Below are 144,179 nucleotides of genomic sequence, written 5' to 3'. Positions count from 1 at the left end.
ATTGCTAATTTTAATATGAAGAAAGTAGAAAATTACTTAAAAAATTTACAAGCAGTTTTCAAAAAATATAATTTTGTTGAAAAAGAATCTAAAAGATTCAGAAGCCTCTGAAATTATTTCTGCAAAAAGAAACGAAGGAGTTCAGTGAAATAAAGCCTTGAGAAAAAATGAATAACATCACAGTAGTTTAAAGGTTCAAACCTGTGGAATCTTTAAAAAATACGGTAATGGTAATGAGTTTAGTTTTTGAATTTATTTCAATGGTATTCATAAAGATTACTGTGAAAATAAAAGCTGTGTAAGTTTTAATTTCTTTATATTATAATTGTTTAGTAATATTTGCTTTGCTTTTTAATAATTGTTTTTTTTTTTTTATAAAACATGTGGAATTTAGATTAAATTTTATTAATATCTACATTTATAAAGTTTTTAGGATACAGCAGTATTTTATTGTTTCTTATTCAAAAATTTTACCTAAAAGTTACATGCGTGGTGTTTCTCAAACGGTGCAAATTAATCATAAGGGCAATAACGCACAAATGAAATTTTTAAAAATAATTCATTATTTTTAAAAAGTAAATAAGTCGGGAGAAAAATCTGGTTTGACTTCCTACTTAATGGGCATTAAAAGATAATCAGTAAAAAATCATTATTAATTTTATTACTGCTGAACTATCTTAGGTGAACCGTCGCTCTCCCCAATTGATTTCTAAGAATGTACCGATTAAAAGAGAAAAAAATTCTTAATAAACTTAAAACGCCGACTATACTCTAAAATACCTTCATTTATTGGAAACGCTATCAAAAAATTCAAAAATTAATTTTCTAAAAAAAAATGTAAACATATATATATATATATATATATATATATATATATATATATATATATATATATATATTGGCAAATGAAATTAGAAAATAGTTTTTTAATTAAATTTAACAGTTCAATTAAAATTTTCAAAAATAAATCAAAAATTTAGTTTAATTTTTTAAAAAAATTAAATTAAGCCCTTAGATTAAAACAAATGTAATAAATTAAATTTATTTCAACATAATAGCTAAATAATCGCATATAATATCTGATATCAAAAGTGTATTTAAAGCCATTTGCTCTAAATCCGTCTGAATTAGGACTCGATTCTGGGGAAGAAACTGCAATGAAACCGGAATCTTTTTCGCAAATTCCACAGTCGATTGTGTAAATTTGCATTGTTTCATTCTAAAACTCAATATTCTAAAAGCATCAATATTCAAAACATGTCACAAGTAAATTTTTTTAAAAAAATGATTATTTGTGATTCTATTTTTTTTATCAGCAAAATGAACTTATATAAATACAATTCTTTCTAACTTTGTTCCCATTCTTTTCTATTTTTATATAATTTTATAAGTGTTTTTATTCGAAATCTGGCATCTAATGCTTCATTCAGGGATCTCCGCTCTACACATTCAACAAAACGTTACTGTCAGAGAATAATCTTGCTCCGCACAAGCAATTCATAGGGGTAGAAATGAGAAAGTTAATGGAGAATTTTCTGGCGCTCAATGCGGATGCCAACATTTTCGCCAAGTACCCTCAGTGGTGTTTAAGAACTTTCGGATACGTAATTTGAAAAATACAGGGCAATGCTCTTTCCTTTCTCTCTCTCTCTTTTTTAAAATTTTTTGTCGTTCCTGCATTTCAGTAAAAGATTGATCGTGTTAGATAAAATAAAATGCTGGGGACAAAATAATTTTGGAAATTAAGGAATTAAAATAAATAATAAAATGTGTTAGAAAATATGGTGGAAACTTGTTTTTATATTTCGAATCTCTTTCTACTTCTAATAAAGATTAATTTTGTGTGCGTATTGGCGTTTTATGGGCTAGATCGCTTGGTTTAGAGCTACTGAACTTGGCACATATACACTTTGGAAAGTGAGAAAGTACATCGCGGAATAAATTTTAAAAACTTTTAATTAATTAAAAATTCTGAAATTTTGATGTTTTTCCATGATACCTTTAAAAAAATAATAACATAAAAATAATTCTTATATCATTTTAAAATTTAAAAATTTGACTTTTTAACGATACCAATTTTTTTATACTGATATACAATTTTTCTATATTTAATTAAGCTTGAAAAATATTTTAAAACACTATATTTCATTGCTAAAATAAAATTCAAATCGTTTTCATTGCTATTACTAATTTAATTGCTATTACGATTCATTCTGGCCAATTTTTCCCCATCATTTGTTGATGGCCATTATAAAGAGATTCAGTTTATTTTTCGACACTGAGTAGTTTTATTATACAGAATGCTTTGAAAAAAAATGAAACTTTGTTTTACTTTCGGTTTAGGCTTAAGCTCAAAACCAAGTAATCGTATTCAATAAAAAAAAATTTTAAAAAAGGAAGCTAAGTGATTTTATTTTTAAATACTATTGTTGTTTCATGTGATATAGAAAAGATCTAGACAAGAAATAGGAAATATATAATAAAGCGTAATGAATAGGACTGTAGTGTTTCTAAAATAATCTATGTTTTTCAAAATTTCAAATTTAAAAAAGAATTGCTGAAGAAACTATGAAGGCCAAGTTACGCAAAATATTCAAATAAAATTTTTATCAATCATTAATCTTGACGAATCAACTGCTCTCTAAAGGTGACTAATAATTTAAAAAGTTTTCATTGTAAATTGAAAGTTTATTCATAAATTCATCGAATTGCGCATTCTCAATATTTAATACAATGAATTTATAAAGTATTAACAAGTTAATCTTTTATTGCATTAAGTATTCAAAAATTATAGTGCTTAAGAAAATTTGCTTTTTACAATGCATTAAAAAATGAATTGATGCAACGCACTAGACAAATATCGCGTAAATATGATTTGACCCCACTATCGTTGTCAGTATAGAAAAACTGATTTTATTTTGCAGCATTAAAATATAAAGCAACCCTATCTAGTGTTGAATTCCGTTACCGCATTAGAAATGTTTAAGCAGGGATATTTATTTACACCACATATGTATGATTATAATTGATTAAAATATATTTGAAGTTTTTCTGAAAATGAGGCACATAGAATTATTGAAACATACAAATGGAAGTATAAAAAAATGGCTAATTTTACTGCTGAAATCTTGTAAATTAAATAACTGTCAAACCGAAAAGTAAAGAATAAATATATAAGGATATAAAATTAATAACTTTAAAAAAATCGGGTAAAATGTTAAAAAATTTAAATAGGAATTTAGGTTTATTCTTTTATGCGAATAAATCATAATTTTGTAACCTCATTTATGTTAATATAATTCGCATTTTTTTTTTTTTTTTAATTTACAAAAGTATAATTTGCTTAGTATTCATTCCTATGTTAAACTAGTGGGAGTAATTTTTCTGAAACTTTTTCTCATATATATATTTAATTTATATACCTGTGTATTATTAAATGCATACCACTTGTGAACAATATCTACTAGAGAAACTATTAGCACACGATCCCTGGTCATTTTTTCTTGATCGTAAATCATTGGGATACAATTGCCACACAAATACCAGGAAACCGAATGTATATTTTGGACACCTCCCTTTCCAACTGGATGAAACAAATTTAAACACTATTGTTCTTAAAAAGTCGTATATAAAACTGCATATATTGAAGTCATTGTATTTTTAAGTTACCAACTTTCACTTGATTTTACAAGTATAGAGCGGCAAATGATCAATCCCTGATTGGATCTGGTTTCAAATTTGCGACATGCTTACGGATGTATATTTCAGATGCTAAATTTGCTTACCGAATTTTATACATCTAGCTTTTTTCGGTTTGCAGTTATCGAACTTATATTCGATTGCTGACAAACACTTCCTTTGAATGGAATTCTTTCAAAATTTCATAGCAAACTACCAATTTAGTGTAAACATATGCTATATTTCATCAGTCTAGTTCAAAGGGTTTTTGAGTTATCTTTGTCACAGACAGAAAGGCGGATGGACAGACAATTACAAAACTTTCTCTATATTTTGTATATGAGGAAGTAAAAGTTCTTCTTTTAACGTAAAAATAGCTAATTAATGATCTGATTTTTATTTTCTTAAGCTTTTTGTGTACTAATGGGAAACGATCTTAATCCTCGAGATTTTCATGCATCTCCTTTTATAGATCGTCCCTAGTCCGAAAAATATATTTTAGGAATTATATATATCCATCTGTGAACATTATGTCTCAAAAGCGTAATTAGGTGACTTTCTTTTTCTAATTTTGATTATCAAAACCAAATTTTAGATTTCTATGAATTTCGGATTAAACCCATTAACAGGAAATTTGTCCATGTCTTTTTGTGTGTGAAGAAGATAACCTCCCAAACAAAACGATTTAGAAAATGTAAGTTGGTACGTTATTTTTTACAAGAAATTTTGATCTGTATTAAATTTCGGAATAAATTCATGAAAGGGTCAGTTTTGCTATTTGTGAGTAAATTCGAACGCTCATAATTCAAAAACTCAACAAATTCGATATAAATTTTAGTATATTTTATTTTATACCTATTTAATTTTGGTCTTAGTCCTTAAAGGAATAGACTGTCTGTTAGTCTATCTGCTCATGATGGGAAACAACCAAGCTAAATGAAATTTGGTATGCTGCTTTAACACCAAAATTTTAAATCTGCATCCAATTTTGCACTCAGTGTATCTAAAAAGAGAGGATTAAGATGTATCATCAATTCTGTTCAAAAACCGTGGAATTAAACGCAAACAAAATTAAAACTAAATTTTGTAAATATACTAGAAATTCGAGAAGAGAGCAATAAAGTTGATTTGGCAAAATAATCCAAAAAGAAATACAGCTTTCAGAATAAAAATAGTTAGATAGATATCTGTTATTAATTGAAATACCCATCGTGATAAAATGTGCTCGAGATGAAATTTTCTTGTCTTTTCCTTATGAAAACTTATGAACTTCACTTATGAAATTTATTGCCAAGAAAACATCGTTGAAATCTTGCTTATGTTTCAGTATTTATGAGCAAAATTTTAATCCTGAAACGCAAGCGAAAGAAGTATCTGTTTAATATATTAGCACTGTAAGTGATAACAACGCTTCCATAAACAAATGCTTCTTAAGAAAGTTTTTTAAGTTTCAACTAACCGCATTTGACGACTGATCAGTCGGGATCACTAAAATTTTTAATTAAATATTTTATTTAAATTGGTTTTAATGGTTTATTTAGATATTTTTAACTTCAACTTTTTATAGATACATAGAAGCTTTTCGTCACTCTGTTCGTTTTGCTATGCATTTCCCTTATTGCTTTGTGAGCTGTCCCAAAAATTTATTTAAAAATAGATACATTTTAATAATGCAATCTAATTTTTACTTAAAGCAATGAAAAATTTGGCATTTTTTCTTCAAGTCAAGAGAATTTTAAATATGAATTTAAATATTTTACACATTCTTCAGAGATTTAAATAAATACATCACTTAATTTCATGAAATCTGCTTTACCAATAATGATTTCTGTTAAGAACAAGATAGGAATTATTCATATTGTAAAAAAAATATCTGCAATAGTGGTTTTTACTAATTGTGTTCTTACAGAATTTTTAGGTGTTTTTTTTTTTTTTTTTTTTTTTTTGTATTATTAGTTGTGGGATGCGTAATATTCTTTCAGAATTCTTACTCCAACTTTTATTGGAAAATATGCTTAAAAGGCTTTTTAAAAATTGATGCAATGTAGAAAAAATATTTACATTGTAAGAAAATCAGTATTACTGAAAGGATAATTTTTGATAAAAGAAAAGAAATTTTAAGATAAAAAAAAAACATCAACATTTTATTTAATTTTTGATTAAAATTTTAAAAAAATAGCAGCAATGTGCACATTTCCATCCTCCAAAGTATACATGGGCCAAGTTTGGTAGCTTTAGATTAAACGGTCAGACTTGTACAGCTTCAACTAAATATTCTCTTCTCTGTCTTTTGGTACCTTTAGGCAAAACGGAAAATTTAGCTTCGTAATATTATGGAGAAATAGAGTATACAGTTTTAATATCTTTCTATTGATAGCGTCCAAAATTTGTTAAAGATCTACCATTTTAGTTTCGAGATCATGTACCAAATTTCATTTATCTACTTTATTATGGCACTCATGAACAAAAGAATAGACAACCAGATACCCAATTCGTTGCCGTATTTGATCCAATATTTGATACCTATTTATATATTCTAATACTTATAAAATATGTTAATAATTTTAATAAAATTTTTAAATTATACTGATAAACCAAATAATTAATCCATTAAGTGTCTATTAATATCTTGTAATAAGCTATCATTTGATGAATGAGACAAATCGTACATAATGCAAACTGAACAGAACCTCACTTCATCCACGTTCCTAATATATATTCGTAATTTAACGCCTTTTCTACTTCCAAATTCTTATTCTCATCCGAAAGAATCCCATCTACTTTGAAAATATGTTCTGTCAGAATACAATGCTCTAACCTAAATTTGAAATATTTCCCCACAAGACATGTGTCGCCAATAATTATGCCAATCCGCCAATTCTTCGACTGCTTAGATTTCTAAGTGCCTCATTATCGATAGTAAACTGTCCTGCTGATATGTTCCGAAGGGAAGTATGTAAATGAAGTGAGGGGAGGGGGGGGGGTATTTTCTTCATCCATCATTCAAAGAAACATGCAGCCCTTCCTTACTTAGTACCCCATATTTTTAACAAAGCTTCCCACGATGCCACAAAGATAGCTTGCTTACTGACTCAGTGTCTACTATTATGACCGGTATGGTAAACAGGTGTGCTTAAGAATTTCAATGATAAGGATAAGTTCTTGACAGTAGATATTCGATGAATGAGATCCTCAAAAGCAAAGGGTTTTAAGCTTTGCATGGAATGGCAGGATAGCCATTGGCTGATTGATTACGATTGTGAAAGCATTCGTTACGCTGCTTTAAGCGATACTTTTGTCATCTATTAGCAAACAGATAACAAATAACGAGGTCTTCCCGACCCCAGGAAACTGTTTTCTTTTCCGGGTTTACGATTTACGGTATGAAAGGGATTGTTGTTTGCTGTTTCAGATGATAAGTTTTCAGTTGTAGCTACAACTTTAGAGCCGATACTGCGCTCTCTGTCTGATTTCCTGATTTAAACGAAATTCGAATTTTCTTGGTGTTGAATCAATAAAGAGATATATTGAAAAATGAACTTTTCCAGAAACTTTTCCGAAAAAAATCAAAAACATGACTTGTTAATCAATCATTTTCAAACTTAACATCTGGTCATATATATATTTACTCAATTATCAAATAGACTTAATTATTAAAGCATCTTTATAACATTATAAATAATGTTATGATGAAAAATATTTTCTATATAAAATATATCTATATAAAAATATAGATTTTCTATATCGGTATTTTAACCCTTTCTAGGGCCGTGGGAAGTATGCTTCCCACCAAATTTATCAATTTTTGTATGAAATTATGTAGGTTGGCATAATTTCTGACAAATTTTTTTAGTAAGTCAGAAACATAGATGCTTCAGTTCTTTATCTCATACAAAATGATGTGTCTTGATTTGTTACTTAATTATTAATTAACCAAATTAATTAATTAATTAAATTAAATTTATCTAATAAGCTAAATGAATCCATTTTCTTATTCTAATTTCAAGCCTAAAAATATTTTAACATAATGTGACTAGAAAAAAATTGCCCTTTAAAGGGTTAATAGATGAAAACATTGCGATCACACATTCTTTCCTGCAAAAAAAAGAAGGGGGGTCGGTTATAATTTTTTTCTTAATTATTAGAAAAAAAATTTGTGTAATTTAAAAAAAAGAATATGTAAGATAAAATATGTAGCAAAATCTCTTTACTATATCGCCCATTAAAATGTCCTTTCTGCCTTTCTATTTGTTTCAAGATCAAAAAGAAAAGAAAGACAGAAATCTTTACAAGGTTGCAGCCATTGAATAATGCAGTGCTTAAAATAACATTAGAAAACTAGCTGGAATAGGATCTCCAAAGCTTCCACAAAAACTTTCTAATAAAGATGTTATCCTCCTTTCCTCGCATAAAATTGTTGATTTTGAGAAAGACCGTGAGCGTTTCGAGTGCTCAAATTTTTATGTTCCGAGTCCTACGCATGAGAGTTTTGTACTTCATAATATTTTTGCAATTTTAGCAACAGAAAGTATATCTAATTTAATAGTATATCTAATACACATATGAAAGCACAAACCGACAAACTGTCTATCCTTTGACATTTTTAATGCAAAGTTTGAAAAATGTCTCCCCTCTGAAATACTAAAACTATATTTCAGATTTGGCATATCTAAATTGTTGCGTTTTTAAATTATTGTGTTTGTATGCAGGAAAAGTATAAATCGACAGTTGGTTCAACATCACGACGGATTTAGGTTCGAATTGATACCGATAAAAACTTTAGATGTTAATCCTATGCACCAAATTTCATTCATCTAGCTCTTTACGTTTTTCAATCATCGGATCGGTTTTCTCTAACAGACAGACAGACTCATATCAATGGATTTTGTTCAAAATTTAATTGGAATTTTCAAAATGGTGCAGATAATACGTGCCAGATTTTATCCCTCAAGCTCAAAGTTTTTTTAATTATAGTGTTAATTATAGTTCATTAATTATAGTGTTATTATAATTATAGTGTTATTATAATTATAGTGTTTAATTATAGTGTTTTTTAATTATAGTTAAATTTCGTGTTCAAAGATGGATAGGCAGACTTAGTTCCAAAAATATGTTTATTAAACTCGGGGCGTTAGGAAGTGTGGGAATTCAAACAAAATCTCGAGTTCAATTTTTTTTAATGATTTACAATACTTTTCTTTTGTATATTTCATACATAAAAGATAAAAAGAGATTTAAAAATATTTATAGATAAAAATATGGCAAGCACTCAAAGTGAATTTTCTAAAATTGAATTCAAATTGAATCTCAATAAAAGGCTTTTTTTCATAAGCAAGAGTTCAGAAAAAAAAAAAAAAAATTCTACTAGAGCAAATGAAATAACTTTTTTTTAAATTTTAATTTTAAAAGGAAACTATATGGAACTGAAAAATGAAAAAATCAGTTTCAAGGGCATATTTTTAAAATAATCAACATTACATTTTTTTAAATCAAATTAAGACTGACAATGAGAAATGTAAAATTTACCAATGATTTTTTTGTAATTAAAAAAAAAAGACGCATTGAAAATATTAACTGAGGTGAGATTGTTACTGGAAGCGAGGCGGTTTATGATTAAAGAACATATATTTCAAGCTGCACTTTTTATTTTCTTATGTACGAAATATATAGGGAGAGTATCGTAATCGTCAAAAAATTCGAATACGAGATTTCCCCAAATCTCCAGGTTTTATACCCCCATGAAATAAAAAAACACGTTTTTTTTTTGGCATTATGTGTGTCTGTCTGTGACAAAGATTCACTTAAAACCCCTTTAAGCTAGCTGGATGAAATTTGGTATGTAGTTTTCACACCAACTTTGTAAATTCCGATCAAATTCTGAATAAAATTTGTTCATAGAAAATTCATCTGTCCGGTTGTTAGAATATAAGTTAACACAATAACTACACAACGAAGAGAGTTAGATGGATAAAATTCGGTATACAGATTTAATATCTATAATCACCTATCAAATTTTGATTTAAATCCAATAAGGGGTTGACCATCTGTCGGTATGTGTTTTCAGAAACATGAAAATGCAATGACTTAAATGTATCAAATTTGGTATGTAATTTTATGACTACAATTGTAATTAGGTATCAAATTTTTGTTTCAATCGATTTGGTAAAACGCGTCTAAAACACAAATTCGATTTTTGGTCACTATTAATTGCGTGCCAATGATTAATCACCAACAAAAAATTCACCTTTACACGATAGAATCAATAATTCCCATCAAAGGTTGTATTTCTAAGCATTATTGTATGCTACTAAGGTAAGTATTATATGCCAATGCCGAGCAAAGCATTTTCTGCTTTACCGAAAGTCAGCTTTTTTTTTTTTTTTTTTTTTTTTTTTGCGGAGAATGAGGGATAACTATTTTATTAGAGAGTATGCGAGAAAGTATTTAGAGACCATTCTCGCTGGTTTTTCAATGAATTGCATATACGGAAATAATAAATCCCCAGGGGGGGGCACCTCGAAATGAGGATGAGATGCTTCCGGCATGGTGGTTGGATCTCGCCACCCTGGAGGGTACACAAATAGGTGGGGGATCTGACTTCTCCTATCGATGACGGGGCGTACTTCCTTCGGGAAGGGTTGTACCGTGGCCGGTGATGGCCCTTAGAACTCAACCACAGTTCCAGCCAATGTTGCTGTTGCGGCGGTCCGGCCATTCAGCCTTATGGTTTAAATCCGTGTGCCTTCGTGGCGGACCAGAGAGTCAGTTGGTTGACTATACGGAAATAATTCTATAATCGGCATCGCAATCATTGCAAAGGTGGGAAAAAAAAGAGAGAATAGACCACTAATTTTCATTTTTGATACTAAATAAACTAAATTAATTTTTTTAAATTAAAAAAAAATATTTTGATTATAGTGAGGAATATTAATTTTTAAAAAAAAGAGAACTTAAGGAACTGTAACTCAAATTCACTACATGAAAATATTATGAAACTGTATGATATTTATCCGCTTTTATTTCTTTTCAGGAACTTGGTAAAATTATTACGACTAATAATTTGTTATTAAATGTGATGTGCAACAATTAAATAATATATTAAATAAATTATATTTTCGGGGCTTATAAAGTTATTCTCAAATGCAACCATTTCTTAGAACTATATTTTGAGCGAATAACAAGTGCAGCACTGATGTTTTTTATGAAAACAATCTTTAAAAAGAATGACACGGTTTCTTTCGTTATTCTGTAATTTAAACTTACAACAAAATAAACTATTTCCAGACTCAAGAATCTAAAAATAGAGGAGTGATATCTCACTATTATATCCGTATCATCTTCCATTACAGCACAGTTTTTATAGCTCGTACTTTTTTCCTACACTCTTCTCATTACCTTATAATAGTACCAACTAGGTAAACTTCTCAAAATACTAGTTGTTTTTGCTTGAATAATCGAATAATAGTTGACTGAATTTTTCAAGAACAAAAATATGACCTTTCAAGTGATATATCATGTTCAATGTCAATAGCGGTTTCACCTCCTCCGTTCACTATTTAAGTAGTGAGGCTGGAAAATCTATTTTCGTCAAACATTGTTTACATGATTCGTTTACATTACGATTATGAAATTATACATCCATCTTTGCTTGTTTACGATTATATATCGATTTTTGATTGTTAACCAAAAATATCGCCGCAATGTTTATGACTCATATCAAAATCAGTTACGCAGTTTGAATATGAAACTGAAATAGAATCTGGGAAGTCACGTGGTGACTTATTATTTTGTGATAATAAAATGAGACGGAGAAAAACTTCTGCAGTTGAAGCCTCTCCCCAAGTGATCACCAAGTCTTTAATCCACCCCTCATAGTATCGTAAACTACAAAGTATCTACTAGTATTCGACTCTTAACGAAAAACTATATCCGATGTGTTAATGACGAATTTTTAGCAATTAAAGACACGCATGGTTTAACAATTATGACAATAACTGCACATATTAGGCGATTAGAAATTTTATATTCAATCTAGTTATAACCTGTAAATGAATAATATAAATTAATAACTACAGATACTTTGACTGTTAAAATAAGAAGAATTGCAATTTTATTATGAAATACATTTTTAAAATTATCTATAGCTTTAGAAGTTAGGAAAATCTTCTGAATAATGCAAATAAACTTAATAAATATTACATAGCAAATTTATTTTAAAAAAATCTATTTTATGCTCGAAATCATACAGAGAGAGTGAGAGAGAAAATCTGATATTCGCAAACTACATTATTACTTATTACATTTTCATAGCTTTAAATAGAATGCAAAATTTTTGATTAATATGGTAATTTGAAATATAATAATCTTTAACAACAAAAGAAAAACAAATGATTTAAGAATTTGATGAAACAGTGAAATAGGTTTGATTTAAACTTAAAATGTCTACTACAAATCATATTTAAAAAAAAATGTAAAAATTTATTAAATTTATTAAAACCAATTGCGGTAATATTGCTTAAAAACTAAATTTATATCATTGAAAAGATAATTTGGGGAAGTTAAAACTGGTGTAAAAATTATAATGTTATTTTAGTAATTTAGATTTATTCAGAAAGTAATAATTTAAAAAATATTTTCTAAATCACACACACGCGCATGCACATTTTTTTTTTACTCAATAATTAATTATAATTCTAATTAAGCTTCCTGTAAAAATTGCCTTTGAAGTACGTATTATCCCTCAAAGCATATTTAGGATAAATTTCGCAACTTTAATCAAAAACTTTGCCTTGTAATGTGTTAATGGAGAAACAAACAAGCGCAATTGATCTTATTATTAGGTTGATGATCGTTCATTGGACTCTAAACACGACACAACTCTTATCTAAAAAGCATCATGAAAACGTTAAAAAAATGTTTAAAAAATTGTTTCGAAATTTTTTAATGAAATTGCTCGAAATTTGACCAGTAAAATTGATACAATATTACTTTTAACGCCCAGAGGACGCGGTGACCTGGTGGTAAGGTTTCGGCTTTGGAACCGGAGGGTTTCTGGTTCGAGACCCGATTCCACCGAAGAACCATCCTAAAAGTGGTTATGGTGCACATTAAATCCATCGGGGTCAAACGTCTTCACGCTGCTGCGGCGTGGAAATTTGGAGATGGAGGGGGTGTCAGCTCACGTGTCGTCCTCGTCATCTGACCGCTGCTCAAAATTACGAGGTCCGTCCCAAAATAGTCCTAGTGTTGCTTTAAAACGGGACTTTAATGTAACTAAAATAAGCTAAACTAAACTTTAATTGTCCAAAAAAGCTGAAGGAAGACATCAAATATGCACTTTACTGATTTCATTCTTTGAAAATTAGGACAAAATGAATTCGAACCGATTGATCTACAAAAGAAGTTCACAAATATCAATAATAGCAAAATTGATAGATGCGCTAAGCTTTTATCATCTATGAAATATATATTGATAATTTTGACTCCCTTTACACTGTATTAAAGCAGTAAACATTTTTCTTATTTTACTTTGCACGGCTATTTAAAATTTGGGAACTCAATGCAACAGGAAATCAAACTTCTGATATCTAAACGTTTGAAAAATTGTATTTCGATTTTTCTCCTGATCAGAAGATTGCGAGTTTAAATCAATCCAGGGTATCAGATCGAAATGCATAAATATAAGAATAGAATTCTCTTTCATTATTATTATTATTTATTTCTACAAAAACAGATTTCTCCACCTTAACTGGGGAATATTAAGTAGAATTTTGAATAATAAAAGTAAAATTTCTGCAGTTTCGTTGCCTAGGGATAGAAATTTTTGTCATCATTTTTTATGAGTTGAGTTTCACATACTTGCTGAACTGGTAAAAGGGCCCGGGTGGCCTGGTGTTAAGGTTTGTGCTTCGGAACTGGGTGATTAAAGGTTCGAAACACGATTCCACCGAAGAACCGACGTGTGAGCGAGTCTGGTGAACGTTAAAGCCGTTTTTGGTTTAAACGTCCTCCCTCTGATCTGATATGTTAACTGGGAGGGGAGGCGGCAGCTTAGGTTTCTTCCCCACCATCCGACCGCGGTTCAAACGGAGAAGTCCGTCGTAAAGTAATCACAGTGCTGCTTTAAAACGAAACGCTATTATAAGTAAACGATAATAAAAATCAATATTTCATTCCTAACTGTTTGCCACAAACTTCAGAAACCAATATTGAAAGAATATAAACATGGAAGTTACAATATTTTATCTCCAAATTTCTCTAGTGGGGAACTGAAATACCCTGTGGAGTTATTGATAAATTCTTCTAACTAAATTCTTTCTATCTTCCTTTTCTTCAGTGAAACAGAAACCTTCGCAAGATGAACCTCCTTTCAAGGGACCTTTTCTTAAATAAATTTCATTTTATTCATCATATGTCCTTTAAATTCGGATAATGAGTAATTTAATTTGAGAAAACTAATTTGAATTGATTCCAAGGTTATAAAAAAATTATGCATTCTTTCACAATTTATTCCGTATTTTAATTTTTAAAATATGCGGAATACGTGCAATTTTTTTTTTTTTTTTTTTTTTTTTTTTTTGCACAATATGTACTTAACTGATTCTTTAATTTTGCGCCCAATCGAAATAGCGTCTATGGCACTTACCTTGCCTGACACACTGTAGTTAAATCATAGTTTGAAGCCCCTTTGTGTCGGACTGGCTAATTAAAGCCCCCCCCCCCTTCCTAACAAAAAAAAATTGAAAAGAATTCAATTAAAATGTTAGTTATGAAATAACTTTTGAGAAATAAGCATAAATTGTTTTATTTTTATTTAAATATCTTTATTTACTAGTCTAAAAATATAGTTTTCAAATATATTTTTATACTATCCGAATTTAAAGAACATCTAATTCACCAGGATTATTCTGATGAAAAATTTCAGTTATGTCTTTTATTCGTAGGTTAGTCTTAATAGCTCCCACTGCAAAGTATTCCGATTTTTTTTTAGGTATTTAACTCGTACTTTTTTAGAAGTTTCATTCGGTTCTGTTCATTGTTCTATGCATTTTCCCTATGGCTGACATTTTACTTAATATTTGAGCTTTAATACGAAACGGGAAACGATTAAACTTCCATTAATCCAATAGCTTGCTTCCCGAATCTAAATATATCCATAAAAATAAGGACATAACAAAAAGAATCATTCAGGCATTGAGCCTTTGTGCAAACTAGCGAATATGTATCGTAATTTATATAATATGTTGAAGGTTTTTGTTAACTGATTCAATAATAAAAAAAAAAGTTGAAAGTAAAACATAAGAAAAGCTATTATACATTTTTACATATCCAATAATATTTCAAGAAAGAGCAGGGGAAAAAAACAACAACAACAACAAAAAAAAAACACGAACTTGAAGAACTCTTCCTCGTGCTTAGTTTCGAAGCTAAACCTTAATTGAATAACGCAAAATTAAAAAAAAAAATTTATTTCAAACATGCTTACAATAAAAATTTACTCATTTTACAAAAAAAAAAAAGTTGAATTTTCTTATCATTATCTACAATGGAAAAAAATAATCGTAAGTGATAATAACAGAAAATAATAGTAAGTGATTTGGCGAAAACGACTTGAATTTTAATACTATAATGAAAATTATTTTAGTAGAATATACTTAAAAAATATTTTTAAGAATCTATTAAAACTAAAAGAAAAAAAAATTACTGCATAGTAACTATGTAAAAAATCAAATTTCATATTTTAATGTAAAACTAAGCATTATTAATTTAATTTTTTTAATTTTTTTTTATTTTGATGCAAACATCATTTTTTGCGATAATATTTTTGAAAGTTATAATGGGAAATATCGTGCGATAATATTTTAAAAGTTATTGTGCATATCACTTTTCGTTAAGAAAAATTCTGCTTGAAATTTCTAAATTTATATGTATGTATATACATGCATACATACATGTACATATATTATATTATTCCAAAGTATACATTTTTATTTTCATTTTTAAATCCATTCATGGCTTATTTGTAATAATGTAATTATAATAAAGGTAGATTGAGATTGGGTTAAAAAGAAATGCAATCTTTTACCGATTTGTTAAACTGATTTAAAGTTTTTTTCTTTTTTTTTTTTAATGCACGAAACATTCAAACAAATTATTGTGAATGTTTTGTTATTTCAGTTTGTTGCAATAATTTTTATTTCAAACCGTTAAACCAGGTTTCCTTAAACAAGCACTGCCCAAGAGTCCCAACAGGGCGCTAAGGGGGGTGGGGGTATTTTATTATTATTTTTTTTAAACTTTAAATCATTCTTATTCATTATATTAAAGAAAAGTCCATATTTTCCAGGCTGTCACAATAGCCTGTAGAATATTTCAGATATCAAGGTAAAAGATTGTAGATTTTATGACCAATTCTGTTCGATATTATATGTGTTTCTTGTATGTTAAATCTACCTCTTGTTAAATTCACCCCTTCCTGTTAATGTGATTTGAAAAATCTCTTAAGGGGACGCTGTTGTTGCCTGATTACGGTTCAAAATCCCGAAATCTGTCCCAAAGCAGCACAATTTACTTTAAACTGAACATTAGTCTTGTTTAATTAAATTGAAAAAAAATCTTAAATATTTATAAATAAGATATTTACAAAACAATCTTAGTTTAAGATAAGTATTAAAGTAAGTAAATAAATAAAATTATGAAGTAACCAATAATAATATTTATTTATATTACTGAAGTAAAAATGAATCAAATTATAGTATTCGTTTCCTTCTCTTTATCGTTGCGATTCCATTTATGTAATTTTTTAGCTATGGCATTACAAAGGGAACCAAGATTTGACAGTAAGGTTCCACTACCCTTAAATTTTGGAATTTTTAACAAATAATTTTTTTGTATAATTTTCTACGATTTGTTGTTGCAATGTATTACTAGTACAAATCTTTTTATTTATTTATGTATTTTTTGTTTCATCAAATATATAATCTCGTATTTTTCACTCATTGTTAAAAGCTAAAGAAGGAAAATTATATTTGCGCAGTTTGCATGGAATTTATATAACGAAATTATCTGTTACTTCAGGAAAACAATGTAAAGCTGAAAGAACTACATGGAGAGCGACGTTTTCATTGATTCTCTGATATTACGGGATTCGACTCCATTAAGAATATTCATTTATTCAATAAACAGAACATATGAAAATCTATTTAAATAAAACACCTTTTATATCTATCAGAATTTGATGCTTTTTGCTGAGAAAATCAGAAACATCAATTTATGCACAGTATTCACAGAACACTAGCTGGTCGCCAAAAACGGCTAGTTTAAATTTTTAAAAAATATTTATATTGTGAGTGTTATGAGTGCACATAATACAAATTTCTAATTACAGCGTTAAATTACTCCAGACCAGTGCGCTCAAATTTGTTAAGACGATCTTGAGCATAATGCCTCCTCCATTTTATCAAACAATTTATAACTTATCATAAACAGTTCTTCCCTTATTTAAAGAAAACCTAACGGCTCAGCTTATCAGGAAGATTAGGAGAAAGAACAAAAATATTTAGTTATATAAAAAATAAAATTAAATATCAGCAACTTATGGAATCGACTACTTATCAATTTAGAACAGATCATCTTAAACCTTATCGTTTCGTGATCTCATTTCACAAAAATATGATATTAATTAGAAAAAGGAAGCATGGACTTAAAAGAAATTCAATTCAAATTTATTTTTATTTTTTAATATGCTTAGAATATAATCAATTAAAAATAATTACTTAAAACATTTTAATTAAACTTTTTTAGTTAAATTGATATAACAATCCCATTATATTTATTTAAAATTTCGAGAAATCTGAAAATGGTACATATGGTAGTCTTCATTACTTGGACCGCATTTAGAAATATTTCTTTTCTTTGCACACCTTTCATTCTGTAGAACTTTTGAGAGCAGAAATTCCTCTCGAGCCCTGTACATAATCACTACTTCAGGACATTCTGAGAAAGGGGGGAGGGGATTTCCATTTATCAATAGATGAATAGCTTGTCGGATAAAGGGGACGAACGTAAATCATTTTCACGTACCTGAAAGGACCTTCGACACTACACTTTACCTGAAAGGACCTTCGACACTACACTTTCCCCTACAGGTGGGTTTTCTTAATTCATTTGTAATGTATGAGATTTTATGTACTATGGAAAATTCTATAAGGCAAGTAAATTTATTTGGAAAATTTAACTGATTACAATCTTAAATTTAAATATTATAAAAAGATGCAAGACTCATTTGCTTTGAAGATAAATTGAAGATTTCAGCGTGTTAAATTAAATTAATTTATATTCACTTTTATAAAAATTAAACATGCATTTAATTCAAAATTTCACTGTTTTTTTTAAATTTTTTTTTTATTACTATTATATGTGAGATAAAAAAGAAAGAAAGAAATAAAGAAAAACCAGTTTGCAGGTTAGATGCAATAAATATAAATACAACACTTGATAAAAGATTTTATACATAAATTTTGATTCTATATATAAAATGATCAGTTTTTCAAGACTTCTAGGGTATCCAAATTAATATTCATTCAAAAACGCTTAAATGCTTAACAACTAATATATATATAAATAATTCAAATTACACAAGAACTTATAAATAAACAGATTTTAGTTTAACCGGAGAAAATAATTAAATTTTTATACCATATTAAGAGATATAATAAGAATTATTTAGCAAATTTCTTTTATTTGCCTTTTAAAATTCAAAAGGAAAAGCATTCTATTCATTTTCAAATCTTTAAAGTTTCCTCTTTATGTAAATATACAACAAAAAAAAAAAAAATACCAAAACGGTAAATAATAAAAGAATCTCCACATTTTAGACCTCCCTCAATTTGCAAAACGCATTTTTGTCTATCTCCATGATAACTCAAAAGCTCTTTGAGCTAGACGGGTAAAATTTGCCATACAGTTTTTACACTACATTTGTAGATTTTCAAATTTTGTACAACTCCATTCTCAGGAAGTCTGACTTCCCGACAACAGGTGACATTATAAAATGATTAGAGCTTGATGGATGAAATTTGGTATTCAGGCTTCGCATCTAAAGTGTAGATCCGCATCAACTTTTAAACGAAATTCGACAAGGTGTTGATCAAATATCAGTCTGTACTTTAAAAAACAAAAGGACTTAGATAAGTGAAATTTATTATGTGATTTTGTTACTAAAGGCAATCTTAAATTTTGTATTTTGTGTATTTTATATTTGATTTTGTTACTAAAGGTGTATTAAATTTTGGCTACCTTCGATCGAAAAAAATAAAAAAATAAAAGATGTCCGAAATGTACATTGTAATTTTACTGTACTACGAAGAACATAAATATGCAGGATTTTGAAAATATAATTTTAACATTTATGGTTTCACGATCTTTCCCAAGGTCAACAATTTTATACGTAGTGGGGAAAATACACCTTTACTGAGGAATATGCTAGAAGGTTTCGTGGAGATGGCCCCTGCTGGTTTGAAGATCTTTATTAACTTATTTTAAGGTCAAGCGTTAATTGTTAAGTGTCCAAGCACAAAGTTTCTAAATACTTTTAGTTTGCAAAATATTATTATTTTATAGAGTCAGACTTGCAATTTGAATTACTGTGTACCTAAGCCAATGTAATATAAACTTTATTTATTAAGCTAGATTAAAAAAATGTAACTCATTATAATTATAAAATTATAACTAATTAATTTTAGATGAAATTTCATCTTTTCAAAAATATAGGAATAAATTTTAAGACTAAAACTAGGTTGATAAACTTCAAATTAAGAAGGCGAGCCTTTTTTTGTGTGTGTCGATTTTCTTGTTAAATATAGACTTTGTTCTTTATCATAAGCAAATAGAGATAAACAATAAACAGTGCGATTTCGATTTGAAGGTAAAATTCAGCGGAATTGGGTTTCCTAAAATTTGCAAATATTTACTAACCACCTTTAGAAATACTCGAAAATTCGCTGGAAGAACTGATCAATGAAAACAATTTTTCTTTGATATGTTATGATAAAGTAGTGTAATCAACAAAAAAATCTAGCTCAAGATTTTGCTTTGTCGCCATGTTTTAAACTTCCTTGAGACTGAGAGAAATTCCTTTTTTGCAATTTTATTTGTGGCTATCTGTCCTTCATGTTGTGTCCATTTGTATGCATATAAAAGAGATGATTTAAAACCTATATAAATGATACCTGTTACCTGATCTTTGCTTCATAATTGTAAATTTATACCAGTTTTTAAATGAAATCTTTCAAAAGGAAGATTGTCCTTCAATCTGTCTATCCGTCTTTAAGTACAGACGTTCATTAAAAAACTCACGATAAAATAAACGGGTGAATTTCGGTACGAATTATTGATTTCAAAATTGCATATCCATACTTCATTTTGTCCTGGATACATAAGCGCGATAATTGAATAATACAAATACTATCTTATCTACAGATGTGGTATCAAAATCACATACCAAATTTCATCAGTTTAGCTCAAAGAATTTTTGTGTTATCGTGTTCATAGACAGCCAGACATAATTCGTATGTTTTGTAGTATATATCACAAAAATATGTTTCATGAATTTAGAGATACTCGGGCCGGCGTCCTGGCGTAGGGGTAGCGCGTTTTCCCCGTAATCTGGACGTCCTGGGTTCGAGTCCCGGTTTGGGCAAGGTTGTTGTTCTATCTGTGAGATGTGTGAATGTGCCCTCCTGTAAAAAGGGGTTGTGCAAGCGAATGAGTGATGCGTGAGTAGCAAAGTCGTACTCTTGGCCCTAGTTGGCACTACTAAAAAAAACAAAAGACGCCCCCCACCGGCTTAAATTTGCTGTCTTCGTAACAGCGGGCTTGTCTATGGCAAGTGCCATAAGAAACAACAATAACAGAGATTCGCGAAAAGCTGAAATATTTCAAAATCTCGATTTCAATCTCTGAAAGTTTTCACTATTTTTTCTTTGTATACTTCATGTACAAGAAAACAAAATAAATAAGAAGGAGAAAAACCCTGCAATAGCCCGTTTTACTAATATTAATTATAAATATTAAAATCATTAAATAATTCACAGAGTACAAAACACATGTTTAAACACTGCAATAATCTTTCAGTGAATTTACTTAATACGGCAGACTTTGTAAACAAATGCAGTGTTTTTTTTGGGAGGGGGGTAATGCTGAAAATATGCCGTTAATCATAATCCTAGATTCCTCATGTTCTTCCATTTTGTGAGAGAGTCAAAATGCTTCTGCATGACTTGGACCTTAACGATGTTAATATTAAATCCGTTGATTACTTTTGCATTCTTCCCTGCGATGTTCCGCAATTTTCATTCTTGAATCCCTTTTCTAAATTTGATAACCCTTTTTTAAATATGGTTCTTGCGCCAATAAACAACTGTCCTTTCATAAGCTTGTAAACGAGATAAGTCAAACATTCAATGACTTAAATATATGAAATTTGGTGTGTGATTTTGTGACAATAATTGTAATTTTTTATCCAATTTCGCTTTCAATTGGCAGGAAAAGAACGTCTAAATTACCCATGCCGTTTTCTGGTTATTGCATATTAACCTCATCCCAACAATTAATTTCCAAAAAAATCGCCAAAGTTCACACCCTAATAGTTTCTTCCGTTACTATTGTTCGCCAGTAGCATACGGTTAATGATACATAAATGCCTTCATTAGAACATACGAGAAAGTTTGAGAAAGATCATTCTTGCTAGTTTGTTTACTTTGAAAGAAATGTGCAAACGGAAATTATAGATCTATCCTGATAAAATGAAATTTTATTATTCCTAAGAATTTAAGTATTTAAAAGCTAATGCAATAGAAACAGATAGAGAGAAATCTTAAAAAAAAAAAAAAAAAAAAAACTGTCGATTCGCTCCATTTGCTGACTTTAAGCCCATATGGAGCAAATTTTATAAATCAAATGTGTGTGTTTTTTTCGGACTCATGGCAGTTTGAAACATGAAGATTAGTCAAAATCTCGAATCCAAATTGTTTAACAATTACAGTGTTTATTCTTTGTATATTTCGTATACATATAATGAATATAATGTATGTATGTATAAGATATTGGATATTATATTTATTCTATCAAAAATAACTACCGCCTTAGGCGAGCATCTGATCTCCCACAGTTTTAATAGAATAAATTTAATCATATCAATTAATTATGATAAACTATGCAACCAAACGATAAATAAAAGTGTGTTTTTTTAAATCATACTTATACAATAAACATACAACATTTTTATAGATAAGTTATGATAGCAAAATGGCGAAATTAATTGATGAAATGAATTGGCGAAATTCCTCCAAGCTTGGGCCCTGCGTTAATCGAAGAAATGGGACCAGTGATTGAGATGAGAAGTTGATTCTTTGGATTTGCTAATAATTTTAAATATAAAGATGTATGAAATATTACATCATCAATAAGTTCGATTTTTATCTTATTTAAGCTGCTAAGGTAAGTTTTACTTTCATTTTTTTTTATACAAAATAAAAGCATAATAAAATTTATGTCGCTAATTTTATGCAATTTAAAAATGGAACGAAATTAAATTTAAATTATCATTAATGTTTCAATATTGCATGCAAATCATTCATTATGCTTTATTTTTACATTTGAATGACAAAAATTGTTCAGAAAGCAAAATCTTTTTAGTTATTTTACTATGGTTTTATCAGGGAAAAGGTGGAAGGTTCTCAAATTTTTTTTTTTATTTACTTGGAACATTTTTTTTAATTCAAAAATGAAAAGCTTCTGAGTGAGAGAATATAAATATCGTTAGCCATGTTAATTTCAATTTTTTGAAGTAAAGTCTCTAATATATACATAAAACAATGATGCCTTTTCTTCACTCGCGGAGCCCTGGTCCTGGATATTAGGGCTCATTATTAAATAGGCAAAGTAAGCAATTACTTAGATATCCCGTAACCTTAAGAGCACCGGTGGCCTCAAAAATTTTTCCCGCTATTTTCAGGATAATTTAATTTTGTACATTAAATAATAATTTTTAGGATAATTTAATTTTGTACATTAATTTTGTAAATTTACGAAATCCGTGCACTCGAACTTGATCAAATTAAAATCAAACGTAATTTAAACTTTGAAACATTATTCTATTAATATTTTTTTTATTTATTTCTTGCAAATTTTATATTACGTTACTCCATAATTCTAAAAAAATATATTACTTTATAATTTAAAAAAATGTTTTATCGTATTATTAAACAGCATTTTGATCTTGTTTTATTTATTTATTTACTGTTTTGTATGTAGTAACTTGTAAATTTTCTGCATTTTTACATACGCAGTCTATTAAAATCAACTTGCTTGAAAATGATCTGCAATTATATGTTTTTCCATTTCAAGTTACCAAAATATGCTATTTAAAACTGCTTATATAGTGATTAAATTAAAAATCAATAAAAAAAATCATACCTGGTTTTGGAAGCTGAAAAGGACATGAGAGGAGCATACTTGAACTGTTTAAGGGCACTTGAGGAAGGGATAATTTGGCCCGGCTTCACGTTTATTTTATGAGAGATTAGAAAAGGGGAAAAAATAATAATAAGTACTAAATCGAACATCATTTTTGGATCAAATAGACCAAATGTTTAGTACAAATTTTATATTTTATTATACATTAAAAGAAATGTCGGCAATCATTATAAATCTTTTTTTTTTCAGAGTCTATAGAAATATAATCTCTTTTCCGTTAAACTTTTGTTGTTATTTCTAACTTTTCTTTCCAAATTAAGAGAAAATCAAAGTCAGATTTAGAGAAATCCAGTTTAGTAATTGACCTTGAGTTCTTTTAAAATATATATTCGTACAGATACCTATTTTCTGAATAATTAGATTGACATATTCCAATTCGTTTTCTCTGTTCCTGAGAAAAAGAAGAAATGAAAAACTTATTGGAACACAAATAATATTATAAAAAAGGGGTGTAATGTAGCAAGCCTCCACGCGATGCACCCTGGTTAACACTAAATCTACTACCTTTGCCTCCTTCTTGTAAAGTTCAGAAATATGGGAATTTTAGAGATCTAATGGCATCATAGTCAATTTTCTGGGCATTTGTAATAAATAAAGAAATAAATATAAAAATATAATTTGATACATTTAATTATTGCATTTAAAGAGCAATAGAAAAACAAATGATTCTAATTTTATGCATTTCCATATATGTCTAAATGAATTAATAATGGATTTCTTGCCCTAACCCCTTTTTTTGGGGGGGGGATATGCAAAATTGACAAATTAAACAATTAAAGTTGGATGGAAAGGGTGGTATGTACTTGACAAAATGTATATTTTCGTCCTGAGTATTTAGTATGTCTTCAGAAAAGGACAATGATTTTGTCACATCGCAACGGGAACGTCGTGATGTTTCGGACTTCCGCGGTGTGACAAAGTGGTCACGAGCACCTCCACATCATAATTTGGAATATTTACTTAATCTGTAAATTTAGGGAAAGATTAAATTTAATTGAATTAGTTTGGACGAGCGCATAAAGCTCTAACATTATGAAATTTGGTATAATTCTTAGATTAGAACATTAATTTCAAGATATAATTATTAATTTAAAATAATATTTAGATTATTTATGGGGTAAATAGAACTTTAATGGAATTACATTAAATGTGCTTTTTACTATCGGGCTGATTTAGCTGTTTTAAATTATTTATTTTCGAAAAAATCCAGATAATTTTACGCATCGTAGCTATCTAAGGTCGAAACAGGAATAATTTTGTGATTTTAATCCACCAGATTGATAACAGAGTTAGTGAATCCTCAGCCTTTTTACTGCTGGGAAATTAATATATAGGTTGTTGATTGCAGCCCTTTTTTCCTAGAGTTGGGCACAGCTGGATCATATGCTGGCATCTGAAGTAACTCGTTACGAACCTGGGGTAATTTTTCGAAGAACTTAATTGATGTTCTTTTTATAAATTCCGAAACAGATTCAATTTGGAGATCGTCATTAAGTATTTCCCTTCTGGCGTACCAAGAGGGCATAAACAATTTTCATCAGATATTTGTTTCGAAAAACTTGCAACTTCTTAATGCTTCCGGCAGAAGTGCCCCCCTCCCCCCAAATTTGAGTGTCACATCGCGGAACTCCGAGACATCACGACGTTGCCGTTACCTGATTGATGCCTTTTGTGACCAATTACGGTCCCCACCCAATGCGAATCGTTCGCAAGGGGAGGGCAAAGAAAAGTGACTACTAATAGTGGGAAGGAATTTTCACATTTCAGTTATCCCTCACAGCATATGGAATTCAGGATGGATGTAAATTGAAGAAATTGACTCTAGCAGTGAGAATATTTCACAAGAACAATTATTTTATTCTGTGGAAGACGTGAAAAATAAGGTATGCATTTAATAAGATATTTAACTCCCTCATTTCAGTAGTATGTATTAGTGAATAATATTTTTCCTAATATGAAAATTTTATTTATGACTAAAAAATGTAATTAATTAAAATTTTATTTATTGGAAGTTTAGTTAAGTAGTGTAACTTTACTAACATAAGGTATTCATAAGTATACCTTACGAATTTATTATTAATAAAACATAATTTAAACTATCAACTAATTTCATTTGAAGTGAAATTTTGCACTTATTGAGGATATACTAAACTTGCTGGTACTAGTAGTAACTGTCACTCATCCTTTCCCTTAAGTGATAAGCAATAAGTCCAAACGCACTTTTCCCAAGATTTAAAATAAGAAGGTAATATTTAAGATTTACTATAGTACCAAAAGCATTTAATCATTTGGAATTCCTCAAAAGATAAATAAAACGTAAATTTAAATGTAAGATACTAATTAAATTCTCCGAAATTGAAGTTATATTGATTTTTCTTTTCTTTTGCATTAATACTAATGCATTATTAATTACATTAATGTTACATATTTCCGTTCGCAGAATATGTATTTTTAAAAACTATTTATTCACATATTTTATTTACTGGAACACCAACTACATACTTGTATTCGGGTTCAAAATCACAAGAGTATCCTGCACAGGGTGACTAATCGACATGATTCCATTTATTTATTTATTTTTACTCATAAATTTTAAAATATAAATATGAATCAAAATTTTGAAATAGATTTTTTTTAATATCATTACAATACTTTCTTTTTGTATGATTCGCATATAAGAAAATAAAACTCGGCGTATATTTAAAATATTCTTTTTTAAAAAATAGATATTACTTCTTAATTCGTATGTGCAATTTTTATTTTTTTATGCGATTGAGTCACTGATTAAAAAAAAATATAGAAATGTGTATTTATTTCTTGGAGAGGGGATTGTTATTATAATTTCAAGTGAATCTGTACCAGGTTATTGAATTTTTAATTTAACCATCAACTCTGTTTCATTTATTAATGAATTTTTAAACTTTTGCACCCAAAGCAAAAAAAACATATTCACAATTGATATCAATTTTCATATTGATACCTCTTAAAAATATTCTTATGTTCCAGTGGGATAAAAAATAATTTTTGAAATTATTTGAACTATCAAATAAATTGTTTGCTTTAGATGATTGCATATTTTATATTAAAACTTTTCTATGATTGATATTCTATTTTTTCTTGAGATAATTAAAATATTTATTTTATACGGAATAATTGAATTGAACATTATTCATGTCTTAGAAAAACAGTGCCCCTGAGAATCTTACCACCAAAAACTTACAAAAAAACACAGATTTTTTGTCATTATATTAAATATTTATCTGACTGCGGTCAAACATTGCTAGTTCATTCCAAAATAAATTCTCTGTAGCAATAAAAAAGGAGTTACAAATAAAATTGAACTGAATCCCCGTATTAAGAAGTAGAGATGCTAAATTGCCAAATCTTACAACCCGATCTGCTGTGAAAGCTATGATACGTCACATCTAACGAACCAATGAGCAGTGAATATTGTGAATTCTCCGCCCCTATCAAACTGTTCTGCCATTTACTTCAGGACAGTGAATACAGATTACTGTCTATCGATAACCTCTCTCTGCAATTCATGGTGGAGAAGGGTAATTGTAGTCCCTTCGTATTTTCACTTGTTCTGCAACGGTACAGGCTATTCGTTCTTAAAGATTTAGAAAAATATTATTGATATTTATTTTTATATGTCTTTCAAAATAATTTTTTTATGTGTACTCGAAAACTTTTTGTAAGCACTTTGCTACAAAATACTTAGAATTAAGTACTCTATTCAGAGTAAAAGTGATCCCCTAGCTGGGCGGATGTCGACCCTAACATTTTTAATTGCGGTAAGATTTTTTTTTAATCAGTATATTAATTTTGCATTTTGTATTCGATCGTTTTCTTGAAAACGGTGATTTATTTGTTTCAAAACATGCATTTCCACTTCAAAATAATGTCTGATAACCCTAATCTTTGAAGAAAGTATGCAGAATTTCATGTAATTTAAATGCTGGAAATTTGTTGTTTCATTCAGATATACTTTTTTACGTAAATAAACTTTAAACATCAATGTTTTCTGTCTTTTATTTTTTTAAGATTGTCGAGTATGTAGGTAATGTGTTGATTGAAAGCAAATACTCGGAGTTGATAGTTCTTTGACTCAAGGTCATAAATTTTTTGGTAAAGTTCCACTATATGCTTTGAAAAGTTTGTAAAAATTGATTAAATGTAAATGTTTTCCCCTTTCAATTAATTAGAATAACTTTTTTTGCTTTCTTTGTTACATAAATTATCCTTGTGTTATAACGTAGATGCACGAGTGTTAACATCATTTACCAATTTTTATCATTGCACGTGTAAATCAGTTTTTAATTAAGAGATATTAAGAAAAGTAGAATAATTGCTGTTTAGAAAGAAATTACTGAATATTTGTAACACTCAATGCATGTGCATTTGTTTTCATGTTATTGCGTAATCCCATTCTATAGCAAAATAGGCGCGCCCAGGACAGGTCACAATTCCAAGTTCCGATAAATTTCGGAAGAAAATTATATTATCTTATTACAATTTTTGCAATGTGAAAAGTAAAAATTATCTGAAACTAAAATCTATTTGCAATTTTAATTAGTATGAAAAAAAATTAGCTCAAAAGTTAACTTAAGAAAGTTAACTGCTTTCAAATTCGCCAAGTTCAGTAAAGCGGGAGAATCTATTGAAAGTATATTTTGATTGCATAAATTACAAAATTTATTGAATTCGATTTTATTTATGTATTTTCTAGAAAAAAATTCATAATTGTAACATAATACATCGGCTATCAGACTTATGTCATCTTCGGAATGAATGCTTTGATACAAGTTTTGAAAAAGTTTTGAATTTTAAAAATGTTGCATTTTAAATTAGATTAGAAAATTCAGAAGACACTTAAAATTTTTCTAATGTATTTTTTTAATCTTTATTTTAGAGGCTTAGTTCAAGAATAAAGGAATTGACTAATTATTGCCAAATCTATCATTTTCTTTAAAAGACTTTCTTTAGGCTTAATATTGTTATAAAAATTTTAATTTAATGAATTAATATAATAACAATTGAACAGTATAGTACTACTGTGATTCTGTTTGGTTGCTTATTCTTAATGAAGTATTTGTTTTTAGCTTTTAATTAAATTTTTTGGATTTATGATAAAATGATATGCAATGTACTTTATCCCACATTTGTTATAATCTAAGATGTTTGATTGAAATAACGGCTTTTGATTTTATAAGTAAAGGTTGGTATTTGTATATTAAGAGCATACAATTAGCAAACTTATGGTTTAACTTCATAGCGATGAGGGATATTGTCGATAGATTAACAACATGACCTAGTTAGCGATTTTTTTAAAATTATTATTGCAACCATTAATTAATCACCAAAACCATCATGCTAGTCTATTGACTGTTTGCCAGTGACATGTAGTTAAACAAAATGTTCACTAATTGTATGTGATATACCAAAGTTCCAAGCAAAAAAAAAAAAAATCTGGAAGTTTTAAACTTATTGCCATGTTAGTGAAAAATCAAGCATGTTGTCAAGCAAAATGAGAGAAATATATTTTAACTGAGTTGCTCTGAAGTAAAATGCCAATGATGATAGTTCTTGCAGTAATTAATTTAATTCTTGCAGATAATTTTAATCTGAAACTAGTTCATTTTATCTTGTATGTAGTCTATATAATCTATACAAATTTAATTTTTGGTGAATGATAAGATGGGAGAGAAATTGTTTTATAGCAAATTTTTAATTGCTGTTGATTGTGTGTAGAAATTTTTAATAACATGGCTGATATTTCTCCTTAAATCTTCCATTGATACAAGAAACTGGAAATAATAAACAATATTGTACATAAGCTGAAACCCCATAATTTAGCTTAGAAAAGTTTCAAAAGTTCTCAGCTGATACAAAAAGTATATGGTAATTAAAGACAATATAATGCGTAAAGTTGTTTACTTTTAACATATTTGATATATATTATTTTATTCAATTTTTCCCCCATATAGGTGGAACTTTAAACAACAAAAATATAAACTACCTTCCACAGTCCTATTTATACAGCTGTTGCATGTAAAGCTCTTCAAAAAATGAAGGGACCAACGGAGAAGCATGTAAGTTTCTTCTCAATTTTTAAAGTTTGCTGATCACATAATTATGAAATCTTAAAATTGTTTATATTATAACTTTAGTGTGCAACATTTTTTTACTCCACTTTCATTACTATATAAATCTTTATGTGGGAATGATATTCTGATGACAATTATTCAGTATTGATATTAATATAATTTTAATGATTATAATTTTATTTGTAAATTAAATAAATAATTAACTTTTTGTATCATTACCAAACTTTTATTTTAAATCTAAAATATCTGTCATATACTTTGTTTTGTTATTCAAATGGAGCACATAATTTATTGTAAGTTAAAAACTAACAGGAACAGAAAAAAAAAAGTTTTAAAATATTAGTTAAATTCATATTAGGGAAAGAAATTTTATTAGTATTAGTAGAAAGAAATTTTATTAGTATTAGTAGAAAGAAATTTTATATGGAACTTTCAAAAAAGCATCATATATAAAATTATGTGCATCTAAATTGTATTTTCAATTAAATTTCATGTTTTTAATTCTATTGAGGTTTTACTTGAATATTTTTTTATTACAGTTTGAAGGCATTTATGCCAATCCCCGTCTTATGCATGCAATAGGATTGGTGGTAGTAAGTTGAAATTTCAATTATTTAATACTTGTATAGTTTTAATTTGTTGAAAGTTTAAAAATTCTTCTATCTTTTTATTTTATTTTTAATGATTAAAAGAATATGTTTATATTTTTATCCAGTGCGATTACAGGAAAAAAAAATTCAATTTTTTGAATTTGCCAACTTTTTTGAACTTTGAGACTATTATAATTTTTAAAATGTATTGTAAAAATATAATTTTTTTAGCTACAAAAGTTTGCTTTTTATTAAGAATTTTCAAGCTGTGATTAACAGTTTTTACTTTGACATTTCCATATTGTTTTGGATATCCATATTTATTATGCAGGGTGTGTAATGTCATGAAAAATGCGTAAATTTGAAAACCATTTTTAAGCATCTTAAAAGTGTTTAATTTTGAAAAAATGTCCATAAAAAGTGCTTACTTTTCATAAGAAGTACTAAAAAAAAAGTATTTTGCTTTGTTTCCCCACATTTTGAATGTACTAATGCTGAATGTGTTTCAACACATATTAAGATGGTGAATGAGCCCCACGCTTTATGCCATACTTGTCATGGCTTGAAATACATTTGCACTTTAATTTTTAATGTTTTAAATGTTGAATTTATTTAAGTTATGTTATGTGTATGCATATTTAAATTTTTATGTGCTGTTGAAGAATTCTCAGATTTGGTCCAGTCAGTGAAAAATAAGAATACAGTACTGCAGGATGCATGGGGTGTGCTAAAGAGATGTATTGAACATGGAAGAACCCTGCTGTAAAAACATTCACAGTGCAACTTCTTTAATACCTTATATATTTGATCATCATTCTCGTTAATATGGAGTTTAGATTATGGTCATTTCAGAGCTGTCCCTTTTAAACAACCTATTAAAAAAATTTTACTGCTTTATATTTTATTTCAATTAACTGTGGCATGTAATTATGTTAATTGATTAGGTAAAATCCAGTATGAGATTTTAACTTGGAACCATAAATTTTCAGTGATTGTGATTTCTTAGTGCTTTTTTTTTTTCTTTCGTTCCCATTTATTTGAAAATTGTTTGTTGGACCAGTCTCACTAAATTTTATTTTTTACTAAGGTGAAAAAAATAATAATCTGATATATCTAATAATTTTTAATGAAATAAGTTTTAATTCTGCAGGGTTAAGATTCTACCAGTTTACAGGGAAATTTTTGTAACTTTTATAGAATTATTTTGCCAGTAAAATCTTTCTTTACATATGAAAGTTTGTCCTGATTGACAGAACAATACATAGGACAATTAGCCGTTGAAGTTGGGAGCGTAAAGGTTGAGAAGTTACTTTTTGGGCATTAGAGGCTCACTAAGAATAGATTTTTTTCTAAAATTTTAATGAGAAAGTCAAATAAAAACAGAATTTTAATAAGTTTTTAGAACAACATCAAAGCATATTATGGCACAAAATTTATTTTTACACTGTCTTAAAACTTAAAAAAAAAAAAAAAAAAAAGTTTTTTTAATGATGCCAGTTTTGTTTGAATGCATTTTTCCCCCCCTTTAGTTTTTAGTAAGATTTGAAACAATTTGTAACAATGATTTTTATTATAATGAAATTCAAACAATATCTATGTTTTTTCGAATTGTTGAATCATTTTACTTTACTACTGTTCTAATGTTATGATAAAAGAAGGGGAAAAAATGTTTTTTATGTTTTAATTTATTGAATTAGATTCTTCATTTGAGGAATTTCTCGATTGAAATCAAGTTATTCCTTTATCTTATCTCTTCTGTGTTTCGAAAAATAATTCTTTTAATTATTAATATTGCATATCAAATAGTTCCTGGAATAGTACTCTGAGAATGAATAAATTATAACATAGGATTACGTTTAATAATAATATTCAGTGTGAATAGAGAAGCTGGTTTAAGTATTATTATAATAATAAAAGTTGCTACATCAAAGCTTTTGTGATTCTGTATTTGTCGGTACAGTTGCATCATGGGAAAAGATGAAACTTGAAAAACATGAAATTTTGTGTTAATGTATACAAAACTGTTAAAATACTTGAAATGTCTTTTAGCAAGTTTATGGTGATGATGCTTTATATAATGTTTTGATAAGTTACAGATACAGCTACCATGCATGTTGTTTTTTGATGCCTCCCATGATGTTTATCTCAAATTCAATTTTAGACAATCAATGGAAAGTTTTAACCTTTGTAGTGAAAGTGAAATTTCTTCATAGTTAGGAGAGAAGACAAAGCTTTCTTTGTGACCGCATCATATTGTGTTAATAAACATTGTTATTTGTGAATTCTTACAAACCATGATATGTTATTGGCCTTTTTGGTTAAATTTAGGTGCTGTTATAAGATACTAGTGGTAAAGTCATTCAAGCATTTGAATTGGGTTATATAAAATCCTTTCCACTTTCCAATTATGACCGAAAAGCTGGAACAGGTATATCATTTTGTAAGTTGACTATTAGGAGATATTCTCATGGGATTGTTCAATGCACTTTATTGCCAAAATAGATAATGGATTTTTGTTATACATACATATATATCTTTCTTTTACAGATTCATATCTTATTAGTGTATGGGTATATGGTTAGAATAAGGTGGTTGATATTTTATGTCTGTCACATTTCAAAGTTATTTTATCAAATTATTTCATGGGATATTTACATTAAGGAAAAAAAAAATATTCTTTGTGCATATGAAATGAAACTATAAAATTTTGATGCACCTTCATTATTTCATACAGAGCTACAAGAGTTTTATAGAAGTCGAAAACAAAAGTTCTCGTTTGTCAAAATTGTATTTACCCAGCTTGCATATTCACACAATATTATTAACTTTTTGATACATACATTGAACACAAATTTTGGAAATGACAATCCAACAAATTTGAGTAATATTTTATGTAATTTTTATTTTCAATTTACACAGAATTTTGCCAATTTTTAAATTTACATATAATGCACCATTTTTTAAATGTCTGGAAAAGAATCTTATTTATTTTTCTTATTATTGCTTAGGGCTGTATTGCACGTCTTCAAGTAAAAAGTGGTTCAATCTATGAAGGAGTGTTGAGAACAATATCTAGTAAGGTAAGTCTTTAAATACATATGTGTACCTTTTTTTTATGTAAAATTACATTATGTTTTGAATTGAGAAACTTATTTTAATGTTTTTTTTATTGCAGGCAGACTTTGTTCTAGAAATGGCTCATAAAGTTGATATAAAGAAGTGTACCAATAACTCTGGTGCAGCCCCATTGAACGTTTTGACTCCTCTTACTAGCTCAGATGAAGTAATAGAAAAAATAGTTTTTAAGTTTGAAGATGTAGTCCAGCTTTCATTTCTTAATGTTGATCTTGACTTTGCAACACGAGGTACACATTTTTGGTACATAGTTGAACTAAGATTAATATTAATAATTTAATAGGAATATATGCATCTTTTTTTATGTATATGTATTTGTGGAATGAAGATTGTTCCAAAATGCTAAAAAATATGTAAGGTTTATTGATATTTTTAATTCCATTTATACAAAAATTGCTAAATCTATGAAAAGTGAAAATTTTCATTGAATCATAAAATGTTTCTTTTCTCTTATGTCACTGAAACTGATTATGTATGCATCAATTATGTTTCATTTGCATAATTATGCAAGGTTTATCATAAAATTTATTATTTTATATATTCACTCTTATCTGTCTTATGCTTATATTATTTTTTACAAAAAAATTTTAAATAAAAAGAAAATCATATGATTAACTATTATAGTCCAAGTAGTACATCTTATGTAACTATTGTTAATATTATAAATATAAGTGTATTTTATTTTTGTGTATCATGTTCAAGTAAGTTGTTTTCATAGACAATTTTACATGTGGCTTTAACTTTATAAAGTAACATTAATTCATCCCTTTGTGCATGTCTTAAGTTTACTGCTTTGCATTTTAAACATCCCTTGAATTATTTATTTCAGAGAGTTTCACTGATACTGCTATAAGCAAATTCAATGGACAAGTTGTAGAGAGAGAACTTGAGCCATGGGATGGAGGAGCATTGCCTGTTGATGGATTGGACTTGGGTGCTGGTGAAGAAGAAGCTGTAAGTCAATTTCTTTTCACCATAGCTTGAGAAATTATTTACCATGAATAACTTGTACAGTTATTTTTTAATTCGGATTTGGAATGTGGAATTGTTTTTCATTTGATAATCAAGTTTCAATTCTCTTATGGTGATTCATTGTTTCGTAAAAACTTTGCTTGTGTATCCTTTTCATATAAGATTAAAACATCATTGTATTGCATATTTAAAGGCTCACAAAATCTTGCTAATTCAATTTTAATAATTAGATTGGAAATTTTTCTGACTTATTATTATTAGTTAAAGTTATATAAGATAAAAATATGTTTGAAACCCTTTGATAAAAATTTTTAATGAATTTCTCTTTAAAATTTATGTTTGTGTTTATTTTACAGAGTTATTTATTTTAAATTCTACGGGTGCCTAAATATAATATTAATGCTAAGGATTAAAAATTTTGCATTAAAATTGTATTTTAAAAATATTTTGAATATACTTATATTATATTTAATTTACAGAATGGCTGGAATGCAAATGATATGTTTCGCACTAATGAAGAAAAATATGGTGTAAAATCATCGTTTGATAGTAATTTACCAGGTTATACGTAAGTTATGCATCTGTTTTACATCTTTATCTAAAACTGAGAACTTTTAAGTAAATGTGGTTATATTAATTTAAATGATTATATCAAGTCAGGGGCTTGTCTGTGAAAAGTGCCATTAGATATAACAGCAACAACATGATTATATCATTTAAAAAAAAGGAAATTACTGAGACCTAAAATAATAACTACATTACAAAATTGTTAAAAAAATTTTTTTTATTAAAACATTGTTGGATTTCATTGCTTATTTCTGTGCTTTTAGATTAGTCCAACTTCAAAAATTTTGTTAATACAGTTTTTTAAAAAAAATGTCTATAAGTGTTTCATTTCATTTTGCAATGGGGGAGGGGTAGAGAATAATAATTGTAATAATAATCTTTCATACCTTACTACATTATGTATTAATATTTCTTTTGTACTTAGAATACCTTTGAATAAACAAAATACTGAAGAATATAAACAACAAGAAGCCAGGGCTTCAAAAATAGCTCAAGAAATTGAAAGTGGTTTCCATCATAAAAGCCGAGCTGCTTTGGAAAATGGTGATGAGGAAGAACGATTTAGTGCTGTTATACGACCTGATAATGCTAATAATACTAACAATAATTTCAGGTAAGTTAATAAGCTTAGAGTAGTGAATAGCCATCTTCTGGTTTTCAATATAAAATTTGTTATTTGCTTTCTGTTATTTAAAAAATAAAATGTTCTCTCTTGTTCAGTACTATTGTAGTTTTAAATTTTTAATAAGCTTGAACTTAAGTTTTTTTATTTATTTCTTGTTAAAAAAATCTTAATTGTTAATTATAAACATTTAATTGTACTCTTAAGTTGACAATAAGAAATAAGACAATCATTATAATTTAAGTGAATTTGTTAGTATTACTTTTATTAATGAGCACTTAAATCTTATTTATTTTTTAAACATTCATTTGCATTAATTGTCAAGCAATGCATGTCTTTTAGATATATAAGAAAAGGTGTCGGTCTATATAAAAAAAATGCTTTGCCTTGGTTGTTAAATGGAGATATTTAATTTTCAGTTGAAGTGCAATATTTTACTCAAATTATTTTCTATATTTTCTGAAGTGTTTAATTCATGCATTTTCTAAGATATGAAAAGAAAGTTTGAATGCCTACATCCTATGCTAAATTTTACATCTGCCTTATGAATAAATTGTAAAAAAATTTTAGGTTCGTTCCTCATCGCTCTCGAAAGCCTCAAAATGTTCGTAGTAACATTCGTAACAGTCCAGCTCCTCATGTCAACAGGAATTCTCATCAGCATTCCCAAGTTTTCCATCGTGTATCTAGTCCAGCTATGTCTGTTAATAATTCTCAGGGAAACTATAAGGTGGGGAACTCGGTCTCGGCCACCACATGTGTAAACACTGTTTCACCGAGACCAACTCCCACTTCTACTCCTCCTGCTCCACGACAGCCAACAGTTCAAGCTAATCAACTGCCACCACAGCAGTCACCTTCTCAATTTAACCAGGTGCCTGTAACAAGTGCTTCTGTAAGCGTTGCTCAACCTGTTGTACGTTCCACACCACCTACAACTCCAACTGTGCCTCAAGAAGAAAATCATAAAGTGAATGGAGGTAAGAGATATTGTAATTTTGGTTAAATGATATTTTTGCAAGGCTAATTTCACTTGTAATCACTAAGTGCTGTATTTAAATATAATTGGCTATATTCAGTTTTATTTTTGATAGGATAGTTAAATTTTGAAATGTTTGACATGTATAGTATGTGAATTTTTTTTCTTATTTTTATTCATTATTTAATAAAAAAAATACCTTTAATTTAATTCGGTTTAAAAGAGCCAAGAGAAAATTTTGCCAAATTATAAAAATATAATCAAGTGCATTATTATTTATTATGAAAAATTTTGAACATGCGAATAACATTCTATATAGTTTGGCAATTAAAATTTCCAAATTAGTGGAATTTTTTCTTGCCACCTTTCGGTTGCCATTATGATCAAAAACTACTGCAATACTTCTTTTGTATTAAAATGGGGAGGGGAAGGGGTATAAGAATTTTATCTTGTATGTGATTCTATCTTTTTTGTTCTAGAAGCTGATAAAACTGAATTAAAATTTGCTCCAAAACCTCCTCGATCTTTGAATCTTCAAAATGCTGCTAATAAAGAAATGAGGGATTCTGTGGTTAATCAACAGAATGCAAACAAAAGTGCTGATAGAAGAAAAGAAGCTGAAAAGAAAACACCAGTGCAGAAAGGTAAAGTTATTTTTAAATATATTCTCATGTTATACTCAATTCATTTATATCAATCAATGTGATCAGTAATAAAAATTAATTTAAAAATTTAATAATTAGTACTTTCTGTTAACATGGAAGCAGCCAAAATATGTCAAACAGCTACATTTTTTTTTTTTTTCTTTTGTGAAAAAAAAAATGGTTTGAACATAATGTGAATAGACATAGTACTTTTCCTAATTTATAGTTATAACTGAGTAACATAATAGTATTTTGTGTTAAAAGATTATTATTGGACAAAAATCTATAGCTGTAATTTTTATGCAATAATTAGGTTTATTTGTTATATACAACATGTGAAGGATAACACTGTCTGCAAAGTACTCAAAGTTTTATTAGGAATTACAATCATTGGCCTTTAAAATAGGTTGTTTCCCATCTATGCACAAAAGTAAATGTTTGAACAGTATGTAGAGTTATTACTTGGAGAATTCAATTTATGTTTTAGAAAACCGTGTGAAAAAGCCCTTTTTGCTTTATAGACAACTGGTTAATGTATTTTAAACTTATTCCTGTCGCAATTTATTTTAAAATATATTCTCATGTTATACTCAATTCATTTATATCAGTTTTTATCACATTTCTTTATTCTAGCTCGTGATGATAAAACTGAAGACTTGAAAAGATTCCATGCTAGGTTTAAGGTATAGATTTTTATTTTTTGTTTTGTTGATTTTAGCAAGAGAATTCGAACAGAAGAATTTAATAGAAGTATATAGTTAGTATTTTAGTAAACTGATGTATTCATAAAAAACTGATGTATTGGAATACTATTTATAACAACATAAAAATGATCTTGCTTTTACAGTGCAATTCAAATGATAGTATATGGTAATTAAAGCAATTTTTTAGTCTGCTGTTATTATTATGTATTTAGTATTTATTAAGATTTAGTGAAAAATTTTAAAAATGTCAGTGACTGAAATAACTTTTATGTAATAATGATTAGTTCTTCCGAATTTTGCAATTTTTCTATGAAAAGCATGTAAGGTATAAAAATAAAGTGAATGGATTTTTTTTATTCCAAAGAAAGTTAGGAAATGATTGTCAATGTTATCTGAAATTGCTGAATAGACAAAAATGTTCATACATTTTAATAGCTATTGCATAAACAATTACATTATCAAATTTTCATAACATTTATTTATAAAAGTTAAAAAAAAATTATCAGCTTTTGGAAAGTTTGTAATATCAATTAAGTAATTTTGCAATTTTTATGATTATGAAAAATCATAATTTTTATGGTGAAGTATCAATCATCATAATTGATTCCTATCCTAATACATATCATACTTGGTAAATGATTAGACTAAAAATATGACATTTAACTTCATACACTTTCTGGATCTCACCCTTATGGATTTCTTTTTGTGGGTGTACATGAAACATAATATTAATTCAACACCAACAATCAAGTTGAGATCACCCATTAGAAACAGTACCCAAATTCCAATTATTATGTTTAGTATTTTTCCTGTCTTTGGTTTGATTTTATTAGCAATTCCTAGGTTCCTTTAACTACTCCTGATTATAGATAAAATTCTACATTTATGTAAATTTTTGAAGTATATATCTGTTTATGTAATAGCTACTTATGTAAGCTGATATTCAATTTTCTGAAACATTTTGTATTACGTTTTTTCTAGATAATATTTTTTGGTGATTGATATTCAGTAACCACATTGAAAAATGGCTTGCGACTACTACTTTGTATAAAGTATTATTATCAGGAAAAATTAAAATGACTTTTATTTTCGAAATTAATATCTATTAAATTATGAAAACAGTCTTTGGGCTTTATGTTCAAAAACTTTCCTTTGCTTGTTGAAGGCAGTTATATTTTTTATATGTATAAAATATAATACATATATGTATATATTTAAAATTAAAAAAAATGACTTCTGTTTTTTATTTTCTTAGTGACAAATAAGTTGTTCAGAAGCCAATGTGGTTAAGTTAAAAAGATTAAGTAAAAATTCATATTTTAAAAGCATTAATAAGTATTAATTGATATATTATTAGTGTTAATAATACATATTGGTTTAATTAAGTACCTTGCACCTCTATTAATAAATAAAAAGAATATCATTTATTCTATTAAAATCTACAAAATTCAGAGAAAAAAACATCCTTTTAAATAAGTTATAATTGAAATATCAAATTTTGGACTATTTGAATGTTTTCATATTTTGCTTATATGAAATGTTTTACTTGATTAAAGCATATGCAAAGGTATATTTATAAAATATCTAGTTCATTTAAATTTTTAAAAAAATCTGTTCATTCACGTTTTGTTTGAGAAAACCAAATATTTGGAAAATTGTTATTTATAGTTGTTTACCAACTTTTATAAATTAAAAGAAAATTTCTATCACTATAGCTCTCAGAAGAGCCAAAGGACACTCATGAGAAAGATTCATCTCCAAAATCAGAGTCCCAGCCATCTGGAAACTCTGCTGCACCTTTGCCTCCTAAACATCAGAATAAAGAAAAACCGAAGGAAGAAGATAGGAAGACTAATAGTACTCCAGAAAGTAGAACAAGTCCCGATAATCCTAAAAGTAGCAATCTGAATCCAAATGCTAAGGAGTTTGTTTTTAATCCAAATGCCAAATCGTTTACTCCCGTAAGTTAACTTATTGCTGCTGTCTTCATTAAAAGGTCAATTCTGTATGTATGTGTATGAGAAAAGGGGAAGGGCTCTATTGGAGACAAAATCAAATATGTATTTTGCAATTTTTTTGTGATTGTAAGCATTTGATATACTTTTGCTACAACCCTAATTAGTTAGCAGTTAATTTAATTTAGTTTTTTATATCAATTATTAAACATGTAATAATTTGTTTAAAAAATAAAGCACTTATCATGCTTGTTTTATATTGTAGAATATATGTAAACATTTAAGATAATTTCATTCATTATCAAATGTGTTTTACTTATGAAAGTTTTCTTTTATTAAATTAGAAAATTACATTTAGTATTTTAACTAAACAAGTCACTAATTATATAAATAAATTATGCTCATCTTCTTTGATTTCCTCCATTCTTTTTTCACATCTAGCGAGGTGCTCCAATACAGAATGTTGCACCACCAGCTGTTCAACCACCACCCCGCTTGCATACTCAGAGTCCAATCATGGCAATGCCTCAACCACATATTATGCCTGGCATGGCTCAGACTGTGTTCAACATGGCTCCTCATTATGTCGTATCTGCTACTCCAGTATCAATGCCTGTTGCTCCACCCTTCACGCCAGCTGCTTCAGTAACACCAGCACCAAGATTTAGAAAGGGTATGTAATTGTTTTAATAAGCTAATTATAATTATTGAACCCTATTGTTGTTTTGTTTGATTTAGCTGTTTTGTCTTAATATTTTCTTTTTGGCTAATTTTTTAAATTGCATTATATATACTTTAAAATGTTTTAATGAAATAGCTTTTCTTAAAGCAATACAGCATTGCATCTTCCTTTTCACCAATTGATATGATTACATTAAACATTTGACAATATAATTTACAAAGCTGTTTATAGAGGAATAAAATTCCTCATCTATTCAAAATCTTAAAAATGTTCTTTAGATTTTATTGCAATGTGTATGAATGTATGTGTGCATGCATGTGTTTATTTTAAATGTTTAGAAAATTCCAATTAGGCCCAATCCTTTTGGAATATATTTAATAATAAATGCTAATTAGTTCCATTTGCCTAATTTCAGATACTTCTCATTATTCTAGAAGAAATTTTAATCAAAATAATATATCCCGGCAACGAAATTCCTTCCAAGGTAGAAACACCTTTTAATAATTCATATTAATTAAATTCCAACTAGGCCCAATCCTTTTGGAATGCAGATATGATTAGTTAAACATGTTAATAATATATTTGTGTCTGTGTATAGAATAAGTATGCATACTTCAGAAATGTTTGTACAGGATGTTTCAAAACTCACTACAAATTTTAAGGGCTGATGGAATAAATCTAAATAGCTTGAATCATATTACAATGCATAGTTGTAACCTTTGTGGTGAATTCTTGTGATTGGTTGTTACTGTGTTCTGAAATTGAACAAACATTAAAGAATTATTAATTTTAATGAAGCATATTGTATGAATCAAATTTCACTAATTGTCACTTAAAATTTGAGCATCAATAGTGACCTGTCTCAGACTATTGGTATAGTAACATACATATATTGGGAGAAACCTAAGCATTTCTCTATTGTTATATTCAATTGTATATTTTTAGTGCTTATTCAATTGTGTCTGTAACTGCAGAAATCCAGACTCGTCTTGATTTCATCAGAATTATTTGAAATTATTCTAATAAAAGATGTCTAGCATATGATATTACAAAGAAAAGCATGAGAGAGTGGATCTGAACCTAATTTGACACAAAAAGATTTATATCAAAAGTTGCAGGTTCAGAAAAATTTTAACACTTCACTACTTAAGTTACAATAGTATATTGTATAGTGGTTTATTCTTATTTAGATGTGTTCTTTCAATCCTTGAAGTATGTGCGAACAGTTTTAAGACATCCTGTATTTTGTAATATGTTTATTTTCAATATGAGATATTTCACATCTGCTTACAAAAATCTATTTAAAAAAAAATATTTATATAAAACCTTATTTAAATATTTTTCTGTATTTATATGCAACTTGGCAACAATTTATAAATCTCTAAAAATAAATTGATATTAATTTAGTGATATAATATAAATGACGAGAAAAATATTTAGTTCTGTTTAATATTTTCTTACTTTTGTGTAAAATTGTAAAGAATTTATATTGGATAAAGCAATTTTTTTAAAAACTAAGTATGAAGTATTAAGTCTTTCCCATTCAGTTATTACATTAAATTATCTGAATTTTATTTTAAGATTTCTGTTTACTCTAAATACCTGTTTGTTATTTTTGATACAAATTGATAGCTGTTATACAAAAAAAAAAAAAAAAAAAATATTTGACTGAAATTAATTTTCAAAAATCCCCCCCTCCATTGAACAGAACTTTTTTTTTAACAATCATTTGGAAGTGTTCCCTACTGAGGGATTCTTCTGTTAGAAATTCCAAATCATTCATTATAATATAACTGATTATAACTAACAACCAATTACTGCAATAAATCTAAATATATTGCGTATTTTGATCTGTTTATAGAAAACTCTTAATTAGCAAAAGTTCAGTGAATGAATATAAAAGGAAAGTAATTTTAATATTAGCTGCTTCAGATTTTTTAATTTCTAGATTTAAAATATGTTTTAAGAACACTTATCTTATTAAGTAATCTAATCATACTGACAAGGAGAGAATTCTTAAATTAAATCATTTTTTCTTATTCCTTTCCTTTCCAATAAAAAATAAATGGTATGCCTGTATGTGTGTATGCACTTTGAAATAATATTCCAAAATAACCAGGTTCCCACACATTAAGAAAAGATTAAACATTTAGTTTAAAATGATATTTGAAAATTATTTGAGGCTATCTTCTGTGTCAGTATTTATCATTTGACTAGTTTGAAAAAGAACAAGCTTAAAATTTACCAAAATATTTATTTTATTAAAAATTTAAAAGTGAAATCTGAAAGAAATGCTTTATTTAAGTGGAATATAATGAATGTTTAGAGAAACCAATAAGCAATGTGCCGTATCAATTCATTAGTTTAAGCATTTCTAATATTTTCAAATATTTGTTAACTTCAATCAAATTAATCACTTGACAGATATGATAAGCTTTATTGAATTTATTTTAAATATTTGCAATGAGGTTAATTTTCTCTTAAAATCAATTAATTTTGGTCAGTTTTTCTTTTATACTCCAGACTTCTTTAGATGTTTTAAAATAATATAATATCATTATTACAAAACTGTGAAAAGAGGAACTTTGCAGACTTTTAAATGAGGTTATGTATTTATTATCCTTTTAAAATAATACTTTTTTGTTATTTTGATTACTAGATATTTTAATTGTTCTTTCATGTTGTCATTTTCCACCTTTTTTAAATATCTTTCTTTCATATTAAAAAATCTGGCTATCTTATGTAATTAACTTTTTCAATACGGTTCACATTTGCTTTGAAAGTCATGCGAATAAAATAAAAATGTTGAATTCAATTTTAAATTGCTGATTTGTATTCTTGATGTGCATCCCATCTATTTTATACTGAATTTTTTTACATTTAATCTATCCGGCCTTGCATGCCTTTTTATTTATTTTTTACATGTTTTCTTTCTCCTCTCCTTCCTTTTCCTACATTCTCATTTTACTTTTCTGGTTTATTTTTCTTGTCTTGTGTGGCATTTCAACCTTTCTGTTTTCTTTTTATTTATTGATTTCTTTTCTTTTGTTTTCCATTTCTGTGAATTTTCTTCTTTTGCAATCCTTTGGTTTAAAGATCCAGAGTATGGTGTTGGTATGGGACTTAATCAGTATGAAGACGTGATCTTTTCAGCTATGCCAATGACTATTCAGCGTCATGATATGTCTCAACCCATGCATGTGCAAGCGGCTACCGGTCAACCAATATTAGCTCAGCCTACTCTGTCGGCTCCGCAGTTCACCATTCAGTATACTCCGCCTCCTGGAATGCTCCATCATCCTCCTGGGCCACCACAGCAGTTGGCATATGCTCAGGTTAGTGTCAAATCATGTTAATATAATAATTAGACTATAGTGGTTTTATTGATAAGTCCTTTGATTTAAGTAGATCTTAAAATTTTTCTCCTTTATCGAATTATTTAATCATTAAAAATATTTATAATTTTTAATATTTATTATGAATTTAAAAAAAAAGGATGTCAGATCTTAGTATCTTTAGATATAATAATTTGAGATTTATTTTTTTACTTTAGGAGAAAGTATTCACTAGCTTTATTAATGTTAAATAATTATATTGTAAAATGAAAATCATTCCTAAATTTTTTTTTGATTAAAATTAAAAATGATTTTTTTTAAGTTTCATTAATGGTAATTTGGAACACTTATTTTTTAAACTTTAACATGACTTTAACTTTTTTAAAAACATGAAGTGATGAAATACACCACTGTTAACTAAACAAGAAGCTGAAATAATACGCTATCTTTTAAATACTTTTTGAATGAAATTATGCCATTATAACTTATATAAAATCACTATTTTCTACAACTGAAAATTGATATCTGACAAGTCATATGATATTTATATATATAAATGGCACTTTAATATTTCTAATAAGATTCAAATGAAATCTTGTTTCTAAAAATAATTTCTTAATCCACTTCACTGTAATCATCTGAGTTGTGCAGAATATTATTTTTCGCATGGAATCAAATCACTCATTTGGTAAATTCTTTTCTAAAGTTATATAATTTCTGATTTTCTCACTGCATCTTTTTCTTCCTTTTTGCCATCCTAACCAGTTTGCTGATCTGTTCTTTCCATGGTTTTGACAAAGAAACGTTTCCCATAAGAGTTTTTTTAAAAAGTACTATTTCCTTGAAATTATGAAGAATAAAATTTGTTAGAACTCCGACTTCTTCAAAAGTATGTTTTATATAAATATGTGTTTGTATAAAACTTTTGTGACATAAGGAACAAAAGCATGTAGTTAAAACAATAGTTTTTTCATTCATGATTATTAAGAAAAGTTAAATTTTTATTCATTCTGAAGATTTCTTTGTAAGAGCCACGAGATACAGCCCAAAGAGAGGCCAAAAACAGGAAGAGGAAATTATGTGAAAATATTTTCTTTTATATTTGTAGAAGGTAATTCACTAAAGAAACATTTTTTTTTTTTTTTTCTGTTTGTTAAGAATCAGTGTGGGAAAGGTTTGAAGTAACCTGAGTTTAAGTGATTAGAAAGTAATTATTTTTAGAACACAAACAAATTGAAATTAAATTTGTGTAGTTAAAGGATTGACTGACACAAATATTTTTTTTTCATGATCCAAGTATTCCCATGAATTAAATGCATAGGAGCTCAATAGTTTCCCTCTTTTAATTTTACCTATGGACCTACATTTTCATTTTTTATTTTACTTCTCCAAATTATATTTAAAAAAATCATTCATATATAAGAATAAAGATCAAAATTGATTCCTCAAATTAAAGATATATATATTTACCATTATATTTATTTTGGTGGAATTTTTTCCCCCCACATCACGTTTAATAAATGACCTATGGTGGGCATGTATCGTATTTGTCAAGCATTCAGTTTAAAATATCTGCTCTTGAATTGTTTTCTTAATTACATTTTAAGTCTCAATTTCCAAACCAGAAAATACCCAGTGTAATTTTATGGAAATATTATTACATATGCTTTACTACAATTATTGGTCATCTATTCTCATGAAAGTATGTCTTGCGTATAATTTTGATTGGAAAATTTAGCTTTTATTTAAAATTAGTGTAAAATATTGGTAGCTAGTGAATATTCTAGTTTTTTAAGCCCCTTAAATTCACTTTCTTTTCTGTTGTACAGAAAAAGATGTATTTTCAGATGTATTCTCTTATGCCACGTGTCTTAACCCCACAACCTGTTGGGATGGTGCCTACTTCTGCTGCATATGGTGATAACCCTCAAATTCCAACTCATGTTTATAGTAAGTATGCTCTTTTCCTAAATTTATTTTTAGATTAGGCTTTTATATTGAAAAAAGAATTTTTTTTTTTGTTAGTAATTCAGATTTGTTAATTTCTTGTGTGCTTAGCTATTTAAATTATTCATAATGTATTTGTTTAAAAAAAGAAAACTAAACATTGATTAGATAGTAAAGATAATTCTCATACTTACTGTGCTTATCAAAACTTGTGTTAAACAATATTATTATTTATTATTATTATTAGTAGTAGTGGTATTGCTTCCATAACTATCTAGCTGTTGCCATTCCACTTAATACAAATAAAATATCACACTTGGCCTTCTTGACCTTTCATTTGCTCTCAATTAAACAATATAATAACAATAAAAAATGTAAATATGAGAAAAAGAAATCTGTTCTTGTTATATGAAATTCTTGTATGTAGTGAAACAGGAATACATATGATTCAGTAATCCAAAATCTTCACCAAATTTTCATTGCTGATTAAGACATTCTTAGATGCTGTATTTTTCACATGATTGAGACTTAACTGTTGTCAGTAATTCTTTGTTTCTCTTATAAATTGTGACTAAAGAACTTGAATTAAAAGTACATCAAATGTTGTAATGGTCTGGAGCAATCTTTTAAGTCAAAAATGATCCTTTCATACTGTCCTGTTTCATAAGGTGTTATGAAAACTGTTTGAAGCTTTGCATTTTGGTATTGCTTAATAGTATTTGTAGATAATACCCAAGTGCTAAATTCAGGATTGTGGGGAAACTGCATCTCTGTAATTACTTCAGTAAGTCATCACCTTTATGTAACAGAAATTTATCTTTTTATATTCTGACTAACAAGGTGTCCGAGTTAATTATCAGCCTGTTCTCACTAGTCTTTTTAACCAATTGGACAGAATTTGCATAAGGCGATTGCGTGTCTAACATAACTGCATTTTCCCTCTATTCTTTCTGAATTTCTTTGATAGCAGCTCTTTCAGAAGCATTTTTTTTACATAATTTCATTGATATTTATTCACAGAAGTTGAAGCTTGGACCCTTCAACTTTAGTTTTGTCCACTTGTGTTAAGTTGGTGCATCCTAGTTTTGAAGTATTCAATGCAAAATAATCTATATTTATTCAGTGGTTGAGCCAATTTATTTTTCACTGTTGTAATGAATTGTAATTTCATTCAGTGTTATTGGAACTTTTTCTATGAAATTACTTGGAATGCCGGAAGAACATGTAGCTTTTTCTTTGCATCATTTGAATATAACTCGACAACTTCAGTTCTGCCAATGCGTTTATTTATCTTGGAAAAATTCAACACTTTTTTATGTCTAACATTTGCAAGATGAATGCATGTTTTTCCATTTTAAACTGCTAATAAGCAACCAAAGTCTTTGGAATAATTTTTAATTTTATAGTTAATCCATTGCTGATAAACACTGCTCCAGAACTACCAAAATTAAGTGTATTATACTCTAATTTGGTGTTTTCAAAAACTTGAAGGCTGATACAATTTTTTTAGAAGTTCTAAAAAGATTCATCTTTACATTATCCAATGTGAAATTCTTTTTCTTTTCTGGTATAAGCAGTAAGCTGTCTGATAAGATCAGTTATTCTTAGTGTGCATTATCAGGGAGAACATATGTACTTATACATTGATTTTTTTCATTTTCGATTTCATTATCAGCCATAATTTTTCGTATGAAATCATGCAAATAAACTTTGATTTCCAAAACATTATAATTCATTAAAAGCAGTTTATCTTACTGAGCAACTGAAATTCTTAAAAGATCAGAGGAACTCCCTGTATCAATTAAAGTCTGTACTTATTCAGAATTTACTTTTTATTTTTCAAATATGAATTGCTCTCATGAATTTTTGTCAACTTATTTAACCAATAAACTTTCATCACTTGAATGATTATTTTCAGCTGTAGCAATACAATTTTTTAGCTTTTTACACTTTTCATTACATTTTTGGCATAATAAAATTGGTTTTGGCAATGTGCGGTCCTTTGGAATGTATGCAGAATTATTACATTTGAAGCATTTTGGCTCACTTTTTTCATTGTGTACAATTTTGATTTTGTTGAATATAACAGGATTTTCTGTAAAGAAGTTTCGACTATCATTGTACCGTCTCCTATGTAGTTGCTTACTCTTGGAAGTTGACCTAGAGATATCATAATCATCTAGTTTTTCAACTGCATTTTTTGCTAGTTAACTAGAATTTTGACGAATCATCAGTAAAATGACCTTTTGACATTTATCCATTTAGTAAAAAATAATAATAATAATAATAATAATAATAATAATTTATATACAAAGTTTTTCCTTGTACTACTTATATCCTCACTATGTGTAGACATTTGAACTTTATAATTATTTGCAGTTTCTCTAGTAGTTGATTGAGAAACATATAGCAGTGTGGAAACCAAATACATTTTCTTTTGTGTATCAGCTTGTTTGAACATAATTTATATTTTTGTCCAATAAATTTCTGCATCTTTTCTGAAGTTCTAGTTTGGGCTTCATTTTTGCACTGCCAACATTAAGATTGGCAATAGAATTTGTGAGTTCTCAATACATAAATTTTTTGCAGTTCAATTTTTCTCTTCCTTTCATCTACATTCTTCTTTATGTTCTTTCTTTTATTATGTGTTCAGACTTTCCTTGGTGTATACTTCATCATAACTTTTTGCTTGCCAGAATCATCTTTTTCAAATTGCTAATTGTATGAATGTCTTTAACATTTGCCAGTTCTTTGGCTAATATATTTAAATTGCTTTTTTTTTTTGTACCAAAAATAGTCATTTGTGCTTGTTGGAATATTTTAATTATTTATTTTAAATATCTATATAGATGGTTTAATATTGGAATTATTCAGTAGAGGATTTTTTTATAAGTGTTCCGACAAACATTTATTTTATTTATTCTAATGAATTTAATTGATATTCTGAGTATTAAATGAAAAATTCTTCTTGCAATTAAATTGAATAATACAGTACAATTACATTAACTAAACTAACATTCTTTGTAATTCAATTGTATATGATGCTGCTGTTTGCAGAAATGTTTTACCTTTGAAAAATATTTCACTATTAAAAATGTTAAATATTTCATTTTCTAACAGCTAATTCTATCCAATTTTGATTGATTTATTTTCTCTCATTAGTGCCACATCCAGGAACTCCGGGAAGCATACCACATGCCATGGCACCTAGTAACAGCGGACAGCACTCTGCTCCGTCTACACCCCAGTCACAAACGCCTAGCCTTCACCCTGCTCCATCTCCTGTACATCAGCCACCTCCTTCTGGGGGACATGGTCAACCCCAGACACCCACTGGACATCCCAGTAATGCACCTACCCCCCAACCAGTGATGTATACCCATGGCCACATGACCACTCAACATCAGCTGCATGCCAATCATTCGTCATCTAACCAGGGTCATCCTTTTGCTGCCTCTTATGCTGGAACTCCTCAGCCAATAGTTTTACTGCCACAGCAGCCACATGCTCCACATCCTGCGACATTTGCATCGTCTTTGCAAAATCATTTGCATGGACAGAATCCTGGAAGTCATGTTGGTACTCCAACCCATGTTCTGCCCCATGCCCCTCTGATGATTCCCACAAGTGCTGGTCTAGTTCATACCCAGACTGCTATTAGTACTGGCCACTATGTACCACACTCCCAAGGTGGGTACGTTCTTGATTTTTAATCTTATTTACCAGTTATCCTTTGGAAAGTATGAAAAAATTGCAGGTGTGTGTTATTGTTATTTAAATAAAATTCTTTCTAAGATCCTTAATATTCCACATTTTGATTTGTTTTTGGTACCTCAACTTTGATCTGCTGGTTATTTAAGTGCATTCATCTTGAAAGCTTGGTTATTTTTAGTATGTAATGGTTAAAGTTTTATGAAAGCTGAAGTTACCAATTGTTTCAGCTAATTCTGTAATTTTAAATATTTTCAAACAAATGGATAACACTATCTAAAAAAAAAAAAAATATATTGGCATATCACAGTGCACTATATTCACTGCAAGAAATGATTGTTTTATATATATCTTTTTAGCATTATATCAGATGTGTGGTGAAACCAGTTGAAATCTGAATTAGTGTCTTTAAACCAAATAGCTGTTTTATTTTGTACAAGATTTTGTACATTGTGCAAAAGGTTTGGTTAAAAATGCAGTACATATCAAAAATCTGAATATGAAAGAACTTATTGAATAGGTATTTTCTTCTACAGCATTCTAATAGTTTTAAGTTGAAAAAGAAAATGTAAAATATGCATAAGAAAACTCAACTTTGTACCATTTTTAGTTAAGGTTGGAGGGATCATGAGATTGATATGAATAGATTATCTTCAACAGCGATATAATAAAGAAAATGAAATGAAATTAGTAATATTAATTTGTTGTTCAATTTTAGTTCAAATGCACTTTTGAGATTTAAAGAGTATTGTTGCATTAAAACTGAAAATAAATTTTGATAGGAATCATATATAATTTTAAATGGCTTGGTGTTGTATATAATCAATTTCAGCTTCTCTTTTTATATATAGAAAGAGTAGATTTAGAATATTATCATAAATTTTCAATATTTTTTTAAATGTGTCAATTTTGTAAAAGAATTTTTCTGATTTGTCATATTTAATGTATTAAATCTGACTGAACTATATTGTCAAGCTAATATATTAATTTGAAAGATAAATCAACAATTTTGGTTTTCCTGGTCTCAATCCTTATATCACTTCAAAAGTGTCACAATTAAAAGAAAGATAATGAGACCAGTTCATTTGTAATCCAGTTGACATTTGTAAGAAATGAAAGATTTGTCAATACAATATTGCATGCAGCTAAACAATATATACTGTGACATTTCCCTATTATTGACTTCATATAAATTGACCTTATTTTTTTAATAAAGAAATTATTTTGTATAGCAGTTTGAATATTTATTTGCTAATAAATTTGATATTAAATATTTTCTTTTTCTCTTTTAGTATGATGCAGAGGTAGCTGTCTAGTTAAATTGGGAATGTGCAAGAAGAAGAAATAAGCAGTCAAAATTGATTTGCTGTAAGTTATTGTAAAATGCAGATCAATTAGAACAAGAAATAGGATTCATAGACTCTAGAAAATACAATAGCAGTACAATAATAGATTGTTTCTTTTACTAAATTATGCCAACATTTTTTAACAGACTGCTTAGATTAAAAACTATGCTATGAAAACTAATAAAACTGCTCTAATATATAAAAATAAAAGTATGCTGTCTTTTTTTGAATTTCTTTACTTATTTGTTCTGTTTGCATGTAATATATATTCAATATTAAGTCGAATATCAACTGAAAGGGCAAAAGGAAACTATTAATACTTATTTAAAAGAATATAGCAGATTTATGAATTTGCAAACAGAGAAAAAACGATTTTTTCTTTCATGATAAAAGTAATAGTATTTTTTGGAGACCTTTTTGGAGTAACTTTTGGAGAATGCTTAATATTTTTTCCAGTCTCAAATGCTGTGGGTTCATTTATTGTTTACAAGATAGAAATATTTTATCAGATGTATTGCCATAGTGTATCAATGTCTACGCAAGTATACAGAAAATCAATTAAAGCTAAATTAGTATTAAGATTTACTAGATACAAATCTGTTTTTGCTGAAACCACAATATTACAATTTAAACAAAGAAATCTTTATATATATATATATATATATATATATATATTGCATTATCGAATAATTTTAAGACATGCTTTATTCTCTGAAATTACTTAAATAAACATTTTATAAATAATGTAAATTTTTTTTAATATAAAAATAATAGTTCAATGGTCTTTCCTGTTGTTTTCCAATCAACTGTAATTTATATCAAAACTACATGCTATTAATAAAATTTACTAGATATTTTATTGGCTTGAAAATACATATCATTGCTTATTAAAATTCTGCAAATGTAAAATATGATTTGTGCTTTGGGTGCATTTATTTTTCTACTTGTATTTGTCACACTTTCACTTTTTGACACTGCACTAAGTTTCCATTCATTTTTAAAGCAACTGTTACTACTTATAGAAAAATATAGAATTATATATATATAAAAAATGAGTTATTGCTTAACCTTCTGAACAGTTAATTATTCTGGACTTATCTTCTTTAAAATTTATCTCTGCCTGACTACTTCAAGAAACAAATTTTACATGTGAGATTGTTTTCAAAAACAGGGGTAAAAAGCATTTCTTTCCCTTCTACAGGAGATCATGGAGATGAAATTATATTGAAATGATTTAACTGAAATTAAACATAACTAATATATCCAACAAACAGTTATCAAAGTTGACTAGTATTTAATAAAGTGATAAAAAAACATTATTGAATTTCTTTGCAATTATGAAATTCTTAAAAATTAGGCAAATATTTTTTAATATCATATTAAATATTTTTAATACAAAAGAAAAATTGTATGACAAATTAGTATCATTAAAAAATTTGTAAAATTTAAGGTGGTGAAAAAATTAGTTACAATACTACAAAATTTAGAAGATGGATGAACCATACAATTATTTATAATTCTTCCATGAGGCCATGGGATTGATCACCTTAAGTACGGTTCATATACACATTGAAGAGAACATATGTGAGATAATTAAAATAATAGATCACTTTAGTTTCATACAATTTGATGGACTCATGAATATGAAGTTATATGTATGAGTGAATTTATTTGAAATAAAATACAACAAGTATTGCTGGCAAATCAGCTGGTTGCCCATGACAAATTGAATAGTACATATATATGTATCTAAGGTGACATTTTTCTAATGGTTTTGCTAATCATTTTTAAAGTTTATGAAATTATTTGAAAAAAGTAATCTCGAAAGAAAAAGGAAGGCTTAATAAAATAGGAAATTGTTTAATAATATCTTATGGGAAAAATTTTTTTTTAACAAAATTGAAAATATCTAATATTTTTCAAAAAGTGTATACACATTTTTAAGAAAATATTTATCGAATTATTTCAGGTATCCAAAATCAGAACTCTAATTTTATATAGTATCTTTTTGAATGATTTAGTAATTTTTTAATTCAAATTTAGAAATATTTTTTAATATGATAAATATTTTACAAATTTGTATTTCTATCCAATTAATATCTAATTTCTGCAAAACAAAATATTTTGGTCTGATTTGTTAAATAAAAACAATTTTATTGTTCAGTATTTTTTTTAATTCAACATTTAAACTACATGTCATAATAACATCAATTATTGACTAAATTCCAAAGATTAATAGAAAAAGTTCCACTATATTTGAAAAATTCATGTTAAAAACATGGACCAAAACTTCGTTGTAGCTGAAAATAATTAATGCATTATAATATAAAAATAGATTCATATATGTTATGTTCTGTATGTTAACATGTTGCTTGCTGCACACTTTTAATTTGACAATTGGGCTCAAAAGCACTTTTTTTTTTTTCTCTCAATTGTTTGACTGCCATATGAAATTGCGAGCCAGTCATTTATTTGGAAATGAAAATTATTACATTTTGTCACAGCTTTTCCATAAAAACTCGACGGCTGTAACCGACATTTTTTTTTTTTCTCTTTCCAGAGCAAAAGACGACTATAGCCATCATTTGCCTACATATCCCAAAAAATTGGACTAGTATAACTGTCATTTGTGGCAACATGTTAAATTTCTAAAGTTTCAGCACCAATAGGAACATTAGTCTTTACATTCAAATCTTGAAATAAAGCAATTATTTTTTATATTAATATTAAAAACGACAAACACACATGGGAGATTGATTACCTAAAATAATAAAATTGAGTTCAATTACATTATGACAATAAAAAGTATTGTTACAAATAATGATTAAAACCAATTTTTAACATTTAATTTATTTCCCGAAAATATATCATAAGAAAATTATTCTTTAATTTTTTAAATGATGCAAAAGTGTTCCTTTAAAATTTTTTTGATATATCCAAAATTTATTAAAATCTTTTATTTTCTGTGTGAGCATTTATTTTTCATGAAGTAATTAGGTGGTACATTTGATAAACTTTCAGTCCAATTGACCTGCAAAGCATTTTCAACGATTTTTACATTACAAAATTTATAAAAAAATAAGCAGCCTAAAAACAGAAAATATTTATATCAAGATAATTTTTATCAACTCCTTATTACTTTTTTAACATCGTTAAATGTTCAATAAAAAAATGATTTAATTTTTTTAAATCTATATTATGCTAATTTTACGATTGGAATTACGAATTATCTAATAGCCTTTAGGAATAGTTATTTTTATAATAATTATATCCGGAGTAGAGAAATAGATAATATTGTAGAGAAATATTTCGTCGTTAGACGATTAAGTTATTCTATAGATGTCTGGCTATCTATTATTATTTATGATCTCACTATATCTACTATTCATTTGTCTATTTTTTGATTTCAATGTATAATTTTTTGTGAACACAAGGGTAGTGAGGATTATTAAAATCCTGAAAAATTGACTTTTGTAAAAAGAAATGGGAACAATTTTCGATTCATTTGAGAAAGTATATTGTTATTTAATAGCATCTTTCTATTATATTGCAATAATTGTTGGAACACATTTAGTATTTATTAAGATGTTCCAAATTGGAATATCTTCCTGATTGTGAGAGTTCATTATATTTGGGTTTAAGCAATTCAAACAAGATTGACAAATGGAATAATATTTCACAAACCTTATTTTCATTCAGAATTTTCTTTAAAAAACACGTTTGCTTACCCTTGAAAAATTTTTTAAAGTTTGGTTTAAAATTTTGAATTTAACTTTCTTTCAAAAATAATGTTAGCAAGGATTGGGATCCCAATGTGGAAGTGGAATGTGTCATTGTTGAAGAGAATATTAAATTAATGAAATTGATATTTGTGAAATATATTTTCTTTTGAAAGAATATTATAAAAAATATGGAATATTATCAGTGATAGAAACGAGCGTATTTTGTTTTTCTAATTTATGAAATGGAAATGAGCGTATTTCTTATGAAATGAAATTTATATTAAATAATCATTCTATAAATAAGATGAAATAGAATGTATATTAAATATTCTTTAACATCCAAGCACTTTTCAAGTGGCACTCCCTTTAACATCCAGACTTTTTCAGCGTGGCTCTGAAAGACATGGACTCTTCCTAGCTGAGGGGCAGTTTAACCCCTCACTCTGAAGTAATAAAACTGTCGACGCTCTACCTTGAATAATTGCCTTGCGGTTTTCGACAACGAGATTCATTTTCCAGCAGCTTAAGAGTTTTATTCTAATGTATTTTTATTTTTTAGTGTGAAGTGTTTCGCTCATCATCTTTGTGGGGTATTTTTTTTTACAAAAAATTTGAAATTTATTCTATAATTTAGAAAATAGTTTGTTTGTTTTTGTAAGTTTTATGTTACGCTTACAAACCATTTAAATAAAAACTTGCTTTACTAGCAATTTCAAAAACATTTTTATGTTTCATTTGATTCTCAATAGGCTTTTACATTTTTTGTTGCCAAAATTAAATAATATGTCATATATTACCATGTAAATTTTTTTTTGCATAGTAATGTAAAACATACATTATATATATATCAATGCAATTAGTTCATTTTTTAACATAGTATAGATGTGAATGCTTTTCAGTGATAAACAAGATAATGTATTAAATCTTCATTTAATACCAAAATAAAAACAATCGTTGGATAAAAAAATTTTATTGCTCTTTTTGAAACATGTTTCGAAAATAATATGTTCTTTCAACACTCAGCTAAGATTTTTTTTTTATTGTCTTTAGTATTTTTTTTCAATATAAACGATTATCTTTATTGAATTTTTAAATATAAAATATTATTTTGCATTTACGATAGTGATACTAAGAGAAAAGTTTTAGAAAAATTTGTAAAGAAGTTTTCACATTTTTTTCCCCCAAAACCTTACGCATTCTTGCTTTTACATTAAATAATCGAAAAAGAATGTAGGGTAAATATAAATTCCAAAAATATCTTTATTTTGCCACTCATTTTTACTAATCTTTTAAAATATAACTATTAAAATTTTTTTCTAACCAAGGGAATTTTTTTCTAACCAAGGGAATGTATTACGTCAAATCTTATATATCTCATCTATCGAATTGTTTCGATAGATGAGTTAACATATTTTTAAAACTTCATTTAATAATGAAGTACAAACATTTATGAAATAAAATTCGGGGGAAAAATTACTCAGCGAAATATATTTCGAAAATACATTCCTTCAGTTTTCAGCCTGAACATTTTACTAAAACATTACATTCTTCATAAACTAAATATGAAGATTTAACACATTTAAAATTACATTAATCATAAATATTACTTTTTTAGTATGAACTGTCATGTTGAATTTTTCAAGCTGAATTTCTGATTTTAAAATGTTATGTGAAGTTTTCTATAGTATTGTTAAGACAAGATACATTTTTGAACGAAAGCTTCATGTTAAATTTCCACAAATTTACACACGAGGGAATCATTTGCAAATTTTTGATAATATGTACATTATATAACATTTTTTGACTCCTCATCTCTCTCTCTCTCTCGTTCATCTGACCGACGTTAGTTTCATCTCCTGCTTCTTTGCTTAGAATAAACGAGAGATCAGCTAAAGTATCATTTTTTGGCCAACCATCATCTGATAGATCACTGTCACTTTCATCAGAATCAAGTAAAATTGCTTTAATTTCTTCTTCAGTGTGTTCACGATTTCTTTTACTCATAATGAAGAAATAATAAGCGTTTCAATAGAAAAATTACTCTGATAATCCAAACACCCGATTCACAGTACATGAAATAAAGAGTAGCAATTCACAACTGAAGAGAAATTTTCTGAATGGAATTCTAAAAAGGAACTCGGTATTTATATAACTTATCTCACTCTTTAAAGAGGGCGATAAAGAATACTCCCAATCTTTTTTTTTTTTTTTTTTTGTCTTTTAATTCTATTTTAAAAGCGGTAGTTTGTACACGGCCTCAGAATTTCCAACAGTCCTTTGATGAAAGAATAAGATGCTTGGAGTGTAAAACGACTTCCTTCCATAGTAACAACTGTCGCTACCCATTTTGTGAGAAAACTGCGATGTGAATAGGCCGCAGTGTCAATGCAATGGTTTGTCTTTATATCATTACAATAGTCTTACTACTGAAAAGGGCTTCTGATGCTTGTCCGAAAAATAAACAACGTGTCGGTATCCTTATATATCATTCATCGTTACCAGAGAACTTCAGTGGAAAATTTCTTTTATAAATGGCCATAAAATCTTTCCAATTTTGAGCTAACAACACGTGAAAATAGAAACTAAAACCCTTTCAAAATACAAAATGTACGCCAACAACCTATTTACTGAATCCCTCCCCAACCCCTACCGCCCTAAGGCACAGGGGAAACTACTGTGAAAAAGCCGCGATTGTCGAAGATAACGAGGACCTCCTGGAGGGTTCAGTAGAGGAGCCTCTTTTTATACCCATCTCCCCTAAAAAGGCTAACAGCCGCCCCAAACCGACCCACGTGGATATTATAGGGTAAATTCTCAAACCGCCCCGCTGGAATCGAGAGGGTTAAATAAAATTAAAGGTTACTGAGAACTAGGCTTTAAACTGATTTATTGACACACCGTCTCGACAATAGAACCATTTTGCGCCCAACACGTCATGAAAAACGGAGTGATACAACTCAATATATAAATTACAATACTTATTCCGAATGCTCTTATCTGTCAAATATTCCTACTCTATTAGTAGCCGAGACCGGTTCTAGTTGGCACTCGGCTAATAACGCTGTTAAAAACCACTAAATGGCAGTAGAAGTGGGAACAGAGTGAGCAGGAAGTATGACTTTGTGCAGGTTGAGGTTCGAACTCGCAACGTTAGGGTTCGTAGCCGAGTAACAAAGCCACTAGACAAAAGTGTACACTCTTCTCCGGAAGTTGTTATCTGGCTTATGATGTTACCACCACAACTTCATACGATCAGAAATTTTTAGTCAGTTTCGTATGAATCTGCAGACACTAGAGGTCAAGTTGTTATTTTTTGCTTGAAAAGTAATTATTTACCACTCGATTTTCTTCTAGAATATACAATATTAGCAATGAAGTTTATTCCGTGATACATTTAATATTTTGACGTTCATCAGCGTATTCATGAATATATGTCTTTTAATTAATTTAAAGTAACTGCCTGGGTTGCCGAGTCAGTTTTTGATTAAGAATCACAATTTTTTTTTATTATTTCCTTTGAAAGACCAATTATTTACGTTTCCAAATCTGTTTTTGTTTTGTTCCTACGATTATTATATCAGAAGATATAGATGTTGCTTTAAATCAACATTGACGAAAACGAAATCGGAAGTATCCCTAAAATAACTTGAAGTCTGTTTCTTGCGCTTTAATATCATTAATATTCACTGATTAAAATTCACTAAAGGTTCTGTTGTGAAATGTGAATGTGTAGGGCTTATTCAAAAGCGAGTGGTTACTCAATGGAGAACTTTTAAAAAATCTATTAAATCGTCTCGGGGGTAAAGGAAAGCTTACAGACAATGTCATAAATAAACTACAAAACTATTATGGCGTTGCAATAAGATCCATTATTGGTAATTTAATGCAAAGTGCAACACTTGCTGCATTTGCTCATGTTTGTTCCAGTAATAAAAAGCCAATGCATGGACAACGCCCAAAGGGGAAGGATTCTTGGTGCAAACACCAACATGCACTTTCAGAAGGTAGAAATATAAAGATTCAAGTATATGACTCCCAAAAAATATTATGAATATTATTGAGCCTACTTATATTAAATTATGTGACCAAAATCTTCTGAAAAATGCCTTTATGAGAAAACATAAAATGTTAATGAAACTTTGAACAGTCTATTATGGACAATTATTCTCAAAAATACGTTTTTTGAGTTGAAAACATTGAGTTTATGGACTAATATAGCTGTATTGTTATTCAATGATGCTTTTTCGTGGCATAATAGAAATTTTTAATGAATTGGGTATTATTCGAAGTCATTACATGCTAACACAACGTCAATTGCAATCAACAACAATTGCTTCGACAACGAGCGAATTGTTGCTGCATTCTTACCTGTTACAAAATCGTCCAGAAAAATAAAATGGACAATTAGAAAGAGAAAAAATTAATAGAACAGAGAATAAAGGAGGCATTTCCTACAAAAGTGGTGAATTTTAAGTGTTTAAAATGAAATATTATTTTAGATGTATACTAATCATACAAATAAAAACTTTAAATGCATTTTTTAAGGAATATGTTTTTTGTCAAAATTTTACTATGCACAAAAACTTATGGATATATTTTCTTGAAATTTTGTATATATATATATATTACTATAAACATTATGAAAGCAATGAACTAAGGATTTAAGTCTAATGTTAACAGTTTTTAATTTTTAGCACTTTACTGCTAGTAGTACCTATGATTTTTACAGTATTTTTACCAGAAAAATGCTCGAAGACCTATAACTTTTTTCATTTGTATATTTTTCTTAGCTTTTAGTTCATTGCCTTTTTAAGCACAATAACAATGTTGTGTAGAAAAATAATTTAAGTTGGAGAATTTGAATTTAGTGTAGAATGTTTTGTTTTGCGTTTTGCTCGAATTTCATCAAATTTTACCTAAAATACCTCAATTTAATTAATTAAATTATTTTTAAATTTTTCTAATTAATGTTATTTATTGTTTTGAGTCATAATCATCAAGAAAATATACTAAAATTGATAATCGAAGGATTTTTTAAAGATGTGCCTCCGAAACCAGGCAGATACCTTAATATTTCTGAAAAAAAAAATGGAATAAAAATGAGTGACATGATGGGGTATGTTAGCACCAGGCCGAGAGGACCACATTGGCACCAGCTGGACGGTTGGCCTTGTGTTTTGAATGATGTCTACGATTAATATTTCTTTTTCAGAAGCATGGTTAGAAACAGAAATATGGCAAATCGAGTTTCGACTCTGGGGAGGCCATTTTTGAAGCAGTAAAAGAGCTATTTCATAAAGAATTATCGTATTCAAAGGCTGCTAAAAGTATGGGATAACTTTGCTTTCCCTAAAACGCTATTGCCAAAAAGCTTCAAAAGTCGGGAGTGCCTATCAGCTACCTGATAACATGAAACCTTTTCAGCTGTCAGGAGAAAGCATATCTCGCAGAATATGTAAACCGAGCTTCAGATGTTTATTTTGATCTCAGTTCGAAATAAGTATGCAAATTTATTTACCAGTTTGCTCTTTCATTAAAATGGAAAGTTTTCTGGTTCATTGAAATTTAGTTAGATTAGTTATATTAAAGTCCCGTCTTAAAGCAACATTAGAACTGTTTGGTTACGGATCTCGTACTTTTGAACCGCGGTCAGATGACGAGGACGAAACCTGAACTGGAAACCCCTTCTCTAAGCTTCCACACCACAATTCTTCAGTGGAATCGGGTCTTGAACCCGAAACCCTCTTATCCCGAAGCCGAGACCTCACTACCAAGACACCGTGGCCCTCCTGATTCCTGGAAGGGAAATCAATAAGTAGGCGAGGACTGGTTCGCCTTATTTTTTAAAAGGGAACTTTTCCTTGTCCATTAGAAAGTCTGAAGAAACGAATCTCAATCGGGTTGCCAAACAAACGTTGCTGCATTTTTTATAACGCAGCGTTACAACAAATATAGTTTCGGACTTGTGGACTTATGGAATATGGATCAGACATATTCAAATTCTATAGCCACTGCTCTTCTACTGGTTACCACTGAGATCAATATAGCAGCCGACTTTGCAGCTGCTGGAATAAGTCTACTGATCCCAGACATATTTCCCAATTCGGAATTTCTTCCAAATTGCGTAAAGGACCATCCTTAAGCCACATCTAGTGTATCTCAGTGACTCTCCGTTTTTTAATTGCATTTAATCTAATCTGATGCCTACTGACCCCGACGAAACTTCCGAAGTAGAGTAGGAAAGAATGGCACTCAACTGCTACAGGTGTTATCACCCCAGATTCTAAAGTTTTGATCTCACGCACTGTTTCACCAACGGAAGAACATTGACCATTATCTAAAGCTGGCACAAGACGAGGAATAAGAAAAACGTAAAGGAAGAGACAGGCTGCTATTCTGACAGATACCCTAGTGGAAAATGTACTTCAAAAAAAAAAAAACAAAAAAACTAGCCGTTATGTTAAAAGGATTAAAAACAACTGTGAAAATCAAGGCAAAAATCGTACGTAATGAAAAAAAAAATTGAAAAAGGCAAGATGAAAAATGGGGAAAAGGCAAAAGTTGAAATGCTGAGAAAGAAAAAGAAATTCAGAAGACAAATCTTTCATTCTGAATGGTGAAGAAGAATGAGTATCTCCCGATGACGACGGTTTTGATATCAACTGTGATTTGATTGAGGACTCGGATTATTTTATTTAAAAAAGGATCCACAGGTTAATGATTTTGTATTAGTAAAACTGTTAATTAAAGATTAAAAAAAAATTCCAAATTTTTGAGGCTAAAATTTTGAACCAAAAGAGCCCCAAGAATGAAAGGGGGTTTCCTCAAAAAAAGTTATAAAATAACGAATACATTTAGTTTCCCCAATAGCACTGAAATTGCAATTATCTCTAAGACTGATTTAAAAATGTTTCGGCCACTGCCTTGGAATATTGGGGCAACAACGATGTAAAAACATTTTTGCAATTTGAAGTCGACCTCAGTTCGTTGTATCTTGATTAAATATTCCTGAATTCGAAAAAGAATGTGCAATTTTTAGTCCAATTCATTTATTTAATCTTTTGTTCAATAAAAGTTACTAGTTAAAACATTTTTTTAAATTTCCTTTTTAGATAAATACAAATATAAAATGCCAACCTGCGCCACGTACGCCGGGCCCGGGGCACGTTGGCACCAATGGAGTTAGCTCATTCAACTCAATATTGCTCGCTTATTTTTTAACCAATTGTTATTAATTCCGTTTTATGCTAGTTAAAAGATGTAAGAATGTGTTGGAATATAAATCAGCTATTTAATCGTTACCAAAAATATTAAAAAAATTAGCAATCAAAATTGGTGTCATCCTGCCCTCTGTCTCCCCTACTCTATTGGTACTGCACAGCATTGTTACGATATCTTCCCACCATTGACCGGCATTCAGAACATTGGATAACATCGCGAGAATATCGTGCATGGCTTACATGCGAAATGTACGAAATGTCAGTACTGTTTGCGATGGACCATGGCCGCCGAAAGATAATTCTAGACGGCTATGGATGAATTCGCCCATCCATTAGAGATAAGTGCTGTGACTGAGGCCCTAGGTTTTTTTTTCTTTCTTTTTCCTAATGGTCAAAACTGGGTTACGCTACACTGCAACTAGAATATTCTTTAAAACATATTTTGATTTAGAGACGCATATGTAAGTGTATTCTTCTTGATTTTGTGGAAATGGCCATTTTTTTAAAAAATCTATCATCGAGATTTTGTCAAAACCATGACAAGCGTCAACCAATCTAGTGAATAGGAAGGCAAAAAGCAGGAAGAAGAGAGCGAAAAATCATTTTGAATTTATATAATTTCGGAAAAGAAGCTGTGGTGAAGCTTTATAAGCCAGATAACAGCTTCTGGACAGGAGTGATTACTTTTGTCTAATGGTCATGTTACGCGGCTACGAACCATAAGGTTACGAGTTCGGTCCCCGCTATCTCCAATAGCAGAAATGGTGTATGGAGAGAATATCACACTTCCTGGAGAATTCTTTGCAGCGAATATACAGCATATGTTACCAGGAACATTTATAAATGATTTACAAAATGTTATGAAATTGATGAAACTAAAAGAAACTCAACGAAAAAGTCATCCAAAAATATTTGTGCACAAAGATTTAGAATCAACTTTTCACGTTTTCCTTCGCATTGATGGAGTACGAAAGCCACGGGAACCCCCTTATGAAGGTCCATATTTTGTTATCAACCGTACACCAAAATATTTTACTCTCAGGATAAAGAATAAAGAAGTGAATGTAACTATAGACAGATTAAAGGCAGCATATCCACTACCACAAGAAAATCCTGAAAAAGAGCAGCTTACAACTCCAACTTGTGTGAAGATTATGCCTTCACTACATCCAGCTAGTTCAGATTGTTTAATTTTGCCGACTCAAATGTTAGGGTGACCGTGGCCGTGGTGACACATTATCTAAATGGTTAGTTATTACATGAAATCATATGAAAAAAGATCCGAAGATATCATGAAAATACATATTTCTCATAAGATTTTAGAAAAAATAGGATGATATAAATTCATCGTTTCTGTTTTTTTTAATGATTAATTTTGATGAAAATGCGTTGTTATTCATTTCTTTAGCATCTATAAGAACGCTGCAATTTTTTTCACCTGTGACGTCATGTATTCTTTTTAAACATTTGATTTGTTTTGATCTTTTGGCAACTCGAGGGTTCCCATCCTCGTTTCAGTTTGGAGGTCGAACCTGAAATTTATGAAATTAAAAGATGGTTTTGGGTTTATTTAAAAATTTGGGACGCTTACCGGCGGGTTATAATGAACGAGTTCATGGCCCGTATGATCCTTCTATGTTTTATGGAAAAAGTAAGTTCTTAAAACATAACTGGGAAAATTGATAATTGTTGTTTATATTCATCATACATGATTATTGTATACAGGGAAAAATTATCTACTTTTTCATGATTTATTTTAATGAAGCTAAGCACTCGCAGTCTTTTAAATGTTTGTTCCGAAACGTTTAAACCGAATGACCCTCTTAAGAGTTAATTCAAATTGTATAAGAATTTTTATGACCAAATTTTGGTTAGGTTTTTATTTCTAATCAAAATAGTCTTTTTTTTTTTTTTTTTTTTTTTTCCCCTGATCAAAATAGTCGGTTTTTTTTTTTGTAATATATATATAAGATAAAAAAATAAATAAATGCTTTCAAAGTGTTAAATAATAGTAAATTTTTCTTCTGAATTTTTTTCTGGATTATTTGAGTAATTATTTGTATTTTGTTACATACTAACATATTCTATTATAATGCAGTCATTCCTGCTTCTTATACATTTATTATTGATTTTTAATTTAGAAGATATACCATTGTCTGATGTAAAAGTTGGAGAATTAGGTTCATGGCTTGCAAGAAGAAATAAATCTCCATCTGCAATGACTGGAGCTATAAGTAGAGGTAAATTTTTGAGCTTAATGGAAAAATGTATATCATTTGTTAAATTTCCACGAAAAATTTATTTTGCATGCAATTAAAATTAGTCTATTTATGAAACATTAGCAAAATTATATTTATTAAGAAATTTTTTTAATTCTTGCCATGTAAGAAAAAAAGATTTCATACCATCAGTATCTTCTTCCTTAAGTTTGCAAAAATCAAAATTTTTATAAAATTTAAATATTATAAATCTTTAAGTGACAAATAAGGGATTTTTCATCTTCTTTCCTTTTCATTTATTAATCTTAGTATTGTTATTTCTTGGTTTGAAATATCATTATTTAAAAATATTTTTTAAAAATTATCATTATTTAAAAAAATTATAGTTTTTAGTTGCTAACTTTTTTTTACATTGTTTCTTATCTTAAACAATACCAGATGACTGATATCCAAATTTTAACCAAGCATAATCCATTTATAAGAAATTTTTTTAAAAATTAAAAAGAGAAAATATTTTCTTAAAAAATAAAAAAAGAACTCTTAATAGTACAAATTCCAGTTCAGTATGTAGATAGAACTACAGTGGAAGTGTACATTTTATTTCTTTTTTGCTTTAATAAAAATTCATATATAGTATTTGTATGTATAAAATAACAGCTGAAAGATATAATAAATCATAATTCTAATCTAAACCCTCATTCCAATTTATTGCCCTTTATTCATACTATCATATAGAGGATGCTAATGATTTCCAATGCTAATTTCTTCCAAATATTTTATAATCCTTATATTGAAGGAAAATTAATGAACAGTAATTCATAACAAACATTATAGGATTTATGCTGTAGTCTAAAATATTTTTTGAATGAAAGTTTGGAATTTGTAAATTATTATGCTCTAGAATTTATTTAAACTTTATAATTTTTATTTTCAATAAATGAATTATGAAATAAAAATGGTTTTTATTCTAAATTTGCAATTTTATTATTTCTAGCATTTTGGCGCTGGCAGTTCAAGTATGTTTTGCCTAAAAAATCAGGATTGGTACCTTATGTGCATTTTGTAGTTGGATTAATGGGTATATTTTATGTCATCAACTATGAGCATATTAGTAAGTGGTGAAATTTATGTATTTTTTTATTTTATTTAAATAATTCTTTAAGTTTTAAGTAGCTATATTTTGTACATTATTCAAATATGCTAGTTTTATGTGTAAATATTGGAAATTTTAGAAACATAAAATTTTAAGTTCTAAAATAGTTGTTTTAAATAATTATTTTTAAACATAAAATTTGTTTTTATAAAAAAGAAGTATTTTTACATCATTAATCTGTATTTATGTATATCTACAAAGCTATGATGCTAAAGATTTTTTCATGTGGATTTCAATTTTTTATTTCATTCAAAAATTTCAGTTGCGAAATTTTTAGATTTTGCTATTAAAACTAAGAATTATTAAACTCCTAGAGAAGCTTCTTCTATTAAGTTTTCAAAGCAAATAACCAATTTTTATGGTTATGCATTTTTTTAAAAAAATTTCTCAGTTAAATTTTCTTAAGATTGCAATTATTCTATTTTGCATCTAAACATATAGCTTGTCTCCTTAAACACTCATGTTTTTAGTGCAGTGAAAGATATTTCATTATATAATTGTATTATTTAATGAAACACTAATTACATCGGACAACTAACTTCTTTTATTAATTTTCTAATGTAATTTCATTAAAAAAAGCATATGATATATATTTGTCCATTTAAATTTTCATTATTTGGAAAGGTGATTTTTTTTTTTCCTTTAAAAATTATTTTTTGAGGTAATTACTTGGCTCTTGGATGCCATTAATCTCCTTGCCTAGTTTTGAAAGTAAATTAAATATGATTGTTTCTTTGGCAAGTTAATTTGAAAAAACTTTTCTCAGTTTATATATTATTTATTTCATTTATTGTTTTTTCCATATAATTTATTTTTAGTAAACTTATAATTAATAAATTTATTAATAGATTGTAAAATATTCCTTGTTATTTTTTTGAAATATTATTTTTTATTATAAAAATTTAGAAATATGTGTAATTAATATATTGTTAATTAACTTGTAGACACTGTGCTATTGACTTAATTCTGTTATTTTCCTTTGTTAGAATATCACAAGCACTTCAAGCATCATTGGTAAGATGTCTGAAAATGTTAAAAATAAATTTTGTAGCCTGAAATATCTACTCATAAAAGAAGTTTATTTGTAAAAGAAATTCATGGAAGACATCAACAATTGCAATTAAATATTAATCCTTTTGAAAAGTAGAATAAAAATGTATAAAAATATTCTTCTATTTCTCTTTTTTTTTTTTCTTTTTTTTTTGATATAAAATTGTGAATTTCTAATGTCAGATGTATAATATATTTGTCACCTATTTTAGTATTAGTATTTGAAATTTAATATTTGTCACTAAAGTGTAATTTCATCTCTCCTGTACGACTAAAAAAATAATAATGAACTATTCAATATTAAAATAATGCTTAAACTAATATACATAACATTTAAAAAAATTAAATTCATAAAATTCTAAAACAAAGTCAAAGTGATTATCAGTTGAACCTCTGCTTGCTTTTCATCTTTTGAGCCCATGTTAAATACTTTAACATTTTTTTAATGCCTAAAAATGTTAACAACTCATTGAAGGTGATTATTTACATATTAATTAAAATTCTTTTTTTTCTGGTCCAGAACAATGCTTCTGTATGAATAATTTCTTTAAAATATTTCATGTTGTGAAATTATAATGTTCTTTACTGCATCACTTAGTATTCCTTGCCACTGTAAGCATGAAATATATCAAAAAATTAATAATTACTTTCCAATAAATCATCAATAGGAAAAGTGATGATATATAAAGAATAATATTTTTAATATTAAAGTTTAAAAATACATGACTTACATTTTTCCAGGAAGCCTTTTTAAACATTTAAATAAATGCAAAAATGACAAAATAGGAAAACACAATTAACTTTTTATTACTAACAATATATACCCTGGTATAATATGCATGAAAATATCTGAATTACCACTAAGTTTTAAAGCAGTTTCCAATGCGATTCTAAGAATTGAATTAAGAGCTAAGTGAAGTTTTCTAAGCCAAAGATTTTAGATTCTTAAAAGAAATTATAAATAGAAAATTGGTCTCGTATTCTTGTCCTTCCTTGAAATTGCAGCATTTTTATTATTTTTTTAAGAGTTTGGTAATAAAATAAAAGCTTTACTGAATTTTCTTCATTAGAATTAACCAATAATAATAATAATAAAAACCATCTTGTTGTGTATGTATCATGGTATAATGAAAATTTTTAAAAAAATGTCTGATATATTAGATTAGTATTGTATTTTGATGTTTGAGGATGGACCTAATAATTTTGATATATAATTGAAAGGCATCTGAGGCAGCAATTTGATTAACTTTTCCTAAAAGTGATTTGGTTGTAATATGGACTAAAATTTAATCTATTTACATATGATAGAGAATATATTATGCCTTTGCTATGTATTATTATTATTGCTAATTTGGCTTATTTGCAATCTCTATAGTTATCAAATGACTATTAGGAAGATACTTCTCTATTTTATTTTTGATTTAAAAACACCAACTTGGGCATATATTGTCTGAAAACACTTTAATAGAATCTGCTTGACTTTGGAATTCAACTTAAATAAATTCCCTTCCAGTTTTGAAATCTTTTAGGAAAAATTGTTTCCTGCTAATGCAGTTTATAGTTCAGGACCAGAATATGCAAGTACAAAAATTCTGGGTAAAAAGTATCTATTTTTTATGCATTATGTTACAGAAATTCTATTTAGAAATTATTAATTTAATATTTTGTCTTGGTGTTCTGTTAGTAGTTAAGTATAAAATCTTATTTCAATAAACTCCCCACTCCTTCCTCAAAAAACATACTTCTTATTAGAGTATGAAAGTTCAAAAATATCAGTTAATATACAAAATAATTTTTTAATGAAATTCCAGACAGTTTTTACAATGTCCATCATACAAATCTGATTTTTATTTCAAAGGATTGAATTTGCAATATTTTCTCAGTAAATAATAAATTGTTTCTGATGAAGTAGGAACTAGATGAATTTCTTAAATTTTTAATGCTTTCTGTTATCAGAAGTTAGTTTGATGCCATAAAACTTTAGAGTATCATAATTTATTCAAAAAAAAAAAGTCTTTTTAATATTACAATGGTAGAAATCAATTTCGAATTTAAATTGCCTTTTAGTATATCATGACTGAATCTAAATATATCAGATGGATCTCCCTTGGAATTTCTTTCGGATCTTTTAATTTTGCAACTAACATATCTGAATCACCATTTGGGGTATCTGATGTACAGTCAGTTTTCATTTATGGGGTTGTAAACAGAAATACTTATATGGTCTGTTTTCCTTATCATAATATTCAACAAAACTTTTTGTTAACTGAGGGAAATTAGTATATTGTAAAAGTAGTTGCTTTTAGCAATCAACTGGTTTGTTTGTAATGAAGATCAATCCCATATCATCATAGTGCTGCTGAAAATATAAATGTCTGTTTCATCTATCTTCTGAAATTTGCAGTATTGTAACATCACTTTTTTATTCATCATGCAAACTACATAGATATTAAACAGAATCCTTTCTTAGATTTCAGCGATGAAAGAAAATCATAGGATGAAACTATGAAAATGGTTTCAATTTCTGGACAATAATGTAAGCTATCGTTAGAAATTAGGTAACAATTAAAAACCAATTTTTAAAATGGTATAAAATTTGTTTTTGTGCAATATTTTTTGAAATTATCACAGAAAAATACCAATTTAATTTAATTTTTATTAAATTTTTTTAAAAATCGCTCTGAGGTACAATCCCACACTCTCCAAGATATAAATGTATCAAATTTGTAGCTGCATTTAAAACTGTCTGGCCTGTACAGCACAAACTGTCTGGCCACCAACACACACATTTGTCTTTATTATAAATAGGTGTAATTCATAGAAATCAATTTGTTTATGATGGACATAAGGAATTTCTTAGCTAAGAAGACAAGCAGATTTATTCCAGATATCATTTTCCCCCCATATTCTGATTCTCAGTTATATTTTAATTAAAACTGTAAATGGATTTTTAAAACTTCATAATATTAACAGAGAAGTAGCACTACACATTTAGTATTTTCCCATTTATATAATGAATTCCTTTTTATGAATATAATAAAATAGTTGCTAGAAATAATTAAAGCAAATTTCTAAAGTTTGCAGGCAGAATTTTAGATTAATAAATGTTTATATTTTATAATATATTTTAAAAATGCTAAATTTTATATTTATTAAATTAAGAATAAATCTACATACTTTAAACGGTTTAAAAGTTAAATATAAATAAGTTGACCATATTTTAGAAATGAATAAATTTTTAGAGTTGACAGATTTAGCTGTGGAAGCTCGATTTCCATCATGTACTTAACTTACTTGCTATGAATAGCATGTTCTTTGCTGCCTTTTCTGAGGAATAAGATTTTTATGCATGATATAGTTGGCAAAACACTGTTGTCACCTGAGAGGTGACTTATAATCTTTAAAATGTTTTCATTTTTTTTTTTTACCTTTATTTATATAAATGCATTATATTTAGTTGGATCTGCATTAAAAAATTATTGCTGCATAACTAAAAAAAATAAAAATAAATGTTAATATTTATGAACACTGCAGATTTAAAATCTTACTTTAAGATTGTTTTGCACATTTTCACACTAATAGCAAGCATTAAATGGATCCATGCTATAAGGAAATATGTATAAAAAAATCATCGAAAACATCAAATAAAAAATTTGTTATATGGAATATTAAATTTCAGGTTTTGAGGTATATCGAGTCACTATTATGACAATCTGTGCGCTAAATTTCATGGCAGTAAGTGCGGTAGATGTGTCTAGATGGACAAACATTTTCTTTTATAAGTATAGGTATAATTATGTTTAATTTATTTGCAACAGGCAGTTTGAAAAATGTATACCTAAGAGAAGAATATTATTTTCTAATTATGAAGATTTATGAAAATAAATATATTTAAATTGCTCAGATTTAGTTCTGTCTAATAGATCTTTAAACTGATGATTTCAGTGCATTTAAAAACATATAATTTCTAAGATTTAAAATTTGTTGTACTTTTTTTAAATAGCGCTTTCAAGTGAGGGGCTCGGTCAAAACAATGCATGTGTACTATATCCAATACAAATATTTTTACAATTTATATAAAGAATAATATTAAATTAACTTTAGATAAATTATTCAATTTATCTAAAGGATAATATTAAATTAACTTTAGATAAATTATTCAATTTATCTAAAGGATAATATTAAATTAACTTTAGATAAATTATTCAATTTATCTAAAGGATAATATTAAATTAACTTTAGATAAAGAATAGCAGCTAAAAAGTTATTAGAAATATAACTTGGTAATTAACTAATATCTACAGTACAAGATATGTAATAAATAAGATTTTGAAAATTAACACCTACTGTACATAAATTAAGTGTACTATAAATCTTGTATGTTTTGTTTTTTCTAATGTCAAAAGCATTATTCTAAAAAAGTTTCAGTGCTTACATTTGTGGCATTAGATTTCATCATTTGAAGTTTAAATTTTAAAGCCTGGTGATTTGTGATTGTCTTAACAGTAAAATAACCTATAAAAATTTCCAGAACAAGAAATAACATCATTATAGCATCAGTCAGTCTTTCCCATGGTAAAATTATGAAATCAGTACTAAACGTACAGAGGCATTGGAGAGGAAACTGGAGAAACAATGTTAACAACCAAAATCCTGCTAATTCTGGTACCTGTAAGAGAAAAAAATATATATATAAACTTTTTATTTTATCAGTAAATATTACCAAACAAGTACAAATAAGCATTAAAAAATCAATGAATATGATTGTAACAACAAATAGTAGTTATAAAATCTATATATTTCAAAAATTTGTTAATATAAGATATAAAAATAATATCACAAGAATTCAAATTAGTGTGGATGGTGAGATAATTCTTTTGAATTATAAAATAGTACACAAATCTTATGATTACACAGTAAGTTAGTGTATGTAAATGGATAGATGTACTTGACATCAATATTTCTGAAAAATTTTCTTTTAAATACATAAATTCAATTTAGAGTTAGGATATATATGAAAAAAAAAAAGAGCTTGTGTGAATGCAAACACTCCACAAATAAATTCTAAATAAAATTATTGTTAATAGAATGGATAGCTTCATTCATGTTATTTGAATTGAAATATAATACTACCATGTATTAGGATTTATTCTTTTATCAACAATAAAGTCTAAGATTATAACTGAAGGGATCAAAATTACAATTAATTAAAGATGCAATTAAAATTTTGAAAAATCCTTTTTTAGTAAATATTTACTATTTAAAAAAACAAGTCAAATTTCTTAACTTAATGGTTTGTGATATTTCATGATGATATTTAGATAAATTGTACTATCACTAATAGTATAAACTTAGAATAGAAAAGAATAACATTTGATCTTTTTTTATTGTTTCATGTGCTAATTTATAGTAATTCAACTATTTGTAAGCAGAATTATATCTTTTTAATTATAGGTTAACTTCGTGAAATAGTATAAAATTTTAATATATATCTTATAGCAAGTAACACCGATTATTATCCTAAAGCAAAAGTGTAGGAAGTATGATGGATTTACTTACATACATCCTGCAAATAAATTGAAAAAATTACCTTTTCTGTTAAATTTCCAACATAACCCAGATAAAGGCGAGAAACTTCAACAATAACCATCACAACTATTACTGTAGTTAACAATATTTGATAAAGCTGTGACAAGTCAGAAAACTAAAATAAATGAATATGCAATTAGTAAGAACTTTTTAAAAGCTAAATTTAGAAATTTCTATTCATTTTAGAAATGGATTAAATGATACATTTTAATACATGGATAATTTTGAAAAAATGTCAATTAAAAAAAAACGCATATTGATGTAAAAATAATAATGATTAAAATTTTACCTTGTAAACTAGGCATCCTGTTCGAATAAGAATCCAAAGAGGAGAATAGTTAGCATTAAAATATAAACACATCTGAAGTGGTAGACTAGATAAAACTTCCTCTAAAAATAGAAGCAATTAAAGATAAATTTCATGACTTCAAAGTATTAATTATTTTATAGTGAAGCATACCAATTTTTAAAATAACAATATCTAAGATTGTTAAAGTAAAATCTTTTGACATGTCATATTTAAAAATTAATTTTATGTGAGAAATTATGATTATTTTTTATCAATTGGATTTTTGTGAGTGTATAAAATAAGAAATGAATAATATTAAGCACAATAACATAAGCACAAAACCTGCCCTTCACTCCACAGCTTGCATACTCACGAAATTTTAAAACAAAAATAAATTTAAAAATAGCAGACAATGTTTTTTACTTTAAATAATAAAATGCCAGAAATTTTTATATAAAAATCTGGAAACTAGTTATATAAAAATTTCTAAAAATCTGCTATTTAAAAATTATTTATTGAAATCATTCTAAAAATGTACAAATTTCCTTAATATGTTTTATGAGTTTATATTCTTTTAGTTCCAAATTTCAGAAAAGATAGATTTTTTAAATAGAATCTAAAAATTAAAAATAGAGTTCAAGGTGAAGAAAAATGTCAATCCTCTGGTTATTTTATAATTTGTTAGTAGCATAAATATTATTATATTAAGAGACTTATTCTTGGATGGCTACAAGAAATAGTAACAATTGACTTTACGGTTGCAATAATAAAAATTGCTAGAATTACATAGGTAAAAAGGTACAAGTTTACAATTGGATGCCCCTAAATTTTTTGGCGATGTGTTTGCCGCCAAAGGGATTTTCGGTCTATCATCTTCTGGTGTAAAAAATAGCAGTCCTACATCAAAATACATATTAATATTTCGGTTAAAGGGTAAAAGTTTACAATTGGGTGTCCCTTGATTTTTTTTATCTCAAGATAACCAAACAATAACGTCAACGAAAACAAAACATTATGGAAATCAGAAATAGCGCTTCATTGCTGAAATTTGTCGCCAATAGTAGGAGCATCCAAAGCTACACTAGAACCTGTAAAAATCGTAACAAAATAAATTCAAATCTAGAGATAAGAAATTAATCTTAAATCTGGCCATAAGCGGTAATACTTGATTGACTCCAGGCAATATAGATATTAGAAAAATTAGTTATTAATCACATATCAACATAAAAATAATTTCACATTTCGAATATAAGTGATTACCAGATTTCCTAGTAAATTTATGTTTATATGAAATCTTTATGCCGGGAAAAACAACTTCGGATACTTTGCGTGCAGCTGATTTCACAGTGTCCATTTTGATTTAAAAGTTAAAAATACATAATTATTAAAATAACTGCAGTTTTATATTTCATCTCGCGCAGGTTTATATATCATAGAATGATACTATCATAACTGAAAAGTTCACTCTCTTCAACTGCAAAAGTTTCCATTTCTGGAGTAATTTGTTTACAAACAATATAATGTTGATGCATTCTAGTTTAGCTGTTTTCTATCTGATGCACAGAAATTAAAAATTCTGACTTCTTAAAAACTAAATAAAATTTCAATGATATAAAATATTGAAAAAACATTGATGAGGTGAAAAGTTTTCGTTCATAACTTCATGGTGAATAATATCAAAGTAAAGTTGGAACAATATTAAGTAAAATGATCATGACTTTTACCCAAATTATTAAAATTGTAATGGCAACACTTAAATAGTAAACAAACAGATCAGGAAACGAGTTGTTGCGTTATTTTAAACAAATTTCTTATTCCACTAAATAAGATTACAATTTCAAAATTATACAAAGCGCTTGAACCAACGGTAGAATAATATTACGAATATTTTAATTCATATAAATGGATGTGTCTCCTTTAAAGTCGCTTAATATTGTTCGATAATGAATTTAAAATCTGCTTTTATTTTAAAAAGAAAAATATATTTTACTAGAGTACAATTTTTTAAACCTTATAGATTTTTATCCAGTGGTATATATGATCAAACCAGAGTAGTTGTTACGGGGTTAGGAATAGTTTGTCCGCTTGGTGTTGGAGTGAATCATGTATGGAAACGACTTCTCAAGGGAGAGACTAGTGCAAGTTCTCTGACAGATGCCGCATATTCAGATATTCCTTGTAAAGTTGCAGCTTTTATACCAAGGGGAGAAAAGAATGGGGAATTGAATTTAACAAAACATTTTCGCCCATCAGATTTTAAGAAATACTCTTTTTCTACAGTGTGTGCTTTGATTGCAGCAGACGAAGCAATCAAAGACGCAGCTTGGTTTCCAAAAACTAATGATGAATATGAATACACAGGAGTAGCCATTGGAACTGGTGTAATTGATTTGATGGATGTATTTACAACTGGCATTTCTTTAAAAGAGAAAGGATACAGAGGAATGTCTCCTTACTTTGTTCCCAGGATATTATCAAACATACCAGCAGGTCATATTGCAATAAACTACGGCTTCAAAGGTCCAAATCACTCTGTATCCACTGCTTGTGCAACTGGTTTACATGCCATTGGCGATGCATATAATTTTATCAGGAATAAACAAGCAACTGTTATGGTTTGTGGTAGTGCGGAAGCTGTTATCAGTCCCATTTCTATTGCTGGCTTTTCTAGGATGAGAGCCCTTTCTACAGCTTTCAATAATGAACCATTCAAGGCATCTAGACCTTTTGATAGAGATAGAGATGGTTTTGTTATGGGTGAAGGAGCAGGTGTATTAGTTCTTGAATCACTTGAGCATGCTCGTCAGAGAGGGGCAAAGATATATGCTGAAGTTCTAGGTTATGGTTTGTCTGGAGATGCATATCATATTACATCACCACCAGACAATGGTAGTGGGGCTTATCGCTGCATGAAACATGCATTGGCTCAAAACAATCATGAACCTTCAGAAGTTGGTTACATAAATGCTCATGCTACTTCAACTCCTCTTGGTGATGGAATTGAACTCAAAGCTATTTACAATCTCTTTAAAGAACATTCTAATTCTTTAGTTGTGTCTTCAACTAAAGGTGCTACTGGACATCTATTAGGAGCTGCTGGTAGTGTTGAAGCCATATTTACAATACTGTCATGCTTTTCAAAAATCATACCTCCTAATGTGAACTTGGATAATCTTGATGTCAATTTACCTATTAATGTAGCTGGTAAAAGTTCTCAACCATGGCCTGAGAAGATTCAAAACAGGAGAGTAGGATTAACTAATTCTTTTGGATTTGGTGGTACTAATGCTTCAGTTGTGTTTTGCACATCTGATATAGATTGTTATTCATGATGCTTTTTAGACAGGTATTATCTTTTGTAAATATAAACAAATATACATGATTAATTTACAAATTATTTAGCTTTTTTATGCATTTTCCATAATGTAAATTATAATAAATATTTTCATAAAATATTAATAGAAAATAAAATTAATATATTTCAATACAAGGAAATCGTCTATTGTTTTTGAATATAAAATTTTCTAGGGTAAACATTTAAATACTTTTTTATGCATTGTCCATAATGTAAATTATAATATTTTCATAAAATATTAGTAGAAAATAAAATTAATATATTTCAATACAAGGAAATTGTCTATTGTTGTTGAATATAAAATTGCTAGGGTAAACATTTAAAAACTATGTTTTAAATGTATCTAAATTGGTTATTTTAACATTTCAGTTTATGAGATTTTGTCACATTAAATTTTAATATTATAAAATCTTTATGCAATAAAAAAAGCTGAACTTTCTCCTCTTCTAAACAGAAGATTCTATTCAACGATTAAAAAAAAAAAAAAAAACATTTATTAATACTTTATTTACAAATTAAGACTCATAATTTAACCTTTTATAAGCTTTATCTGGAAATTCAAATATAAAATTTCTTCCATGTTTGAAAATCATTATAGGTATGAACATTATTTACAAATATAGGCTAAATAGCCCAGTGGGATCCTAAATTACTAACATTCAATGTGAGACAAATTTAAAATTAATCTTTGCAGAACAGAATTTTGCCTCATATGAAAAACAATAAGAAAAAAGTAATTTTACCTTTGTTTCTTTTGCATGCTTCAAAATATACCTGCATTTCTATTTTCTTCTTCATGGCTGAACCTTTATTTAGTAGATAAGGTTTTATGTTAAACTATAATTAATAATAATTAAATATATAACATCAAGTATAAATTAATTATTAAGTTAAATCCTATTTGAAAAACTATTCTAATTCAATAGAAATGATGTTGTCAAAATGACAGTTTTTTAAAAACAGAAACATGACTGAGAAAACAAGAATTGAACTGAGAGTTTAAAAAAAAATGAAAGTCTGAAAGAGATAATTTAGACAGTCTTGGTAGTAGTGATATTATTTAGAAAAATGCAGTTTATACATACCATATCAGAAAAAGTGGCAAATAATTGCCTAGTTTAAATAAATACTATTAATTTTTATACAATTGTGGAATTTTTGTTGCACTATCTTATGTAATACATAGTTCTAAAGATTGTGCTATGAATATGATAGAGAAAATGGATTTAAGAAATGCTATAAAATAATCTTCAACATTTTTTTTTTTCCTGATCTATAATAAATTGTACATATATAGAAACTTTATACCAAGTAAATTTTTTTCCTCAGTCTTTCCATTTTTTTAAAAAAAAATTATGTGTAACATTGCATGAAATATTAAATGCTTTTCTAAATTGTGAAATAGTTGGAAATAATAATTTAATTGCTGCTATAATTATAATTAGGGATTGCAATATCGGTATACCGAATACCGGTATTTTGAGCCATTTGTACAATTTTGTAATACCGGTATTCACAAGTTTGAATACCGGTTTTTCGGTATTTACTAGAAATTTTTAAAATTGTCTCCACTATATGTTAGGTATCGCGAACATAGCAATATAGTATACGTTTTCGTTTTTATGTCTCCCTAACGGACGAAATTAATTAGCTAATTAATGGCTTAATTAATTGCTTAAATCTAAATGAGCGAAACATGGATTATCTCTGAAAGAAAATATTGTATCCATTACGACTGATGGAGCAACAATTATGAAAAAAGTTGGAAAGTTGATTGGTGCAAATCAGCAATTGTGCTATGCACATGGAATTCAATTAGGAGTAATAGATGTATTATAACAAAAAAAATAAAGAACAGAGGAATCCAAATACTGTGCATATAGAAACTTCGGATTCCAACTTTGAAAAGAGTAAGAGTGAGAGTGATATTGACAATGAAGATAATGACAATGTAATTGTTGAAGAAGATATTGCTAATGAGGATGAAATATTAACCTATCAAGAATTGCTTCCTATAATTTATAAAGTTCGAAAAATTGTTGAGATATGTAAACGTTCCCCTATAAAAAGGATATATTACTAAAATACATACTAACTGAAAATAAAATAGAATATATGTTAATATTAGATTCTAAAGCACGTTGGAACAGTTTATTCCTAATGATGGAACGATTTTTGAAACTGAGAAATCCAATCCAAAAAGCAATAATCTACTTAAACCTGTAAATTAATTTTTCAGATAGTGAATACCAGAACTATATCAGAATTCCAGAATTAATATCCAGAACTATATCAGCTCTACTTCCAATAAAATTGACTATTGAGGAATTATGTCCGAGAGATTCTAATTTATTAACAGCTAATGCAATGCAGCACACATTAGTATCTGAAGAATTATATATTACATTGAAAAATCGCACAGAAGAAAGGCATACCGAAATAGAAAATGTCTTATGGTATTTACATAATTCTAATAATTTTAAAAATGAAAATGAAAAGAAAATAACCAATTCAAATCTGATTAAGTTAGAGTAAAGTTTCTTTAAAAAAATTTCGCACAAACCTATCCACATTCAGAATTTGGTTCAGTTATCGAAGATTATGATGTCATTACTGTCGATAGTGAAAAGGAATTGTCTCTTGAACAAAAATGAGAATTAGCGATAAATAAAAAAATTTCAACGAACCAAAATACAATACAGAAATCAGCTGTATCCAAAACCATCCGACGAGAAATCGATTTATTTGAAGATGAGGGATTTAGAGGTAAATACTTGGAAAAAGTATATCGCGTATTGCTAACAGTACCACCAACTAGCGTAGATGCCAAAAGAGTGTTTCCGACAGCTGGTAATTTTTACACAAAATAACTTTTCAGGCTTAATGACAGTACAATTGATGCATTATGTTTTTTTAGATCACATTTCAAAAATTTGTAATAGTACCACAAACTGAATAGTGACATTTATACTTTTTTTATGATTTAAAAAAATAAGATGTTTCTTTACTTTTTTGTGATTATATACTGTTATAATTTATAAGGTACAAATTATTTTTGTGATATTTACACTCTCTAACAAAACTGGTAAATAAAAAAAAAGAAATACCGGTGTTTTCGTTCCTCTTCCAAAATTTCTAATATCGGTATTAAAACTGGTATCCCGGTATTAAGATTTAAAAAATACCGAATACCGGTATTGAAATTTTGGTCCGGTATTGCAATCCCTAATTATAATATTTTTTTCTCGAAGGTTGAGAATCTACATGGTTAAATTTGCCTACTTACTGATGTGAATAGTAAAGATAGCAGATCTTTTGGCTATTATTACAAGGAGCATAGAAGATTAACTGAATCCAATTAAAAATAATGTTATGAATTTCATGTCAATATTTTGAAAGAATCAAATCCCCAGAAATAATAAATAAATTTTAATACAATCACATTAAAAATGGATAACAAAATTGCATTTTGTTATATTAATATTTTTAATGGAAATAGATATGAAGCAACCTGCAATATGAAAATTTACAAAATAACAAAGAATTTTGTAAGAAAAATAACACATATATATTTTTTTTTATTTTACAAGCAAATAAAACAATGTAAATGCAAATAAAATTTTCTTTTGCACATACAATGCAAATCAAATATAGCAACAAAATTTAGTTTTAAAAACAAAATGATAAATAAAATAAGACTTTTTTAAAAATCTATTGCGTGAAAATAATCATTAACTTATAAGATTTAAAATGGAATGATAATCATTCTGATATTTATTAAATCAGGAAAATTCTAAAAATTTATAAAATTTTACATAAGATGTATACACAAAACTTAGATACAATAAAATAACTAGTACCAGTTCTTAAAAAGACTTGTTTTTGGTAAATTTCTTTAAAAGTATTTATGATAAGTTACAATATAATTGGTTGGCCATGGGTATTTCTTTAATTAATATTCATTGAAATTTGAAGAAAATAAATATATAATAACTATAAAAAAATATGAATGTTACAAAGTAGTCAAATCCCACTGTAGTGAACCTGTTCATAATGAACTAGATATAATAAAAATTTTGGTCCCATCCCTTTTTTTGGACATAGAATAAATATTATTTCATATAACATCAAAAGACATTATGAAAATATGAGAGTAAAACATGCTGAAATTTTATTAATGCTTGTATTAGTAAGTTAATATTATATATATATATATATATATATATATATATATATATATATATAATTCTAGAATAAATTTTTGAAATAAAAATTCCATTTAAAAATTATTCCGATAGTAGGGTATCAAAATGTTGCTCAAGTTTTTCTTTATAAATTCAGCATGAAGGATTTTCTTCTATTAAAAATCAGATTTTGTATCATTTGGTAGAGTAACAATTTTTAGAAGGCTTTCTGCATTTATGTTTGACTACTGATTTGAGTTGCATTGATATAGCAAAATATAATTTAAATTTTTCATATTCATTATAGTGGGATTTGATGATATATTGTAGTATTCAAAAATCTATATATTTTAGAAATTTTTTCACATTATGTAATATATTTACCAATATATTTATTTTTAATTGTAAATGAAATATTAAATCATAAACAAAAGAGGTTCAGTATTCAAAAGATAATAGTTATCACAAAGATGAAAATAATATAACATCAAGAGAGACTTCATCAAATTCAATTTTTAATTTTGTTTTACAACATAGTCTTCAAACCTATTATAAGATTTTGTGCTTATATACATAGAATTAACACAATAGAAATATCAAGATTTGTTCCATAAATATTAATTAAAACTTCACTTTTATTAATATTTTAACTACACATTAATTGTTTTATTTAATTTTTAAAAATTTCTCTTATTATTATTATTATTATTACACAGAAAACATTAATTCATTTTTAAAAACATCCATAATAAATCAGAAATTAATTTAAAATATAAAGTATATTTCCTTATTTACGACTTATTTTAAAATATTATTAAATATATTTTACTTTGCTATTTTATAATTGCCTGGACAACAATGTGTTTCAAAATACTTCCTAAAAACATACAAGGCAAAACTATATATATATATATATATAATTTCTTGAATTTTATTTTAAAACTTAATAAAAATGGCAAAACTTTTACCCCAGATAGATAAAACATTATTATATCAATATAAATTTCATCAAATTCTATTATTGCATATTTTTAAGTAAACATAAATAGAGTCCAATTTGGAAGAAAACACAACAAAAAAAAATCTCTTACAGATCATTTTTATTCTATGACCCCTAAATTCTATCAACAGATCTCAAGATAATCTTTCTTCCATTGAAAAGCCAGGTATCTGCCCTCTCAATCCCAAATGAGACAAGTTGGATGATTTTTTTAAAGTCCTAGATGATTCCAATAAATCCTAAAATTCTGATACATTAATTGTATTCCCTTTTTTTATTTAATTAGATGACTGTATCGATTCCAGAAGTTCACAGTCATTTTGTTCAATTAAAAAATTCACAGAATATTAAATTTTTTTCTTCTTTTCTTTTAATAATGCAAAATTTATCCCATTCATAAATTACTTCATATAACATTGGATGTTTCAATGAATATAGAAAAATAAATTAGGAAGTTCAAAGAAAGTAATCACACTTTTGTCAATTATTTTTAAAAAAAAAACTTAAATGTTGATTTTCTCAATAACCCAGTTCCCTCCAGAACTTACGCATTTCTATTAGAAAGGATGCTGAATAATGATTTAAAGGTATCTTAGTTGATATCATTTACAATATTCAAACATATAAGAAACAATACAAATTGTGTTTCAGTTTAGTTTTAACAATATGTTTTCTTGGCAAGCAAATGCAACAATTTTTATAAAATAGTAGGAGTAACAACTATATTAATGGACAAAGGGGGAAAAAAACATATACATTCGCCTTTTGATTTTTTCCACTATAAAAAGATTTGCAGATCATAAAAATAGTTATGGAGTTAGAATATCACTTTACTCTTTTTTATGTTATTACTAGAAACAAAGGCCTTTGGATTGCATTATTTTAAGTTAAAACATTTAAATAAATTTAAAATTAAAAAGAAATACTGAACACATAACAAAGATGATAATTGCATAAACATGATACAGAACATTTTCATTAAACAAGACACTGAAATGTATGTACAAAATATTTACAAATCTATTTTTATCCCCCCCCCCCTATTATTAAGTCTCAGTTCATAATCTGCTGGTTAAGAAAATTTAACAATCTTGAAATCTATATTTTGTAATGGACCACAGAAATAAAATAATCTAAATCAAAAATCCAAAAATAATAAATAAATGATTTATCTAACAAAAGCATATTTTTCCCCTGATTTTTTTAACTTTTATTTTATTTATCCCCCTTACAATGAATAGGGATGAAGAAAAATTGCAATATTTTCATGGCAGTCTTAAAGAAATAGTCAAATCTCACTGATATATATATTTTTCAATATGAGTATATAATAATCTTCATTCACACCATCCGCCAGTAAACAGAATTGAATTCGTAATTATTTCAAACCTTCAAACATTTTTTACTGTTCAGTATGGTCCTTGAGGATGATAAGCATGATGCTGTTGCTGTGGATGTGGAGGACCCTGATTATTGGAACTCATATGCCTTAAGTGTGCAACCAAAGCAGCAGTTTGCTGCTGCTGTTGTTGAGTTTGCTGCTGCTGTTGTTGATGTTGCTGCTGCTGCTGTTGATGCTGCTGTTGTTGCTGCTGCTGCTGCTGTTGTTTTTGCATGGCCATCAATTGCTGTTGATGGCACAACTGCTGCATATGCATTTGATTAGGTGGTCCACCGGGCATGGTAGACATGGACTGAGGATTTGACTGGCCACCGTAACTACTGGCAGTATTTTGCACCATTTGAGAACCAGAGACAGGTAAATGCGAGCCTCCACCCATTTGATTCACAGTGACATTAGGAGCTCCCATGCCATATTGAGGCCTTTAAATAAAAGACATATCAATATCAATAAAACTGAAATTCTTCTGAATTTTAAATTATGGTGATTAAATCAATACATTAATAGACGTAAATAATATTGTTTACATAGTTAATTAAAACATTTTACAATGTTAAAAAAAAACATGGCTGGATAGTTATGACAATCCAAATAAACAAATGTACCTGTAATTTGAAACTGTAAGATTTTATTGTTTACTTAAACAATTAGAAATAAATATTTAATATTTCGGTAATATTCTTTCGGTATTACTTTTAATATTCTTTAAAAGTCTTCCTTTTTATCAACACCAATTCCAAAGGTCTCTTTCATACTAATTTAGAAATGAAGAACCACAAAAACTACTATTACTTTGTTACAAATACTACTTTACATATGATAAAAATCAATATTTTCTTTGCAGTTTGGGCAATGGTGTTGATAACGAATGACTTGACTCATACTATTAAATTAATGAATGAAATTAGAAAATGGAAAGACATTAGATTACAAAATTTTGAATTCCCTTGGCTACACAGTACTTAGTATTCTTGTTTCATTTAAATTAACAAAGAATATAAGACAAAACCACGGACACACACCATGCTAGGGAAATTCAAAGCTATGTAATTTAATTTATTCCATTTTTCATTTAATTCTTTGAGGTAATGATATAAGTCAATTAATATTTGTAACAACTAATAAAGTGTAGGACCATTGCATGTACACTTTACATACATTTGTTCATAATTATTTGCTAATACATAATTTTTCAGCAAAAAAAAAAAAAAAAAAAAAAAATTAATAAACCCCATTGAATGTAAAATTACTGAAACATGAACCAATGAAAAAACATATCACCTGTTGGATTGTGGCATATACTGTCCTTGTTGATTTCGTATAGTATTTGGTCCCATCATTCCAGGACCTGATTGTGAGCTACCGTAAGATTGATTAAAACTAGTTGGTAACATTGAGGAATTTCTGGACTCCATCATTCCAGCATTGGGTTGCATATTAGAGCCGCTATAGCTGCCATAGCTTTGATTCATACCTGAAAATAAAATCAATCATCAGTAATATGGATTCTATATAGCAATATTTTCCATGTATATGCTTCTGAATGTGCATGGGAGAACAGATAAAATATCCAATGCCTAAATATTAATTAAAATTTAAAATTTTTACTAAATAATTTTGCAATTATTTTTGCAGATTAAGCTTTTTTTCTTTCCTCTTTAGATATTAATTTCTTGTGATGAACAATTACTTATGATCACTTGAAAAGGAGAAAAAAAAAAAAAAAAAACTTTAAGACAGTTTTTAAAATCAATAACTAAGTTCTTTTAATTTTAAAACCTTCATTTTTTTTGGTAACAAAAAAAAAAAAAAATAATAATGGAGTAAATATAGTATCAAAAGTTGTATAATAATGTGGTATAAAAGTGGTAATATAATATAAAAATGAAGTAAATATATGGTATCAAAAGTGGTATAATTTGTAACAAATTTCATATGTATCATAATTTGTATTTCTATTTCGAACAAACGAAAATCAATCAATTCAAGAAAAAAATCTGGTAATGAAATAGTTCGAACATAATTTATAAAAGAATATATGAATATAAATATATAAAAGAATATTTAATTATTTTATAATTTTTCTAACATACTGGAGAATTCTTAATTATAAAGAAATTTGTGAAATAAAAAATTTTACATATATATAAATATATATGTGTGCTTAGCAAACTTAAATACACAATCTTATACCTTGAGGTGGTAAATGATGCAATGGCGCAGTTGATGCATTGGTACCCTGCATGCTATGCGGATACATAGGCCCACCAGGTCCACTCTGGAAATGTAAATTATAGGAAATATATATAAATGTCAAAAAAGTAAATATATGAAATTTATTTAATGAGCAACTGATGCAAAATACCTCTTAATATGCTAACAAGTAATAATGTATTTATAAAGATTTTCAGAAGCTTTTTATTCACCATATATATATATATAAAATGAATCCAATATCCGAAAGTTAGAATAAGGTATTTTAATTTTCATTGCTGGCTTACAACACCATCGCTTCTTCCATTTCTACAAATCCTCAAAAACCAATGAAACCAACAAATTCTCAAAAATTAACCTTAGGAGTTACCAGAAATTCTGAGGTGTATTTTTATGCTGAGGTTCTGGACTTACCACAAACTACTTTCTTTGACTTGGTGATATGTACTAAAAATTAAAATACCAATAAACATTTTTCAGCTGGATTTTAACTTTAAAATAATTAGTAAACTCCATAATAATAGCTAGAAAACAATGAGATAAAAAATTAAATGGAACAACAGAAAGATAGCAATTTAACATATTTTTTTTTTCACTGATAATATGGAAACCTCTAAAAAATGTTACAATCAGAAATATATTAAAAATAATCAGCAATAGCATACATTCAAATCTTAAATCAATACAATTCTTGTTTTTTTAAAAATAATATTAATGTACTCCGTTCTTCTGCATGCTTACAATGAATTTAATGGAAACTCATATTCTATAAAGTATTTAAATTAAAACAAGATAAGCAATTAGTCTAATAGAATGTATAAAACTAGAGTCTTTTCAGGCACTAATATAAAAGTAATATTAAATTTTTAAACAAATTATATAAAGTATATATGATTAGAAATTATCATAACTTCTGTATAACAATTTTCTTTATTCCTTATATTTTTAAGATATTAGTTCACTAATATTTTCCTGTGCTTCATTTTTTAAATCAATTTCCAGAGTTATCTATTTTTTTTTATATATATATACATAAGACCTAATTTATTTTTATATTCTATTATATATATTATTTTTATATTCAGAGTTATCTATTTTTATTGCTTGATTTTCACTGTTTAAAGTAGAGAAAGAATCAAAATATTAGAAGTTAAATATATGAGATACAATTGATTGAAATAGCTTTAAAAGGGTATTTGTTTCAAAAGCTCATTTTATTACATTTCCAAGCTCCCCCCCCCTGCCATTCATTATTTTACGCAAATTCATACTGAATCATTTATCATCAGGGCTGAAGTATCAAAGGGTCAAATAAGAGTTCTTACTTTATTAGAGAGTTCAATTTTTTTGCCATCATTTTCAGAATGATTTAATTTTATATATTTATTTGATTTACAAGAGCTGTGCACATGAACTTTTTGAATTATAACTGACTATAGTTTAAATTTCAAAACATTATTTGTAGGTCTTTTTTTATGGTTCCAAGTTCGTTTGCAAATCAATGTTGTCCAATTTTTTTCTATTCATCTGAATAACTTAGTAATAATTAATCTGGGAAAACGCTGTGTATTACTCTCAGTATTTTGCATGCAAAAATTAGATTAAATATACTTTATCATTCTAGTTTTCATAAAATTTACTACTTGCAAATTGCTTATACACGTATGAATAAAAGTCAATAAAAAAAATCTGACTTTAAAATTAAAAAAGTGGAATTAACTCATTTAAATATTTTTTTTTAACAAAAGATTTGAAGCAAACATCTTAAGCTGAATTGCAAGAATTTCTATTTTAATAAAGAGCATAGCATTTTTTGAGGAATTAGTTAAACCTTTAAAAATATCTTCGGTTGAAGAGATGCTACTAGATACACACAAAAGGAAACATTAATAGTATTGCTGTTATGCATCATAAATGTTTCATTGATGCAATATCAACTAATATATTACCTAATAGATGTTATATCTTCTGGATTTAAATTGGGTTAAGAAGTAATATTCTCAAATATAATATGTTTGGTAATAGGCCAAAATCATTATGAGTTGATTAGAAGAGAAGTCATTGTTCTAAATGGCAAATACTCTTATTATGTGGAAAATTTCCAAGATTAATTGTTTGACTTTTATTTTAGTTTGGGATTCAATAACATAATTATAGAGGAAATAGAATGATAGTATTAATAATTTCTAATAAATAGTATAAGCAACCTAACATATTATGTTGTACATAATGAGATGAATCACAATTAGAAATATGCATTGTTTATAATATTTCAAACAAAAAATTAGTTCATTACTCACTGGCATGCCTTGAGGGCGAAGCTGCTGTTGTTGTTGACGCATCATCATCTGGCGCTTTTGCATCATTTCAAAGTTAATTCCTGCAGATGGGTTCCCTCCAGGATGATTGACAGGATGTCCAGGCATGGGTGCTCCAGGTCCGCCCATGTGACTCCCACCCATGCTGCCAGGCATGTTCCCACCAGGTCCTCCACTTGGGGCAACACCACCTGCAGGGTGTTGTCCACTTCCACCAGGACCTGGGAGAAACTGGGTAGATGGGTGTCGGGCTCGAAGCATAGAGCTCAAGGCTTGCTTGGACTGGGAAAGCGGTCTTTCGAATCTCGGACCACCTGCTTTTGAAAATTGGAAAGAAAATCAGGTTTAGGCTTTAAAAAAATTTAAATACTAAAATCAACATAATCTGAACACTAATAAAAAATATTTTTGCTAGAAGAATTTTTTAAATTTAATTTTTAAGTAAAAGAAAAGGACAAAGAATTTAACCACATTTTTCAAATAAAAAAGAAAATTTGAATGCACAGAACATGCTGATAGTCATATATGACAGCAATCAGTAAAAAAACAATGTACATGTTTCAAAAGAATGATATAAATACACAGTTAAATAAAAAATAAAAATAATAAAATATTGATTTTTAAGCAATAATCATCTACAAATTAACATTGCAGTAACAAAAACAATTGCATGGTATTAATTCATACTTTATTGATATTCCTGTGGAATTTCAGAAAGTAACAACTAGCAAAAAGCAATTAAGCCCAAAAGTGGTTTAATATTGGAATTAAAAATAGTTAGCAGCCATTAATTACCTATTCGATAACATCTACAAATTGTATCTATTACATGTGAAAGGTTACACATATCATGTTTACATGCTAAAAAAAATGGGAAATAAGTTTTCCATTTGCCAAGTAACAAGATATTTATTTATGATATGCTAGGTAAAAAGAGAAAGCAATTATTTCTAAAAGAATCAATTAACTATTTCCTGGTGTCTTTTTTATTGGATATTAAATATACTTATTGTCTTCATGTGTTGGCCAGGTGGTTGCTGCAAGAGAGAACTTCAAAACTTTGACCAAAAGTCAAGTAAAATATTAAGGCACAAGTCAAGGGTAAATCATGAAATCTAAGAATAACAATGAATACCCATTTCTCAAATTTTTAAATTATTCAGCAATTATAATAGATATTACAAATAAGTACCAGGTGGCAGTGGTTGCTGTGGAGAATAGTAAGGAGGTTGTTGCATGGGCGGCTGTTGTCCATACCAAGGTTGTGGAGGACCTTGCTGATACATCATTTGATCAGGAAAGCCCATTCCAGGACGTATACCATGTGCTTGCTAAAAAAAAAACAACAAAAACAAGAATAATTTACATAAAAAATTTTATAAATTAGTTTCAAGTAATAGCAGTAGCATAAAATTGAGAAATTAAAGGGTAATGTTTAATTAAATCAGAATAGCAAAGTAAAAGCCAATGTCTAATCAAGATACAAATTTAAAGATAATCAAGAAGTTCCAATTAATTTGAATAGTATGAAAAGTGATAACTAGAGCATGGAATATGTTAAAATTTTTTTTAAATATTTACAAGATCTTAAAAGCAAATATCTTCATTATAATATCAGTAACTTCTAAAATACTATATCAGCTCAAAGATATATATAATTAAGAATTCTTGAATGAAAAAAGTATTAAAGAAAGATGTTTTTTTATTATTTTTTTTAGAATATCCAAAAAAAGTAAGTAAAATTATTATTTAAGAAAAGGAAGCATTACTAATAATTTATTTGTAGATAGTCCTTAATACTTAATATGGAAACCAGAATAAGTTTTCAATAATCATTGTATCGAATAAAACTGAATATAAATCAATTGAATCCAGTATAAAAAATACATTTTTTTTTTTGGAGGGGGAAGTAAGGAAATCTTCAAATTATTTAAAATTAGAGCACTAGAAAAATATTCTATCATATTTCAAAACAAGGGCTTTTAAAATATTTTTATAGTATTTTTTTCAGACAGAAAAATATTGTCAAAAGGTTGTAACACACAATTTAATGTTCCCTAGTATTTACATGTAAAGAAAGCATAAAAAAAAGATACATTAACAGAATTAAATTCAATAGCATTAACTATGATAGGTTTACTCCACTTTAGGTAAAATCAGCTTACTTCAAAAAAGTAATGAGTTAGTTACAATTCTACAAACAGACAAACAAAATAACCATCTTATGACTTAAATATCTCATGATGGATATCACAAAAAACAAACAAACCAGAAAATAAAAATACAATTTTTAAAAATATATGAGAAAACATAAATAAATCCCAAGCCATTACCTCTCTTTTCTTCCCTTTTGCAAACTCTTTTTCTACCTGAAATGAATCCTATTGATTTAGCTAATCTTTATTAATTAAAATTTTCTTAAGCTTTGTTTCAATCTTAGCCACACCTTAACAAATATTTATTTCAACAAAAAAAAATAAATATTACAACATAAAAGAAATGTATATTCTGAACTCAAATTCTTCAACAAAGGAAGCAAATACTTAGGTAAAAGTCAATTAAGCTTTTATAGCCTAAACACCACAAAATTAAAAAAAAAAAAAAAAAAAAAAAATGTTTGTCAAGGTGTGCTTAAGAAAGTGCAAGTGACAGCGTCAGCAGCCTGGACCTAGATCAATTTTTAATTAATTTCTTTCTAAATTTTAACTGTAACTTCTTTTATTCTGTGTTAGAAAATATATATAAGTGTACATCGATAATCATGTTCTTTACCCTTAATTTTTTATCAGCTTGTAATCACTTCAGAAATAAATCTACATATTAGTGTCATTATTTCAGTATACTGTTAGAAACTCCATATATTTGGCAAGTTTGTAATAACTCTTGCTGCATAAGGAAATGGATATTCAGATGGCTGAAGAATTTTAGAATTTTTTTCTTATAAAAATTAATCACATTTTTAATTACTATATAATTTCTGTGTTTTTACCCCAAATTATTCAGAAGAAGCAAAACCATTAATTTAATTGTTATTTCAAACATTTTAAAATATTTGGAGGAAAATGATAATAAATTAATTATTCTTACATTAATTACTAGTAATGAGCATTGTATTTAAATAAAAAAAATGTATTGCAACAGTTATTACAATGATTTAATACATAAAAAATCAAGCAAATAATAAACCATACCTTTTGAATTATTTGATTTAAATACTTGTAATTTCATGAAATAGAATAACAATATCTAACTATATCCAGTCCTAAACGATATTTAATTATAAATTCCTTTTGTAAAATGACAGAGGAATTTAATATGAAATAAAACTAACATTCAGTAAAAAAACAGCGAGCACATTCAAAATTTATTCAACAGTTTTCAATTAATGCTTAAAAATTACAGGAATATTAATACTTTAAAAAAAAGATAATTAAGTCTCAGTGAAACTGCAGCTTCTGCAAAATATTGATTATATTTTTAAAAATTCCACATTCACAAGCCAAATTTGTATACAAGCTAGTGTTAGTAAACTAAGGAAGCAGAGGTCTTTTCCCATAACAAATATTGCATCATGTGCTGTGTTTTGCCATGCATCAAGAAGCATATAAAATGCAATTCAAAAAGAATAGCTAGAATAGTCATTGCTTTTAATTATCATCAGATGTAAAATAAAAACAGATATCTTTAATGAAACAATTAAAAATACTTCTATATGTATTAACACTTTTCTGGATATATCTGACAGTGGTGTTAAATGTTTAGTAAGTTAAAAGAATGATGCAACCCCCAGCACAATTATAAAAGCACTGATTTATATCCATGATTAAGTTCCCCTAATTATTGACACAAATAAAAAAAAAATCAATTTTTGATACAATGAAAATAATGTTTTAAAATACAACAAAGTAAATGGTAAACATCATTAATATTAGCTACATATAACATGCATTTTATAATATGTAAATCAAAGCGATAGAAAAAGCGTTCTATATTGCAAAAAGTAAAATATTAATTGCAAAGCAAGAAAATTATTGAAAGATTGCCATTAAAAAATGGAATTTATGATCTAAATATACTAAAGTTTAAAAGAGTTGTGGGTTTTTGTGCAAAGCCACATAAGAAAGGCATAATAATGATATCATGCATTTCTATACAGTAAAAGTGAATAATTGTTTAAACATGCAAAATGAAATAAAAGAGAATGAATCATGCAAACTAATTCTACTTGAAATAAAAAAGCATGCTATAAACTTTAAAGAGATTGCAATAAACTGAAATTGGTGAAGGCTGCTGACATACACATAAAGAATTAATGAAAATAAGAAATAGTAAGCATTACAAATGAATATGAAAATTTAAAGTAATATTTCATGCAATTAAAAACAAAAATAAAATGAAAAATGTTTTAAATATAAATAAGACAAGCTATTATTTCATTTGCAATAAAATTTTTATTCTAGACAAATATGCTGTTGAGAAACTCAGGCTAGCTACTTTCTAAATTATTATTGCATAAATATTATATGAAAGGAAATCATGCAAACATTTTGACATTCTATTATATGAATTTTTAAAATACAAAAACTTTGAATAGAAACTGTTTACAAACATCTATGCATTAATTTTGCTTTTAATGATTCTGAGAGAGGGCAAAAGTATGTGCATATCCCAAATAATTTTATTTATAAAAAATAAGAAAAAAAAAATCTTTTTGAATTACATTTTAAAAAATTTCAGAAGTAGCTTTCTAATAAAACTTTTTAAATTTTTACTATTTTTGTACGAAAGTAAAATTTTATGATTTCTTTTACCTTATTTTCTAATTTGAAATTCAAATATACAAATGTATGGGGGGAAAAATTATAATTTGGATGTCTAAAGTTATCTTACTTTCAAGATTAATTAAAAATACAAAAAAAATTAAAGATAAAATTAAGATTAAAAATAATTTATTCTTTTTAGTCTTTTGCATTACTGTAAATTTTTCAAATATAATAAAGTGATCCACAAATAAAGAACCTTTTATGTAAATATAAATGTTGTTCATGACTGTATGTAAATAAAGACTTCATTCATAATTCACTATTAATTTATAATAGTACAAATTCCTGAATGAATAATAATACCTAGATCACATTGCTTTTTAACAACTAAAATGATAGTTATAGAACTGAAGAAAAAATATTAAATAACACTGTGAGCATACATGATGTTATTACACAAACAACATTTAACATTTCCTTAGAGGTTCAAAAATTCTAATAAAACATAAGGATTCGATATCTCTTTACACTTAGTAGTTATAAAAAAGTAATATTATAACATTTATTGGGTGAATAAATAAATAATAAATGTCATAGATTACAGAAAATTGAATTTATAAATTTTTCATACCAAGAACCATTACTTTCTTCAAAAGAGAGGGAAAACTACAATTTAAAGCACAAGCAAAAAAATTTAAGCCACTCTTTACTAATTAATTTGATATTCTGATAGATTTAATTCATCAAGTTCCCAATTTGTAGCTATACTATACAATAATTGCGAGTGGAGCTATTACTTTAACAATAATAAATTTAATGGATGTTTAAATAATAGTTGAATATTCATTCAATGGATTCTACCTTCCTGCTATTGAAATACTTCACCTGTGGATAACAAGAAAATATTACAATGACAGTTGAAAGTTAAAGCTCTAATCTTTGCCGATGTGCATTTAAGGACACATGTTGCTTTTGAATAAAATTCGTAAAGATATTCCAGTCAAAAAGTATGTGAACAGGACACCAAAATTTATACAAAAAAAAGTTTAAATTTAGCAAAATGGCTTTAAAATAAACTAAATATTTAAAATTCTAAATAATTAACCAAAAAAAAGGCACTAAAAGACTTTCTTACTTTATATAAATAATTTCTTATATTATTACTTTACAAAAAATTGTTACAGCTAAAATAAAGAATTGTGATAGTAATTAATATATTCAATTTTATAGCAGAAGAACCAGATTTAACCAAGCTGTAATAAAGCAGTAATGAAACCTATTTCTCTGTATTAAATAGGTAATATTTTATGATTTCACTAGCATCCGAAAAAAATTATTTTAACTAAAATTAGGAGATTTGTATATCAGGCATATTTTAAATAAAAAATATTAATTAATTGAATATTAAATCTGCATATTATACAATGTTTTCCAGGAAAATGGAATGTTTTCATATATCTTGCTTGTAAAATAATAAAAGCAAAAGACTGAAATATTTTTCAATTAAAAAATTAGTAAAATTATCAACTTTTAAAATATAACAAGATCCTGACGTGCTGTCTCGCAAAAAAAAAAAAAAAAAATATATTACAGCTGAATTAAAAAATTTATTAATCCCTTTTTATTAAAAAGTAGAGAATCAAAAAGAAACCTTCATTTATATATAAATAAAAAAAATAACTTTTACATATAAATATGTCTGATATTAAAGACTGAAATCTCAATTAATGGCTATTTTTTATTTAATAATTTTGTATTTTAAATCATATGAAAGCTTCATTCAAATCAAAGGCAATCCTAAAATACATGAGATAAAACTATTTTAACAAGGTAGAAAAGAAAAAATTGAATTCTAACTAATTCTATTATAAATTCAAATTCTGACAAAAGTTATTTTATAAAATTTAACTTATTAGGATGAATTTAAATTGTGAAAACAGTGAGGATATTCTTAAGCATATTTAAGAAATTATAGCTGAAAAACATAAAGTATAATATTGAAACACATTATGGTAATAGATAAAAAAAAAAAAAATGAGAAATTAATTTTTTTTAATAAATTGCAAAACCAATAGATATTATAAAAAATACACATTTCTGATATGCATATATTTACTTACCTGACCATTTACCATTTTAGCAGCTCTACGACGGCGTTGTTGTTGTTTGGGTTTTTTAGCATTGCCCCTAGGAGATTGCTCAAATGGCGTTTCTCTTCCTCTCTTAATGTCTTCAATCTGAAATTTAGAAATGTATAGATTTTAACAAAATAATTGCATATTAAAATATTTTAACAAATAATACATTTATATCAATTCATAAATCTTAAATTGCTGACAATATAAGTTTTTTAAACTTTTAATAAAACACATTTTTTTTTAAATATGAGTATTTTGAGTATTTAAATATGAGAATTTTGAGTATTTTTATACTCATGCAATTCTAAACACTGATTTCTATATAATTCTAAACATTGATTTCTACATTCTGCTTTTTCATATATTGATAACATTAAAAGATAACAATTTGGCTATTTTATATGTTATTAGATCGATAGAGAACTTTAAAACAAATACATTTTTATTTATATATCCGAGTATTTATAATAGAAAATTTATTTGATTTTTCGAAAATATTAATCATTTTATGAATTGAAAGATTTATCTTTAAATTTTAGTTCAATTATTATACATTTAAAATGATTTAAAAGAAAAACACAATAAATGCAGAATGATAATTTATGGCACTGAACATAAATAATTAAACAATTCAATAAATAAATAAAAATTTCAATTAATTAGCAAAGGCTAATAATTTATTAGGCTAGAGTAATATACTGTGCCACACTGAGAGCATTACACATAACATTATCATATAAATTACATCATATTAAAAGTTCAACATCTGATATATTATTATTATTATTTTATTTGTTTGATAAGATTGTCCCCCCCATATGAAATTTCAATTCAGAAAAAAAGCATTTTAAAAGGGTCTTAAAATGGGGGGGGGGGGGGGAATAGAGCTAAATTATAAGGGCAGATCAGCTTGAATAACATTTCTGCTAATCTTGTAAAAAAACTTGTGTGCATTTTCATTTGCCAAGTACAAGCAATAAATCGCCAATTTTTTTCTTATTTCTACAGTTTCAATTTTTAAAGTTAAAAAAAAAATTACCTTTAAATAAAATATGTTTATTATTATTATTATTTTTTCATGAAAATGAGTCATCTTTAAGTTAGAACAAATTACTTTAATTTTTGTTTATAATTATTGGCTTATTGCATCAAATGGAGGATTTATAGAAAAAATATTGAGCAACCACACTATTAGAATTTTCCATAGCCTCTTCAGTGCTGAGGTACACATATGAGTACCTGTAATATTTTTCATTTTTCTTATCTGGTAAAGTCAAATTTTAACGAAATAATGCATGCATTTCAACATTTATGAATGTAGCTTCCATTTTGCATCAATAAATAGCACTACAGTTCGATACTATTTTTCATATCCATCGCTATTAATTAGACATAACAAAAATGGCGTTGCACAGAAAACACAGCAAATATAAGTAATTGTTTAATAAAATAAACACTTGTATATATTTTTAGAAAATGCCCAGTGCCTGGTTAAAGTCATTATAAAATTATATCTTGTTATCTATAACTGAATTGGTGACAATACAAATTTAACTAAGGTACACACATATGCGTACCTCAGACGTTTTCATGCCCATTTCCTGACTGCTTGCGATCTATTGCATTGTTTATCTTTTGAGCGATTGTTTTCAAATTGTCATTTACTTGTCTTTGAATATATTGTATATCTTTTTTATAATAAATAATTCTTATGTTCTGTAATGTAATAAGATATAAATTTAAAAATATTTATTTTTTAACTTTACTAAGAAATTAAATTTTATAGCCGTCTTGTAGACAGTAATTGATATTTCATTCCAACATCATGTATATACAGCATTTTATGAGCTAATAGTAATTTTTTTCACGTCAAGTGGCTTTAACTCAAAAGGAGGTAATTGAACTTTTAGAAAAAAGTGATTTTAGGCGAAGCAATAGAATTTCTCATATATCGAAAATAATGAAATCTGGCAAATGGGATGAATGGGTCACAGACAATAGTCAAATGTACCTGGTTAAGTAGAAAGATAATAAATCCATGACTCTATTATACATGAGCCAACTGGAATAGGCAGAAGACAGTCAAAATAATTGAAACAAAAAGCTGATATAAAATAATCTGCTATTGTAAAAGCATATAATATGGGAGGCACTGACCATTATTTTGTATATTACCGGTGTGCAGTAATTACAAAAAAATGACTGACGCGAGTATTCATACATTTTGTAGATTTTAGTAGTTGTCAATTGCTTGATATACTATAAAATGGTGGGAAAGTGACAAGCAGAACTGTCAGGAATGAAGCCAAAAATGTTATGACCTTATTGCAATTTCGAATGCATACAATTCAGTCCCTGTTGAAATATGAGGGAATAAATAAAATAATTATATAAAATAGAAGAAAATAATATTACCACCGATTATATACAAAACATCAAATGAATAGAAAGAAATGAGCTAGCTTCAAAAAGAATTGCAAGAGTTAAAACCATCATAAAATTACTTCAGAGTGACTAGATTAGAATATATACCATCAATTTTTCTTGCTTGGCAATATTTTTGAAAGTCACAGAATTTTTTTAAAAACTTTTATTTCTGCTTACATGCATATTTAAAATTCAAAGTAAATTATTGAAGAAAAACATACTCTTAGTTTGAACTTGGAAATATACCATATTAAATCAGAACTAAATCATTATTATATAAACAGCATACACAATTTTTTTAGAATATAAGAATTGAAAACAGCAGTATAGAAAACTTTAAATTCAAAATTTTGTAATTATTTTTGTCCCAGTAGAAATGGCTAAAAGTTATCAAAACTTTATGCTAGAGACAGTGCTGAAAAGTTTTGGGGTAATTTTTTCTTTAATTTAAGGTAACTTGAATGCTATGCATTAGCAAACACGGAGTCAAAAATACTGATTACATGATTACAACTACTAGTGTATTTCAACTAGTTGTAGTAAAATAAAAGATCAATAATATACATCTCCTTTACTTACTAATATTTGAGGCTGTTTCTCAGGAGGTGGCTCTAACTCTTCAGCAGGTAAAGGTGGGGGTTCTAAATAATAACTACTAGGTTTCTTCAAAGAATGTGTATGCCATAATAAGAGTCTTTGAGTCTCTTCATGGCGAAGAGGTTTCCTTTCCATCCTTACAGCCCAAAACCAAGACCAGGAGAGAGGTGCTGGATTTTTATGGCCTTCTAGCAAATCCCAGGGACTTACTTTTTGTTTTTGAGAAACTTGCAAACCCTGTAACATCAAGAAAGAATATTTGAAATAAATGATAAGAGTTTGAATTCTATGAACAAAATTAAGAATCAATATTTAATTTGAATAAAAAATTAATTTTTCTTCTTATTCTCTATCATTTTTTTTAAAATTTTTTTGTATGAATACTGAATAAAATGAATTCTAATAAATGAAGTCATATTAAATTTCATTCATTCAGATAATTAAAATTATTTTTATTGTTGTAATTCATTTGTGTTTGAAACTATGTGTGTATATATATATATAAATTGAAGATCTGAAATAACTTGAAAATCATTCTAAATATTGACACACATTTGCAAATGTCATTATATAAAAAAGCAGCTATATTAACAGTCCATTTTGTTTTATATATATTTTTAACTTTCTGATGCAAAGAATTATAGAATTTGATAATTTCTCTAATTAGGATTCATTGCATAAATAAATATGGCAGTGGACTGATTGAGATAAAAATATTTCACTTGCTTTACAGACATGAAACATTTTCATGTTCACTTATTCTTATTTTCAGATAAAATTTGTTAAAAGTTATATGTATACATATTCTTAACATCTTTTGAGAAAATACTAAAGAATATAACCTTAAAAACCTTAAAACATTTTTAAGTAACTCCACATTTCATGTCTGTAATTTTATGAATGTACTAGAATTCTAAAATTGTGCCCAGTTATTGGTTTCAGATGATGATAAAATATTATAATTTTGATGCTCTTATCACTTAATATATTCATTTGGTGTCACAAGATGATCTATTTAGAAATATTAGTTTTTGGATTCCATGATATGTTACCATGAATCATGAAATATAATAAAGATTAAAGAGAGAAGATAACAAAAAAGCTTCAAATGTTGTGTAAAACAAATAAGCAATGTAGCAAAGAATAGGAAAGAATATATATATTTTTTTATTGAAAATCAAGCTATATTAAAAAGATCATATTCCTTAGAAGTCACCATAAAATCATATGAAAGCAGTCCTTGGTTTTCATTTCAGTTAAATTATAACAGAAAATAATTAAAATTCCAGTTTACTTAGAATATTTCAATCCAAATTTCATGCTTTTATAATTTTGTTTTGAAATCCATATATCTGATTAAAAAATTAATTAAAGTAAGAATATAAAAGTGTTATAAAACAATAAAAATTAAAATACTCATTTTTAGAATAAGAAGATTATTAAAGCAAATTAGAATATACTACATTCAAATATATATATATATATATATATATATATATATATATATATATATATATATATATATATATATATATATATATATATATATTAGGTATGAATTAAAAATATTTGTTTTTAGAAGCCTAGAATGTTAGAAAGCAGTTTTCTTGAAGAAGAAATTTTATATGATTATTAGAACACAGGTGTAAACTTAAAAAAAAAAGGGGGGGGGGATGAGGGGCAGATGATTTGGTACAATGATTTACATACAACAATGCATTATTAGATTGACAGTATTCAATTTCCATATAAAACAAAAATATTTAAAAATTATAAAAATATTAATTAAGATTAAAAAATAGGAAATAATAAGCAGAATGTTTATAAATAAAGTTAATAATATAAATAATAAAGAGAGAATAAAAGAATGTTTATTTATTCACTTTTAAAAGCCATGTTGCATCAATGTATTAAAAAGGAAAAATTAATTTTTAGTTAATAATCTGGAAGTCAAAACAAAAGTTTTATAAGCATGTGTCACAGAAAAAAATAGCAGTTCTATAAAACCACACAGAATATTACAAGAGAACAAACAAACAAACAAAAAAAAAAACATTGAATTAATTAAAATATATCAAATATATCATAAATGTGATTTCAATTCCAATTTACTTAAAGCTTTTGTATATGAGCTTAACACTTTTACAATTACTGTTTTGATTTCCAGATTTTCAATAAAAAATTATTATTCAATTTTAATACACTTATAAAATTAATTTTTAAAAATTATTTATATTCATTATTTTTTATTAAGCAAATGCTGATTAGATTTTGAAAAAGTGAATCTTTGAAAAAAAATTTCTAATTATTCTCACCTCCAAGTTTATAACTGTCAACACAGTCCACATATAGATAGGTAACAAATATATACATATATCAAACAAATATAAGATTCATCATCATAGGCCTATAGATAAGTATTCAATTATTCATGCTTTCAGTATTCAAATCCCCGCAGAGAATATTTCAAAGTAATTGCCAATGGGAAAATAAGAAATTTTGCATTTCTATATTTTCTTCAACAACATCAGAATAATCAACACAGAAATCCCTTTTCCTTTTCTACTTAATCTAATTATACCAGTTTTTTTTATTTGCCAGATAAAACTTTTTCTTTCTCCTTTCTTTTCAATACTTAATACAAAAAAAAGCAGTATATTGTGATTGTACATGATCAGATATTTTTGCCCATGGCCAGGCATCAATAGTTTAAAAAATTTATTTTTGATATTGAACTGAGCTTTTAATCTGTTAATCTATTTAAAGTTATAAAAAAAGAAAAAGAATTTTGATTCTTGGCACTAAAAGCAGATTTTGCTTACTTGTTTTTTATCAATGGAATCAAATCCTGCAATCTTGTTTCCTTTTGTATCTATCAAGCTTCCCATAGCTTCACATGTTATGACTTCACACTGTTGTTTGGTCAAAGGCAGCAGTTGTTTAACCATCTTAAGAGCTTTAGTATTTTTATCTGGTACTTCTTTCTAAAATAATTAATAATGAAAAATAACTTTATATAAGATTAAAACAAAATAAGTTTTTTTCTTCTTTATAAATGACTAATCACAATTTAATTGCTTGTTACAGAATAAATATCCAAATTAAATTTTAATGTGAATTATTAAATTTAACAAACACATATAAAAGTATTTATAATAATTATATAGCATATAACATTTCATATATATTATTATACAAAATATTAATATTCTTCGCATAAGAACTTTAGATTTTAAATTTTACTTAAAGAATGTAAGATTTTAAATTTCCGAGAAGTTAAACTGCTTCTATTCTGTTAATAAAAGAAAGCATTCAAAATCATCTAGTACTTAAAAATGTCAAGATCATAAATACCTTAATGTGTTTAAATATATTTTCAGTATCAAACACCAAATTATACATAAGAGATTTGAGTACATCAAAGGCATAGGCAATCATAATATTGGTTATCAAATGTAGTCAGTGTTCCAAATAAAAGGAAAACTTTAAATCAATCTGTAAATTCAAATTTTAAAATCAAGAATATTGGCAAATGAGAATAAATATTATATTACCTTTAATTTCTTTACTAAATTAAGATATTGTTTCTTATTCTCTTCTCCTTTATCACTACTTGAAGTATCAGATATCTGTGTAGTGTGGATTAGAGTGGCCAGCATATCAAGTACAGTTGTAAACAATTCACTTATGGAAGAAAAATCATAATAAATTTCAACTAAATATTCATTTTTTTTTCTTACTAAAAAAATTATCAGCAATTTTTATAACATTGAGAAGATAAATTATTTTGAGATTCAAGAGTAATCTATAATTAGATACAATTTAATTTTTTTAAAAAAAGTTATGTGAAAATTTTTTTTCCAATTAAAAGTTTATAAAATAAATAGTATTTGCACATTTACATTTGAAAACATTATTTTTTTGAAACAATCAAAGATATTGACATTAAAATTAAGTAATTAAATATACATTATCAGTTACTAAATCTTGACTATGATAAACAAATGAAGAATTTTTTAAAAAAAACTATTTGTATTTTTTATTTTTTAAATAAATATTATTTATAGTATAAATATTTATTAAAAGATTAACTTCCACATATATACTTAATTCTTTCAAAATTAAACTTTTCCTTTAAAAATGCTTCAAATATTGCTTAATATTACTAATTTTAGCATTCAATGTGATAATAAAAGTTATCAGAAATATACCTAAGCTACACATCTAGAGAACAGGATATTTACCAAGGTAAAAGAAGAAAAAAATTATAATTTCAAAATGCTTTTTTTTTTTTTTTTTTTGCATTTAAGTAGTAATATAGTAATTCAATTTGGAACTACCATTGCAATTAAGAAATAATTATCAAATTTTTAAATCCAAAATATAAGTCATAATATAAGTCAGCAAAATCTGTTATGCTGGAGAGAATTAGAAACATATTTTTTGTTCTTCACCACTGTGGGATGTACATATTTCAATTTCTATTTTGACATCAAAGAACTCAGACAGCTTTTTTTAATTTTATTTTTGATGTTTAAGCTGATTAATATGTTGATGTGTGAATATACCTAGGCATGAATAAAAAGTAGTTATGGGATCACAAGCTTCACATTTTATTTACGTTTTTAAATTGGATTGCAGCAAAGATAAAAAAATCTACAATTCTTAAAATTTTACATTTATACTGATTCATTGGAAGTTATTGCTAATATTTTCTTTCAGTATCATTTGCATTTGGTATTGCATTTTTTCCCCCTATTTAAAGATCATTATTCATTTCAATCCAATTTTAGATAAGATTATATTATTTATTAAATTATAGAAGAAATTACTGCAAGGGAAGAAAAAACTTTTAATGTTACTATATATTTTTATCAAAAGTATACTATATATATATATAATTTTTTATTTTTAAACACTATTAAGGTGCATGAGATTTTTAACTTTTGTTAGTTTATCTGCGACAGTCAAAAATCTGAGATATTGTTAAGGGGTTAATAGCCCAACTAAATGGGCACATCTTTTAATAAATTAGAAACATTAAATTAAATTGTTAAACAAAACACATTTCATATTTTATTATAAGCAATACACCTATGAGTTCTCTTCTCTTGTGCAAAATTTCTAAAACTACAATGAGCAACATGTAATTCAAATGCTACATTTTTTTTGATTATTGAAACATTTAAAATTTTTTAAAAAAATGCATATGAATATGATGAACTTTTTCAAAGTATAAAGAAACTATAATCTAATATCATTCTTTTTTAATGTAAAAGTTCTAATGACATATTTTTCTATCTATAAAAATATGTGTTTATAAAATCAAATTCTCAACTATGAACAGAGATTATTCTTTTTGGAGGAAACTGTAGCTTTTAATCGAAATTTGGCCCTTTTACAATTAAATTAAAAACTGGTGTGATTAAAAAAAATTTTTTATTTTTATTTTAAGATAACTGATAGGAGCCATTCAGTAAATTGTTACGCTGTTCAAAAATAATACTAATTACTTATTTTAAGTTGTACTTACAAATTAGTTTGAGGATCAACCACTCCATAACTAATAAGTTGCACAAGAAGGACAGCCCAATCAATAGTAAAATTCGTACTTCGTTGAATCATATCAAACATGCCTCCTACTAAACTTAAACGGAGCTGCAGAGCTTCTTGCATTGCTTGTTTAGCTTTGATTTCTTCCAGTCCATGTCTATCCTATATAAATCCCCAAAAAACAAACTATTTTATATGATTTTTTAATTATATTTCAAGTATATGATAAAAACAACATTCATGCTAAAATGAAATTTAAAGGGAAAAATTCACTAATAAATTACATCAATATTCCTTTTAAAAGCAATATACTAACCACAAGAAAATTTAGAAAGTTTAAAATAAGCTGAAAAGAAAATTAAATTATGAACATGTTATACATATTGCAGCAACACATTAGAACATTTATTTTAAAATCAAATAATCAATAAATTGTAATAAGCAAAATTTTGAGCATTTGATGCTAGGCTATAGAAAAATTTAATACGTGGATACCTTCAGTTTTCCAAAAATAAGTAATTCTTTAAAATTTCATTGTAGCTATTCTTTTCTATAAAGCGCTGGTAATTTATATATAATTTTATTAAAAAAAGTTTAAAATTGACTATATTTTAAGACTTAAAAAATAAATCCAATTTAATATGGCAATATTTTATAAAGCTATTAATTGAAACAACACTGTAAAGTAATAAAATTTGAAATATTCTTTGGATAAAATATTCACTGTTATAAAGAAGAATTCAAATATTAAAATGATTCTTGAAATTAAAATAAGAGAAAAAGAAGCACCAAACATACATCTTTGGCAATATATATGCTCTGAGACAGTTGTGTGTGCAATGAATTCAAAAGGCCTTCTCTCTGTTCATCTTGACCTTTCAAACACATCAACACCAGCGACAGAAACGGTTGATGACTCAGCAGCGATGAGCTATAAGTAATCATATTTTCATTTATTTTATTTCCCCAAACTTTTTTAATGAAATAATTTTTTTGAACATATAAAACAAAAACTCTAATTGCAAAAACAAATGAGCATTAATATGCAATCAAGTAAAAAATATAAAATTTAAACAAGAAGCAAAATTTTTCATGCAAGTTATTCTTTATGCATTGCATAATGTACATATTTAAGTCCCATTGTTTTCATTTAATAAATAAAACAAATGCTCACTTCTTTTGAGCTTGTTTATCCTTTTCTTTGTTTTTCGAGGAAGAAGAGGATGAAGATCCAGATGTAGATGACCATGATCCGCTTTCAAGGACTTGCCCAGCAGCTCTTAGCATTTTACCCTGCACAGCTGCAGGGAGTTTTCCAATAAGGGGAGCTACCAACCATACACGACTTGGTTTGTCAATTTCAAATCTGCAACATAATTATTCTTTCAATTTTACATATTATGCAGTTAAAACAATAATGAAAATTTCTGAAAAATAATGAAAACAATAATATTAACCTTCTCAAGGTCAAACTTTTTATATTGGTAAAGAAAAAGACATTTAAAAAAATCTGATTATATTTAATTATTTATATAAATAGCAATTCAGGAAACAAAAATCGCCAAATAAAATTTTAAAAAACGCACACATATTTTTCAAAATCTCATCTCAAATTAAAATTTTTTATTTAACAGAAAACTAAACCTCAAATACTAATAAAGCAGAGTATACTAGTTAGCATTCAATAGAGCATTCCATTTATTATATATCAAATTTGGTATGTACAATATATTTTAGAAGGTGGTACTGGGCACTATGAAGTAATTAAAAAAAAATCAATTATCCTTCTCATAATGTTAATTTATTTGTTATGTAATTCTTTAAATTTTAATTATTTATTTTGAACTTCACAATTGTAATGAAATTCAAACTATTTTAATTGCTTAATCATTTAATTCTATGGTTTTTTCTTTTGTTGCTGAAAACCAACGAAAAATTATGTTTATTATCTACACAATTTACATGCAGAATAAAAAAATGAAGTAACAATGCAATAATACACATTTAGAAGATAGAATTTCAGGACAATTGCATTCTTAAAGATACTATGTTGTTATAGAACTCAACTTCATTAGGAAAGTTCATTCATGAAATAAAAAGAACAAGCAGAAAAATTTACTTAAAATATGTTTTGTTACAGGAATCACGAACATCAAGCTATAAATAAGGAATTTAACTGAAATCAAACACAACAAATACTGTCAGAAAAATAAAAGTAGGTAGCAGAGAATAACAGTACAAGCCAAGCAGTTAGATTTTCTTACTAAGCTAACTGTACATTTCATTTCTTGAACAAAGTTTAATGATATTATTTATGCTATTATCAAGTGAATGAAATTTTAGAATAAGAACATTAAAAGAAAAGGGAATACATTTTCAATGACTAAAAGAAATAAATACAAATTTGCACCATACCAATTCATTGCCAACTTCTCACTCTTGCGGTGAATTTAAAAATAATTTTAAAAAAAATCTAACAGCAATTATAACAGCCTGAAATTTGATTAAATGCCTAATATTTCTTAAATAAATAAATTAACTATTGTTATTAGGGTTTAAAAAGCAATTCCTTAAATTTATGCCGATTGAAGAATATATTACAGTTGGAAGATGAAATACTGCACTTTTTAATCTTAAGTAACTAAATAATTGTCTAACAGAATACTGACTCCAACCAATTTTGAGAATTCAAGATGTTACTGCTGCACTTACTCATAGTATAGTCGTGAATTGTAAAATTAGTTCAATTTTTTACATTGAAATATTATAACAATTCTTTTACGTTATGCTAATCTGTTTGAAATAAATAAAGAAATTATAAATTATATTTGCTTCTAGTTCATAGTCTATGAGCTTAACAATCAGTTAAGAGTAACACTGGTTTAAGGATTAAAAGAACTAGATGTACAACAAAGCAATTCAATAGGTTTTGTTTATACAAAAATATATTTGTCTTTTTTTTTTTCTCTTCTGAATCCTCTTATCATTGGCAAATGTTTAATAAAAATATAGAGAACTTCAAAAATTCACTTTCTATTAAAAAACTATACGGCATAATATGGTTGACCAATACTGATGCAGTTCTTATTTATCAAAAACAAAAGAATCTGTCTCAGAAGAAGAAAAAGCTACTGTAGCAGAATCTTTAGATTTATTCAAAATATGTTAAAATATCACATTGTACTCATAATTTAGAATACCATTATGCAGAAAATTGATGTAATGAGAAACAACAATCAATTGAAAACACACTTTTCTAAAGAAATCGCTCATTAAAATCATTAGAAAATTCTGTTAGAAGTTTCGTAATAACATTCAATGATGATATTATTAAAAAATGTATACAAAAAAAATTTCTGTAAGGAAAGTTCACTTGTATAACTCTTTTAATGTTGTTTGTGATAATTTAATCATATAGCTTTTTAAATGAAACAGATGATAAATAAGTAAGTCAGAAACTCGCAAAAAATGTTTGGTTTCAATATATTTCAGAGGAGAAACATTACTTGCCTTGAAAAATTAGCATTAATTTTCTAAACTATGTAAATAATACAGTATTTGGCAATGAATTAAAGGAGTTTTTATTACTAATAAGAGATTACAAGGAAAAAATTTAATAGGCTAACTGAAATATATAAAGCTATGTTAATACTATCATTAACATTTCCAAATTTGAATTTTTTTTCAATTTTTCCATCCCCTGCTTTTTGATTTTGTTCATAATGAAATTAATAATTATTAACAGAGGAATCATTTAATAAAATTATTAAAGGGTCAAATTCTAATGCTGAAGTTCAATATTTGAAGACATATTAAATGATATAGCATTGCGATAAGAACAGGAAAATTAAATAGCATTAGTATGCTTAAAATAATTACAAAATTTTCTAAATTTCAAAAACTTGAAAATATTTTTTTATTAATTATAATTAATAAATTATTTTAATTTTTTCTAATATATAAAAATATGATATTAATTATTTAAAGTAGCAACAGATTTTAAATTTATGTGCTTGTATTTCATAATACAAAATTTTAAAAAATCATTTTTGATTCAAATGATTTTCCAAGATTTCTTAAAACATAATAATGCCTGAAAATGAATTAATATATACATCATGTATCTTGACCAAAGTATTTTAGATCCTTTTTCTTCTTCCCCCTTTTAGAATTACGGAAAAACCTGAGCAAATTTTAGAATGAACTCTTTATTTTAAAGTACTTTATGGATCATGTTTTCAAAGCACATTCCTTAGTCGATAATTTTACAAATCAAAAACTTCTAATGATTTATAAAAGACTGTTTTTTCAAGGAGAAATGTAAAAAGAATACAAATGGGGGGGGGAGACATTTTTAATATACTAGTACATAGCTTTAAAACTTACATATCTTGCTTTTGATTTCTTACATTATGATAATTCAGTATTTAGAACAAAACAACCATTTTGAGTTGTATATGTCAAAATGGTTACAATTATTAATTTAATTATTATAAATAATTTTGCTTGGACAAAGTAAGTTTTTTTATTTCATACAATAAATCATAAGTTATCTCAGTCATACTTTAAACAAGAATTTACAAATGTGAATTACAGATACAAATTTCATAAATTAATTAACTGATTACAAATTAATTAACAACTAAGATTAATTAAACTAATCATTTAAGTAAATTAAAATACAAAAAAGAGCAATTATAAAATTCATTAAGAGAATTATAACAACTGAAAAGTATGCAAAATTATCTTATTTTGAAACATCATAACCGATCAGTTGAAACATGTGTTTATATATGTGATGCTTAGGCCCTCTCCCTGAGATGTTTTGTCTATCTTTAAGTATGCATTAACAGCTGTTGAAGAGACTAAAACAAGAAAACAGTTGATGGGAAATAAATGATTTTGGTAACTTATTCTGCTGTTTCATGAAATATTCCCACAATATATATGAATAGGTTCATCATCAGAAGGAATTTATTAGCCCAAAAATTCATTTGTTTAAAACCTAATAAGTATGAATTATAATTTACACATCAATTATTATTAACATCGCAATTTACAGAAATTCTATATTCCATATAATTAATTTATATATACCCATATAATTAATTCCACAATGATATATTTCACCTAATCCAAAATTTGTGAAAAATGACAAGTTGTCTCATTTCACAAATCCAGATAAGAGAAATTAATATATATATATATATATATATATATATATATATATATAATTTTAACTATGCCCAAATGATAATTACTCCTGATATAAGAAATTAAAGAAAGAGATTTTAATCTCAAATACATTCATTCACCATTACCGAATCAATAAAAGTTTTCAATACATGATTTAGAATTTCTTTTTAATATAACATCCTTCTAAAATAAAGAGAATATGTATTAAATCCTAAGCAATCTCATTTTCTTTACATTAACTTGGAAATACCTATCAATATTAAATAACAGTTAATAAAAATTGCCTGAATGTAATAGATAAAATAAGTTTATGAGATCATAATTAAAATATTTATATGTTAAGGGAACTTACATCAACAAAACTCAGTTTCTTACTTTGAAGGTGAACAATTTTTTAGTGCTTCTCCTTTAATAGGGACCTGATTTTCCTCACTCATCATCTGGAAAACATCAATGGTGGCTTTAGCTACACTATCCAGCCAAGTACTGGTTTGAGGTGGATTTTGAGCTTCACACTGTTTGTACATAAACTGTAATTCTAACCAAGAAACCCTGAGTGTCCATAAATCCAAATTCTATAAAAATAAAAATGTTATTTAATTTAGCCAAGACTGATGAGCAATTTTCAGAGAAAGAAATAGTAGTAGTTAACTTAAAAATGCATCTTTACCGTTAATATGCTTGTTATTAGAGCTTTCTGATCAGCTGGATCAAAAATATTTGGTGGAATATCAGTTTCATGTGGGCGGCAAATCATTCTCAATAATTGCTGGGACTATAATAAAATAAAAGAGAGAATTATGCAAATATAAAAATTTTTTGATTGTAGTTTCAAACACACACACAAATAAATAAATCCAAAATATATATATTAATTTCATTAATGATTTTCTTCCCTATTTAAGGAATATGCTGACAGAAGATTAAATCATGTACATGAAGAGGCTTTCACTCACTTTCAAATTGAAATGGTGTAAAATGTGAAAGTGAATTTTATTTCATTTCCTTTGTTCAATATAATTTTCATTAACTGTTTATACAATCAATAAAAATAATAGAGGAGTCCTTTTATTATCTAATACATTTAAAATTAGCTACCAAAGGTTCAATTTTAAGGAAATTTTAATCCAAGTATGAGTTGATGGAAAATAATTTACATTTTAGATATACCAACCTGTTGATGAGTTAACATTGAATCCAAAATCACTTCTTCTGAACACAGCACTTCTGGATATCTTAAACACCTTTCATGAATCCAATCCTGACAACGAATCTGTTTTAAGACATATTTTGCAAACTCATTTAGACCAGGGACCTCTGGACAAGTAGAGTTCCCTCCAGAATTTCCAGCTCCTTGATTTTGAGGCCGTCCTAATGCAGGACTGAAAAAAAAAAAAAAATTATTAGTCATCATACATTTGCATAATACAATTATCTAGATTTAATAATAAAATTCTGAGTGCAGTCTGTCAAAAAAGTATCCAACGCTTTTTGTCAATCAGGAGTTAATTATTATGCATTGGAACAAAACCTTCCCATCATCCTCAAAATGTAATCTTTAACAGTGCATGCAATTTTTATTTACATATATTATTATCTTTATATTAAAATTTAAACTAAGTTAATTCTTTCAAACAAAGAAATGACTTTCGGTATGCAAATTTAAAATTCTCCAAATTAAATTAGTCCAAATATTTACAAAACTTACAAAGATTGCCATTTTTTCGACATATCTTTACACACATTTGATTTTATACAGACATTTTTTTTCTCTAAAAAAACTATTATAAAACATAAAGAAATTTAATTTATTTGTATTTCAATAAGTTAAGTTAGATTTGAATTATTGAAAGAAAAACACAAAGTTTTTTTATGCAAATAAAAGAAAGCACTCTATTATGCAAAAGTTTGGTCATATTCGATTCTTATAGTACTGAAGATTTACCAAAATATTTTAAAACATACAGAATAATAATATTTTCAATTCTTTTCAAGAGGGGAAGTGAGTGAGAGAGAGAGAGAGAGAGAGAGAATTTGAACAATTTAACAGATAAATTAAATTGAAAAAATAACATTAAGGTGGAACTGAAAATGATGTAGATCCTCGAATATTATTTTACACTAATAAATGTGTTCTGATGCAAAATCTCCTTTTGAAAACAATTATGAACAATTACTGTATTAAAACAATTTGAAAACAATTACTTACTGTATAAAAAAAGAGTAAAAAAGATTTTAAAATTATGATTGAAAAATGCTAAAGGTTATAATTATAAAAGTATTATCAAGTAAACATTATGAATGAATAAAGAAAACTCATAGGTCTATAAAGGATTAAATACTGGCATCAGATTTCAACATAGTATCATCTTTTAAAATGAAAAAGAAATTATATTATCAATAAATCCATCCACTATGTTGAAATATTTTATTAAGACAAATATAAATTAAAAATTATTTTAAAAATCGTAAATATTTCTTACTAGCAAATACAGGGTGATCAAGAAATAACAGGAAGTGTTCCGAGCCCTGTAGCATATTATGTATTGGACGAAATATAACAAAATTTGACCACTATATACATTAAAGTATACAATTTTGATTTGATAAGAAAAAAAAAATGAATACCAAAAAATGCCAATAGGGGAAATCGTGGTGCTGCAAGTGCATAATGTGGAAAAAAAGAATACATAACTGCCGATGGAAATAGTAAATAACAACACACCAAATACCAATGAAAAACGTTTATTATAGCAACATATATCACAAATTTGACTTAAGGTGACCACTAGCCTGATATTCTAATAATTGCATGCGGTACACAAGATTTTCGATGGTGGCTTGTAGCATATCGGCATTTATTCGTCTGATATGCAACGTTATTTTATCTTTTAAAGTAGGAACATTAGCAACAAGTCCTTGACACACAATGCCTTTTAAGTAGCCCTAGAACCAGAAATTGTCCTCAGTCTGAAGAAACCTTTACATCCTCGACCTGGCTGCACAACAAGAATTCCTGTTGTTTCAAAACCTTCAACCATTCTTCGTAAGTTAATTATGGTCATCGGTCCTCCACGTAACTGTTACAATGGTATTCACAAAGAATAGCACTGGCATTTTAATCCCGCTGATAAAACACGCAGTGACAAAGCCATCTATGGGCGAATTCTCGCAGAATGACTTGACTTCCTGCAACATTTCCTTTCATCCTCGATATCATGTCATAAAGTATCCGTATATGCAAATTACATAATGAAGTTTTCGATTGCAGTGCCAGAATTTTCCCTATCGGCATTTTTTGGTACTAATTTTTTTTTCTTGACAAATCAAAACCACAAATTTTAATGTGTATGATGGCCAAATCTTATTATATTTCATCCAATACATAACACACTACAGGGCTCCGAACACCTTCTGTTATTTCTCGATTACCCTGTATAATAAGAAGAATCAGAACTAACAAATTTTTATTAATGCTGTATTGGGAAGTTTTTATTAAGAATAAAAATCTAATTAATGATTTCTTTTCATCTTACACTTTTGAAACTCAAAAATTCAAAATTACTTTGGCCTTATTTTAATTTTATTTTCAGTATTTTGTTAGTACAAACATAAAAAACAATAACAGCAAAGAAAAAAAAAATAACTAGAACCAAAAGCATTAAAAAATACAAATATACAAGAAACTAAACAAAAATATGAATCTAATTATCAACTAACTGTTAGATAACAAAATATTCATATGAAATTAAATTTTTTATCAAATTAAAATTAATTTACAGAGACAAGTACTAAATTCCTATTAAAACTTGATAAATGGGTAAGCACGGTATAAGTGAATAACAGCATTAAACTATTAAAAGTCAAAATTAAATGTAAATATAAAATAGAGAAAGAAAAAAAAAATTGTTGGCTACTTACGGAAGTGCCAGATCAAATTCACTATCCTCCATAGGTGCCAATAAATCATTGATGTTCAAATCATTCTTGCTCTGACTCTCTTTAGATTTGCCATCACCTACAGTAACTGAATCACCTTCAAACAGTTAGAAAATGTAACAATTCGATATCTGGATTGATTTCATTTATTTTAGTTAGTTGCTTTGTTAATAGTAGTTAAGAATGAAACACTGTGATATCTTAACTGAATTCATTCATTTTAGTTAATAATTTTATTAGAAACTTCAAAGAGCTTAATGAAATAAAAATACTATTAATTAGCAAAGAAAATATATCATAATGATTCAAAGTAATTATTCCAAAAGATAATTTTAAATTCCAATATTCTAGCAAGGAATCAGATTATTTTCAAAATTGATTATTACTACATGATTTAGATCAATGCAAGCATTTAAGAAATAAACATTAAAAGCCTCAAAACAAAATCCAATACAAGTGAAAGTTATGGATGATTTTTAAAAATGTTGCAAATACACATGCTGAATGTAAATATATTTTTTTAAATATCAGAAAAAGAATATACACACAGAAAAATGGGGGGGGGTATCAAAAATCAATCCAAGTTTGTTATTTTTCAATTATATAGGAGAGAAATTTATTATATAAGTTTAAAGTGTTTTCATTTCACTTTTTACTGAGACTATTACAAATGCAAGTAATATATGTTTTAGAGAATGTATGTTTTGTTCGTTTTTAAAAAAATATAATAACCTGAATGCATTTATACAAGCGGGAAGATTAAAAACACAGATTCATGCGATTTCTTTTCCATTGCATAGGATAAAAGTTTATTTTATAAATTTAAAGTCACTCCATTTAAAATCTTTTAAATTTTTATTATAATCAAAAAGCTACTACAAGAGAAATGGTATCTTTCAAAATTAGTACTATGCATAATTAAAGAATTCTTTTTTTGGGACAAGTCTGATATATCTTATGTATAGAGGTGAGAAAACTATTCAACAAAACCTTATTTTCAGGGATTAATATAATTTGTTTAAAATGTTAAAGTATTAGTGTTTATATATAGCATTTTCCAATCTCTATCTAATTTTATCTATCTCTATAACTTGAATCATAACATTAATTCAAAAATAGCTTATTTTAATCCATCAAAATTATTGAATGCTTACTGAAAATTACATAAATAAAAAAAGTGCTGGAAGGAAAGTGATTCCAATTCTATATTTCAAATTTAAATTTCTAGAAACTGGTTAAAAAGGCAAATTCTAAAACTGTTTATGGAGTATGCATCTACTATTTTCAGAAAAAGAACTCTGCCTTTCATTAAAAGAAATTTTTTAACAAGATGAATATCATAGCATAGAGATACTAAGAAGCAGAAAAATTGCTTGACTGGATATTTATCCTACATCTTACATGAAATTTTTAATAAATTAAGCAACACTAAACTTACCTAAGACCATAATCGCCTTGAGAACTGCTAAAATGGCTTCAACCTGCATTCCAGAATGTGTTGCAGAAAGTAGATGGCGGTCGCAGGGATACTTTATGTGATACATACGCTTCCTTTGGTTACCAGAACCTGCAGATATACTGCTGGAATGTATGATCCCAGGAGGAGAATAAGCTTTCTTGAAGAGACGTCGGAGTAAATGACATGTAAGACGGGCACCAGGACCAGCCTCAGGATGGCCACCGCCAGCTAAAAATAAAAGCAAGTGCACATTTAAAATAATTGACTGAAGATCCATTTCTGATTCACGCATATCTAGTGTTTTGAATAGAGTTCATGTGAAGTATAACTCTAATTTAAATTAAATGTTGTTTGGTACATAAATTTAAGCTAGGGTTATTTTTCTTGCAAATCAAATTTACTTTTATTTCAAAACTTGCAAATTGGTTACATTATTTATATGAAATGAACATTAAAAAAAGGAAATTCATAATATTAAAGAAATTTTATTCCGAATTAGGGTGACTAAGATTTCTGCTGTTTGTTTTTCCTTATTATTCAAAAGTTTTGTAAAAAAAGTTCCAACTTTTCCCAGAAGTATCTAAAATCATTAGAATAATTTTTCTAAAACCAACCGACTGATTTTTTTCTTCTTATGTATTGCACAGTGTGCTTTTAAAAGTACACAAAAAATTGTGTTTTATTCCTTCTAAAATCAATATAGAATAAAAAGTGAATGCTCAGAAAACAAAACAAAAAATTTATTTCCAATCCTCAAGTTTAAAGATAAACATGATTTTTGTAAACATTTCTCTAATTTTTGCAAATATACAAATCAACATATACTGTATATTAGAAGAGGTTTACTTGTCTAGCAGGCTTTTCTCAGAAGGATGTAATACAAAATCACATACACATTGGCAGAGTGCTTAAGAATGAAATAACCTATTTCTTTATAGTGGCATCTTCCTTATTTATACCATTTACCAATACTCAATCAAGATGAAACGGTAATTTCACTAATAGAAAGAAATCACTCCTATAATAGTAAATATTTTTGACTAAGAAGTGGTATTGTATCAAAATAAAAAAAATTATTCACTGACAACAAAACTGCATAAACTTTTAGACTGGTAATCATAGCAAAAAATCATCTATACACGCTCAAGATGTTTAACCCAGTTGTATCACACAAAGAAAAGTGAAAATTTGGTTTTTATCACTATATTTTTCTTTATTGCATATAAAAATTTACCTGCATTAAAATTTTGAAAAAGGCAGAATAAATAAATTTTGTAAATTTTTTTTATCATTTTCATATATTCATATTTTAATATATAGAAGCATATCACACTTTGCACATGCACCAGGAGACACTGATTTTACCAAAATAAATGACATGATATGAAGGATAGAAATATTTAACTTCATTTAAGAATATAGTAAACTTAGATTATTAATGGAAGTAGGAAGTGTAGCAATCATAGATAAATCCCAACACTTCTCTAGCCAAATCCATAACAAATAGACAATTTCCAATTAGTATTAGTACTTCACAAAAACAGATAAAAATGTTTAAAACATATAACATCCTTGAGGAAATAAAAAAAAATGTCAGTTTCAACATACTTGGACAAGCTGCAATAATGGAAGGTAATGCAACCATTACCACAAAATCTTGTAATAAAAAGCAACGTCGAGCAACCAGAAGAGAAGTAAGTACAGCCAAGTTGTCATGAATAGAAACATCAGAAACCTGAAAAGGGGTACATTCTTAAAAATGCAAGATGACAAAAGCAGTTAAAAATCATACTGTCATTTTGAAACAAAGATATTAATTTTTCAATCTATGCATTTCTCCTTCTTGTTATAAAAGTCAATAGATATTTCTGATATCAATTATTTATCTCCATTTTCTACTATGAACAGTAAAGGTTGCCAAAATTTTTAAACAAGAAGTAGAAAACAGAAAAAATGAATGAGATTAATTTCCATACAAGTTCTATTATGTTTGAAGATTTACAAATCTAATCCATTAAAAGCAAATTTATTGACATATAGTGTATTATAAGGCAGCTTATACTTAGATCATAAGTATTTAATCTTAAACAAGGGAGCAAAATATATAATATTTAATTTGCAAAGAAATCATTCTAATCTACTATTTTCAGTTATACTATTTCTGCATGTTTATTAGTTTAATTGTATAATAATATATATAGAAAATCTTATTGTAAGTGTGTAACATCATATATACAACAATACACATTATTAAACATTTTGAAAGACTTAAAATTAAACAAAATTAATATATTAAAAAGAAAAAGAAATTCTTATTCAAAATCTATTTTGTTTACAAATTGCAATAAAAATTGTATTTCAAAATTGAAATTAATATACATTACTATTGCATTTTATTTTACAAGCAAATCAGTGGCATGATTCAAAGGGGGGGGGGAGAAAAAAGTAGGGGAAAAAACATTACCTAATGGTATGGTGTTCTGTATAAAAATATTACATGTAGGCAAAAAAATTTTAGTATTACTACAGTAAAAAATGCTGACAGCACAAATTTTGCCTTACAGATGTTGGCAATAAAGTACTTATCTAGGCACCGTAGAACAATAAAATGAACTGTAATTTACTTTATTAACCAGTTACTATCAACTTTCTTTCTGACATCATGTTTAGAAATACTATTTGAAAAATCTAATAAATAATTCTAATATATATGAAAAGCAAATATAATTAATTCATGATAATTCTCAAGCAAAAATATTCTGAAAAAATTACAGACAAAAATATAGAATATTTTCATATACCTCTGATTTAGATATACAATGCATGTATAATGATGAAAATTGAATCAAATGATAATAAAGAACTTACATTAACTTGAGTGAGCAAATCCAAAAATCCACAACTATGACTTGAAGAACAACATAATGCTTTCAATACTCCTAACCATTCATTACTAAGATGGTAGCATTTAGCAGTTACTTCTGCACAAAATATTGATATTTCATTTAATCTGTAAAGAAAATTTTTAAAAACACACACACATGAAGTGGATTTATTAGAAAAGCCAAAAATATTTGAATAACATGCTAACATAATTATATAAAACAAAATGAAGGAAACAGAAAGAAGGAATTACTATTTATCAATGGATATTCACTAAATCTGCAATTAACAATGTAAAAAAGTGTCAATAAATTACACACATTTACTAAAATTGATATTATACATTTTTTTAAGATTACAACTGCTGCTTCATCACTCTTTAATTAAATCGATGCCAAAAAAAAAAAAATTCAATACTAAAATAAATAGTATAAAATCTCATTTTTCAGAACAAAGATATTTCATCTAAATAAACTAAACAAAAATATTCTTTGATAACAGCATAATGAATATTGATAAAACATATATGTAAATTATATGATAATTTTTAGAAAGAATAGAGTGAAAAAATTTAAATAATAAAAAATAAATTGAAAAGTAATGATAAAACAATGGTTTAAATAAATTTATTTCATTATAAAAATAGAAAACCATACAGTATTATTAATAAGAGTAAGAAACATTAATATATTCATGCAAAAATGTATAAAACTTAAATAACATACAAACAAAATAAACATACAAAAATAAATAAATGTTTGCTTTATTTCAAGAAAATTTAATATCCTGGTACAAAGTATTTTGAATAAAAATTATTTGAAATTGTCAAAATTTTTGAAAGCTCAAAAGAATTGTGCAACAATTAAATAACAAGAGTTCATTTTGGAATAGATTTAATTTTATATATGCAGTAAAAACTAAATTGGGACATTCCAATTATAAAAATGATTTTAATTCCAATCATAGCAATGTATCACTCACTCTGCCCATCTAATTTGAATTCCAGTTGAAAAACAACTTTTAATTATGGTCTTGTTGAATTTGGCTGGGGAAACCAGTAAAATGTTTATTACTTGACTTCATATCTGTACATAATATGACACATTTTAAACACTATATGATAGAGATGAGAATAAGAAGTCCATTTTGGCCTTCTCCATAACCCAACTGATTCCAAATTTGACACAGAACTTCAATTCTGATATTAAGCCCATATAGTTAATTTCATTTTTCTAACATTATTCAATCTTGAGATTACACTTTTACAACCATCTGAAGAGACTGACAAACTTTCTGCAATGAAATTTGGAAAAAAATCTGATAGAAACTGATAATTGTGATATAAAGATCACATAGCAAATTCACTTTTTAAAAAAAACTTTTTTAGTTTGTTACAGTTTTTTAAAAAAAAAATATAAGTTATGTTCTTATAATATTTTCCCCCTAGTCTCAGAGAGGTCTAAATCAAAGAGATCAATCACTATCTTTCATAAATACTATAATTTGTATGTAAAAATGTACACTTAACATTACTTATAACATACTCAGGAAAAGTGTTATGATTGAATAAAAATTATAAAAACTGATTTTATTACTTAAAAGCATTTAAGTTTTAAAATTTAATAAAAAAATTCTACATTCATCAAATAATCTATTTACAAAGAATGAAGAACAGATATCAATTGTGTAGTAACAAATATAACATACAGAGGTTCATGCGATTTTACTTATCAGCCTGCATCCCTACAAAATGTAACAATGCATAGCAGACTAGTATTTTACTATTTTAAAGCATTTAAAATTTTTAGAATTTAATGAAAAATTGCTATTTTTTTTTATCAAATAGATAATTTACAAACAACGAAAAAGAGATATCAATAGACTAGTAACAAATACCATATACAATGATGCTTAAGCTTTCACTTACCGATCTGGATCTCTACAAATTGTAACACAATGTATAGCATTACAAACAAAACTATAGCGTAGTTGCTGCTGATCGTTAAGTTGTTTTATCAGAGCATTATCAGGCTTTAACCTAAAATAAAATAAAACATTTTCATTTGCATGATTAAATAAATTTAAAGCAAATAATATTATGTATGCAGTTAAAAATATTAACTTAAGGAATTAAAAAATCATGTTTTATAAATGCTCAAAATAAATTCCAATTCTTCTGATTTTAGAAAATCTATAGAGGAAAAAAATTTGATATAAAAAAAACTGAGAGCAACCTTTACTGCTTCTAAATTTGGAGCTATTTCTTTTTGTTGGTAGTATAATTTAAAGATCATTAAAATTATAAACTGAAACTAAAACTGCATTTAAGGAAATGAATTTTTTTTAATGAAGATTATAAAAATATTGTCTATTAATATCAAACAGGAAATCTTAATTTAAGTGAGCATGTGACATCCAGAGTTTTCTCTCCAAATTTTCCTTAAACACTCGCTAATAAGAAGCTCTCTTACAAACACTTCAATAATTATCATCATAAAAAAAAGCATATTTAAGAATAAGAATCAAAATCTGTACATAGAAATTCATTCATTTATTCTTTTAAAAAATTGGTAGATAAAAAATTATATTTTAGACTCAAAAATATTAATATAGATACAAGCATTTAGTTAAATAATCAGTCATTTTTACTATATTAAGGAAAATACTGTTAAGAAAATAGTATTTCTTTATTTAGAAAGTTTATTTTAATTCAGAAAATACTTCATATGATAAAGAATTTCCTATCCCTGATTGAAAAACACATGATTTAACATGGAAATTTAAAACTTTTGAGAGAGTGACCCAGGAACTTCAAAAAGGAAAACAATTAAAAATGAATATATAATCACTCTTTTTAGGGGAACAAGAAAAGAAGATAACCTGAAATTTAAAATAAATAAAAATTCTTATTTTAAACTAATAATCAAGTGAACCTACCTTGGATCACTTAAGTACTCAATCATTACTTTCGTATTCCATGAAGGAGAAACTAAGCCCAACAAAACATTTTTTGCTTTAGGATAAAGATTTAAAAATTGCTCTGGATGTCGAGGCTAAGGAAGAAAAAGGGATTGAAGTCATTATTAGCATACAGAATCAAAGCATCCCACTAGAATCACACTTCATATATACGGCAAAAGGTAAATATTAATTATTGAACTTAATTTTAAAGATAATTCAATCATAAATTTAATTTTTCAAAAAGAAATAATTAAAATTTTGGAAATATATAGAAATGGACAGGGTCCACCCACCACTCATTAGTTCATCACCCTTGGAGGTGGATATAAAATCAAAATTTATGCATTCCACACTTGCTTATTACAGCATAAATTTTTAAATGGTTTATAGTTTGAACAAAATAAAAGTTAGTTTAAAAATTCAATAGAAAACCCAAGCTTATACCACTCAAAAATAACTCAAAATATTTGAGCCCCTTAAATGATATACAGAAGTAAAAATAATTCTCCTATTATGTCACTGAATATTCTAACAATCATTTTTGTTTACCGCTTCTCTGTCGGTGTCGCATCTCATACATTAGGAATTTTTGTGCCCATATGGTCGGTGTCGCATGCTATGCGACGAAGAGAAAAATTGCATCATTGAATAGGAATTTGTCGTTACTTACACATCTCTTCAAATCCCACGATTATTTTTGTATTTCTGAATATTGCTAAGAGATGATGCAACTAGTCTCTCTTTCTTCACAATTTTCAAAGTGAGATTTCCCACCTTGAATTGAAATCAAAATAATTTTGTACTTTCTGTAATTTTGCTTTCATTAGTGTTACCGTTGCATGTCAAAATAGCTTTTATGATGGATTCAGAGAGTGAGTTAAAAGACAGTGAATTTATTATCTCTCAGTCGGAAGTTGATAGTTCTGATTTATCAAGTGATAATATTTATTCAGAACTCAGTAAGGATGTGGGTTGAAGAAAAAACAGTGTGTCCTTCAATTTTACAGTAAACCCTGGTAAATTAGTAAATTATCACATATATCATATAAATATGTTGTCACAATACATTTTTTTAAAATTCAAAACTTGGGTGCATTGCTGGGAAAACTGGAGATCAGTGGATGGGACATCGCATATTTTACCACCAATAGGTCAAGAAAAAACTGCTTGCTGACAAAAATATTTTAAATTTTTGAATTTAGGATAGAACATAATTAATTTTCAACAATAAAAACAAAATGCTTTTGGGGGGGTATTAAATTCGAAATGCACAACAATAATTAACACAATATTGTCATGTTATACAAAATTCATTCCAACAAGACTACAATAAAGTCACTGCAATTTTGATTATACAGTTTTTTTGGTTAAATTTATAGAATGAATTTTTTCCCCCCTTCAATGGAGAAAACTCTTCAATTCATTTATCAATAAAGTCTTGAATATCAAATCCAATTTAGAAAAACATTAACAGCTACAAAAATTTTCTGAAAATCAATAAATAACTGAAGAAAATAAAGAAACTGCCTAGTCACAAAAAAGTGAAAAATAGTTTTGACAAATACCATGACTTTCAAGTCAGTGATACTTGCTTCATTCCCTTGTGCCAGTTTTGATGGAACATATTGCATCATACACTGTGGTGCTTTGACACATTAAGAGTGTGTCCTTGACATTACCAACACTTTTTAGATTGAAAATTTTGGTATTAACTATGTTTTGACATCAGATTTATTTGTGGGCTGGTGCTGGTTTCAATTACCTAACCTACAAATTTGCCTGCCTAATTTAAAATATGCTAGAGCTAAGAAAACAAGGTTTAAGTTAAAGAAAATTTAATTACAACATATTTACAAGACTTTTTACAATTGCAAGATTAGTGAAACACGCTTAAAGATTAAGCCAGAATCGTTCCGGACGCGGCAGTGGTTTTTTTTTTTTTCTCTTGCTTCGCTGGTTTCAAAATAGACTGAAGGAGTCGTTCATTTGCATACTTGCCGCGATCAAAAATAACCACCAAGCGGCACTGTCAATTTGATTTGAACCTCGTGGCAAATGTCAGTTTGTAGTTGCACTTTGTAGTACCGCTACACACTGTGGTGCTTTGACACATTAAGAGTGTGTCCTTGACATTACCAACACTTTTTAGATTGAAAATTTTGGTATTAACTATGTTTTGACATCAGATTTATTTTCATTTTGACATTTACTGGATTTTTTATTTTCAGTCTTTGACTCATGAAATTCTTTCCTTGAAATCAAATATATAAAATTCAATTCATAAATAAAAAAAAAAATCTTTATATATATGATTATATCATTTAACATTTTATAATAATATTTTGATGAAAATAAAAGAAATACTTCAATCTCACCTTAACATAGCTGCAGCAAGTATTCATATCATATAAATAAGAGAGAATACATCTCTCAGTTGAAGAGAAACAATCTGTAGGAGTGTTTATATGTTTAACAATCCTTGAAAGACTGCAAAAGATGAAAAAATAACAATATTTTAATGAGATAGGAAGAAACTGCTAATAACTGATATTAGTAATAGCAATAAATCATACTAACCCATCAAAAATGGCAAGAGTTTGTTCTTGAGAAACTAATAAACAACAGTGGTATGTATACAATACTCCAACTATACTTAATCCCACAGAAGTAGCATAGGTACCAGCTAAAGAGGAAGACTTGGCTACTAACTGCATCTCTACATCAACTAATTCCTTAAGCAACTAAAAAAAACATATTTTTAATAGAAAAATGAGTAAAATATAGCATTTTAGAATTATACAAGTTATTAGAAAGAATGATTAAAATTAAGAAATACAATAAGCATTAGAAATGGTTATGACTGAACCTATTTTAAAACTATTCTAAATAGTTTATTTATATGAAATATTTTAAGTTCAAATTTCTCAATCTTGGTTTTCAGCAAAAAATATCAGCTAACAAAATAATTCACATTTCTTAAAAGGACTTAATAATTGAAATATTAAATTAAAATCCACAAAAGAAAGTTATTTTTTCCTTTAAGGTGAATGCATCAATAAACTACTGTGCACATATTAAATTACCAATAGTGGGGGGAGGGGGAGAAGTGGAGGAAAAAAGGTGTGTAATATAGATGACCTATATTTTGATAGAAAGCATTCAGTTAAAATGCCTAAAGTTCAGGCTTGGCATCAGTCTACCATACATAAATAATAGATTTATGTAACTTCTTTGTACATTTTAATTTTCTTCGGATGTGAATCTACACATTCGATAGTAGAATTCTCAATGTGGTTGCTTCACATTGAGAATTCCCATTTGAGAACTCACAGTATCGTCATGGATAAGAATAAAATTATAAAAGTTGCATATGCAATAAAACTTTTTTTTATTTATTAATGCACATTAATTTTCAATCTTATTTAATATTCTTTATACTTTGATTAATTTCATTAGCATTTTATATTTAGTAGCATTTGCACATGCTAATTGCAAAGTTTTTCCTCAAAAATTATTTCCTAATGATTTGATTATCTTAAAAGGTTATTTCCATATATGTTTTTAGTTTTAATCATTTTTATTTTATTTTGAATATTCTTACATCTAATTTTGTTGGTATTAGCTGCAATTGCACTTTTTTGTTGAAAACAAATTTTCTGAATATGATTTTTTTTCTTTTTTTTTTTTGGATTGGAGCCTTGGATTCTACATTAAGAGTAAAAGGCTTTTCTTTCAGACATTCCATAAATAAAATTATATAATAGTCAATAAAGGATTTTTTTTTTTTTTTTTTTCATAGCTCATGACCAGTTGCATGCTTTAAGAAAGGGCTTTATAGATAGCTTTGCACTTGGGATATTCCTATTTTTTTAAACATCAATTTCCTGAAATTTTCAGATTATGAGGAACCACTTTTGAATAATAGTCTGACCCCCCCCCCCTCTCCTCAAAGGAGAGAAATCCCAGGTTTGAATTCCATTCTGAAACCTTGATTTTATATTTATATTTATTATTATATTTATTTATTAAGGCACTATTTTCAGTCTTATTTCATGATTAAATTATTAAAACAGCAGTATTAGTTAACTTATTTTATTTAGATGGAGCAATAAAAGTGTCATCTTGCCTTTTTTTAACTAGTTTTTTTTATCGTTTCCATGTTTTCTTTTTCAATGTTAAACCATATGATTAAAATATAAATCTCCATTTAGGAAATGATGCCTTAACTCAACAAGTTGTTTATCAAACTAAATACATAAGAGTGAAAAATTTTCTCTGTGAAAGATGTGAAGAAAAAATATTCAGCATGTTAAGTAATCATCAGATACTATAAAAACACTTTATTAAAACTGACAGATTCAAACACACTTATTACTATCTACACACTGCATTTTAATCCCCCCCTCAAAAGTACTTTTACGGTTAAATCGTTATATAAAACAATTACTAAAGGCAATTCATGGATGAAAACTATGATAGTTTGCAAAATTTAAGCTTGATTTGAAAAATTATCCCCTCTTTTAACAGCAAAAAAATTATAAAGTTACCATTAAGGCAAAATAGGATAAATAATTTTTAAAAATTGGCAAGAATTAATATCATATAATTTGTTTAAATCAAAATCAAGCTGAAACATTACACAACTCCATTAAAAGAATACCTTACCTGTATAGCAAATTCAATCAAGCCATGTATATTTAAGGCAATTTCCATGAGCTCAAACAGATAGGAGATGTACTCGACTAAAGGCAGATAGTTCGAATTCCCAGTAGAAAAGGCACTCAAAATTTCAATCACAGATGCAGCGCAAGTGTTAGTTACAACATGCTGATCAAAATATGACAAATTCTGAAAACGACTGACAGCTGCTTCAAAGTTGAAACCATCTTTTGCATTCTTCTTAACTTTTGCACCATCTGCAATATCCATACACATCTTTTTATTGAAGAGTTTCATTAACTCTTTTACCATTTTCTTGATGGTGTGCCTAGCTTCATCCCGTACTTTCCCAACTCCAAACAAAAGTATGTGTCGCTGGTTACAATCATGGAAAGGTGCTTCTCCTGATGGTAAAGGAAAATGAGTAGTGTATAGTAAATGCCTGGCAGTATTACTTAAAGTAGTTGGAGGGGAACTATTAGCACTAGAATTTCCAGGAGTGCCTGGTGTACAGACTGGCACTAGAGAAGGATGTCCTAAGGGTGTGGAGGCATTTAAGGGTGTAGACTCATCTTTATCTGATCCAACAGAATCTATGAAGAGGGAAAAGTTTATGAAATAAAAGTGAGTCATTTAAACTTATCAATAATATTAGTAATTATTGATTAAAATCAGAGTAAGATTTAACATGAATTAACAAGATTTACAGTATAAATAATAAGTTTCAATAGAAAATACATATTCAGGGTAATATTAAACTTTACAGCAATACTTTTTAAATTGTGAAAAACAACCACAGAAAAAAAATACTTTCACATATAAAAACATTTCAGAGATGGTATCCAAATATAATTATTAAAAGTCTATGCAGCTTTTAATCTGTTATTTAATTTCGAATTGCAACAATCTTTTCTGAAGTAATCCGATTAAGGACATCAGCTTTACAGAACAAACATAAAATTAAAAGAAAAGCACTCTAAAATAACAGTAAATGTTAGGAAGCATTATTTTCTTTTATTATCATATTTTTTTTTAGAAAAATTATAAAAATATATCTAAAGCAGAAAAGAATTTAAAAAGCCAAAAATTACATTCCCTATAATGTGGACAAAAGAACTTTTTAATAAATAAATTTCTTCTATATTTTGCAAAACATTTTACTATGTCTCTTTTAAGATAGCAGAAACTAATTCTTTGGCAGAAAATCTTACTGAATAACCTTCAAGTAATGCAAGAATCAGTAATAAGTATAAAATTTTATTTAAAACAGTACCTTTATATTTAATCTTTTAAATTAGAAACCAGCTTGCATCTAGAATATTATATTTTTTTTTATCATACATTAACTTGCATATGAATTAAATATGAAATTAAATATAAAATTTTTAAATTTTATAACATTTGAAAATGTAATGCAACAAATCTAAAATACAATAAACAATCATAAAAAGACAGTTTTAAAAAAATTATGTTCGAGAAGCTTGATCTTAATCATGACGTTTTAATTCTTAATTATTAACTAAATAACAATAAATAATTTATAAAATATAAAATGACAGCAGATAACATATGATTAGCAGTAATTAATTACAAATTCTAAACTTTCATAATAGATTTAACTATATTTTTAAGGATATTAATTAATAAAATAAATATATAAAAAATACTAACCAGGCTGATCACTCATATTTTGCTGCCCTTCTTTAATATGCTGTAGAAGTTTTCCCAAATCAGCATCTATTCTTGCTTCATCTGTATCCATTTCAGCATCCCAAGATGGCTTCAAAGTTAACAAAATATTTTAAATCAATGGTACTTTAAAGTAATGAGAAAAAGAACCAATATATTTATTAACACAACATTTCTTTAATTGCTTTGTAATTCTATAGCTAATTTTAACTAAATTGAATATCTTTTTTAATAAATATATACAAAAGTTATTAAAATACCAAATACATTTTATCCTTTATTTTCATTCATTTAATACCATATTATATATATATATATATATACAGCATAATTTTGGCTGTTATGGGCAGAAAGAAAGAGGTTTTTTAAATGAACTTCAATTTATTATACCAAGAAACAATCAAAGGAGAAGGAATTTTTAAGAGTGTGTGTTGACGGTAATTAAAAAAACAAACAAAAAAAGAACAAAAAAAAAAAAAAACATGGGATTTGGATCAGGAAATAAGAGATGATTTTAGGATAAAGCAACATAGAATAATTTACGATTAAAATTAGGAAATTAATTAAGATTTAAATTAAACTGAGACATATCTTTACACACACATGCACATATATTGCATCTATATTGATAGAATGAAAAAATAAAAAAACCAAAATAAACAAGATCTTAATGAATAAATCTCACCTCATGTTTCACTGATCCAGGACGATTATCTGGTGGTTCAAACATAGGAAGTGACTCTGGCTGTCTTCCATCTCCTATGGATGGAATGCCCAATCCAGACATGCCTCCAATACCCATACAACCTGCACTGCCAGGTCCAGGGGACATTCCTCTAGATGGGTCAGGCATGAATCCCATCAGAGATGGTTCTGGAGTAGACATGGATTTGTTGGAATGGGGAATACATGCTGCAGAGGATGAACTCACTTGAGCTCCAGGTGCATTGGCAAAGCTTCCTCTGGAGATCAAAGTGCACATATACGCATCATGGGAAAAAACATCATTGCGAATGAGTTCAGCAAAGAGAAGGACTAAATTGGCAAAGGCAATTTTACTATCTGGTGATGGTCTGTCATCTAAAAAAAAAAAAGATATATATTTCTCTGTTATCTTTACTAATAATAAATGTGAATGTATGCATTAATGCTCTACAGACTCAACACAAACTTGGCACTTATAGATTTTGGAGGAGAAAATGTGCATTGCAGGATTTTTTTTTTTAATTTTTAGCTAGAATTTTAATTATTGAAAACAAAGGGAATTCTTGAATCTTTTGCAAAACTTTTCAAAATATTACTGCACAACAATGCATTTCAAACTCTTACAAAACAAATTTAAAATTGTCTTTTTAATAATACCAATTTAATGGTCGCAATTTTTTTTTTTCTGAATTTAGCAATTTAAAAAAACATATTTGTTACTTAATTTACAACTAAAGATTATATTGTTACCCTGAAATTCATCTGTTTTCATTGTTGCATCAAATATTACATCATGTGACTTTCCTTCCATTGTTAAAAGTTAAAAAAGAATTATATTTAAATTTATGTTGTTTACAAGATGAATAAAAAAAGTGAAGTCATACAAAAATTTAAAAGATAGTTGAACTGCACATTTACACTGCTAATAGAGATAGCTATGATATCATGGAACTGATCTCTATTGGGAAAGTTCAAGTATATAAGGAACAGAATATAAATAAGAAAATTAAAATAATATGCCTCAATGCCTGCCAATTTGGAATTAAACATGTACAAAATTTCAAACACATGAACATATATCTAATGTTTAAAATGAAATTAAATATAACCAGTATCTCTAGTGAACCAGTTGGTTGCTAATGTGACTGGTCATAAATTGAAAAAAATTTCAAGCCTTAATTAATTTTTCAATTTTGCTTGAACATGTGTATTATTTTATTTGCAATCATCACAAGCATAAAAACTCAAAAGTGAGACATGCAAAATGTAAATATCAATTTAAATTTGAAACTCATTATACATATACTCTCCAAAATTGTTTACCTTGTCATCAGTAGCATTTCTTACTGATATGTTACATGTAATATATCATCAATAATTATTGAAGAACAGATAGTTCTAAAGAGTTTTAATTAATTTAATTTTAAAATAGTAATTAACTTTAAAACAAATATTTTCAAACAACATTCAAAATTATTTAATAGATATATATTATTAAGAAAATATATAAGTAAAATATTTTTTTAAAAATTAAACATTATATATCAAATGAATTAATATTAGATTGTATGTTATTTTTATAGCAACTAAACATTTGAATATTCTAAATTAAATAAAGAATAAATATAATACAATACATACAATAAAGAATAAAAAAATAATGCACCTATAACTGGAGCTTGAGTATCCAGAAAATTTACTAATAGATTTTGAAATACTGGAAGACATAGGGGTACAACACTAGTGGAATCTTGGGAATCTTTTTCATCAACTGCATCTGTTTCACCAAATTTCTGGAAAGTAAAATAATATTTAATTTATTCAATATATATGATAATGATTTTTAAGAGCTTGGAAATCTATCATATTGATTTTATTTACTATTTTCAGGTATCTTTAAACAGGAATTTTCCTACTTCTTTTACATTTGTAAAAGTTACTTATAGTCTCCAATCCCCATAATAGCACTGAATTTCTGAATCTAAGTTGCTAAATGAAAACATTCTCAAAAAAGCTAATTATGATAGAGTATAACCAGGAGTATACATGATTTTAAACATGAAAATATTCTAAATAAAACTCCCAGCAAAGCAGCACAAAAAAAAAAATATTAAGATTAGTAGCATATATATATATATATGACATAAAGGCCTCACTGTTCACTGAATTAAAGGCAAACAAAATGAAAATATATATATCAGTAATTTTTCTGAATTTAAATTAATATATTCATTTTCTAACCCCATATTACAACTTTTACGAAAATTTTTGATGAAGAAAAGCAGACGTTCTTTGAATATTCATAATAAAAATATCAATCAAATATTATAAAAAGTTTTTCAAAAATAATTTTTGTTCAAAAATCTGGTAAAAAAAAAAAAAAAAAAGCCGTAAAAGTGTGCGGACCAACAGAGTCTCTTTCAAAAATTTTGAATCATAATCACATGTAAAATGTATTTACATTTTTATATCATTTAGGAATGAAAAAAAAGTCATGCTGATGCTGCAGTGGCCTATGCAAAACAATATAACAATCAAACAGCTTTTTTTTAAAGTTTACATCCAAATTTTAAATAGTAATAAAATTTCTTTACCTTCTGCTAATATTCTAGATTCTTGAGAATAAATATCCCAGTTCTCATATAAACTACACTTCTCATATTCCATTAGAATATTTAATATTCTAGCTAATATTAGCATTTTTTTTTATTCAAAGGATAAAAAATTTTTTTAAGAATTCAACTTTTATGACCAGGATTTCTTTTTCATGTTTTCATAGTGTCATAATTTGTTTTAAATATTGGTAAATTTTCAATAAAAATTTTTATTTCCTAATTTCAATATATTTTTGCAATTCATCAATATAAATATTATAGAATATAATAAATTCTCAAATTAAATTCCTAGATGGCATCATGTTTTTGACATAACTTTTTTGATAAATTAATTTATTAATTAATAATATCTTTTAAGTTATTCAATTATTCTTTTCTCATTGGAATCCAAAAAAAGCACAAAATTATAGAACTCTAGCACATGGAAGAGTGAAAAAGTAATTACAAAATTCAAACCTTCAACACACAAAACGCAAGATCAATTTTTTAAGTTTTTCTCCCTAATAAATCTTTTATAACAAGAATTTATTATAAAGAAAGAAATAAAGATATGATGGTAGTACATATTTTAAACAATCAAAAAAATTATTGCAAAGGAAAAAAAACTCACACACACACTTTTCTGAGGATAATTTATAACAGACAACAAGGAAACATAAAATACCTCTGCAGTCAGGTCTGCTTGGCGCTTTTCAAGAAGCTTTGCCACCACAAGGGCTCTGTGTTCACCACATCGCTTTGTTGTTACTGACCATTCACAAAGTAAACGGACAATTGCTTCATCTTGAACGAGCGTTTCACTCCAGTTATTATTATAAGTAGGACATTTTTCTTTATTTACAGGGACTGGAAAAACTTTTGTATAAAGAGTATCTAAACTATTACTACTATCAACTCGATCAAAATTATGCCGGTCAAGAGCATCCAAGGCATTCAGTACTTGCTGGATAGTAGAACCTGGAAATAAATAATTTTAGTAATTTTTGGCAATGAATAATGTAAAATGGGAAGAAAAGGCTTTTAACATTACTACTGACGTCTTAAATTAATTTTTTCATAGTATTTAATGATAACTTAAACAAATTTAAAATACTGTGCAGATTTTTTTTAAATGAAATTTAGAAAATTATGATTAAATTATCAAAAATGAGGAATTTCAAATTCTTCTATCAGTGCACTCAAATAATATAACTTTTAATAACTTGCAAGCATTTATTTCAAGTAATTTAATTATTTTAAAATCAAACACTCGGCTAATTTTTTGTACATTATCCAGCATAAAAATGTTTCATGCAACTCATTACAACATTTACAGATAATAAAATTATTTTGAAATACTAATGCAAACCATTTTTTAAAATAATTCAAAGTATTTGCTCTTGTATTAAACACTGTTGAAAATATTAAAGTTGAAAATATTATATAATATGAATTGAAATTATTAAAGTACCCCTCTCCATACTTTGTGACGACTCTTCTTCATACTTTTTCTAACCAAAAATTTAGTTTGTAAGCAGCTATGAGAGATTATTTGTTTTGCCTCACTTGTCATTTCATTATTAAAATCAGGTGACATTTCTCTAATCTAGCATTCTACAAAATATTAAAACTCAAAAACTATCAATGAACATTTGAGAAATCCTACATGACTTTTGATAAATTTCCAAAATGTCCTTCATACCCATTTCAAAAACAATAAATGCAATTTTGCTTTAGTACCAGAATTTACATCAGTATAAAATAATATGTATTTTTTAAGCACTTGAAATTACCTTTCTGACACTCAATCATTTACTGGTGATTTATAAGGCCGCATAATATTTATATCAAAAAGTAATTCATATGCAGCTTGCTTTCTTACTATGCGAATTAAATAATGTTCTTGTTATTTAATTAGTCTTAATTGTTACTGAAAAATAAAAAAAAAAAACGCTACAAATACTATATATGTTTTGAAAAAATCTGAAGTCAAGCGTAAGTTTACAAGTTAAGTAAAAAAGAAAATTGATGATGGAAACCAGACAGGTGCCAAGATATTTAATTTTTTACAGTATCAAGAATTTAGTTATCTAAGATAATAAAGAAAACATGAATTTGATGCCATTTTTGAATAATAGTGAAATAAAAATTTCAAATGAATCGCAAACTGACTATCTAATTTGAATGTCACAAAACCCCTTCAAAGCTCAATAAATACAGAAACCTACCACCCAAAGCCGTCTGCTGCCATTTATCACAAGACCATCTAACTTCAGCAGCTCGACCTCTTTGTCTGATTTGCTCTTCTGCTATTCTTAACTCGGCACGAATCTAGGAAGGGAAAGAAATAATCAGTATTTTTGATGATATAAATGATTTTTTTCCTAAAAGAGCATCTGGTATACATACAAAAGACTTTTGACATGATAATACATACAAATTTTATAGCAAATATATGATTTTCTCAAACAATAATATTAATTAAAATTAATATTAATAATAATTAAAATAAAAAGTAATTACATAAACTATTTATGGAATGGTATATAAATTTTTTTTAATAAAAGTATACGTTCTTAAATAAAAGAGCAATAATGTAAATTTTAATAATAATATCAGGTATAAATGGGGTAGGTAAAATGTCAGTTATAATGGCACAGAGCAAGATAGCAAAAACAATTGTTCATTTTTAAAGACAATCTTTAAATAAATTTTTAAAAACTCAAATCCCAGTTATAGAAACAATTATATACATTTTAAATAAAAAGAAATAAAACTCAAAATTGTATTACTTTTCTTGTCTGCAGCTAGTTTGCAATAACTACTCTTACTAGATAATTAAATTTTACAAAAATGAAATAGTTGCAGTCATAATTATACTTAGAATTTGAAATACATGACATATTTTGCATATTAGAAAAGTTCTTTTCCCAATAGTACATATTTATTGAGAAAAAAAAACAAACTACAATATATAAATAAGGGCATTAGAAAATATGTCAATAAATTTACCTGACTATTAAATGGACGTGGAGGCATGGGAAGACTAGATGGTGCACAAGGCAAAAGATCCAAGGGAGATCCATTAAGAACAGAAGCATTCTTTCCTTCACCTATATTATTCCAGACAAGAGCACTTTGGCATTCAAGGGTTATTATCTAAAATTAGGGGAAATAAAATGATAAAGAAAATAGACATAATTAAAACTCACATATTATATTATTTCCTAAAACTACAAATCCATTTTCATGCATACAGTAACACACAATACAGAACAAATGGTAAAATATTATTATAACAACCATTTTTAACTACTTTAATGTGACAGGAAATAAATATTGTGAATCTGATAAATATATGTAATTTAATACATTTTTAATATTTTATACAAAAACATAAAACTGAAATCAATTTTTAAAATGAATTTCAACTAATCTGATGTTTTACTACACCGGTATGATATCACTAATTGTGTGGTAAAATGATAATACTAATTCATAACTGCCCTTTCATGTTCTATAGAAATGCTGTTTGACTGTAACTACCAAATATGACACTAATATATTATGAAAGGTCAAAATATGAACTTCAGAAAGATTTCCTTGATATTTAAAGTAGTTTTAATTAATTAAAAATTAATTAAGTTTTTTACTGGGGGGGGGGTCCTCCATATCTTTCAAAAATATTACTGCACAAAATTTTTTTTACATGATTTAAAAACTTGTTTCTTTAAGATAATGATTTAGTTACTGTGCAATTTTTTTTTTCCTGAATTTAAGAAGTTCTTAAAAATATTTTCCCTCAATTTTCAACAACTTTTGCTTCTGCAATGAACTATCAGCATTATTTCATCAAACTTCTGATCATGATTTTCTTGTCATTGAAAACTAAGGAAGAATGATTCTTAATACCTCTGCAGTTTATAAGAGGAATTATAAAGTAAAATTACTTTTATAATTATATTTTTAATGATACTATAATATTATGTCTCAATATAAAGGTTTTTACACTATGAACAGAATACATTTAAAGTTAGTAAAAAAAAAAATGCATAATTTTAATGTCTACTTCAATTTGAGTGTTAAAAACATTTTTATTGGAAGTATCAGGAATATCAAGTTATATATAAATGATTTAATTGAAATTAAATGTAACAATATCAAAAAGCCAGTTGGTTTAATATTGTTATTTTAGAAGTAGTGTTAATTGATCATTGATTGTGATTTTTCCACAAAAAACATAATCAACTGAAACAATTTGTAGTCAAAGGCGGGTAATATTAAATAAAATATATAATTATAAGAAATAGTGAAATCTAAAGCACAAAAGTGTCAAATTATTTAGACTGATGTGTGAATTATAAACTAACCTAATAGCATTTTAATAAATTATATTTCTGAAGAATAGAACATATATATACTTAAAAATATAAAATATAGTGAAAAATGTTTGTAAAATTGAAGATAACTTTAAAAAAATTAGAAAGTTTGTTTCTTCATACCTGAAGGATAGAGGAAAGAAATAAAAGAGTACTTCTATGAAGACAACAATTTAAATATTCCATCACACTGGCACTTATAGGATTAAAATTGGATTGGGAAGATGGTACAGATACACTGAAAAGTATTTATTGAAAGATAATTAGTAAGAAAATAAGGCATTTACTGAAAAAAATAAATATAAAAAGATATATAAGTAAAACTAACTTTGTAGAATTATTCATGATAGGACTTTGGCATCTAGACACTTCCGAAATATTTTCACACAAAAGCATATTGATTCTTTTTGCACAGTGATGTGCCAGCCGTCTTGATAATAACTGAGAATGTTTAAATTCATCGATGTACTAAGAAAAAGAAAAATAATTACAAATCAAATACATGAAAACTAACAAATCAAATTCTTTTTTTACCATCTTTCAGAAATAATTAATAAGAAAAAGTAACTTCTAACCATGCGACAAACACTTTTTAAATTAAAATTCATAAATTTTTAGCAAAAACTTACTTGCATTACTAATGCTAAAACAGTTTTGTTTAAAGGATCTTCTTTTTCTTTAGTCTTTTCAACCAAATCCAGAATCCATGTCAAAAAATCTTGTCTATCCAACAGCCCTTCCTAAAATTAATTTTAGAAAGATACAAAAATGAAACTTCCATGATAGGTATAACTATTTTAAGTTTATAATTCTTTTTGCTTATATTTATACATACTATGTTGATTTATACAAATGATATGACTAAAAAAAATCCTAAGAAATCTGTCAACATATTAATCCCTTAGTTCCTTCATCTAAAAATGCTTTTCTTAATCTTTTTTCAACTGTTTTTGAAATCTATCAATGTATTAACCCCTTAGTTTTTTTATCTAAAAATTTTTTCAAAATCTTTTTCAACTGTTTTGGGCTTTATAACTAAATCTGAAATTATTCATATATTATATGTAATTATGAAAGTTTATAAATAACAATTAAATGCAATAAAAAATATTTTATTTTTACTTTAAAAGGATATTAGCAAAAAGTTTACAAGTGAATATGAAAATATAGTTCACCAATAAAGACAGTTTTCAAACACATTTTTATTGCATCCTAGAACTGCCGATATTTCTATAAAATGTATTTAAAAGTTAATGAATTACACATATTTCACTAACTACCAATCCATTGTTTTCCAAATATATTTAAACAAAAGAAAAAAAAATTCCAGATGTAAGCTATATTAATTTACAAATTACTTGACAAAATATAATGCATAACAAACTATATTCTAGTCTAATTTTTTGTTCATATACAAATAATAATTTATTATTTGCTAACGGAAAGCTATATAAAAAATGTTTGAAAATGTAATATTCTTACTAAATGTAAAATATGTTTAGACAATAAAAATGTTTTTGACGTTTCTTGTCAATCTAGTAGCTTTTCAATAGCCTTTTAAGATGCTTTTGGGATTGAAATTAAGAGAATTTTCATGTCCTGTACATATCCTGAAATAAACACTTCAAAAATTCTTATTTGTTTACTTCTCTAATGTTTTACAAATAAGAGATTATTAGTTAATTAACCAATAAAGATACACACATCCAATATTTAAATAGCTCAAATTTCTTATTAAACAGCTAAAATGATAATAATGTAAAAAATAAAGAAAATATAAATAATGTTCAAAAAATTATACCTCATACAAATGTCTGGCTAATTGTGTACAATACTGCCACTGCTTATATGCAACTTCCACAGTAACACCATTTAAAGAATTATTTGTTAATGAAGAAGTAGAATTTTGATTGCTTCCTGTCCCAAGACTACTGAGTGAACCCACAGTACTGGTAACAAGAGTTGTTGTAGAAGACGAGTTACTCCCACTATTTGTTAAAGAACTGTTGTGGTGTTCTGAAAGTTTCTGTAATTGTTCTCTCAGAAATTTGCACAGGGTTTGTGTCCATTCTAAAATGAATAATTACACATGTTTGAGAAAGTGATAACATTTAACATATTCTAACAAATTACTGGGGGGAAAAAAACAAAGAAAAAGTAAATACAATAGGATGAAAGAAATAGGAAAAATCTCTCACTAAAAGTTACTGATAAAAAAATAGAAAAAGATTTTTGTTTTAAACAATTTTTTAAACACAAATTTAAAAAAAAATGTCATATAAATTAAAAAGATGGAAATAGTACTAGTTCAATAAGTATGTTGAATCAGAAACTTTATTTTTGCCATAAAGATTCAGTAAAATTAGAAGAAAATGTGGAAGAAAATACATAAAAAAATAATTAAACAGTAAAAGTAGTGAATTTTTAACACTGCTAGAGAAAAGAATTACAAATGACAGTTTATGAAGTGATTAAATAGCCCGAAATTAATAAAATTAATTTGTATGATTTTATGGATATTTAAATTTTTTATATTTTGATAAAAGTGGGGACATGAAGTCAAATCTAAAATATAAACCAGACTTTTAATTTTTAGAAAATAAATTATGCTTATTTTCAAGTTAATATTATAAGCAAAGCATTATTATTTTAAGCAAGCACAATTTGCTTATTATACAAAATCTCTTTAGGAAAATATATTTTATATGTATCATAGTTATCTTCAAAAATGAATTTCCATATGAACACTGAGTAGTAAAAATATAATTTGCAGGCAAAAAAAAAAAAAAAAAAAAAAAAAAAAATCATAATTGCTGTAAAGCATAGAAAGGCCCAACTTATTAAATTTCTATAAACTGAAACAAAATTTTGAAATTCACCTTTAGAAATTTATTGATGCTTAGGATACTTGAAAAATGAGTTTAAATATAATAAGAATTTTTCACACAGAAAATGCTTAGATTGAAAATGAATAAATATTTGTCCTAAACTTTTCTCATTCTCATCCATTCTACAAGCAAAAATACTTGCGAGTTAATTTGATTGAAAATAAAATAGCATTTTCTTTTCCAAGTTTATTCAGCAATTTTAATTATCTTTTTAAAATGAAGATCCTTTCATTACTTATTCTAACATATAAATAACAAGGAGTTTTTAAGGTGTGTAAGTCTTGGCAAACCAAATACTTTAACATATACTTGCTTGGGGAAGTTAAAAAGTCAAAATTTTAAATATATAATTCAAAAAAAAAATAAATTAAAACGGTTTAAAAAGCAATTTTTTTATATATATAGAAAGGAAACATGCAAGAAAATTACCTTGGGAAGGATCAGGCAGCTGGCGCTTTTTTATTTTAGCTTCGGATATAGCAGCATAATAAGCAGATAGCATTTTAATAAACCAAGCAGCTCTCAACATTGGAACAGAATGTTCATATAATGTCATAAAAATATCTTCTTTCTTGTTGAATATAGGTACCTTAATGAAAGAAATCATTAAGATTTATAAAAATTATTTAATTAAGATTTGATTAAATACATTTTTACCAAAGAGAAAAAAAATTCTATATACATACTTTCTTCGCAAGTATTGTAAGGGATTTACTTCCTGCCAAATCTTTAAACCACGCTTCAATAGCATTTTTGGATCGGGATGTTGCCTATATGTATAAAAAAAGAATAAATAAATAAATAAAAATAAATTATTTAATATTGTTTAATTTAATGTAATGAAATGAAGTATCATATTTGCATCAACAATTTAAAAGTAAAACCCTCAAGTTTGATATTAAAAAAAATAATGAAAAAATTATTACATAATTACTTACAAGCCAAAAATTATCCTTTGGATTTATTTGTTGTCTTTTTCGTCCACTATCTTGAAACCGGTTAAGTTCTTGTTTTAAACTTAATACAGCACTGAAGTATGAACCAAACTAAAACAGAAAGTTTTCAAATCAAATTAAAATAAAAATTCTTTAGTAATTGGTTATTCATATTTGATTCACTATAAAATATTTGGATAGTGTAACAACTTTATGTTAATTCTTATTTTAAAAAGCAAAATATTAAAAAAAAAATTGGTGGATAAATAAAATAAAATATATTTAGCATGTTTTCAAGTTTTTAATTCCATACAGAGTAAATACAATTTATCCAGGTAAAGTTATAAATTATTATCATAAAAAGCTAAATTCTTATCATTTAACAGATAGAAAATTAAATAATAAAACAATTTTTATTGAAAAAATGCTAAAAGACCACAAATAGATTTAAATATGTAATATTTAATATTTAAAATTGCTTAATATCTCCAATTTGCTCAAACCACAATATTAATAATTTAAAATTAAAGTAAAATATTAAAAATATATCATTCAAACTGTTTTTTATTTTCATATCAGTACAAAATTTATAAAGATATCAATTACTACAAATTATTCCAGAATATTAAATTTATAGAATGTTTGTATTTATGGCAAATCCATCCTAAAAATAATAATAAATTGCAATTAAAAATGCTTATTTTCTATTATTCCAAGCCTATATTCTAAAATGAGATAAGTGAATATAAAAAAATAAGTTAAAAGACTACCTTTACCTTTGTTGCAGTAATATTGGAATTTCTGGCAGATCCATACTAAAAGGAGAGAAAAAAAATATTATAAAGCATGTCAATTACAATTATTCAACAGTTTAATAGAAAAAAAATGTCTGACGAAAACAATCTTTTAATGAAGTAAACAATCAATCATACAATTTTAAACTAAATTACTATTCTGAGAATCATAAGATTCTCGAATTAACTCTCATATAGACATGCCAACCTAAAACTGAATATCTTTAATGGTTTTGATGCAAGAAACAAAGTTTTACTGATGCATGTTTACATTTTATATAATTTAACTCAATGAAATGAATAATGAAACAAGTTTTTCACAGCTTAAAAGCAGATAATTTGCATAAGATATATTAGAAATTTATATTAGAGACATTTCATTAAGTTAAATCCACTATTCAGTGATAATATTAAATACAAATAAAATTCACTTCAAAATCTAATTTTTCCCTACTATAATATGATTCCTGAAAACTATAATATGAAAATGATCAGATACGTGGAAATCAACTTATGTTTATGCTTTATCTTGCTTTTGTGTTTATACTTCATGTATTTATCAACCTTTATAATAAGCTCTCTTTTTTATTATGAGCATTTCTTAAAGGAAAATAAAATCCATCACAGCTACCCAAAATTGGAAATAAGTCTTATAGCTTTAACAATAGGTACATAAGCATTGTAAGTGTAAATTGAATATTTTCAGGTTATTTTCATGCAAAAATTCAATACATATCACATCAACAAGTGCATAAATAATAAAAAAATCAAGAAATTTTCTGATCAAACAAATAATTGTATTGATATTCCTCTGTATGTAAAATTTTTCTACTTACTTCATCCGGGATTTGAGGTGAGCTATTGAAACCTTGCTTGACATTAATGGCCGTAAGCTCATCCTAAAAGAAGCAAAATAGTTTTAAAAAGGACAAAGAAAAAATTATTAAGAAGATCTTATCAATAATTAAATAAATTTAAAAAGATTATCAATCATATATTTAAAATTACATTAATTTGTATTTTAACCAGGATTCCTTTTTATTTAAAATGAACATGCATACAAATATTGGGATAAATGTGCAACTTTAGAGTATTGGTTATAAGTAAAGAATGCTATTCTAGAAAAGAGAAAATTTTAATTTATAAGGCACAAGAAAAGAGTTACTGTTATTCCATATCAAACAGTATCTTTCAAGATTTAAAAATAAAAGAGAATAAAACAAATAATTTAGGTCTATATTATTTTATAAAAAGAAAAGATTAAAAGTGCCTATGAAAAAAAGGAGAAGTGGGTGTTTCATAAAGCTTGTGGTAGCCCTGAAGATACCATGTCATCTCATGATAAACATCACCTACTTGAGGTTTCCCCTGCATTTTCATATATTTGAAATCTAATTCAATAGCATTCAGTCTATCTTTTTGATTGAGTTTAACATTATGATTTCATCCGACTGCTCTTAAAACTTATAATAAACATTCTTTACAAGTTAGACTATTTTATTATTTTTAACCATATACTGCACACAAAAAAAAAATTAACAAAATATTAATAAAAACATTTGTAATCACAATGATCTAATCAATTTGAAACTTTAAAAAAGATTGATATTTGGTAAATCCAGGTGCACACCCTTGATGTCTGAAACTCATCCCTTCCTCAAATAAACGTGGCACTTCAAATTTTAGAATTTTAATTAATTTAGAACTCATTCCAATAAACACAGAAAGTTGTATAATTGAAATTCCATTGTGTATGAACTTTAAAATAATGATTATAGAAAAATACCAAAATGTTGCATCACCCAATAGATAAATATAAGGAAAACAAAATAATGCACAAAATCAATGAATTACTGTAATAATGACAAGGAATGAGAGGAAGGGAGTAAATTTTTTAAAACAAATTAACATAATGATTCATATTAGATGTAAAATAAATTAAATTTTTTGCACTTTTTTTTGAAGATTGCTTTTACATTTATAAATATTCAGAAAAATGGAATATAAATTTTAGAATATTAAATATATATAAAAGATATAACATATAAAATAAACAATTGATTGCCAATTCATTTTACTTACATTATTTTAAACAGTTACAGAAAAAAAAATCTATTCAATTATTTATAAAGTGAAACCATCAATCATAATAGATGTTCTTCACATCTTAATAAAAAATTTTTAGAATTTTTAGAGATAAGATATCAAGCAGAATGCAAATAATAGTCTGTCAATAGGTGAACTAAAATTTTGCTATATTTAAATTGACAATATCCAGCTAGAATAGTAAAGTCATGTTTTATCTGTATTTAGGTTTGTTAGAATATGAATTAAAATTGTGGTGGAAACTGGTTAGCACATATTGTAATGTGATTATAATTCACTAATAACATGGTTAAAAATTATTGAAATGGGTATATATATATCTACTAAATGAAATTTTATATAAAATATAAGAATAAATCAAAGAATAACAATTTTTATTTTCCTTCTATTTTTAAAAAAAATTAAACTAAATGTTTTCATTTCATTTTTAATATTAATAAATTATTTACCCTACCATATAATACTGCATATTTTATAATTTTTATTATATATATATATATATATATATTTGATAAAATATAACTTAAATTACCAACCCTTGGTATTTTATACAAAGGAACTCTGGCTCACTCAAGTTATATAAGACAAATATATGCTTAACTGCTTCGAAAAAATAAAGGGGAAGGAATGTGTTAAAAGAGCAGACTTGATCTTTGTATTACAACAAGCTAATTTGCAACAGTACTTTGAAAATTGATTACAAGATTTTCTTATAACATATTATAAGAAAATTTTGAGCTGGCAACATTATTGTTAAAAGAAAAAAGTCAAAACTTTATAGCTCCAGATTTAAGTATTTATGCATATATAGAATTCAGTTTTAATAAAATTTATTAATGTGCATAAATTTTATTAATAATAATTATGTGATCTGGAATAACTGGTTATTATTCAAAAAATTATCTCAAGAACCTTTAAATATTTATAAGAAGAAAAAAAAAGATGCAAAAAATAGAAAAATATTAAAGACAAATGGAAATTAAAAAAATACTGTGAATGAACAGAATAAAAAGAAAATACAACGTGCAAGTGTTAAAGAAAGTGTATAAAAAGATAAAATATGAATATAAGGATCAATATCAACACTGATAAATTATTAGAATGCTATAACAAATTCGTGATTGGCTGCAAATTATCAAAGTGAATGGTTAGATTTTAAAATAAAAGGATAAGTCACAGCTCAAAATATTCGAAACAGAAATTGCTCCTTTTAAATTTCGTCCAAAATGTAAAGGGAAATGTCATCTTGTTATCTTTCTAGAAAAAGGTGATATTGAGTATTCAGATGAAGGACAGATATATCAAATATTCCCTTTCCCAAATTTTAAAAGGGTTAGCTTAAATTTAAGAAACTCTTCCATTATATTGTAACTTAATTTAGGCTAATTTTTTTCTATTTGTCTTGTTTTATTCCTATAACTGTGATCTAATTAGCAACATAAATATTAATTACACAATATATATATATTTTTAATTACTGCATTTCTTTGAGAATGAGATAATTAAATTGTAAAAAGATCTGAAAATGTGTTTGGACTATATGCTTCATATTATACAAACTTTTACCAGGTTGGTATAATATGAAGCAAAACTCTAAGGATAATTTAAGTATACAAAAATAGTATAGTAGTAGATATTAAACTACTAGGGAAAATATATTGCTAATATATATCAAGATCACCAAAAAAATTATGTTATAGGTTATTGTCTAAAAGACTAATTATGAAAAACACTAAATTTTTAAACCAAATTAACTTGATCAACCCTTACTTTAAACTAACATTTCTGATATTTTCTTGCTTTTCTCCATTGAAAAGAAAGAATTTTTTTTTCATTAAATATATATTTTAAGAGCAGACTTCTGTAATCATGGCATAAAAATCAATACTAAAAATGTTGATAATATTTTAACTCTTATTATCTACACAGAATCTATGAACTTTTTTGAAATATTAAAAAAATATAAGAAAACTAACAAAAAAGCAATTCTAAGTATATGTAATAGAACTAAGTCAGTAAAAAAACATTTAATTTCCCAAATCATCAGCAAACCACTATCGTTGAAACTTTTTTTTCTTCAAAATCTTTAGGAATAGAAACCTTACAAATTTAAAAGTAAAAAGCTGATTTTTTTTTTAAAGTCCTGAACAAAGTAAGATTTAAAAACAGATTTGGTTATAATAATTAAAATAATTATATATGATCAGTAGTAGCTACAGAATATGCCACAATAATGAAATAATGTAATTAAAAAATTAAAACCAATTTTGCATGTATTCTGTATATATTAACAGTTGACATCGTATGACATATGTAACATTGTATGACACGAATTTGTGCCCTGTAACCCTGTATCGGTGAATTAAGAATGTGCCGAATAATTGTTTATTGTAAATAAAAATGAAACTAACTGTAGAAGTAAATATCAAAGCATTCAAAATAATATTTAAACCGACATTTTCCCTGTCAGCTGCAAGGCAATGGAAAGAAAATTTTTATTCAATATTAATTCGATAATAAGCCTCTAATCACTTCCATAATTTAAATAAAATTCAAAATCGACATTTAAATTTCATTTAATACCTCTTTTTGTTTTGGATCTTGGGGGTAAACATCTGGCGGTCCCAACTTGGCTCTTTTAAGAGGCCTTTTTTCATAAAGCCAAGAAGACACGGCCATTGCGCCAAATCAAATAACAATTGTAAATAAAAGATCATTTAAATTAACTTATGAATTTTATATATTGTAAACGATATTTGTGGCCATTTTTGTCTTTGATCACAGTTGCAGTGAAATCACAGTCTACCATTAATAATATTCAGCCATGTCGCTTATATGGCATAATGGATAGTTATTGTTTGAAATAAATATTGATAATGCTAATAAATGTTAATCATATAAAAATAAAAAGATTAATTAATCCTAATAATCTAAAAGTATGTCATTTGAAGTAATGGGATTAGTTCCGAAGGATGGATTAAATGATTTAGACCAATCAAATTGAATCTGATGAATGATTTTTCCAGAGAAACCGTTCTGCACTTTTCAAAAGTTCCGTTATCGGTGTTTGATGATATTTCAATACTGATTCAGTCTCAAGATGTCTTAGAGCACTGCTATGATACCTACACGATATTGTCCATTATTCGAAATATCAAACAAAATCGTAAAAATAACCTCTGTGTTCATATGGGCGAAGAATTTTAGACTACAAAGACTATCCTGAGAAAGATTCTCTCATTTGTCTAACACTCGTTATATTCTGGACATATTCAATGGACTTTCTAAAGAATTCCGCTGATAACATTAGAGTTATATTTTATTATTTTACCATCTAATTTTAAAATTAATGATAACTATTATGGGATATAATTTTGAGATCTGGCCAGATGTCAATATCGGTCAGCATTATTGATGTAGCGATCGAAGGACAAAAAAAAAGCCCCATGCGTCAGTTTCAGAGGACAAAACTACAGTGCATTATATCATTTATTAAAGAGAAATATCAAAAGGGAGCGAAAAATAATATCAGGCTCAGATTCTATTCACATTCGAACTCTTCGCTTCTGTGGCATTTGAACCTGCATCTATTATTTCACTTTCAATGAATTTGTCGCATACTATGTGAGGATATTTGTTTCATTAAGACAGATTTAAGAAATAATGGACTATATCATGAAGTTAAAAATTTAAACAATAAATTTTAACTTTGACCATGATAAAAATTAAGAAACGAATAATTCATCTAATATGTTTGAATCAGTTGGACAAAAACGCTCATTGAATAAAAAAAAAAATTGTATAGCAATATGTCATAAGACAAAGCTATAGTAGGTGGTATAATTAAGTGTAAAAAATTGGAAGCAAATATGCAATTAAAAATCATCTTAGATGGAATGTTTCGAATGTTTTTTACAAAATATAATAAAACTCAGGCAAGGCGAATTCGACATAACGAAACTCGAATTATTCAAAATGCCTCTAAAATTGCAAATCCAAAAAACATACACTATACGAAAATAGCAGCGAAGGTAAAAGAGCCCTAAATATATCAATTAGTAAAAGGATGGAAACTTAATTTTTCCTATTTGCGCAAAAGCTCAAAAGTTTCGTTGTAATATCTTTACGATATTGTATGCGACTCAGAATGTCGAAAAGCATCGTTGATATATATATTTATCAATATAATGTACTATTTAGATTCAGATGATTCCCTCAATACCTACTCCTCTGTTTAAATATAGTTGCACTGTCACCTCATTCCGAAACTGCTTTCATTATCTCACTGTAAACACATAAGTACGGATCTGCGAGGACATGTGGAGGCCTGCGAAATGAATACATAGGTTGTAGTGACTGATTCGAAAATCATAGACTAAGAAATTGTAGAAATGGTGTTTCGAATTAAATGCTTTGATCAAAAAATCTGATGTAGATGGCGTGAATGACAGAGTGACATTTGACAATAATTTCAGAGTTCTAGATGTAAACCTAAGTTAGTATATTATTATGGCTTTGAATATGCTTTGCTTCTTTTAATTGAAAAATTAAAAATGATCAAAAATAATACAAATACAAAATTTAATATGCTTTGCTTCTTTTAATTGGAAAATTAAAAATGACCACAAAGTGTTAATGTATGCTATACAATACACATAGTTTATTGTATAGTAAGCATTAACACTTTTTTCTTTTAAAGAAACTACAGTATATGTCTTCTTGTTATTTTAGATTGCCTTAAAAACTGTTGAACAAAGCAGAGAATCAACGCCGGGTGACATTTTTTCAAAGGAAAAGTTGGCGGAAGAATGCTGCTTGAAAACGTTGAGATGGGCATAAGAAACAAACAAAATTACAGGAGATTTTTTTTTTTTTGATAAAATAGTTTATATGCGATAAACTATTTCTAAATATGTGCATCTGCTAAAATCTTAAATTGAAATTTTAACTTCAATAAAATACATAAAGTGTTGCTTATAAAGAGAGTCTTGAATTCGCTTTATACCCAAAACATTTCAGAATTACTAATTAGGTCTAAAACAGGAATAGAAACTCTTGACTTAAATGAAAAAAATCGTTACAAGAAATCTCCTTCATTTCTTCCCCTTTGGTTCTTTTCAGCAGAATTATACTGTAACGTTTTATTAATGGTTTATTGTATCAAGAATAGTAGAAGGCTCGGTTTCAAATTGCGAATTGCAGACTAGCAGAGTAGAACAATGAATTCGAAATCCAACAAAAGGCTAATTAACCATAATATAAATAAGTCTAAATTATGATATTAAT

At 26.8% G+C, this 144,179-nt stretch overlaps 6 protein-coding genes across 16 annotated transcripts; 4 read left to right on the top strand and 2 right to left on the bottom strand.

The window, feature by feature from the left end:
- Nucleotides 1-26,736: 26,736 nt before the first annotated feature.
- On the top strand, nucleotides 26,737-50,723 carry LOC129968621 (ataxin-2-like). Of its 8 annotated transcripts, none has more exons than XM_056082705.1 (18): nucleotides 26,737-27,011; nucleotides 29,205-29,309; nucleotides 29,864-29,917; nucleotides 32,923-32,994; nucleotides 33,090-33,279; nucleotides 33,879-34,003; nucleotides 34,501-34,589; nucleotides 35,013-35,201; nucleotides 35,781-36,190; nucleotides 36,672-36,833; nucleotides 37,467-37,516; nucleotides 39,253-39,498; nucleotides 39,934-40,165; nucleotides 40,590-40,658; nucleotides 43,271-43,509; nucleotides 45,339-45,459; nucleotides 48,619-49,150; nucleotides 50,460-50,723. In XM_056082705.1, the coding sequence occupies exons 2-18, from the start codon at nucleotides 29,286-29,288 to the stop codon at nucleotides 50,473-50,475; spliced, it is 2,820 nt and encodes a 939-aa protein (XP_055938680.1). In that variant the 5' UTR covers nucleotides 26,737-27,011; nucleotides 29,205-29,285; the 3' UTR covers nucleotides 50,476-50,723. The 8 variants fall into 8 exon arrangements, with proteins under 8 accessions (XP_055938680.1, XP_055938683.1, XP_055938681.1 ...); XM_056082708.1 differs by having other exon boundaries at nucleotides 26,738-27,011; nucleotides 36,669-36,833; nucleotides 43,328-43,509; XM_056082706.1 differs by having other exon boundaries at nucleotides 26,738-27,011; nucleotides 36,669-36,833; nucleotides 48,619-49,146.
- Nucleotides 50,724-62,216: 11,493 nt separating this feature from the next.
- Nucleotides 62,217-62,672, top strand: LOC129968323 (uncharacterized). Its single transcript, XM_056082179.1, has one exon. The coding sequence runs from the start codon at nucleotides 62,217-62,219 to the stop codon at nucleotides 62,670-62,672; it is 456 nt and encodes a 151-aa protein (XP_055938154.1).
- Nucleotides 62,673-62,936: 264 nt separating this feature from the next.
- LOC129968999 (putative ATP synthase subunit f, mitochondrial) lies at nucleotides 62,937-65,994 on the top strand. The gene is made up of 4 exons (XM_056083391.1): nucleotides 62,937-63,106; nucleotides 63,597-63,695; nucleotides 64,669-64,785; nucleotides 65,814-65,994. The coding sequence occupies exons 1-4, from the start codon at nucleotides 63,010-63,012 to the stop codon at nucleotides 65,843-65,845; spliced, it is 345 nt and encodes a 114-aa protein (XP_055939366.1). The 5' UTR covers nucleotides 62,937-63,009; the 3' UTR covers nucleotides 65,846-65,994.
- Nucleotides 65,995-66,706: 712 nt separating this feature from the next.
- LOC129968997 (transmembrane protein 17-like) lies at nucleotides 66,707-73,277 on the bottom strand. The gene is made up of 4 exons (XM_056083390.1): nucleotides 73,016-73,277; nucleotides 71,756-71,856; nucleotides 71,468-71,581; nucleotides 66,707-70,546 (listed from the first exon to the last, which is right to left on the bottom strand). The coding sequence occupies exons 1-4, from the start codon at nucleotides 73,107-73,109 to the stop codon at nucleotides 70,286-70,288; spliced, it is 570 nt and encodes a 189-aa protein (XP_055939365.1). The 5' UTR covers nucleotides 73,110-73,277; the 3' UTR covers nucleotides 66,707-70,285.
- A 250-nt stretch (nucleotides 73,278-73,527) lies between these two features.
- Nucleotides 73,528-75,246, top strand: LOC129968912 (3-oxoacyl-[acyl-carrier-protein] synthase, mitochondrial-like). Its single transcript, XM_056083252.1, has one exon. It carries the CDS (start codon nucleotides 73,699-73,701, stop codon nucleotides 75,085-75,087), a length of 1,389 nt encoding a protein of 462 aa, XP_055939227.1. The 5' UTR covers nucleotides 73,528-73,698; the 3' UTR covers nucleotides 75,088-75,246.
- Nucleotides 75,247-81,502: 6,256 nt separating this feature from the next.
- LOC129968552 (mediator of RNA polymerase II transcription subunit 12-like protein) lies at nucleotides 81,503-141,664 on the bottom strand. Of its 4 annotated transcripts, none has more exons than XM_056082562.1 (41): nucleotides 141,477-141,664; nucleotides 137,624-137,686; nucleotides 136,770-136,808; nucleotides 135,997-136,104; nucleotides 135,745-135,828; nucleotides 135,488-135,647; nucleotides 133,972-134,240; nucleotides 132,800-132,910; nucleotides 132,499-132,638; nucleotides 132,294-132,408; nucleotides 130,804-130,950; nucleotides 130,020-130,122; nucleotides 128,477-128,769; nucleotides 126,864-126,990; nucleotides 125,178-125,572; nucleotides 124,475-124,583; nucleotides 122,810-123,396; nucleotides 120,722-120,885; nucleotides 120,520-120,631; nucleotides 118,121-118,236; nucleotides 117,111-117,221; nucleotides 115,169-115,310; nucleotides 113,909-114,035; nucleotides 112,280-112,528; nucleotides 110,824-110,938; nucleotides 108,077-108,284; nucleotides 107,573-107,677; nucleotides 107,278-107,477; nucleotides 102,881-103,072; nucleotides 102,505-102,637; nucleotides 101,687-101,868; nucleotides 99,708-99,837; nucleotides 98,976-99,137; nucleotides 96,136-96,390; nucleotides 93,112-93,228; nucleotides 88,562-88,597; nucleotides 87,421-87,559; nucleotides 86,211-86,545; nucleotides 83,890-83,974; nucleotides 82,978-83,170; nucleotides 81,503-82,118 (listed from the first exon to the last, which is right to left on the bottom strand). In XM_056082562.1, the coding sequence occupies exons 1-41, from the start codon at nucleotides 141,570-141,572 to the stop codon at nucleotides 81,704-81,706; spliced, it is 6,969 nt and encodes a 2,322-aa protein (XP_055938537.1). In that variant the 5' UTR covers nucleotides 141,573-141,664; the 3' UTR covers nucleotides 81,503-81,703. The 4 variants fall into 4 exon arrangements, with proteins under 4 accessions (XP_055938537.1, XP_055938538.1, XP_055938539.1 ...); XM_056082563.1 differs by having other exon boundaries at nucleotides 86,211-86,542; XM_056082564.1 differs by having other exon boundaries at nucleotides 110,824-110,929.
- Between the last annotated feature and the right edge of the window lie 2,515 nt (nucleotides 141,665-144,179).

This window comes from Argiope bruennichi, chromosome 5, assembly GCF_947563725.1.
Source record: "Argiope bruennichi chromosome 5, qqArgBrue1.1, whole genome shotgun sequence".
NCBI classification, from domain to species: domain Eukaryota; kingdom Metazoa; phylum Arthropoda; class Arachnida; order Araneae; family Araneidae; genus Argiope; species Argiope bruennichi.
The sequence above is the reverse complement of the archived record's forward strand: the minus strand, read 5'-3'. Positions and strand labels throughout refer to the sequence as shown.

Excerpts from the sequence above, each read along its gene's own strand:
- LOC129968621 (XM_056082703.1), top strand. The coding sequence starts at position 29,286 with ATGAAGGGACCAACGGAGAAGCAT. Across the intron at positions 35,202-35,780 it reads AATACTAACAATAATTTCAG|GTTCGTTCCTCATCGCTCTC; the intron begins GTAAGTTAATAA and ends AAAAAATTTTAG. Across the intron at positions 36,191-36,668 it reads AAATCATAAAGTGAATGGAG|AAGCTGATAAAACTGAATTA; the intron begins GTAAGAGATATT and ends TTTTTGTTCTAG.
- LOC129968323 (XM_056082179.1), top strand. The coding sequence starts at position 62,217 with ATGGTGTATGGAGAGAATATCACACTTCCTGGAGAATTCTTTGCAGCG.
- LOC129968999 (XM_056083391.1), top strand. The coding sequence starts at position 63,010 with ATGGTTTTGGGTTTATTTAAAAATTTGGGACGCTTACCGGCGGGTTAT. Across the intron at positions 63,107-63,596 it reads TTCTATGTTTTATGGAAAAA|AAGATATACCATTGTCTGAT; the intron begins GTAAGTTCTTAA and ends TTTTTAATTTAG. Across the intron at positions 63,696-64,668 it reads GACTGGAGCTATAAGTAGAG|CATTTTGGCGCTGGCAGTTC; the intron begins GTAAATTTTTGA and ends TATTATTTCTAG.
- LOC129968997 (XM_056083390.1), bottom strand. The coding sequence starts at position 73,109 with ATGGACACTGTGAAATCAGCTGCACGCAAAGTATCCGAAGTTGTTTTT. Across the intron at positions 71,857-73,015 it reads TAAATTTACTAGGAAATCTG|AGGAAGTTTTATCTAGTCTA; the intron begins GTAATCACTTAT and ends TTCTATTTTTAG. Across the intron at positions 70,547-71,467 it reads TTGGAAATTTAACAGAAAAG|GTACCAGAATTAGCAGGATT; the intron begins GTAATTTTTTCA and ends TTTCTCTTACAG.
- LOC129968912 (XM_056083252.1), top strand. The coding sequence starts at position 73,699 with ATGAATTTAAAATCTGCTTTTATTTTAAAAAGAAAAATATATTTTACT.
- LOC129968552 (XM_056082562.1), bottom strand. The coding sequence starts at position 141,572 with ATGGCCGTGTCTTCTTGGCTTTATGAAAAAAGGCCTCTTAAAAGAGCC. Across the intron at positions 130,123-130,803 it reads CACGTCCATTTAATAGTCAG|ATTCGTGCCGAGTTAAGAAT; the intron begins GTAAATTTATTG and ends TTCCCTTCCTAG. Across the intron at positions 83,975-86,210 it reads TTCGCCCTCAAGGCATGCCA|AGTGGACCTGGTGGGCCTAT; the intron begins GTGAGTAATGAA and ends TTACATTTCCAG.